The following is a 140,515-nucleotide window of genomic DNA, read 5'->3' as shown; positions in this document are numbered from 1 at the left end:
ATGTGGAGTCAGTGGCCAAAAGAATGGTGAACTAAGAGTAAATCAGACACAGTATTGATTAATTTCCTATAAGACAACAAAGCCCTAATCTGTGGGGTTAGCTTCTCTACTGGACCAAAGAAAAGGTTCCTTTTCAGTTCAATTCAATTTAATCTCTAAGTCTTCAGAGGTGTAAAACACGCAAGATCTAATCAATTGTGGATGGCAAGTCAAAGAAAATTGCATTCCCGAAAGTCAGAATGCCCTAAAAAACCAGGCTTGTTAGAAAGCACTCTAGCATGGCATTAAAATGCCAGACATTTTCCTTAATACTTCACCCCCACATTTTACATAATTTTACTTAGCGCTTTCCTTTTTCTTTCCTATTTTTTTCCCCTCAAATCTGCCCTCCTAAGACACTGTTACAGGGATATTCTATTTACAGAGTCTGGGAATATAGATCAGCTGCTGGTTGTGGTGGCTTGAATAAAAACGGCCTCCATAAACTCACGTATCTGAATACTTAGCCTCTGGTCGGTGGCACTGTTTGGAAAGGATTAGGAGGTGTGGCCTTGTGGGAGGAGATATGTCACCGGGAATAAGCTTTGAGGTCTGAAAAGCCACACAAATTCCCAGTTGGCTCTCTCTCTCTCTCTCTCTCTCTCTCTCTCTCTCTCTCTCTCTCTCTCTCTCTCTCTCTCCCTCCTGTTTACTTGAGAGGTGCAGGCTCTCTGATGGTCCTGCCACCCTGCCGTTGCTTGGCCATTCTGCCCTCTGACCCTCAGGGACTGTGAGCCCAATTAAATGCTTTCTTTTACAAATTGCCTTGGCCACGGTGTTCTAGCACAGCAATAGAAAAGTACTAAAACAGTAGCACTTGCCTAGCAACTACCAAGCCCTGGGTATGATCCCCAGCACCCCATAAACTGGACATGGTGACACATGCTTGTACCCTGAACACTTTGGAGGTGGAAACAGAGTTTAAGGCCAACCTAGATTACATTCTTTAAAACAAACAAACAAAACCTCTAATACAGACATGAGGTGGCTACTCTCCCAGAGAACCTGGGTTCGGTCCCCAGCTTGTGACCAAGAATCTATAACTCCAGTTCTAAGAGGTCCCCCTTCTGGCTTCCACACGCACCAGGCACACATGTAACACACAGTCATACATGCAGACAAACCAACCATGTACCTTTTTAAAAAAAAAAAAACCTGTATACATAAAGAGATGGATGGATGGATAAACAGACAGCTCCCACAGACAAACACTTCATTACCACTGGGCCTATCCATGGGGTTTGCCCGGGGTCTCCTGACAGACTTCTTTTTATCACCTGACTTTTTCTGTCAGTGGTCAGATTCTAGCTCACCCATGGAGCACAGTTTTGGACTCCGCCATGTATCAAACCCTCTGGGGGATTTGGGTTCCCAGCCTTAAAGTACAGTTCGGTGTTTTTATAACAGGTATCCCCCAGTGCCATGTGCCCAGGGACAGGAGCTGTGGAGGGCAGGTCTTTGCAGCCCAAGGAGCACTTCTCCGGTTTGCAGGGAAATGGGGAGAGAGCTGGCACTGAGCGTGGCCGCTGTTATGGAACCGGGCAGCCGCGGGCCACACGGGCCCACTCCTTCCTCCAGTGGAGCCTGTGGAGATGAGAAGGGAGCTGCTCTCCTAATCTACAGCTGAATTCCCTTCCGACCAGATAGAGGGACTCTTGGAATAGAGCAGGGCACCGAGAGAAAACGTACAGAAGGGAAACTGAGAGTAGGAACTCTTCCTGCTTTTGGCCCTGTGATCGTGGGCCAGCTGGCCTGCCTGTTCCTCTTTTTTTTTTTTTTTTTTTTTTTTCATCTCCACAGTGAAAGTAATAGTTCATTCTAGTCCATTTAACTCCATCCTCTTGGCTGGCTCACCATTTCTTGACTCAGACCAAAAACCAAGTTGACAGTCTTTGGTAAACATTATACATACCCCGTTGGTACAGGGATTTCACTTCTGTTTTGTCTTCTGTGTTTGTTTGCTTGCTCGCTTGCTTTTTTTTTTTTTTTTTTTTAGATCCATCTTTATGGATCTGGAGAGATAGCACAGTGGTTAAGAGCACTGGCTGCTCTTCAAGAGGACCTGGGATCAGTTCCTAGCACCCACACGGTGGCTCACAGCCATCTGTAACTCCAGCCCCCGGGGATACAACGCCCTCCTCTGGTCTCTGCAGGCACCAGCCGTTCACATGGTACACATACATACATGTAGGTAAAAACTTACGCAAATAGAAAAAATAAAACTCTTTTAAAAGCTAAATTGAAATTTACTTTTTTTTTTTTTGATTATGTGTAAAAGTGTGTGCCTATGAGCAAAGAGGCCCCTTGGGGGCCAGGATCTGGAGCTGCAGTGGTTGTGAGCTGTCTGGTTTGGTGCTGGCAATAGGGACTCCCATCTCTTAACCCCTAAATTAGCTCTCCAGTCCCTGGATTGTTTTTTAACTTTCTTTTTGTTGGTTTGGTTTTCATTTTGGTTTTGGGTTCAGACAGGGTTTCTCTGTGTATAAGAGCCCTGGCTGTTCTGCACTCACTTTGTAGACCAGGCTGACCTCGAAATCACAGAGATCTGCCTGCCTCTGCCTCCCAAGTGCTAGGATTAAAGGCGTGAGCCACCACCGCCTGACTAACTTTGGGTTTTTTTGGCAGAAAGTTGAGTCCCTAACATCTGACTGTATTCAGCCATCTTGATGACTTGCTTACTTAAAAAATGTTCTATGCAGTTGGATCTCTCTCTCTCTGTCTCTCTCTCTCTCTCTCTCTCTCTCTCTCTCTCTCTCTCTCTCTCTCAACCTCTTACACTACACAAGACACTAATCCATAGACAAATGTGGTTTCTGATGTCTGTAACTCTAGCCCTTAAGAGTCAGAGTCAAGGAGATCATGAGTTCAAAGCTACTTTGGGCCACATAGCAAGTTTCAGGCAAGCCTAGGCTATCTAAGGTCCTGTCGAACAAAAAAAAAAAAAAAAACACATTCCAGGATATTAATAAAATGTTAAAATTCAGATAACTCTGTGAGCCAGAACTGATCTCAAAGGTCCCCTTTGAAAGGAAGTCTTCCTTGCTTTGCTCTAAAAGCTGTTTGCTTCTTCCTGTGGTTGGAAGACCAGGTGGTATTGGCTAGGATGAAAGGGGGAACTGGTGATAGGGCCCAGCAGCTCTCTGATCTAACAAGCACAAGCCATGGGCAGAGTTTTCCGAGTCCGAAAGATAAAGGCTGAATTTCCAGCAAATTCTAGCCTCTAGCCCGGCCTTCTGAGCACAAAAGATGACAGCTCATTCAAAAGCTGAAGTGGAAGAGCTGGTCACCCAGCTTTCTTTATCTGGTTTGAGCTTAGCCCAGAAATTCAGAGAGCAACTGGCCACAGTTGAAAGAACACGGATACAGACTGCCACCTGCTGGCCATATTTTGCATAGCAGAGGCCGCGTCCTCCCTCAATAGCTGCCTCTTCCCCAACCACGAACAGGAACAAAGGCAGGTGTCTCAGTTACAGCAGAGCCTTAGATGCAAGAAGTTGGAGATGGGCAGCTATCTGGGAGATGGTCTCGGGATTATGGGGAGGTCAGGATGGATCTCAGCTGCCATGAGCTCGATCTCGCAGCACAGCAAACCTCAGAACAATAGACAAGATGCCTCCGGGAAGAGTAAGGAGAGGCTGGGCCATGTATCGGCACCGGTTCCCTCCGAAGGCCCAGGGGAAGTAGTGTTTCACACCAGCTACGTCTGCTTCTATTCTGTATGAGCTGCCCTGTCTAGTTCCAGGTTTCCAGGCTCTTCTCCATTTCACAGACAGAGCAGCAGGGGTTTGGAGTATGTGAGTGTGTTGTTTGTTATCTACCATTCTTGCGCCACCAGGAACAAGGAGGGTTAAGCTTTGACTCTGAGCGTGTCGCCCAATCTCTCCGTGCGTGGTTCCTCAATTGCCAAAGCAGAGAGCTCGCCATAGGCTCTAACTCACTGCGGTGCTCAGGGACTAACCAATGACCCAACTCATGGTTTCCAAGGTCATCCTAGCTTGAAAAGCACTCTGTAAATTTTTAGCATCCAGTCAACAGATACTCCCTGAGCACCCACGTTCTGAGGATGCAGCAACAAACATGGCTTCCTGCCAGAGTTTGACCAACCTACGTGGCTCAGAGTCTCCTGGAGAACTATCGGGGTTGTTCGTTTCATCTTTGTAGATTGAACCCAGAGCCTCACACACGCCAGGCATGTTCTCCCACTGAGATACAGTGCCAGCCTCGGGACCGTCTTAAATAAAGCACAGGTGAAGGGGGTAGGGGTGGGGCATTCTTCATCTTGGGGAGTCTGCCTTGCTACCAAGTTCCCAGGGTGCCATTCGGTGGCGCACGCCTGTAATCTCAGCGCTCAGGGAGGCAGAGGCAGGCAGATCTCTGTGAGTTCAAGGCCAGCCTGGTCTACAAATGGAGTCTAGGACAGCCAAGGCAACACAGAGAAACCCTGTCTCGAAAAAAAAAAAAAGACAAAAACAACAACAAATGTATGCACACACAACAGAATACTTTTCAGCCTTAAAGGGGAAGAAATTGGGGGCTGGAGAGATAGCTCAGCAGTTAAAAGCTATTGCTTAAATTCGTTCCCCTCCTCTTCCTCTTCCTCCTCCTCCTCCTCCTCCTGTCTACCCCTCCTCCTAAGGTCAAACACCGAAGCTCACCTAGAGGGACCAATGAACTTCTCAAGCATACTTACATAGCAGTGGGGGTGAGGTTATGGCCACTTATGTGGGTAACCTTAAAGCAGCATGCTGGAGGTCTGCATCCAGCAGGGATGATGCTGTCCCCACAGCTGTGCAGGTGGCACCCCCCTCCCCGCATTCTTCCCCACCCATGTCCTTTAGCCCTTTCCCACCCCCACCCCCACCCCCGACAAGACCACATGCAATTAGGGGAAAATTGCATGCACCTGGTTGGGAGGGGCGGTAGGCTACTCAGAAGAGGATCCCTTGAGCAGCCACACATCCTCCTTCTATGAGAAGCAGTAAATAATCAAGAGGACCAGCTGTGGTAATCATTTCACGCAGGCCAAGGAGAACTCCTGAAAACGGAGGCAGTTCAGGTCAGAGGCTAGGCCTGTATAGCCAGAGCCCTTACGACTCTTACAGAGTGAATTGAAAAAAAAAGAAAAAGGCGGGGCATGACTGCTCTGAGATTCGGTGGAGAAGAAGGTTTGCCACAGATAAAAGGGAGCATAGTCAGAGGCAGAGACATCTGGGAGAGTCCACAGTGGGCATGACCCTGAGCCATGTGAGGAGATGGGGGAGGGACAGAAAGGAGCCAGGTGAAGCAGCCAAGAGGGCAAAGGTTAAATTAAAAAAAAAAAAAGGACTGCCAGCATTCAGGAGGCAGAGGCAGGTGGATCCCTATGAGCCAACCTGGTCTACAAAGCAAGTCCAGGAGTCCAGGACAGCCAAGGCTACACAGAGGAACCCTGTCTCGAAAAACAAAACCCACCCCCAAAAGAAATTGGTTTTGAAAGCAGGCTAGAGAGATGACTTGGCAGACCAAGGCGCTGACCACCAAGCCATGATGACCTGAGTTCAGCCCTTAGGACTCAAGATGTGAAAGGAAAGGAGGACAAACTGTCAAAACCTGGGCTCTGAGCATCTCCTCACCACACACACACACACACACACACACACACACACACACACACACATACACATACACACACACACACACACATACACACACACATACACACACACATACACACACACACATACACACACACACATACACACACACACATACACACACACATACACACACACATACACACACACACATACACATACACACATACACACACACATACACACACACACATACACACACACATACACACACATACACACACACACATACACACACACACATACACACACACACATACACACACACATACACACACACATACACACACACACATACACACACACATACACACACACACATACACACACACACATACACACACACACATACACACACACATACACACACATACACACACACATATACACACACACATACACACACACACATACACACACACATACACACACACATACACACACACATATACACACACACATACACACACACACATACACACACACATACACACACATACACACACACATACACACACATACACACACACACACACACACACACACACACGGGGTGGGGGTGTAAGTAGATGTTAAGATTTTTAAAAGAGGCAGGGAGAGGAGAGAAGAAGAGTAGAAAGGACAAGAGGAGGGAAGGTGGTGGAGCAGGAAAAGGAGGAGGAAAAAAAGAAGGGAAGAAGGGAAGAAAGAGAAGGGAAGAGGGAAGGAGGGGGGACAGGTGAGCAGGAGGAAGTCACTCTGGCACTTGAAACGTCCTGTATGGGACTGGGGACATTTTACTGGTTGAAATAAGCCAGACACACAAAGACAAAAACCACATGTTCCCACTTAGCATGGACTCTAAAGCTTTCAGAATCAAAGAAGCAGCAAGTAGCGTGGTGGCTGCCAGGCGAGAGAGTGAGGGGAACCAGGAGGTGGTGGTCAAGGGGCACGAATCTCGGACGGGAGGAATATCAGCTCTGCCCAGTGTGCTGGATAATCGTTGACAAGAGAGTCGGTTACGTTTCGAAACTGTGGAGTGGTCCAAATGTTCCTGTAACAAAAAGTGTTTCGGCTGGTGTTCAGTTTAACTAGCTTAATTATTGCACGTTGTACTCACACACTCTCACACCACTTTGGGACCCATCAATGTATACGATTGTAAACTGGCAATTTACAGTTTCAAAAGAGTCATTAGCTACACTTCTATCCCAGAGCAAGAGGCGCAAAGGCAAACTCGCCCCTTATCAGATAGCAACCAGGGATCAGAAAATAGCAGCGGGAAAAGGGGACCCGGGCTGGGAGGGGAAGTCCTTGGATTGATGGTACAGAATTGGAGGGCAGCCATGAAGTTCATGAGCAAATCAAAGTGGGCGGGATAGGGAACAGTCTTCCCCTGGCTGAGAACCTTGAGCTTCAGTGACTTCTTTCACAGTGAGGACCTTCTATGAGTGACATTCCAAAAGAAGCAAATGAACCTTCGGGACTCACACTGCACCACACCTGCCCACAGCTGTCAACGCCACTGACACAACATCCTCAGATTCCCAAGGAAGACCCAGCCTCTCACCGGGAGGTGCACAGAAGAATCACCAGGCAAAACCTCCACGAAGGAAGTAGAGCCTGGTGTTTGAACCTTAGCTCAGTCTGTCCTTGTCTCTGCTCTTGGCAAACATCGCTAGACAGTTGGGAGATCTGAGGGCAAAGGTTAAGGCTCTTCTGGAAGCTGGGGCTGGTGGGCATAGACTGCACTGGAATGCCAGCTGCTCCAGAGGCTGAGGGGTGATCACAAGCTCACGGTGTAGGTGAGAAAAACGGCTCTCACACTCGGGAGGCAGAGATAGGCGGATCGCTGTGAGTTCGAGGCCAGCCTGGACTACAAAGCGAGTCTAGGACAGCCAAGACTACACAGAGAAACCCTGTCTCGAAAAACCAAAAGAAAAAAAGAAAAAGAAAAAAAGAAAAACGGCTCTCACCTTAAGGGAAGACAGAGATGTTTTGTTCTAGAACCAAACATGAGAGGCCACCACCCAGAACAGACTGAAGTTTCTCCAAATACCATGTTCCAATGAGGTAATGCCTTTCATAAGCTTTTTATGGAAACAAGAGGAAGAAGATGAGCTGGGCCTGGTGGCGCACACCTGTAATCCCAGCACTCAGAGAGGCAGAGGCAGGCGGATCTCTGAGTTCGAGGCCAGCCTGGTATACAAAGTGAGTCCAGGACAGCCAGGGCTACACAGAGAAACCCTGCCCCGCATAGTACTGTACTGCACACACATCCACATGCTTTGCCACCAAAATTCAACCCTGCTTTTGAAACTGAAATTTATTTTTAAAAAAAAAGCCCACTCCCTGCCAGCTAGGTCTCTTCTTATCTCTTAAGCTGCATGGACCACTCACCTGCTCAAACATTCACAAGAGCCTCAAATTGCTCAATGAAGTGAATTCACACTTCTTCCGTGAATAAACGAACAAGCACTTACAGAGAAGTGATTATTGGAAGGCAGGTGAAGGGGGGGAAAAAAAGAGACAGGGAACCACGCAATCTCACCACAGGACAGGTTTAGTGGGTGGAGAGCGCGTGGAAAGGAGGGAATCGTCCACTCACAAACTAGAAACAGTTCTAGAGGCGGGCAGAGGAAGTAGAAAAGCTGACTAAGGGTGACCAGTGTGGTGAGTGAGAGAGTCTAGGAGATTAATAACCATCTCCTGTGGCCAGCCGTTGCTGGAGGGGAGAGGGTGGCAATAGGCAGGAATCTAGAAAAACAAGTTACTTTAGTTAATACAAATCACTGTAGTTTTGAGAATTAGAACCATTTAGCCAAGAAGAGCATTATAAATGGCGCGGCCCTTGCTAAAGATTGTGATGCATCACTAGCTCTCCTTCCTTTTTTTTTTTTTTCTTCTCTGCCTCACTTGAAACAAATTTATTTGGCCAGGCATGGCGGTGCACGCCTTTAATCCCAGCAGAGGCAGGCAGATCTTCATGAGTTTGAGGCCAAGCTGGTCTACAAAGCAAATCCAGGACAGCCAAGGCTACACAGAAAAACCTCGTCTTGAAAAACAGGAAGAAAAAAATAAAAAATAAAAACAAAAAATTTATCTCCCTGCCCCCTTTATTGCTTTATTGTTTTGTCTTCCAAATTCTATTCTCTCAGCTTCCCTCTTCTTTCCTTAATTCTACCTCTCCTTCTCGGCCTAAATAAAGATCATTCAATATTCTTTGTGTCAACCAAGTTTTCATTACTAGAACAAAATGCCTGAGATGAATAACTTCCTGGAAGGAAAGGTGTACATTGCCTCACCATTTCAGAGGTGTCAATCAATAGTCAGTTGGCTCATGCCTTTTGGTCTTTGGCAAGCAGTAGCAGGAGTGTGGAGTGAAGCAATGATGTTCACTTCAGGGTGACCAGGAACCCCAAGAGCCAAGAGCAGAAAGAGAAGAAGCAGAGGATAAAATAGTATCACACTCAAAGACGTACCCCCCAAGGGCCATAGCTCTCTTCCACTAGGCTGTTCCTTTTAAGGGTTCCACCATTTCCAACCATTAACACAGGAGCACCCTTAGCCAAACCGCAGTGACCTTCCTCATCCCGTTGCCTCTACACTGTAAATGCTGCACCTACAGGTATCTGCCATCCCGCCTAGCCGTGGGGCTCTCAATGCATTGCCTCAGCACATCTGAGATGAGGTCCAACAGGTTGAGGACGATGCTGAGGCCGCAGGTCTGGGTTCTGTGATGTGAGAAGGGCTGAAGTGGAGGAAGGAGGCACGTCAGTTTACATTCCCGGGCCTCAGTTTATTTGCAATAAAATCATTTCAGAGGACTGGCTCACTGCCGGCTGTGGTGACACCTCTGTAATCTTAGAACTTAGAAGGCCTGAGGCTAGGGGAGTTCGAGGCCATGCCAAGCTGGTTTGTTTTTTTGAGACAGATTTTTGCTATGTGTAGTTCAAACTGGCCTGGAACTCACAGAGCCCCACCTGCTTTTGCCTCTTGAGCTGGGACAAATAATTTGACTAAATATAATTACTTCATTCCCCCTTTTTTCTTCCAACATCTCCCATATCCCCCCCAAACTCTTTCAAATTGGAGCCCTTTTTACTATCGATAAGTGTGTGTGTGTGTGTGTGTGTGTGTGTGTGTGTGTGTGTGTGTGTGTGCTCGTGCGCGCGCGCACAAGTATATAAATACAACCTGCTGGCTCCATTTAGTGTTGCCTCTGTGCATGTGTTTTCAGGGCTGACCTCTTGGTATTAGATAACCAATTAGGTGACTCTTTTATGTGTGTGTGATTTTTGGGTTGGTTGGTTTTGGAGAGTTGTTTGTTTTTTGAAACAGGGTTTCTCTGTGTAGCCTTGGCTGTCCTGGAACCCAGCAAACTTCCTGATCCTCTGGCTCTCACCGGGCCACTCCCACCCCTCTACCTAGAAACCTGCATACTGACTTCCACAGTGCCTGTCCCAGTCTACACTCCTAGCAGCAGGACAGAAGGGGGTCCTCTTTCCTCACATCCTCACCAGTGTCTGTTGTCACTTGTTTTCTCAGCGATATCCGTTCTGACTGAGGTGAAATGAAGTCTCAAAGCAGTACTCACTGCATGTCCCTGGTCGCTAAGCATGTCGACACCTTCCTCACTCTTTATTGGCCATTTATGTCTTCCTTTGAGATCTGCGCAATTCACTGGCTCATTTAATGATTGGATTTGGGTAGGTATGTAATGCTGGGGTTCCTTACAGATGCTAGGTGTGAGCCCCTTGTTGCGTGTCTAGCTGGTTCTTCATCTTCACTGTGCTGACAGGGTCCTGTACAGAGCAAAAGCATGGCAATACCATGCCATCCTATTTGGAATTATTTCCTGTGCTGTTGTTGGAGTGGTTTTAAGAAAGTCCTCTCCTGTGTCCATCTTGAACTGTTTTCCTCTAGAAGTTTAAGAATTTCAAGTCTTGCCAGGTGGTGGTGGCACACACACACCTTTAGTCCCAGCACTAAGGAGACAGAGGCAGGCAGATCTCTGTGAGTCGGAGACTAGGCTAGCCTACAAAATGAGTTCCAGGACAGCCAGGGCTACACACAGAGAAACTCTGTCTCAAAAAACAAAAGGGAAAAAAAAAAGAAATTCAAGTCTTACATTAAGATATTTTATCTGGGGCCTGACATGGTAGTACATGCCTTTAGTCCCAGTACTTGAGAGGCAGAGGCAGACAGAACTCTGTGAGTTTGAGGCCAGACTAGTCTCCAAGTGAGTCCCAGGACAGCCAGGGATACACAGAGAAACCCCGTCTTGAAAAACAAAAATAAACAAAAAAAAATTTTTTTTTTCGCTGTAAGAGGCAGGAGGATTGCTGTGAGTTTGAGGTCAGCCTGGTCTACAAAGTGAGTCTAGGAGAGAAGCCAAGGCTACACAGAGAAACCCTGTCTCAAAAAAAAAAAAAAAGATTTTCACTGTGGACTTTTTTTCTTCTTCTTGGTTAGGTTTATTCTAGGTATTTTAATTGTATTCGATGGGATGTTTTTCCCAGGCTTTTTCTCCTTGTTTGTAAACCTCACCTAAGATATTATTCCTGTTTGACAAACACAAAGCCAATACCTGGGCAGGGCTGGAGGAAGGCAATCGTAGTGTAGGTTCATGGGCTTTGGGGGAACAGAAGGATCATGGGAGAAGAAGCAGGCAGGTATCAGGGGAGGAAGGGAGCAGAGCAGTCATGATGGGTTAGCATGGAGAGGAACACATGGCCGGATGGGCGTGGGCGGAGGAAGCAGTCCAGAATAAGCAAGTGTTTATGGAATCATGGATAGAAAGTAGCCCAGATGGAAATTATTGAACAGATGCTGTGGTATGGGGGTTTGGGAGGTAAAGATAGCTTAAAAGGAAATTATCTGCCATTCCCTGATGAAATAAGGCTGTTTTAAAATATCAGGTGTCTGAGTCTTTTTTGATTGTGGTAGTGGGTTAGATAATGCTGCTGTGATGGTGAGCCTAATAACAAACATTATTGGGCCATACTTTTTTTTTAGGCCATACTTTTATTTATTTTTTGTTTTGTTTGTGGTTTTGTTTTTCAAGACAGAGCCTCTCTGTGTAGCCTTGGCTGTCCTCGACTCCATTTGTAGACCAGGCTGGCCTTGAACTCACAGTGATCTACCTGCCTCTGCCTTCTGAGTGCTGGGATTAAAGGCTTTTTTGGTTAAAAGGCCCAGCTTAGGTCATACTTTTAAATTAATAATATTAACAATACCACCTTCCCTTCCTTTAAAGAAAATAGACCTTTCTGCTTCCTCCAATTCTTCCTCTAAGCTGTGCCATCTACCTATGGGTATTTGACTTGCATGCATGTCTGTACACCACGTGCATGCCTAGTGCCTGCAGAGATCAGAAGATGCCAAGCCCCCTGGGACTGGAGTTACAAATGGTTGTGCACCTCTGTGTGGATGCTGGGAATCAAACCATGCTCCTTCAGGACAGCCAGCGCTGTTAACTCTGAACCACCTCTGCAGCCCTTGTATCAATTTGTATCCTGCTATTTGACAGACAGCTGTTTTCTAACTTGTTACTCTATAGAAATGTTACTTTATTGTAAATTCTAGCAACTATGACAAAAGTCAAAATATCCTGCAGTTTTTGTTTTGCTTTGCTTTGCTTTGCTTTTTAACAAACGAAGCTGGTTAATTGCGTTGTTAACGATTTAGAACCCCAGTTTGTGACATTCTCTTCGTCAGGGAGAACTGAGATGGCAGGTAGCCCTGGCGCTGGGGAACAGCTCCCGTCTTTAGCAAAAATTTGCAAGTCTACAACTTTCTGACCAGCCTTGCACTGCTGTCTGCCGTCTCCGAGTTCTCCTTCTCCAGGTGGAGGATCTCACTCTCCCGGCTCCTGGGCTTGCACAGCGGCTTCTTGGAGGAAACGTCAGTCAGGTGTTCGGGGACTTTTAACCTTGCTGATACCAACTCATGTAGAGGTGGCAATGACAGACTTCTGGTGTGTTCTGGGCAGAGGAACTCCGTTGAGGGCAAGAGGTCCAGTCACAAGTAGCAAGCTGCTGCCCAGCCGCTTCAGGAAAACCACTCTCTTGCCCCTGCGGCACCCGGTGAGCATGATCAAGACCATCCCAGGAGCGATCCTGGCACAAAGCTTTCTCACAAGCTTAAGCAGCTTCCAGGGCACATCTTCAGCAGGATCATACCTAGGCATCTCACAAAGCTTACCCACCCGGGTACCACCATTCTTGCCACCACCAACTAGCTTGTGACAGTAGCAAGGACCTGCTCCTTTTCTTTTGCAGCTGAGTATTTTGTTTTGTACAAGACCTTTTTGGGTACATAGCAAACAGGAAATACCCGCCAATTCCTCTAACCAGAGCAGGGGTTTGGCTGCACCAGGGCTGCCCCGGGGCTGCCCCGTCTTGGCATTCTTAACCTTAGGGTCAGCTGCACCAGCCACAGCGGCATCACTGCTGGTCTTCTTGGCTGCGGGTTTTCTTCTCCTTGGCGTAAGGCTTCTCAGCTTTTTCAGCCACCGTCTTGCAAGATGGGAAAGAAAGGCTTTGTAGTTGTTCTAAACCATCTTACCCTTGTTCTTCATAGGAAGAGATGCGGGGCAGGCAGGAGTCGTCAGGAAGCCTAAAGGAATAAGTGTATTAGGTATTTTCCTATTGCCGTGATAAAACTCCATGACCAGGAAAACTTATGGAGGGGCCTGTTTGGGGGTTGTGGTCCCAGAGGGATAGGGTCCGTCCCCGTTACATCGGGGAACTCACAGCAGCGAGCAGCAGGCATGGTGGCAGGAGCAGCTGAGAGCTCACATCTCAAACTACCAGCAGGAAGCAGAGAGACCAAACTCCAAATGCTGCACATCTTTAAGCTCTCAAAACTCACCTCAGTGACATACGTCCTCCAGCAAGCTCACCCAAAGCAGTGCCACCAACTGCAGACCAAGTACTCAGATGTCTGCACTATGGAGCAGGTTGGGAAGGGCGGGGTGGGCATCTCATTCAAACCACCACAAGGAATTGTAAAGCCACTCTTTATTTATTTTTCTACAAGAATATGCGAAAGAATGCCAGAGCTAGTGAAATCCCGAGCTAAGCCAAGGATAACTCTTCTGTAGCCTAATCCAAGCATCGTTATGTGTGGACGGTATGTGTCTATGTGTGTCCTTGTGCTTGCAAGGGGTAGAGGACAGTGTCCACTATCCTGTTCTATCCTTATTCCTTTGATGCAGGGTCTCTCCCAGCACCTGGGGCTGGGGTTGTCATCGAACCCCATCCATCCTCTCTCCCCGCCTCACCTCGGTACTGGAGTTCAGGCACATGTGCCCCCTCCTACCCCCACCCCACCCCGGCTTCTTACATGCATGCTGGGAATCCAGCACATCCTCGTGCGTTTATACATTGAGCACTTTACTAACTGAACCATCTCTCCAGTCCCTGGATCTGTACTAAGATGGAGCCAGCTCTGGATGGGGAGGAAGGAAAGAGGGAAACAGGTGGGCAAGCTGTCAATCAACTCTACTTGTTGATTTTAAAGAAACACGCAGAGAGGGAGTCATTCAAATGACAGTCCTGGGGCTGGAGGGGTGGCTCAGTGGTTAGGAGAACTGCTGCTGTTCCGGAGGACCTGGGTTCTAGTCCCCAGTGCTGAAACATACAGCTCTATTCAGAGGATGCTGGTAGCAATTAGATAAGTGAGGCAGCTAAGGGCAAGATATAAATGTGTTAGCCTTTTAGAGCCCTGTGGTTCTGAGTTGCCCGGAAGGGCCGCCAGAGGCCGCTGGGGCACCAAGCCAGAAGTGCGTGCTCCATCGGAAGGTCCGAGCCACGGCTGGTCTCCAGGTAGAAAAGGATTTAGTTCTGGGTCCCAAGTAAGCACAGAACAAAGTCTGTATCACACTATCTCCAGGCCGGGGCTGGAAAAGGAGAATGTCTCCGCAGTAAGTGTTACTATTCTTTTAGCTGGGCTGATGGCACCGGGTCAGGTGGCAGCAGGGAACTCAGGGCTCCGAGACTGAGTCAGGTGGCATCAAGGGCCTAGCCTGACTCAGGAGAGTAGGATAGCTGCTTCGGGAGCAGCTGGCAGCTCGCTCCCCCAGATCAGCTGCAGGCAGAGACGAAGCTCAAGGCAGCCAGGCAAGCTCTACCGGTGACCCCAGAGCTTCTGCGGTGACTGCCTGGCTGGGAAGTCAAGTCCAGGGGTCCAGTGATGAGTTCTTCGGGGAGAAGGGAAGCCCTTCTTTTCCCAATGCTACAGCTCAGAATAAATAGTCAGTCTCAGACGTTCTTCGGTGAAGCAGATGGAGCTCATTGTTTTATCTCGTGTGAAACAGGGACGTATAGACCTTGGGCAGCGGGGCGGAGCTTTAAGAATGAATTCATCTCAGCTGAAATTTAGGATGCTGGTATTGCTCCATTTGTATGGGGAAAGATAACAGGTGATAAACTCAAGCCGGGCTTGGTGGCGCATGCCTTTTAATCCCAGCACTTGGGAGGCAGAGGCCAGCCTGGTCTTCAGAGAGAGTCCAGGAGAGCCAAGGCTACACAGAGAAACCCTATCTCGGAAAAAAAAAAAAAAAAGAGTGACTGGACACCTATACCACCTGTGTCACATGTTCCTGAGGCAGGCATGGAAACCAGGAGAAAATTTTGTCCCATACCTTCTGCTCTCAGGATGAGGTTTTTAAATCTCAAATTTGAGATTTGCAGGGTTTGAACACGCTCATCTCACTAGTCCCATGCCAAATCCCCTGGGGGTCCCTGAGCCACACAGAGCACTGTCACCTAGAGTCAATATTCAGATTCCTTAGTAGGACTGCATTTAAAAGAAAAACAAAAAACAAGAAAACAAGCAAACAGAAAGCCTGGTGGCTGAGGCTGGAAAGATGGCTCAATGGTTAAGAGCTCTCACAAAAGACCCAGGTTCCTTTCCCAGCACACACATCAGGCACTTCACGACTTCCTGTCGTTCCAGGCCTAGGGAATCTAACACCCTCTTCTAACTTCCTCAAGCCCTGCATACATATGATAGACATAAACACACACGTACACATAAACAAAAATAAATATATATTTTAATCCCCTAGTATGTGTGCAAAAGATAGCCTCCAAAGTAAGTCTGATACTGTTGGTCTGGGGAGAACCCAGGAATCTTGTGTTCCCACCATTTACAAAACTTTTCATGTAGGTAGGCCTTGATGTATGCTTCAAGCAAGCCTTCCCAACTGGGATCCCAGTTTGGGAGTTTGGTACGCTGTAGTTAAGAAGTTCAAGACCAGCCTGGTTCTATAGCAAGACCCTACATTGTAGAGGAACTTTAATTCAGAACATGAATGCTCTGGCAAGAGATCACATCCAAAGGCCCTTCTAGCTCTGTGTGTGATCTGACTGGAATACAAACAGGCCTTTAATCCAGGAGACAGAGGCAAGCAGATCTGAATCTAAGGCCAGCCTGGTATAGAGCAAATTTCAGGTAAAGAAAAGCTTAGGTGCAGGTGTGGTGGTACACGCCTTTAATCTCAAACAATGAAGGTAAAGATAGTGTGAAGAAGGAAGTGCCCATGTTTGGAAGTGATGTCTAATTGAGTGGCAGAAAAGGTGATGAATCAGAAATATTTGACAGATTAGGATATGCCCACGGAGAAAGAGAGGGAAGGGAAGTCACTTAATGGACAATACAGAAAAGAGAGGAGGCAGTTTTACTGGGACAGTAATCGACAAGCTGCAGAGAGAGAGAACTCAGGGGAAGATTGGACGAGCCAGAGAATGAGAGAGGAGCCAGAAGATTAGCAAAGATTGCTGGAGTAGTTTGAGGCCAAGCAGAGCAATTCAGAGGCCGAGCGAGAAGCCAAATTGAATCAGTCAGCTGAGAGAGTAGAACAGAACAGCTGAGTTGAACCAGCCAGCCCAGACCTCGGCAAGAACAAGAAAGGGTGAGCAGTTAAGTCTCAGAGGCTGAAAATATTCTAGGCCTAGGTTAGAGTGTACGGAGGCTAGAAGCTTCCAGAACGAGGCCTAGGTTAGCAGAAGGGGGCAGTGAGCCCCAGAGAGAACAAAAACTCCTTTTACGTTATGTCCAAAAACAGACAGACAAAAACCTTTCTCTGCCTGCTTGCCTTGCAGACATCGTCCAAGCCTACTCGGTCTGCAGAAGCTGGCAGCTGAGGCTATTTTTAATAAAGAACTCATGGGAGAGCAATGTATTTAAAAAAAAAAAGAGGACATAGGAAATAAAACGATGTCATTTATTTTAGCATGGTCTTCTAAATGCTGTTTCAGAGTTCTATTTACTAAGGGTTGGTAAGTGCTGTACAAGTTAAGTAGCCTCAAAGCAGTGAAAACTCCTCTAGTGCCACCTAGAGGCTACCCATGAGCCCACAATTTGTGCAAAGCAAAGCTAGAGGGCAGTTCTTGGGGTAGCAGAATGCAACACGAGCCGTGACAATTACAAATAAAAAGGAGACTTTAGGAAACCAAGCCAGTGATTTATTTACATTTCGTTTGGTTGCTTTGTTTTGTTGAGATAGGTTTCACGTAGCCCAGGCTGGCCTTCGACCTTCTATGTAGTCAAGGATGGCCTTGAACTCCTGATCCTCCTGACTCTGTCTCTGTAAGGCTGGGATTACAGGAGTGTTCCACCACGCCCCGTTTGCTCAGTGCTGGGGATGGGAGCCCAGTGTTCCATGCACGCTAGGCAAGCACTCTACCAACTGAGTTACATCCCTACATCCCATGCCTTGACGTTTTAGGAGGGCTTCATTGTCAACCCGCCTAGTTCCGGAATTAACTTAAAAAAAAAAAAGTGGCTGGGTACCCCTATCGGGGATTGTTTTCTTAATTAAATTATTTGAAGTGGAAAGACCTACTTTTAAGCAGGATCTTTTGAGGTGGGAAAAATATCCTTTAATCCAAATCTTTGTGATCTTGGTCACGCCTTCTGCCTGCAGACCAAATAAAGGGCCCGGATGAAGGAAGCGTGTTTTCTTTGCCTGCTTACTCTCGCTAGCAAGTCCATTCCTTCACCCACTTCTCTGGGACTCTGGCATATGCTGAAGACCAGCCGAGCCACCAGCTTCATGGACTGAACGACGACTGGATTCTTAGGCCTTCTGTTGGTTAACAGCCATTGTTTGACTAGCTGGATCACAGACTGTAAGCCATTCCAGTAAATCCCAAATAGATAGATAAATAGATAGATAGATAGATAGATAGATAGATAGATAGATAGATTCTATCAATTCTGTTCCTCTAGAGAATCCTAATACAGCTACCATGTCCCATTTTGTTTATTAATTTCTTTTTTAAAATCGGGCCATTAGCCAGGCATGGTGGCGCACGCCTTTAATCCCAGCACTCAGGGAGGCAGAGGCAGGTGGATGGCTATTATAAGTTCGAGGCCAGCCTGGTCTACAAAGCAAGTCCAGGACAGCCAAGGCTACACAGAGAAGCCCTTGTCTCAAAAAAACCCAAAGAACCGGGCCATCATCACCAGCTTCATTACTCACCACCATCACCACCGCCCTCCGTCCTTCATCCCATTGTTACCATCACCACCAGCACCAAGATCATCACGAATATCCTCCCCGTCTTCACCATAACCATTGGCTGTACACACTGACTAAAGTGGCAGGAAAAGCCTTCCCTCCTGTGCACTCCCTTTGTAAACTTTGTAAATACTCTCAAAGTAAGAGAGTGGCCAGACCCCTGCCTGGGGAGCTCCAGCTGCCAGGTCTCCCTACCCGACGCCCACTCCCTCCACCCGCGCCCCCACAGGAAGTTCCTGAAACCTACAGGATTCACAAAGCCCCTCCCCCACCCCCAAAGTTATATAGACAATAGTAACTGCTGGAGAATTACAGCACGTAATGACAAATTACCTACTCCGTTTGTGCAGACAGGGCCAGGGATGCAGCTTTTGTGGGTCTTCAGCCACAGTAGCCTGGAGCAGGCCTTTCAGCCATGCAGATGCTCTGAGCCACTTGGTGCTCCTTGTAAGTAACACCAATAAACTTCCCGAATCACTAAGCCGGACTTAGATGGAATTGTGTCTTTGATCTCTCATCTCTGCCCTGTCTAGGGTGAAGAGGTGTTTGTTCATGTCTCTCCAGGAAGCCACCTCCTTCATTTCCTCCATCATCATCACCTCCACATCCACCAGTGTGACACTGGTGAACTACCTCCTCCATGCCCATCAGCAGCACCTACAGAGTCCCCTACCTCATTCCAGTAGGCCAGAGGTCCAGCCCCGTCTTTGTGAATTCCTCTGACCAAGAAAATTAAGTATTAGATAATGTTTGCCCTGTCATGTCTGTCACAGCCAAATGTAAACATGAGCTAATGGCACATTTTCCCCTAGTCTTAACATCGGAACATTTGGCTAAGGGCATTTTACAACTTCGTTGCCATTTCTCTGTGACACACAACGGTGGTGCCAGTTCTCCGGGACCCTTTTCGGAAACACATCACTCCCAGCCCCAGAAGTGATTCTTTTTTTTTTTTTTAACTATGGGGATTGTTTTAGTCCTTCTTATTATTTTCTTAAGCATAAAAACTAATGGATTTTTAACATCTTCATACACGTGAAGGTTGTATCGCCCTCCCTTACTCCCCCTTCCTTCTCTTGCTGGTCCCCTTCTGTCCCGTATTTTTATTTAATGTAAGATTTTTTTTCTTTTTTTTCTTTTTTCTTTTTCTTTTTTGGTTTTTCAAGACAAGGTTTCTCTGTGTAGCCTTGGCTGTCCTGGACTCACTTTGTAGACCAGGCTGGCCTCCAACTCACAGCGATCCACCTGCCTCTGCCTCCCGAGTGCTGGGATTATAGGCATGTGCCACCACGCCCGGCTTAAGGCTTTTTTTTTTTTTTTTTTTTTTGCATGCACTTTTAAAAATCTAGGTTTTATATATGAAAACATGCGATATCTTTTACCCCTCATATTATCCTCTTGTTCCCCCCTCCCTTTAGATATCTTCCTCCCGACAAGTCCCCTTTCTTGTGTGTGTGTATACATATTCTAGATCTCACACGAGAGAAAGTGTGACTTTTGTCTTTCTGCATCTGCTTCTTTCATGTAGCACACGGCTTTCCAGCTCCATTTGTTTTCCTGCAAACAGCATTGCTTCTTCTGGGTGGATAAACCTCCATGACACATGCATACCACCTTTTCTCTGTCTATTCACCTGTTGACAGGCACCTAGGCTGAGTCCACACCTTACTTATTGTGAATAGCCAGCCAGGACTCCTCAAAGTGTCCAGGTCCCCTGCAGTCTAACAGACACGATCCTGAGAGCGCAGCCTAAGACACGTCCCCTCTGTCTCCTCTCCCCAACCCGGCTGTCCACTGTGACCCGGATCTTGGGACAGGATGGCCTAACTTCTCCTTCCAAGCAGTAGGATTTTTGTAGAAACCTGAGGTCAGGGATTGCTGCCTCCCACTTCACAGGTGGGGAGACTGAGGCCCTGAAACGGAGTCCGTCGTAAGCACACACAGGTCACACAGAGCTAGCCTGGCATCTGGACCCTCTGTCCACCCTAGGGCCCTCCCTGCCACCTCTCCTGGTCCTGCGGCCATTCCTGGCTGGCTGTCAGAGCAGGCAGCTGGTCCTAGCGATGAACAGGGTGTGCTATGGGGAGGGGGGCCAAGAATGAGGAGGCCATGGGGGAGCAGCAGGTGCGGGATAATAAGGCCACCAGGGGAGACCCAGGGAGCAGGTGCTGCCCATGGAGGGGGGAGGGCGGCCAAGCTGTCATTGTATAGCCAGCTCTGGTGGGCTTAAGGCAGAAGGGGAATTCCTGTGAGCCCCTGGGCCACCCTGGCTCATGCTCAGAGGTCCTCAGGATGCCTGGGCTCAGGCACACAGCCAGGCCCCTCCCCTGGGTCCCAGCAACCCTACCAGGTTTCCATGACAACCAACACTTTCATCCCTGTCCCTTTGTCTGGTCATGGTTCAGCTTTTGTGAACAACCATAATTGGGAAGTGGGGGGAAGGGGACCAGCCTCAGCTGGGGTGGAGTTGTGAACCCCAGGCAATAGGGGACTGGAGGGTAGACTAAAGAAAATTAGAGATGTAAAAAAGGCTGGGTTCTGCTGCCCAGTGGCCCCCTGGAGCCTCTTCTCAAACTGAGTGGCCACGTTCTCAGAGCTGGAGCTTCCGGCCTGGGAATGACCCCGGGCCAGACTCTCCTGACCCACCTCTCATTTTCCAATCTGTGAATGGAGCTGTGGATCGCCCCACTCCCGTGATGCACTGTGGCTCTGAGAGGCAAATGAGCGCGGGCCAAACAAACATTTTAACTCCCGTACAACTGGAGAAACTGAGGCATAAAGCAAACTTGGGCAGTAGTCTTAAACCATATCCACAGTGAGCAAATGACAAAGCCAGAATTCCTGGGAGTCCAGGTCCTCAGGAGCTCAGGCCCCCAAACTACACCCACAATATTGATAGGTGTTTCTCCCTGACACTCCCATAAGGGAGGGAACAGGAAGCCGATGGGTGTGTGAAGAGGTCTAAGGTGCTCTGCCTCTCAACACAACTCAGCCTCCATCGATGTGTGAAAACCAAGAGGATGTTGTAAAGGCATCTCAGCTGGGGTGAGAAAAAGTGGAGCCTCCTGGGCATGTACCTTCCCGCTCTGCCACCCCCACTCCTGCATGACTCAGAAGCCCTCCCCCTCCCCCCCCTCGAAAGGCTGAAACCCTGCTCTAGGCCCTTATGTCTCGCCCACCTCTGGTACTCTCCTCTGACAAGAACCAGGAGGTCCTGAGTTACTGAGAATGGGCAAGAATGAGACAGCCCTGGCTTGCGTTAGGAAAAGCCTGAGCTAAAGCAGGAAGCAAGCCACAGCCCAGCAGATGAGGGCTCCTGGACACAGCAGAAGGGCATGGGGTAGCTACTGAGATGAGGTATGAACACTGTTTGTTGGTTTGTTGGTTTGTTTGTTCAGGCAGTTTCTCTGTGTAGCCCTAGCTGTCCCTTGCAAACCAGGCTGGCCTCGAATTCATAGAGATCTGCCTGCCTCCACCTCCGGAGTGCTGAGCTTAAAGGGGTGTGCCCCCAAACCCCGCTCACCCTTTGTTCTTTCCTGGGCTACATCTTCTGTGCTTAGAGGGGAACCAGGAAGTCCTGCAAGTCTCCTATCCTGGGCTCAGCACCGCTCCAGCACTGTGGAAGGCAGGCTTCTGGGCTGAACAATGACCTGTAAAATCTAGCATCCTCCAAGGAGCCTGGGCTCACATTGTGGAACGTGGCCCTTGGAGCAGAGCAAGCAGCATCTTCATCAGATCAGCTATGCCAGCATCTTCATCAGCTCGGCTATCCCCTCTAGCTGCTCCTCTAAGCCCTTTGGGTACATACAAGTCGGCCCTAAATGTGCATATCTTCCAGTCTCAGGAGTTGCTATGGTAGGTATAGAAGCTGGGAAAGGTTAATTGAGAGAACTCCATCTGTGCAGATATGGGGGAGCCATCATCCATGCTAGGTGAACTCTCCAATGTGTCTGCTCTGGAGGTCACCCATATTCCTGTCAGTGGCTTCTCGTAGGCACTCTGTAAGACTCACTGGCATCGTGGTTTGTCCCTAAGACCTTAGGAGGAATGGGCAGACAGCCATGTCTTCCTAGCCAAGGAATTCTTACAACAGCTCAGGAAGGACACCAGCAATACCAGACACTCATGACAGGGTCTACTGCCATGGCCCAGGGAGTGGATGCTTCGCAGAGTCCGCTGGACACCAGTAGAGTGGACCTTGCATCTCCTTGCAGCTCTGCCATCCCAAGAATTCCACTCCCTCTTCCCATGAGCCTCGGCCTCTGTGATTGGCCACAGAGCCAAGCTGGGAATAAGGTGGCAATAGCAATCGACAGTAGTGCTGGAACACAGGCCAAGGCTCTGTCACCGGATGACCCAAGCCGGAAGTAGACAGTGTCTACCTCTGTCATTATCCACTGGTACTATAAGCCAGGGGCTGGTTATTGAGACATTAACATGCACCAAAAGGTTTATACCCTGAATGAAATTTCATCCTCACCCTGGAATGGCAATGACTATTAATTATTGTTGTCGCCCTCCCCATCCCCCCCCCATCCCCACCCCTTTACAAGTGGAAGTGCTAAGAGCTGAAAGAGGTTAGGGTATCTTGGGAAAGGCAATCCGCAGACACATCTGTCTGTGAGTACGAAGCAGAGCTGAAGCCAGCCCTGTCCCCGAGATAATACAACACAAACTTGGTGGCTGGGAAGATGGCTCGTTCAGTCAGGAAAGCACTTACCTTATCATCACAACGACCTGAGTTCAACCCCCAGAACCAACGTTAAAACGCCAGGCATGGCGGGATGTCCCTACGACACACAGTAATGTAATGGTGAGATGGGAGACACAGACAGGTGGCTCCCTGGAGGCCGCTGGCCATCCACCTAGCCTGCCTGGCCAAGCCTCAGGTCCAGGAGACACTCTGTTTCAAACAAAAGGTCGGAGGAGGCTGGGGGATGACACCTACAGTTGTCGTCTGACCCCCACACTTGTCTTCCTTCTCCTCCTCAGCCCCCCTCCGTCACACACAATTCAGGACTAAGCACTTTTACGTCAACACTTTGTCCCCTAATTAGACTGTTGGCTTCAGGCAACTGGACTTTGGTTTGTGGACACTTTTTTGTGAGCTAGCCAAGGAAGACTGCTGCCTGTGGTGAGCCAGCCCTGTGACAAACTATCTGTAGCACATTTGGTCCCACTTTGCTTCAGGGACTCTCAGTCATAGTGAGTCATAGTGCAGGGTACCCAACTGCCCCGGACACACACACACACACACACACACACACACACACACACTAATACAACAAATTGATAGAGGGAGCAGGTGGGCTCCTGCACTGGATAAAACATTGCGACATGCCTGTCAGAAACTTCTTCCTCTGCCATCTGAGCCTTCTGACATTTGAAAGTGGTGACGTTAAGCGCAGAAATAGCTGTTGGACTTTGTGCCCAGTGTTGTAACCGTGGTGAGGTGGCTTCAAGCCTATGTCTGTGTGCTTGAGTGTGTAAGTCAAAGGTGGAAGGCTCAGCATCTGAGCCAATAGCCCACTCAGGCACCCAGGAAAACTAGCCTGGACACTTACCTCTCTCTCAGAAAGACATGAGTGCATCCCTGCGTGCATTTGTGTGTGTGTGTGTGTGTGTGTGTGTGTGTGTGTGTGTGCGCGCGCGCGCGCGCGCACACGCGTGCACATACATGTACAGATACACATGTGTGCATGTTTACATGGAGGCCCCAAGTTGATGTCAAGCATCTTCAATCACTCTCCACTTTATTTTATTTTATCTTATTTGGTTCTTTATCTTATTGTTTTTTATCTTATTTGTTTTTCAAGACAGGTTTTCCCTGTGTAGCCCCAGCTGTCCTGGAACTTTGTAGACCAGGCTGGCCTTGAACTCACAGAGATCTGCCTGCCTCTGCCTCCCGAGTGCTGGTCTTAAAGGCGTGCGCCACCACCACACAGGGTTACTCTCTACTTTATTTATCATGGTAGTCTCTCAGTGAACCCAGAGCTCACCGACGCTGGCTAGTCAAGCTAGCCAGTTCTCCTGGGTTCCCCTCCTTTGCCTTCTGTCTCCCATACACCCAAACACTGAGGTTCCAGGTAGCCACCACGCCTGCACAGCTTTTATGTGGGTTCTGAGGACGCAGACTTGGGTCCTCATACTTGGGAAGCAAGTGCTTTATCCGTTGAGCCATATCCCCAGCCCATGTGTTTGGTCTTTGTTTTAAATACAGGCCAGACTCAAACTCACTATATAGCCCTGGCTGGCCTCCAATTGGTGAGCTTCATGCCTTCACCTCTGAAATGATGGAATTACAGGAGTGTACCTCCACACCCAGACATGAGATGCGTGTTGGCTGCTAAATGGGCCCAAGAGACAGTCTCGGGTAAAATATAATTCAGCATCAAATGCGATGCCTGGGGTGAGGGGAACACAAAGATTTTTCCCTGCACATTTTTGGGGGGGTCTGAGACAAGAGTTTCTCGGTGTAACCCTGGCTGCCCTGGAACTTGTTTTGTAGCCCAGGCTAGCCTCAAACTCACAGAGATCTGCCTGCCTCTGCCGCCCCATAGATTTTTTTTTTTGCTGTTTAATTACATGTATGTTTGTGTGTGTAGGTGTGTACACATGAAAGCAGGCATCCAAGAAAGCCAGAAAATGACAGCAGATCTCCTGAAGCTGTAATTACCGGCAGTTGTGAGGTTCCGGGACCTGAACTCAGGTCCTCTGCAAGAACACTTGCTTCTCTCCAGCTCATGTCTGTGCTTTGTAATATGATTGAGCTCATGGTGACATATTTTGGCTTTTTTATAATGAGTCCATTTTTGCTTCTATGAGACTAATGTAATATTTTTGTTCAATCAACATTCTAAATTTAAAACATTTTGAGTTGTTTTTTTTTTTCAACTAAATGAATTTAGACCAAGAAAATAGGAGAGGTAAGTTAAAAAGGTTCTTTTAAAACAAGCTGCTCAAGCCAGGCATGGTTGAGTTCACCTTCAATCCCAGCACTTGGCAGACAGAGACAAATGTATCTCTGAGTTCAAGGCCAGCTTGGTCTACAAAGTGAGTCCAGGACAGCCAGGACTATTACACAGAGAAATCCTGTCTCAAATCCCCACCCCCAAAATTCCCAGCATTCACACAGTGGTTCCAGTTCCTGAGATCTAATGGTCTCTACTAGCCTCTGCAGGCACCAGGCACATACAGAGTTCACATACATACAAGCAGGCAAAACATTCATACACATAAAAAAAAAAGGTAAATCTTTTTTTTTTTAATCCAAGTTATTCCCAAGTAATTAGAGCTGCCAAATCAATTGTTAAATTAATTTCAAATACTCTTAGAAAAACAATATGTATTTTGGTCTATTCACAGAAGTGTTATCATAAACTGTTGGTATATGAAAAACCAATTTGCATGTGTGATTCTATATGCCTAGAATACAAAAAGAAATTAAGCCGTGTTTTGAGGAGAAAATTAGAGGAAAAGCATAAATGCATTTATTGAGGAAAAAGTAATCTAGCTTAAATTCAGAAATCATATAAGTATTGTTACAAACTGTAAATCTGAGGAAGAAAATAAGACAGGAAGGGATTCCAATATGAAGGAGGGAGAAAAACATAAACAAAATTATGAAGCTATGTCTTAGTGAAGAGAAGAGGGCTGAAACAGTGGGCTGGATCTCACACTCCTGCACCAGATGGGGACCCCAGTTCTGCCAAGGGGGTCCCTATGGACCGGGACATTCACAGAACTGAGGGGGCTCCCAGAAGCTCCTTGAGACTCGAAGCACCCAATCTACTTTTCTCCACTGGAGTCTCATAGGGACTCACAGTTGGAGCATGCTAATTGGATTTGAATTTTGGTCAAGACTTGTTGTGGTTAAAATATAGATATGACCTAATAATGCTTATTATCAGGCATATATATATATATATATATATATATATATATATATATTTTTTTTTTTTTTTTTGGGTTTTCAAGACAGGGTTTCTCTGTGTAGCCTTAGCTGTCCTGGACTCACTTTGTAGACCAGGCTGGCCTCGAACTCACAGAGATCCGCCTGCCTCTGCCTCCCAAGTGCTGGGATTAAAGGCGTGCACCACCATGCCTGGCCCTATAATTATTATTAAGGCAGTATTTTCTAACCTGCTAGCCATCAATCAAGACACAGACATGTATTATATTTTAAAATAGCTTTAGTTAACCTGGGGCAGGGCATATATCAATCCCCTAAACTACCTCCCATAGTGGGGCAATCCCGTGCCATCTGCTTCTAATAATTTCTATCAAGCTACCTCCCATCCATAATCCCATATACTTGCTAATGTTCTTCATCTGGGCCAAATCCTCCATCCACACCGGACATGTACTTTTCCTCCACCTAACCTATGGTGGCCTTCCTTTTTCCTCTCTTCTCCTCTGGTCTCTCCTCTTTCCCAAGATTCTCTCTGACCACACACACACACACCCCAAGCCCCAGAACTTTAGCCACACCTATCCCATTTGCTGAGAGAGATTCTCAGACCAAATCAGCTGCCTAGAGGAAGGAGATCAGCCAAGTTGCCTGGAAGAAACAGAGACCAACTAAGCTGCCCAAGAGTCTCCAACCCCACAGCTGACTAACTCAGCTGCCTGACACACTCTCCAACTATTAAGCAGCCGGAAAATTGTGCCATGAGCTCCAGGCTTCCAGCTCTCATGAGCCAGGACACACATTGGGGTGGGCTTTGGCGATGCAGCTGGTTTTGAGTGTTTTTTGTTTCTATGAGTGGTCCGTAATAAGCCCACTGATTCACCAAGTTGGACTTCAGTGGTATCCTTTGCTTTGGTCTGTCATCAGTTCCCCATATGGGATAAACAGACGTTTGTTCACATGTCCCCAAGAATAATTTCACACAACAACCCATCTCCTATATTAATATAAATCACTCCTAAACGACTTCCAGCAGATGCACTTTGGACAAAATACCATCATCGTCTTGATGAGCTAGGTTGTTTTTTTGGTCGTGGTTTTATTTGGTTTGGTTTGCTCAGATAAGGTCTCATGTAGCCCAGACTAGCCTTACACTGGCTATGTAACAAAGAATTCCTGATGTCCCTGCCTCTACTTACCAAGTGCTTGGCTTGCAGGCATATATCCAGTTTAATTAGCCAAGTGGTGGTGATGGTGGTTTTGAGACATATTTCACCATGTAGCCCTGGCTGTAGATCAGCATTAGAGGGGTACACCACCACACCCAGCCCTAGCTTTTTTTCTAGATGCTTTTCAAAAAGTATTTACTCTGAGGCTGGAGAGATGGCTCAGTGATTAAGAGCACTGGCTGCTATTCCAAATGTCCTGAGTTTAATTCCTAGAAACCACATGGTGGCTCACAACCATCTATAATGTGATTTGGTGCCATCTTCTGGCATGCAGGCGTACATGCAGGTGAAACGCTGTATACATAACAAAATAAATAAGAATTTAAAAACCATAAAAAGGTATTTACTTTGAGGCTGGAGAGATGGCTCAGTGGTGAAGAGCACCTGCTATTCCTACAGAGGACAGGAGTTTGCTATCCAGCACCCACAGGGCAGCTTTGCCTGTATCTCCAGTTCCAGGAGATGAGGCGCCATCGTTCTAACGGCATCAGGCAGGAGCATGGTGAGCACAGATACACGCAGGCACTCGCACATACACATAAACTGAAAAGTAAATTTTAAAAGATTTGTTTTTATTTTATGGAGGTGGAGGGAGTTTTGCCTGCGTGTGAGTCTGTGCACCATGTTTGTACGGTGCCCACAGAAAGGATATTTTATCCTCTAGAACTGGAGTTATAGACACTTGTTAGCCGTCGTGTGGTTGCTGAGAACGAACTCCGGGTCCTCTAGAAGAGCAATCAATGCTCTTAACTGCTGAGCCATCTCTCCAGCGTCAACTCTCTAGGATTTTTCTTAAGGCCTCTTCCTTGCCTCCTGGGTGGACCCCTGTGGAGCAGGTGCCTGGTCTTGGGTCCAGTACTAGAGCATAAGATCCTGCAGTCTGTTCCCTCAGAGGTGCAGAGAAGGCCGCGCCTCCCAGATAAGAGCTGGCAATGCTAATGGCTGGGACACCTTGCCCAAAGCTACCCCCTTTCTGCTCCAGAAACAGCTTCACTTCCTGAGGTATGTCTGTCTTCTCTTTCATTCTTGTCTCTGTTTTATTTATTTATTTTTTTAACTAGATTCTTACTACGTAGCCCGGGCTCACAGAAAACTGGTAACCCGGCTCCTTCAGTGCAGACCTGGTGCCTGAGAACAGCGATCATATTAATTTGAAGGTGGCGAGGCAGGATGGTTCTGAGGTACAGTTTAAGATTAAGAGGCGCGCACCACTTAGTAAGCTAATGAAAGCCTATTGTGAGCCACAGGGTTTGTCGGTGAGGCAGATCAGATTCTGGTTTGATGGGCAACCAATCAATGAGACGGACACACCTGCACAGTTGAAGATGGAGGACGAAGGTACGGTTGACGTGTCCCGGCAGCAGACAGGGGGTGTCTACTAAAAAGGGAACCTGCTACTTTACCCCAGAATTCCGTTATAGGACAAGAATACAGTCTCAATTAGAAAGCCGCAATTTGGCTCCACAGTCCTGGCTCCTACAGTATAGTTTTCTCTTTTCTTTCGTGTCCCTGCTCCTATTCCTTGTACATAGAGTAACTGGTGTGTGTGCACAAGCATATTGCTCTTCCTTTTTTTTTTTTTTTGAACTAAATGGCCGGTGTTCTGTTTTGGTGACGTCAGATGGAGACAGTCTTGGGGGAGGTGCTGGTTCTGTGAAAACATCCATTCCCCTTTCTCCACAGTGGCATGCTCGTTCAGCTCTTGTCTTTATAGTCCAGTGAGTTATTTTTCTCTCATTGTTTTAACAAAAGAACCCAACAACATAAATCCCTGCATACCTTGTTCGATCGGAGAAATTTAATGTCTTTCATTTATCATTGTAAAACCAAGGACGATTTTATCACTTTTTTTTGTACATGGCTGTTACAGGTCGGGCAATCTGTCTTTAAGTCGAGGTAAATCCTCGCTAACAAAAATGACCCTAGATAGTTTTCCCTTCAAGTCAAGCGTCTGGTTGTTTAAATAAACTTCTTGTTGGCCAGGCGTGGCGGTGCACACCTTTAATCCCAGCACTCGGGAGGCAGTGGCAGGTGGATCCCTGTGAGTTTAAGGCCAGCCTGGTCTACAAAGCAAGTCCAGGATAGCCAAAGCTAACACACAGAGAGACCTTGTCTCAAAAACAAACAAACTTCTTGTTAAAAACAAACAAAAACAACTGGCAACCCTCCTGCCTCCATTTCCTGAGTGACACTGTGGCAACATAGCTTGAGTCTCCCTAGGGACTGCTTCTCACCCGTGCTCATGATCCTGACTTACTCTATGGAGTTTCAGAGCAAGTCACTAAGCCACATTTAAAATAAATAAATAAATAAAAATAAATAAAAGACAGTGTCCACTCAAAGACAGATCTAAGAAAGATAACTTTATTTATTTTATTGTTTGAGGAAACAAAGGACAAACATGTCTCTCCTTCCACCATTACATGGGTTCCAGAGATTGAACTCAGGTTGTGTGGCTGGCCTCTTCAGGCGACAAGCACTTGTACCTGAGGAGCCATCTCATTAGCCCCACCTTTAACCATGTCATTAGCTGCATATTTTATTTTTGTGACTTTTGAAGCAATGTCACTCAAAGGATGTAATTTACACTCAAATTCAAAGACTAAGCAGAGTTTCAAAATTAAGTTAAGCATAACCTGACATGGTGACGCACACCCTTTAATTCCAGCACCCAGAGGCAGGTGGATCTTTGTGAGTTCAAAGCCAGCCTGGTCTACAAAGCAAGTCTGGGACAGCCATGGCTGTTACACAGAGAAACCCTGTCTTGAAAAATCTAAAAAGAAAAAAAAAAATTAAGTTAAACATGAACTTGTTTCATTGTTTCTCTTACCTTACAGGGGTGTCTTGTAAATGAAATCGTAAGCTGGTTTCTGAGGTCCAGGTTTGTGACTGAGTGAGGGAGTAGCGACAGGTTAAAATAAAGGTCACAGGGTTGGAAAGCTGTGCTACCTCGTTAAGCGTGGCTCATTAGCTTGTTCAGCAATGTTTGAAACCTCTCTCAGAAAAAGGGAGTTTTGTCTCTCTGCAGCCTGTCTTCAGGGCAGCTTTGGGTGTAGTTCTGTGGTGAAGCGCTTACCTAGCACATGTGACAGCTTGGACTCAATCCACACACCACAAAGGCAACTTAAACAAAACAAAAAACCAAACCCTGAGCAAATCAGAGCCTGAGGAGAAGGGACTCCTTTCCTTTTTCTGGTGTTCTGAGACAGGTCTCACAATGTCGTTCAAGGTGGGTGTAAGCCCAGGCTAACTTCAAACTTCGCATCCTCCTGCCCCGGCCTCCCGAGCACTTAGATTTACACTACACCCAGTCCAAGGTTTTGTTCTGTTTTGTTTTCAGGTTCCTGTAGCCCAAGCCGACCTCAACCTCAGTATGCAGAGGCGGATGGCTGTGAACCTGAACACTACCGCCTCTATTTACCAAATCCTAGGGTTACAGGTGTGTACCACCACAGTTACCATGTGTATGTGCGAGGGGTTGTGCCCACGGCCTGGGGCTGAGCTACTCACTGAGCTACATCCCTAGACATCCATGTGTCTTTCATGTGTGTGCACATTCTACATGTGTGTATACATGTACATGTGGAGGCCAGAGGGCAACCCCAGTTATTATACCTGGGATGCTGTCCACTTTGGGTTGGGGGGGAGCACTCGTTTTGTTTTTTGTTTGTTTGTTTGTTTGTTTGTTTGAGCGGGTGTCTCACTGGCCTGGAGCTCACTGAATAGGCTACCCTGGCTTGTCTGTAACTCAGTGACGCCCTAGGATCTGTCTGACTCTGCCTCATCAACTAGGAAAGTGTCTGCCACCATCTTTATGTGGGTTCTGGGGATCAAACTCAGGTCCTCATCCTTACATGGCAAGCACCTTACCAATTGAGCCCTCTCCCCAGTTCCCATGTGTCTGTCTATCTGTCTGTCTGTCTGTCGTTTTGTTTTTTGTTTGTTTGTTTGTTTGTTTGTTTGTTTGTTTTCCGAGACAGAGTTTCTTTGTGCAGCTCTAGCTGTCCTGGAACTAGCTCTGTAGACCAGGCTGGCCTCAAACTCAGTTCTACCTGCCTCTGCCTCCCAAGTGCTGAGATTAAAGGCGTGTGGCCACCTCCACCCAGCTATATGTGTCTTTCTTAATAATAAACTTCAGAGCATAGGTAGGAATAAAAGCCTGGGAATGAGCACCCCAAATTCTACTTCCAGATACTTCATCTACTGCACATAGTCCTGATAGAGATGTCCCAGCTAGATTCTATCTCTAGGATTCCATCTTGAGGATATGACAGCCTCCGTCTCCTGACTCCTTACATAGTACATGGAGAGCTAAGTAAGCAACTTACACCGATCGAGACTGGGACGTTGTCCCAGCCATCTGTCCTCAGGACGGTCCCCTGACAGCCATAGGAGAAAATGGGTTGGGGCAGAGGTTTGGAGCAAGACACAGATTGGCCCAGTATATACAGAGACCCTGCAAAGGCTCCAAATTTGCATGCCCCTCCCCTGCTCCCGCCCTGAGCCACAAAAAGGGGGGATTTCTCTGAGGTGCATATCCTGCAAGAAAGAGGCACAAACTGGACAGTCAAGCCAAATAGAGAGGGGTGTGACGGAGCCCGATGACCAGAATGTCATTCACTCCTTCTGGGTCACATATTCCACTTAAGAAAAACCACTTTTATAAGAGAATCAAATTCTAGGCCAAAAGACTAGCGACCCACCACCACCATCTCTCACCCAGCAGAGTGGGCAAGTGTGAGTGCACGGCTCTCTGGACCAGCCCAGCTTCCAGTGTCTCTCTCTTTTCTCTCTCTCTCTCTCTCTCTCTCTCTCTCTCTCTCTCTCTCTCTCTGGGTGGTCTCCAGCCTCCCAGCTCTCCCAGCTCAGGGCCAACCTCTTGAGCACCCTGGCAGCCTTCCAGGCCCTGAAGGAATCCACTGCCTCTGCCACAGCGTCATCACCGCCATCACTGCTGCTTCGAAAATGCAATTACAGCAAACAACAGCCGCCTGCCTCGCTTGAGCCTCGCCATCCACACCTGGAACTAATTAACTTAATTAGATCTTAATGAGCTACACTGGTCGGAAGGCCTATTTTTACTTAATTATCCACTAATGTGCTTGGCATGAAGGAGCGTGGACCTGGAGGATGGTTCTGTGGTAGCAGTGGCAGCCACCTCCTCTCCCTACAGAAGGGACACCCAGGAGGGATGCGTGTCTGCCAGGAGTGAGCCCTGAGGATGTAAGATACCAGGAGTGGAAGCAAAGCAAGGGCCACAGGCCACACCTGCAGGGACACCCCCTGTACACACACACACACACACACACACACACACACACACATGCACACGCACACACACACATACGCACACCTAATGCTGTCTTTTGGCTACCCTGCTGATTGTGTGACAGACAGGACTTTCCTATTCCAGGATTGCTGTCACAAGAGGACAAAAAGACTCAGAGTAATTCCTCTTCCTCCTGTAACAGGGAGGCTAAGGATTAGAGAGGTGAGGGGCTTTGTTGGGCGGGGGGAACACACAGCTAACAGGTGGGGATGGATGCTGGTGACCCTTTTAGGCTACAAGGGGTAGCCAAGCCTAGTGGTGCATGCCTTTAATCCCAGCTATTTAGGAGGCTGAGGCAGGAGGATCACAAGTTCAAGATCTGCCTAGGCAATTTAATTTATTGAGACTCTTCTCTCAAAATAAAAATTATAAAGAGGGCTGGGATGTAGCTCAGTAATACAGCATTTGTCTGGCATTCATGAGACCTTGGTTCAACCCCCAGTATTGGGGGAAAGGGGATGTACGATGGGACCTATTGTCACCTACACACACACATGTAAGCATACATACATAGATAAAATAAATCCTTAATAATCATCTTTATTATCGGGGTGTGTGTGTGTGTGTGTGTGTGTGTGTGTGTGTGTGTGTGTGTGTGTGTGTAGTGTACCCACAGAAGCCAGAGGACTTAAATCTCCACATACATACCTGCCCCATCCCCCTACTCCCATGTGGAAGTGACCTGTGATTCAGGCGCCTGGTTTATTTGCTGGAAGTTGAACTCAGGTCCTCTGGCACAGTGGTATGTACTCTTAACTGCTGTGCCATCTGTCCAGTTATAAACAAATCTTTACTTATTTAATGTGTGTGTGTGCGTATATATTTGTGCACCACATGTATATAGTGTCGATGGAGTCCAGAAGGTGGCATCGGATCACCTGAAGCTGGACTGTGCGATGCCATGTGACTGCTCAGAATCGAGTCCTGGGTCTCTGGAAGAGCAACCATCTCTCTTAACCACTGAACTGTCACTCCAACCATTTTTAAGTCTTTTTTAAAATTTAAGTAAGGTGGAAAGCAATAGAGGAACACCCAATATTGACCTCTGGCCTCTGCCTGCCCCAACATAGGCAAGCACCCCGACTTGTATACAAATACATACAAGTTCATACACAAAAAAGAGCAGGGGCCTCCCTAATGGCACCCCCTGCTTATTCTAGTCTCGGTCTTTCTAGAGGCCTCCAGATCACCAGCTCACTTGGATCTCTGGACTCTGGAGCTGGATAGAGACCAGTCCTGCTACAGGGCAACGCGTCTCCAGCTAACAATGAGTGACAAGCGCTCTCTGGAGGGCAGCCTACTCTCTGGGCTTAAATCTGACTAGCGGTTTCTTAGTGCCTCCAGCCTCATCCATGTCCAGGCACCCCAAACCTAACAGAAACTTGAATTTCTCAGGCACCAGCTTGCTCTTCCCAGCATCCTTCACTTCTGAAAATGACCACACCACTTCCTTACTTGCTCAAGACAGGAACTGAAACGCTGCTGCCCTTGTTCAGCCTCTGGCGCGAACCGCAGCCTGTCCACTCGAAGTACACTTGGTCCTACCTCTGAATAGTAGCCCAAGTGTTCACACCACTTCCCAATAGTACTCAGTCCTCAAAATCCTCTACTGGCTCCATCACACTCAGAATAAAGGCCAAAGTCCTGTCCCATGCTGCCTCGTCCCAACCTGCCCTTTCACCCAACCCTTTCCTTTGCATTCGCCTTTGGGGCTGTCTTTGGGGCCTTTGCACTGACTGCTCAGTGTCCTCACAGGCAAGCAGGGCCTCTCAGCAGCTGACATTGCTGCCCCTGTGCCATTTGGTCTCAGCCCCAGCCTCCATTCTGCCCTGGTCCTTACTTCCTTGGCAGAAAAGCCCAAGGGAGCCATGGCAGACTGGGCCAAATGTTCAGGACCGTCTGGGCCTCTGGCCATAGGTAGCCATGGGCTCTGCAGCCTCCTGGTCCTCGCAAAATGAATTCTGTCATACAATCTCACAGACGATGTCCTGATCTTAATAGAAATCTGACCACATAATGGAGTTTTAATTTTGTTGACTGTTGCCAGCAACCAGGGCTGTCTGCCAGCTTCCCCCTGGTTACCCACCTGCCCGAGGGTCAGGGTCCCTGGGGAGACAGTTCTAACCAACAATTCCCTCTGCCCTTTTGAACTGCACAATCCCCATCCTTCCTCCATGTGGGAGGCCACCTGAGAGACACACACATGCTTGGTGGGAATCTTCTTGGTTGCACCTCCAGTCTGTCCTCACATGAGCCTCTCTCCTGCCTGATGCTGTGTGGTCAGTGACTAGCATGGGCGCAGATGTCCTGTGTTGGAGACCCTGACCTGCAGAGACAAAGGCAGAGCCTGGGGCTCAGCACTTGTCTTTACTAGGACTTGCTTGCTGTCGCAGCCTCCCCACATAAGAAATGAAATCATGGTGCTGCTTAGCAGGAGGAACTAGGAGGCAAGCCGTGAGCCAGGAGCACTCTAGGAACCTTTGGTAATGTCACTGAAAACTGAGGTAGAGGTAGGGAGCTGTAGATTTTAACTCCCCAACTAACCTCTGAAAAGGTGGAGGGAGGAGCCGGAAGACCAAGGCATGTTCTCTCTCTGTCTTTGTGTGTGTGTGTGTGTACACGCGTGCGCGCATGCTTGCATCTTCACTCTGTAGACTAGACTAGCCTCGAACTCCCAGAGATCTGTCTGCTCCTCCCAAGTGCTGGGATTAAAGGCGTGTGCCACCACCACCTGGCTACCTTGTTCTCTCTTAGGGACAGGATCCCACACTGCAGAAGACTTTGCAAGGCTGAGGGTGACATGCCCTGTGCTATAGACTACTAACTTCCAAGCATAACCTTCTTCATTAGAATAGCTGTAGCTCTCTGCAAGCAACTCTCAAGATGAGGTTAATATTTCCTCATAAAAAGAAACGGGTGGGGGCTGAAGAGATGGGGGCTGTTCTTCCAAAGGTCCTGAGTTCACTTCCCAGCAACCACATGATGGCTCACAACCATCTATAATGTAATCTGGTATCCTCTTCTGGCATCTAGGCATACATGCAGGCAGAATACTGTATAAATAATAAACAAATAAATCTTAAAAAAAAAAAAAGCCAGGTGTGGTGGCACACACCTTTAATCCCAGCACTCGGAAGGCAAAGGCAGGCGGATCGCTGTGAGGCCAAGGCCAGCCTGGTCTACCAAGAGAGTCCAGGACAGCCAACGCTACACAGAGAAACCCTGGTTTGAAAAAACAAACAAAAACAACAAAACAAAACAAAACAAAGAAAGAAAAGAAAGAAAGAAAAATGGGTAAAGCCAGGCTTGGCGGCACACACCTGTAATCCCAGCACTCAGGGAGGCTGAGGTAGGCAGATCACTGTGAGTTCGAGACCAGCTTGGTCTACAAAGTGAGTCCAGGACAGCCAAGGCTACACAGAGAAACCCTGTCTCAAAAAAAAAAAAAAAAAAAAAAGGAAGAAAGGAGAGAGAAATAAAAGAAATGGGTGAGAAAGACCACAGACTGTCACCGAGATGCCAGCCACTCCTTCCTACACCCAGGCTGGGTACCTTCTCAGTCTTGGGAGGTGATAGCAGCGGTTCTCAACCTGTGAGTTATGACCCCTTTGAGGGTTGCTTATCAAATATCCTGCATATCAGATTTTACATTAGGATTCATGACAATAGTCATGAAGTAGCCATGAAATAATGTTATGGCTGGCGTCATCGTAACACGAGGAGCTGTGTTAAAGGGGCGCAGTGTTAGGGAGGCTGAGGACCACTGGTAGCGAGTTATGAAAGGATAGCTGGACAGGGTACCCCATATATGCAGTCGTGGGAAAGACACCCTCTAAGCTGGGTAACATTTTGGGGTAATATAGCTGTTTGGGCCCCGCCTCCCCACACTCCTGTGAATAAGCCCTCTCACCCGTGCTCTCATAGCAAACCCACTAAACTGGTTGGCTCCAATGGAATCTTACTTTAGTCTGTTGCTGATGCCTATTAGGGTTTATGTAACCCCAGGAAAAGTTCACTCAACATCCAGGGTTGGAGAATCCTCAACCACTCCAAGCTACATCTTCAGGCCAGCACTCCCATGACTGCTCCTACCAGTCCCTTGCCTTGAGCCTCAGTTTCCCCATTCATCCAACTAGGATACTTGACCCAATCCTGACAGTCAATACACTAGCCTCTTGGGGCCACCTTGAAGGAACAACAGATCTGTGGGTACGAGATCGTGGCATCTTTGAAATAGGAACTCTAAAGGAAGACAAAACAGGCCTGCCTGCATTTCAGGTAACAGTTCAGGCAAAGGGCCCAGGCTCAGCCACACAAAGCAGGCCACAGATGCTATGCCCTGGTAATGGGCCCAGAGTAGGAGTCCCCATATTTGGTGTGAGCAGGCTTTGTCAGCCCTGGAAACTGCCTTTCTGCCCTGGTTACTCTTTTGCCCCAGGCTATGGAGTTCTGGCAGTTTCTCTCACACACACTCTGAGCACATACTCGGCAACTCACCACCACCACCCACTGCAGCGCAGAGGCAGCTGCTAGGCCCCCATGCTGGATCCAAAAATGAATGAGCGGGTTTTCACAATGTCGCCTCCCGCTGACAGCTCCTAATTGCATGTTGAAGCCATGTGATGGAGCCCAAGTTACACTAATTATGTCATTACCCTAATTAAGTAAATACTGTATGTGCTAATTGGCTGAAACCTCTTCAGGGGGATGGGCACTGGGAGAGGAGCCCTATATGTCCTGGGCTTCTACAGGGATGCTCTGGAGGTAACAGACAGAGGTAACAGACCTTCCAGGGGTCACCTGGTGAAATTCAGAAAGAACCCTGGATGGTAGCTCTGGATGAGTATGTTTGCATGGGTTCTGGGAAAAATACAGACGAAATCACCAAAGGCCCCCAAACCAGCTAGTAGTCATGAGCTAGCCTTTTCTTTCAATAGGGTTCCTTTGTTGTCCCTCACCTCGGCAAGCTTTTGGGCTTATGGTCGTTTTGGACAGAGTGCCATCAAGGGAACCGAATGTCCAGCCAGGACCAAAGCTAGCCATTAACTAGTGTCGATCTTTGAGGTCCAGTTATATATGTTTAGCCTGGCAAGCAAAAGTGAATTAAGCTGCTAACCAAGCAAAGGCCCAGTTGCTAGAGATAAAAAAACAAGTGTGTACTAGCAACAATGACTAGGACCAGCCTTCCCAGGAAGACATGCGGGGCAGGGTGTTCTGAAGAAGTCTAGAGGGCTTCTGGGAGGAACAAGCCTTCACTTACAAAGTAGGGAGAAAATCAGAACACCAGAAGCCAGATGATCTTCAAGGTGTGATTTCTAAATATGAAACTCCTATTGTTGTTTGGTAGGAGGAGGAGGAGGAGGAGCAGCAGCAGCAGCAGCAGCAGCAGTAGTTGTGCACAGGCATGCACATATTCCTGCAAGGAGGCCAGAAGACAACCTGTGGGAGTTGGTTTTCTCCTTCCACCATGTGTGTCCCAGGGATCACAGGTTGTCAAGCTTGGTACCAGATGCCTTTCCCACTGGCCCCATCCCAATGACTCCAACCCAAAACTTGTCTGGATAGGAGCTGGAAGCAGCCATCTGAACTAAAGGGACATTGGGGAATGTGACAAGAATGACACCCTGCAGCTGAGTATGGTGGTACATGCGTATAATCCCAGTACTCAGGAGACATAGGCCAGTTTAGGCTACGTAAGGAGACCCTGTCTTTAAATAAATTAAAAAAAAAAAGTCATGCCAAAAACCAAGGCATAAGGGCTGGGGCACATCCTGCCTCCTCCAAATAAGTGAGCATGGAGCATCTGCCAAGTGGCCCCTGTACCCGCCTTGTCTTTCATGGAGTTGTGGAAAGGGTCCCAGAGTTAGGGATTCAGGCAGACCTCCAGCAGCTTGCTTTCCACCTCAGGACTAGCAGTACCCCCCCCCCTTCCCTCTCTCTCTTTCGTATGCCCAGGTGTCTTACAACAGCCATTCGCTCTCGCAGCTCCACTCTGCCTGTCTGCCTGCCTGCTTGCGTGCCGCCAGCTCTGCAGACATATGCTACAGCTCCACACCCAGCAAATACCACATGCTCGCTTGTTGGTGGACAAAGCTCCTTCCTGCTCTCTCGCTTCCCTCCCAGGGCTACAGCCCAGCACAGCTTACTCTACCCAGCCGGGTCTCAGGGTCCCAGGGAGGGACAGCCACTCACTCATTCACTGCCTGTGCAGGCCTTCCTTCATTCCACCCAGCGTGATCTGAGGTCCGCTGGCCTGGCTCCATCAATAAAAGACTGAGGTGACTCAGTGGAGTCATCCTTTCAGAAATAGGCAACTTATTTAGACAACTGGGGTGGAGACGAGGGCTTATATGAATGCATGAATGGCAAATATATAAAGAAAGAGGAACTGGAGCAAAAATACTGATAGTTGGATAGTAGGAACAGTTGAGGGCGGGGGAGATAGCTCAGTGGTTAGGAACACTGGCTGCTCTTGCAAAGGACCCAGGTTTGATTCCCAGGCCACATAAGACAGCTCATAACCATCTGCAAGTCCAGTTCTAGGGATCTATTGCCCTCTCCTGGCCTCCATGGACATCAGAAACACATGCAGTCCACAGACATATATGCAGGAGCTGTCATTTTTTTAAAAATCAACATAATTCTTTTAAAAAACCAGTTGAACAAACTAAACACAATGCCTCATGTCTATAATGCCAGCACTGGAGAAGCTGAGGCAGAAGGATTACTGCAAGTAGGCCAGCCTCAGCTACATAGCAAGTACCAGCAAGTGAGCCTGTCTTTAAAAAAAAAAAAAAAAAAAAAAAAAAGCAGATGGGTGTCCACATTCATACTTTTCTTATTTTAATGTGCATTGGTGTTTGACTGCTTGTATGTCTATGTGAGGATGCCAGATCTCCGGAACTGGGGTTTCAGACAGCTGTGAGCTGCCCCGTGGGTGCTAGGAATTGAACCCCGGTCCTTTGGGAGAACACTCTTAACTGCTGAGCCATCTCTCCAGCCCCACATCTATACTATTCTTCTTCTGGTAACTTTTCTTTAAGTTTGAAAATAATTTGTAAATAAAAAGTAAACTAAGTAGCAAGGATAGCTGTGCGTGCCTGTAGCCTAAGGCAGGGGGATTATCGGGCCAGCTAGGACTGCATAGGGATTCCCAGGCTAGCCTGGCTACTTAGCAAGTTCCTGTCTCCAGTAATAAGAACAATGGTGACGATGATGAAACCGATGATGAGGATGTGATGACCATAACGATGATGATGACGACAATGACCACAATGACCAGAAGCTGGACAGGAAGCTGGGTAGGTTAAGCGCATGCTGGGCAAGCGTGAGGACCAGAATTCAGATGGCCCTGCACCTGAGTAAAAGTCAGATGCAGCTAAAAAAAAACCTATGATCCCTGCAACTGGGAGGCAGAGACAATAAATTCAGGGGACTTGCTGGTCAGCTGGTCAAGCCAAGAAGGTGAGGTTCAGTGACATTCTGTCTCAAAAAATATAGGTGGGAAAGTCACTGAAGAAGACGTACGTGCCAGAGTCAGTCCGTGACCCTATGAGTCCACATGGGTGAGAGAATCCTCACACACATGTGCACAGACACACACGCATGCACCACATACAAGGACTGAGAATGCAGTTCAGTGGTAGCATGCTTACCCGGCGTGTGCAGGGCTCTGGGATCCAGCCCTATCAATAAAAAACTGTTGTTGTTAATGTGGAAGGAAGAAAGGCCTTTTTCCTTTCTTGAGGGTCCAGGCTGCTAGGGGATGTGACCACGCAGGTTGGAGCTTGAGGGCTCTCTCTCCCCCAACCATCAACCACCACCATAGCTTTACACACACCCATGTTCCATCCCCTTGCTCTAAAACAGGCTATGAGGAACTTCAGGGTAGACAAGAAAAGAGCTCTCTTTGGTGAGCAGGTACGGGAGGAAGACCTGACCATCCCTGGCTGCTACCCAGGCTCCCTCACCACCCTCACCCCCCCCCCAACCCCCAGCACTGCTAGCACATGCTGAGCCCAGACAGCCAAGGCAACTTTCCTAGGCAGTGTCTGTCCTATGCCTGTCCCAGCAGCGCTTGGCAGCAAGGATCACCAGTTCACCTTTAGGGATCAGGCAGCCCGAGTAGCACACGGGACGGAGTAGGAGGGTCTCGCTTTGGGAAGGTCTGTGAGGTGGCGCTCTGCCTCCACTCCTAACCGCCTCTTTCCCTCCTTGAAATCCCACCACTCTGCTTCCTCCATATGCCCACCATCCTCTGCTTCTCCCTTGGGGCCCCTCAGACTCACTCCCCCCCCCCCGCCATTAACTGTCTCCTCCCCCTCCCCATCAAAGGCAGTGGCACCAGCACCCTGATCACGGAGTATAGGTTAGAGTGTTCAGGGCTCTCAAGGAAACAGAGCCCTGTCTGCTCCCCCAGCCCCTGGACCTTGAGGGGCCTCTCCTGCCTGGGCAGCTCTAGCAAACCTGCTGGGGAGGGGACACAAGATACTCCTCTGTGTGCTCAGGGCTGGTGCACCTGCGGTCAGCAGGGGTCCTCCTCCTCCTCCTCAGACACCTTTGTTCTCGCGCCTTTGTGGCTGGCCCTGGCCTCCCAAAGCCAGCCCGCCAGCCCTTGTCCTTTGCCTGGCAGGTCCCTCTCCCAGCCATCCCCGCCCCCCTTTCTTGTATAGCATTTTACCCATTCAAGTCTCAGATCAGAACCTGGCACGGGACGGGGTGGGACCCCTCCGCTCACTGCAACCCTTCCCGCCCCCCAGTGCTCCCTCTTCTGTCCATATCCCCTTACTTGTCCCAATCCCTTCATCCTGTCCTTGCTCTCCGCTCCCCCCTCCTCTCGGCCTGGCCCCCTCCCCATTTCCTCTTCCCTCCTTTCTGGGGCCCCCAATTCGGGCTTTCTCTCCCACAGGGGTAGTGCCGGCTCGTCCTCCCCTCTCTTCTCACCCTCTCCCTTCTCTCTTCCTCCAGCCTCCACTCCTCAGTCAGTCCTCGCCTGCTCACTCACCCTCTCTCTCCCTCTCCCGCTGCCCCCCTCTTTCTCCCCCACCTCTTTGTTTCAGCTGAGAACCGGCTCCTCGGGACAGTTCCCACACTGCAGTGCCTCTGGTAAGGAGACAGCGCCACTGAGGTAAGCTGGGGGTTCGGGGACACAGGCGCGGGGCAGCCGAAGCCCTGGGGGGCAGGCAGGTGGGGACAGTGGGCAGCCCGGGCCACATCACTTCTCTGCCCAGGGCAACGGAAGCAGCAGAGTGCTAGCCGCAGGTGCCCTACTGGTCAGCAAGAACAGGGCGGAGGGAAAGGGCTAGCAGGGAGCTGGCAGGCTGTCCCGGTCCTTGTACCCAGCTTCCGCTGATGGCCCAAGGCTGAGGGAGACCCTAGGAAGACCCAACAGAGTGAAAGGGAAGACTGGGGTGCCCAAAACAGCCCACCCCTAAAGGTTTGAGTCTACGCCCAGTCCTCCCTGCCTCTAGCTGGGCTGCAGCTAGGAGATTGCCAGGGGGCATCAACCGCACTGACTGCATTGTGACCCTCACAAGTGCGGCGGGGGGGGGGGCGGGGGGGGGGTCCCAGGGGTTGTTTATGGGTCAGGATGTGCTAGGGCTTTACTACTGCCCAAGTGGAGGGGGCGGGGCAGAGCTCTCCCCAGCCCCCCTACCGCCCGGGTTTTCTCCAAGCTACTGACCCCCAGACTCACAAAGCTATAGGAGATGAGGTTATCTTTCTCTTCTCTGAGGGTCTTTGACCAGCTCCCGCCCAGACACAAGGGTGCCCAGGACAGCATTCCCCCAGAGTTGCAAACAGCGTTTGAGGCCAGGGAACAGATGTTCCTTCAATTCGCTTCCTGGAGCTAGGAGGGACAGAAAGGTTTCAGGCTCTGCAGGAGGGGTAGGGTGAGCAGGTGGAGGCAAGAGCCCTGGCTCTTAAGTGAAGAAGCTACAAGTCACTTTCTGGAGAAACCTGGAGTCACCAGAAGATGCTGAGAGCCGAAAGCTGGCCAGTGAGGGAGTGGAGTGAAGGGAAGGGACAGGACTGAGCCTCCTGGACCCCTTCTCAGCTGAGCTGGAGGCAGGGCTGGCTTTGACTGGGACCAAGACTGAAAAGCTCAAAGTCCCCAAGAGTTCTGCTGGTTGCAGGAGACCCAGAAAAGGCTAGGAGAGTGGTGACCCATGGGGTGGGGGTGGGGACTCCCAATGGGGGGCACATTCTGGGGGAGGGTCTCAGGCTGCCTGCTTGGAGTAGGACCGAACTACCCAGTGCCTGTAGCGAACCAGAACACAAAGTGGATCCGATTCCTTGAGTTATAGTTACTAAGTAAGGGTGGTGGCCTAAGGACTGAGTACCTAGGGCACATATTTAAAAAGCCAGTTCTCTCTCGCCCTTGGCCAAAACTTTATTTTAGTAGAGCAGCCACTGCTGCCACTGATCTTACCCCCCACTGCTCCCCCAGATGGAGGTGCTATAGCTGCTACCCAAATACCCATCTCCCACCCACAGCCTCCAGCCACTCTGCAGGCCAGCCTGAGCCAGGGGAAGTGGGCAAGCAAAGCCTCCGGGCTGGCACTAGCAGTTACCTAGGGAGGCTTGGCCTCAGGTATCCCTGCTTCTTGGAGAAAACCCTCTCCCCCAGGCTGAGCACAGTGTACTACAGCTCTGTCTTGCATGGAAGTTCACCTAAGTCACTGGGTGTCGGGGCTCACCCCGTCACCCACATGCATGGCCCATTTCCTTCCCCCAACATACTCCAAGCCCTCTAAGGCAGCCTGGGGACAGCCTAGTTGTCCCCTCCCTTATCTGGGTCTATGTTTATCATATTTGACCCAAACTCAGAGGGAGGCAGATTTCTCTGCCTTTTTCCCCCCTCCTGAGATATTAGGGGTCCTTCTTGCTGCTAGACAGGGCCAGCTGACTCTAGCTCTGGCCAATCCCCCTCCCTCAGCTGTTGGACCCCCCCATAACTCAAAAACTATGTCTGAACTGGAGGTGTAGCTCAGTGACACCCCCAGACACATTCGCACTAAGAACGGACTTGGGTTGTCACTCCGTCGGTAGAGCAGTCATGAGCATTCATGCGGCCCTAGGTTGTGATCCCAGCACCAGATCAAACTGACAGCACCTGTCTGTAATCCCAGGACTCATGAGATAGAGAGAGGGGAATGGAGAAATTCAAAGTCATCCTTGGAAAAAAAACAAAACAAAAAACAAAGTCATCCTTGGCTACATCTCAAGTTGGAGGCCAACCTGGACTATATGAGACCCTGGCTTTTTTGTTTGGTTTTGGTTTTTCGAGACAGGGTCTCTCTGTGTAGCCTTGCCTGTCCTGGACCCACTTTGTAGACCAGGCTGGCCTCGAACTCACTGCGACCCACCTGCCTCTGCCTCCTGAGTGTTGGGATTAAAGGTGTGCGCCACCACACCTGGCTTTTTTTTTTTTTTTTTTGCTAATGCCATTCTAATGTCAGAGACATAGGTGACAGGTGGCTTGCTTGGCTTCAGGCCATGAACACCAGTGTCCTGCTGGCTCTAATCTTGCCTCTCTAAACTGCCATCTCTTTACAGTTATCTTTGGAAGATACTAATATCTACATTTTTTTATAGATTTGTATCTATTTCTAAGACTTTTAAATATTTTATTCATATAAGTGGTTTGCCTGCATGTATGTATGTATGTGTATGTATATCACATGTATGCTTGTTGTTCATGGAAAGCAGAAGAAAGTGCTGGATCCCTGGAACTGTAGTGGTAGACAGTTGTGAGCTGCTGTGGTTGGCCTGAGCCTGACCTCAGATCCTCCGGAAGAGCAGCCATCTCTTCAGCTCTATCTATCCCTCTCCCCCACACCCCCCTTATTTTCCCTCTCTCCCAGAGCTCCCCATTTGCATGGAGCTTCCACATAGAGATCCACCTGCTGTTGAAAACCCCGCCCCACCAGAGGTGAGCAGGGCACAGACATTGTCTACGTCAGAAAAAGAGAGGAAAGAAAGGTAAGAAGGCCAGGACAAGGGCCTGGGACCTGAGCGCCACTCTAATGCGCCTTCCAGGCCACTTAAGTGGCCACTCTGAGGAGATTTTACATTTACACAGACTCCCTAGGCCCTCTAATGGAGACACTAACTGCCCAGCCTCTCTACCTTCCTCATCCTCAAGGCAGTGATGACGTTCCCAGGGACAGAGGGGCGCACTTATCCCCAAAGATGTTTGAACCAGGGCTTTCATCTTGATTCCAAAGTGGGCATCTAAAGAGTTGCCAATGAACTGGGTGTGGTGGTACCTTTAATCCCAGCACTTGGGAGACAGAGGCAGATGGATCTCTGTGAGTTGAAAGCTAGGCAGGGCTACATAGTGACCCTATCTTTAAAAAAAAAAAAATAGAGAACAGAGTTGCCAATGCTAAATGAAAACTACAGGGCTGAGACTGTAAGGAACTGGTAAAGGGAGGGAGGGAGGGAGGGAGGGATGGGGAAGGAAGTGCTGGAAGCCACATGATGTGTCTCTCCATCTGGGACCCTCCTACCTCCTCATATGCCTTCATCCCCTGACCCCTCAGCACCAATCCTGCCACATCCTCTTGGGGCCCTGGTAAAATGTTCATGAAGCTTACCTCTGTTATCAAAGTAAGGTTAACTCCCGCAACCAGGCACATGCGGCCCTGTGCCATCCTGCCTCCGCCAGCCTTTAAGGTCTCCCTGCCCACCGTGTTGCTCAAGATCCAAAACCTTCTAACTACATCAAACTGCCTACACCTTGGAATGGAGCAGAGCAGTGTGGAGGCCTGCTCAGTGACTGGTTGCACACTGCACCAGACACGCACACCCTACACATGCGCACTCAGGTGTAAGGACACCTTTATGAAGAGGCACCAAGCTGCCCAGCACAAACTGAACAACTCAGCCATACAAATCCCTGAAGAGGCTAAATCCGGTCATATCACCTCCCCCAAACCACCAAGGGGCAACAAGGAAAGCAAAAGGGCATCCCCTAACTCTGCCTGGGCCTTGGGTTGGCCCCTCGGTATCTGAGCCCCCAAAGGGCAGCAGAGAATGACCAGATGGATCCAGACCAGCTTCTCATCCTTGCTCTGTGACTACCTAGCCCTGCAGCCCGGATGAACCACCTTCCCTAGCTCTCCAGCTACAGGGCAAATGACAAGCTGACCCCGGGAAGGTTCTCCAGACCCACAGCTCATGCCCAGTGCAGAGAACGAGGAGGCTTTAATGTGAGGGAGGGCCGCGGCACCTCCGGTCAAAATCCTCAAGCCGTGCAAAGTGTCAGCATGTGAAGATGAAGTGGGGACTTGGGCAGCAAAAACCTGAGTCAGGAGAGATGGCAGTTAAAAGCCCAAGGAGGGAAGTGTCTTTAACAATTCATTAACAGGACCCATGTTAATTCATTCATTCACTCACTCATTCATTCATTCATTTTAACTTTTCAGTGCTGGGAACCGAACCCAGGGCTTCACACATGCTAGGATAGTATCGTTGACTATATTCCAAGGCCACTTTTTTTTTTAAAGATTTATTTATTATTATATATACAGTGCTCTGCATGCATGATAGAAGAGGGCATCAGATCACATTATAGATGGTTGTGAGTTCCCATGTGGTTGCTGGGAATTGAACTCAGGACCTCTGGAAGAGCAGTCAGTGCTCTTAACCTGAACCATCTCTCCAGCCCCCAACGCCACTTTTTAAAGCTCTCTGAAATGGTGTCTCACGGAATTACCTGTGCTGGCCTTGAATTTACTCTGTAGCTCAGGCTAGCCAGGAACTAACTCCTGCCTCTCAAGTATCTGAGGTTATAGCCCCATGTGCAACCAGGCCCAGCTGCATAACTGACATTCATGGAGCCGGGGGGGGGGGGGGGGGGGGGGGGGAAGTGCCAGTGAACTCTGTGAGGAATTTGCCTATTTTTGTCATCTAGACTGACCAAATATACGTTAGGCAATACAATGGGTTACTCCACATACTGTTTGCTCTAATGGGGCCCAATGCAGGCTGTGGCCCCCAGACTCTGAAAGCATAGGCACAGGAAAGGGACCAAGGTAGACAAGGGGAGCCCCAGCAAGACTCCGCCTAGATGCAAAGCCTTCAGCAGGCAATGGAGGCAGCTCTCCCCCACAAGGAACCCGACTCTGAAAAGCACCTGTGGGCGCACTACATACGCATCCGACACCAGTGTTCAGTGCTCACACGTTCACCACACAAGGACACCGGGGTAAGCTGAAAAGCCCTTGGGCCTTCTTCTCTCAAAGCTCTCGCCTACAACTTTAATGTCTAATGGGAATGTATTCCCAATGTCAAGGACACAGGGGCAGGACAACTCCTAGGATACCAGTACACCAGCGTAAAGACAAAATCCCCGAGACTTTGGCCCTCCACACAAGAACAGAAGGAAAATATGCTACAAACTATTCCATCTCCCTAAACCTCTCTGGATCTCTCGAGCTAGCCTGCCTTGCTACCTCCCTCCCAGGCCAGAGAAAGCACATGAGCCAGGTCTCCAGGCCATGGCCCAACTGATCAGACTGTCCAGGGCCCAACGGAAAAGGGAAGCTCTTTCCCAGGACACATCAGCTCTGTCTAGAGCCCCTCAGCCCCTCACGGTGGAAGAAGAGCCCACAGGAGCAGCCCGAGGCCTCACTGTTCACTATGGCTTTTTATTCCTATGTGATTCTATTGCTCACTCATATAGGGATTGGAGCCGTGGCGCACGGTGGGGATAGCCAACGGAGGACACTGACATTGAGCAAGAGGACTCAGGGAGAGGCAGGCCAGCCGCTGCAGGGCCAAGCCAAGGGACTCACCTCTGCCAGCTATAAGAGGCTGGCACGAGGGACTGTTGAACTCCTTCAGTGCTCTGACCTACCACTCTAGTCCTGGAGCCAGGCACTGAAATGCTGACACCAGGGCCTCAACTATACCCAGAGAAGTGGCTATGGAACACGGCATGTTTAGCCTGGGATAATGGAGCTGACACAGGAAAACAAGCTCAGTGCCCTGCAGCCTGAAGAGGCCCCTCGGTAACTTTCTAATCTAGTTCGGGGAAAGAATGTGCTGTCGACCTGTGGAAGGTGGGTGGAGCAACAAAGCAACTAGGTGAAGAGGAGAGTCCTGAAGCACAGCAAGGCCCTGGGAGGTAGCCCATGATCTTTCTAGAAGACTCTGCCCTCGCAGGTTTCTTTTATACTCTCAAAATATGACCTATGCCATCAATGAGGACAAAAAATCAGGATGTGGACATCCATGACATTGGTCCCTGTCAGCCCTGTATGTAGCAAGTGTGTTCCACCCTGGAGGTGGCAAAAAAAGGTATATGAGTCGTTGTGGGCAAGGGAGGTGGCCACGTCCAGGCCATCAGCAGAAGCCTGGCTGACGAGGTCAGACATGACCCAGGCCCCGGCCACCTCTGTAGGCCCATCCTGCCCATCGGTGCCTCCACTCAAAAACAGCACATCAATGGGTCCCAGAGGCCGTCTCCCCAGGTCTACTCCCACATGTAGGGCCAGTTCTTGGTTCCGGCCACCCTTGCCGGATCCCTGCAGCTGCACTGTGGGTTCGCCACCAGCCAGGAGGCAGACTGGGCCTTGAGCCTTCTCCACAGCTTTCAGAGCTTCCTCCAGCTGCAGGTCTGGGAGCTGGAGTTCAGCTGCCAGCTGATGGAGTTTTGCCTCCTCCACCGAGAGATGCCCAACCGTGGACGAAGTAAGGCGGGCTGCAGCCACCTGGGCTAACAGCCCATAGAACTGGGCCACACTTTTTACATCGCCCTGCATGGCTGTGCTCAGCACCATGGCATGGTAGCCCAGTACCTCAGCTTGCCTCTGAGCCTCAGCCAGCGCCAGAGAATTAGAGCCGATGATCACGTTGAGCACATGACCGCAGGTATGTGGTCCGCGGGGGTCAGAGTCAGCTCTGGAGAGCACAGTCTTCACGGAGCGTGGCAGAGCAGCACGAAGCCCGTAGCGATTAAGGATGTGCAGGCAATCTTGCACGCTGTGGGCACTGGCCACAGTGGGGCCACTGGCGATCACCTCCAGAGGGTCCCCAATCACATCTGACAAGATGAGGCTTACCACCTAGACAGAGGCCACAAAAGAAGGCTCAGTCTGGCCTCCTCCATGTCTCAGGGCCCTGAGTGTACACCACCTGTATGCTTCCAGTTCCACATCTACTCACTTCTTGCCACTTTCAGGTGGGCTGACAGAACACCTAACGGGGGGGGGGGGGGCCTCCCTCTTACCTCCTCAGGCCTCCTCCCAGAACTTCCCTGATGAGGTCCCTGCCAACTTGTATGTTGGCCTAAGCCTTTCATCTCCCAGGGCTGGCTGAAGCAGTAATTTAATGCACCTGAGCAGGATAGGCAGCCTGAGCCAACCCTCCACCCTTCAGCTGGGACAAGGCCTTGCGCATGGTGTTCAGCTCCTGAATGGTGGCTCCACGGGCCGTCAGCAGCTTGGTGAGCATCTGTTTCTCCTCCAGTGTGACAGGTGGGATGGGAGCAGGCAGCAGGGCTGAGCCTCCACCTGCGGAGTCAGTGTGGGTCTCTCAGGGAGAGGAAACAGCCCAAGCCAGGCAAGCCACAAGGGAAACAGACTAAGAAGATGGAGTTACAGTGCCCCCCTGTGGACATGGAGTGAAACTGTTCCCCTACCTGAGGTGCTCCAGATCCCAGAAGACACTAGAAGGGCTGGGGCTATAGCGTGGAAAGTGCTTGCCTAGCCTGTGTGAAGCCCTGAACCCAATTCCCAGTACCACAAAAATAAATAAAATGTAAAGCTAAGGAGTAGCAAGAAAAAACAGCAAATAAATAAGGAGAACGTTCTCTAGGGGCTGGAAACCCAGTTTCTGGAGTGACACTGAGGCAGACAGCAACATTTTCCAAAGGTTCTGATGTATGTCAGTGTTAGGTGCCCCGTGGTGTCGTCACCATTGCAGAATGTTCGGGAGGAGGGCCTCACAGCTCAGGACAGATGCCTGACCCGACACCACCTAAAAGGTCCCCTCCCCACTGTCTCCCCTGGTCCTGACTTCACCCTGACACCATAGGGGCTCAGATCAACTTCTCAAGGATTTGGTATTTGGGGCATCCCTGTCGGCTGTCCCCAGCTGATCTGGAAGCCACACCTGAAATGAGTACAAGCAGCAGGTCATCAGCAGTGAGCCCCTCTGCCAGCTGCTGGATGGCCAGAGCAGCCCGCAGTGCGTCACGATCTGGTAAGTTGTATTCCGCACCCTCGAACACCTGGATGTGGCTGTGTGGCTTCAGCAGCATCTCTCTGAGGAGGAAGCAAACAAAGAAGAAGAGATGGTGTGGGCTTACACGCACGCGCGCACACACACACACACACACACACACACACACACACACACACACCCCTGACCTCTGAGTCATACAGGTGAAAGGGGCATGAGTGAGGATGCCACTGACACCTATCTTGAAACCAGGCCAGACCCAGGAGATAGGGAGGCCAAGGATAAAGGGAGGTTTTCCTCTACAGGGCAGTGGAGGGCGGCCCTCTCAGACCCACCCTCCACCCTCCAACCCCCAACTCCCGGCTCCATCATAGATTCTTACTGCTTTCCAGCATACTCCATAGCAGCTCGGATCCCCTTGGGAACACTGATCACACCCTGCACGAGATGTTGGCCCAGTAGCTCCTCAGCGGCAGCGGCCATGCCCAGGACAGCCTTGCCGAAGCCCACTATGTAGAGGTTTTCCCGAAGCTGAAAGCTCCGGTCCCGCACCTTCAGTTGTCTGCCACTAGGATCCAAGGACAGAGTCCTTTGCAGCATGGGGCCTGGCTGCACGGCACCCACAGCACTCTCGAACAGCTGCCGTGCCTGTTCTGCCAAGGCCATACCACTGGTCATCCGGGCCACCGGGGGCCCCCAGAGGAATGGACGTGATGGGGCTCGGAGGAGACAGGGCAAGACCTGCAGGGCTGCAGCCATGCCCCACTTCTCTCAGCACAGCCTTGTATTCATAGCTGCCTAGAGAGGGAGGAGAAGGAGTCAGGCCACAGACAGAACGCCACCGCCATGGCCACCCCCTCGGAGGGCTCAGGACTGGTGGACTCCACAGAGCTATTGCTGAAAGAATGAGCCACCTGAAATGAAAATGGAAGGGAAGTCATGAAGCCTGCAGCAAACCTAATCTTGCTCCAGGCCTGGGAGCCTAGCCCTGATGCCCAGCCACGTCCTCCTCTGCTGGGGGCCGCACACCAATCTTCTAGACACTCTGCCCCAAGTCCAAAGTTGCTGTTAAGTGGACCCTCCTCCTAGGTCACCTCCTTTGCCTGGTAGTTAATCATTCACAAAAGAAGCCATTCCTACCAGTGGGGCTCCTGTGCCGTTCTTTTTTCCACATCCTGTACTTCCAAGCCCCTTTCTGGCATTTCTGCTTTACCTCTTTACCACTTCTACCGGGGGGGAGAAAAAAAGGCTGTTGTCTCACCAGCTGACCTCAAGCCCACTGACCTCTAGCCTGCTTTATTTCATTAGCTCATAAGATTAGCATGGGAGAGTCAGGTCCATGTAGAAGGCTACAGATTTATCAGGGCACACAAGCTAAGCAAGCTCAGAACCCAGGCCAGTTCAGCAAGAGGTCCAGGCACAAATCAGGGGTAGCTACAGAAATCTGACTCAAGGTGAGACCTTTGGCAAGCCGCTAGGTTATATGCAAGAGGGCACACGGTATGGGGCTGAATCTACAGGACAAAGAAAAAGATGCCGTTCTACCCACACAGCTGGTCAGTACCAGCCTTGCCAGGAATATCCCTTTCTGGCTCCCTGAGAGCAATACAAGTCCTGAGCTACAGGGCTCACAGCAGAAAGAGCCCAGTGCTGGAGCTGGCAGAGGCCAATCTCCACTAACTATGCCCAAACAATCATTTTCCTCACTGAGCAGAGTGAAAAACAGAAAGGTCTTGGGGTGAAGGTCAGGAAACTATACAGGGCAAATACAGGAACAGTAAAGCCAAAGGGCTCATCTGTAAAAAGGTATCTAGATTGGGGGTGGGGGAGACTGGAGAATGAACCCAGGGTTTTGCTTGTGACAAGTATTCGCTCTACCACTGAGCTACATTAAAGCCCCTAAAAAGGGCTGGAGAGATGGCTCAGAGGTTAAGAGCACTGGCTGCTTTTCTAGAGGTCCTGAGTTCAATTCCCAGCAACCACATGATAGTTCACAACCACCTATATAATGAGATCTGGTGCCCTCTTCTGGCCTGCAGGTGTTATATGTAGGCAGAACACTGTATACATAATAAATAAATCTTTAAAAAAAATAAAGCCCCTTAGAAAAAAGATACTTACTGTAATAAATGGCTACCGTTGTGCTTAAAGACAACTGTTTCTCTGTAATCGTGGATGGAAGAGGAAGGAGTCTAGGAATCTTTTCTCAATCTGAGCTCATTTGCAAGATGAGGGGTGGGATGAAATTAAGCCTAATTCCCTCCGGGAACTTGAAAGTGTACTTCTGTGGGAGAGACGATCTCTGTCAAGCATGAAGTCACAGAATTCTCCATAGTGCTGGGAGACCAATACTCTTGTTTTCCTGACACCTCAGGCTTTCTGATTCTCTGTCCAATGTACAGAGAAAACTCCAGGTGACAGTTTATCCCACTCCTAAATCACGTGGCAACTCCCAGACTTGTGCCATTTAGCCTTATAGTTTACAAGGCCTCCCCCCCCTCAAAAAAAATACTAGCTGTATTGTGATAAGGATACACAGGGCACAGCTGTAGTTTGTCTGAAACATGTCCTGTTTTCATGTAAGGTTTCTGCGGGAGTTGGAGCAAAACACATCTTAGCATCTAAAGACAATGCTCAGCCCTAAGTGAACTTCGTGTCTATTTCACAGAGCGGCAAAAGCCTACAAGATCCCTATTAGAATCCAGGACAAAAAAATGTTCCAGGCTAAAATTGTCAGATAAAATGCGGGACATTTAGTGAAATCTGAATTTCGGATAAGTAATTTTTTATAACTATGACCAGTATGTTTGGAATTATTTGTAACTAAAAATTACGTTGTGGTAAGTCTAATTTTAATTGGACGGCTTGCATTTTCAGTTGCCAGATCCCCTAAGACACTACACCTTCCCAGCTCCAGCGCTCTTCTACATGAGGAAATCTAAAGACCATCCTCGACTCCACCCGGAACCAAGTGGCGGTGACATCACGTCCGGAGTGGGCACCCGCCAGGTGGCCGGAAGTGACATCACCGGGGCTGGTAGCCCGTAATCTTCGCGAGGGAAACGGTTGCCGCGTACTGCTAGGTGTCGCAAAATTATGGGGCTCTTGTCGCCTTCATTGCCTCCGCCCGGGCCAGGAATGACTCCCAAGAACCATATATGTCCTTGAGACACAAACTTACCTTTCCGCAGCTTCCAGCGCTGGAGACCGGAAGTACTTCATGTGGGTGGGGATTAATCCGGAAATGGCAGGTCTACGGTCTCCCTGGAGACCGGGAGCATGGTTTAGAACTTTCATGCTTCACTGACCGCCAGAAAAGCTGAAAGGATGCGAGTCAAGGCCTCTGGTTTCTGTATTCCTGCAGTGAATTCTCAGTGGTTAGTAATGATCCTCCCCTTTTCATCCCGTTAGGTCCAGTCTGCCACTAAACACACCCTGAATTCCTGTTAGGTGCCAGACAACGGGCTGAACCATCGGAGAGAGCTGCAACACACCCCTCTAGAGATTTAAGGTCATCCACGTTCCTCCGCATACATATAATTCTATGACAATTCGCTGATATTTACCATTCTTTTCCATAAACCACCACATACAGCTAACTCTGCAAAAGATTTCTGTTCCGTGCTCTTTGAACATACTGCCTGTTATCAAAACGACAGATGGCGCATGCCTGTAATCCCAGCAGAGGCAGAGGACGGGTGGATCTCTGTGAGTTCAAGACTCGCCTGGTCTACAGAGCTAGTCCAGTACAGCCAAGGCTACACAGAGAAACCCTGTCTCGAAAAAAAGAAAAGAAAAGGAAAAACAAAGGCGGAGGACATAGCTGCCGGGCATAGTGGTGCATGCCTTTAATCCCAGCACTTGGGAGACTGAGAGAGGCAAGCAGATCGCTGTGAGTTGGAGGCCAGCCTGGTCTACAAAGGGAGTCCAGGACTACAAGAGAAACCCTGTCTCAAAAAAACAAAAACAAAAAACAGAGTACTAAAATTGCAGGCATGTACTACTGTGTAATTGAGACGCTTAAATCACCACAGCAACGCACCACACCCCACGTCTAAATTTCCTTACTTGGGGGGTCCTTCCTCCACTCAGCAAAATTTCTCTTTTGTGAAACCCCTTCCATTTTGCAACTGATGGCATTGCTGTTCCCTGTCAGTCTGGGCAACACAGTGGGTTCCTGTCTCAACATTCCTTTTTTTAAAAAAGGGGGGGCGGGGAGGAAATTCCAGTTTCTGTTTGTATGCAAAGCAACAGAAATACAAGCAAGAATTAGACCAACTCAATACCGAGCAGGAATTTACAGTCCCCTGTGCTTAATCTTCTTGCTGTTAAATGCATCTTGTATGTGGTTTAGGAATGACAATGGAGAGAGATGGTTCGGTGGCTATGAAGAGCATTTGTTGCTCTTGAGAAGGTCCTGGGCTCTGTTCCTAGCATCCAGGGAACAGAATAATAGAATCACAAAGTATCCCAGAGTTCCAGTTCCAAGGAAGCTGATGTCCTCTTCTGACCTCCTCAGGCATTCATGTGGTACGGTACATACAATAGACAAACATTTATGCACATAAGGAAACCTTTTTTATTATGGTTGGAGACAGGGCTGGGACTATAGCTCGGCAGATACAAGACTTGCTTAGCATGCACAAGGCCTTGGTCTGACTGGCAGCCACCACACAAGCCACGCTTTATGGTACATGTTTATAATCTCAACAATTAGAAGAATCGGGATCTCAAAATCATCCTCGTCTATGCAGTTTTAAGGTCAGTCTGGAAGACCTTGTCTCAAAAAGAGGGGGGCTGAAAAAGAGAGCTCAGTGGTTTAGAGCACCCCCTACTCTTCCACAGGAAAGGGGTTCTCTTCCCAGCACCCACGTGGCAGCTTACAACCGTCTGTACCCTCCTCCAGCCACTGAGGGCACCAGGCACTGTGCACTTACGCATATGCAGGCAAAACACTCATACACACATAAAAATTTTAAAGTAAACTAATTAAACAATAAATGAGTAACACCCAAGGTTGTCTTTTGGCTTTCACCTATACATGCACGCAAATATACATACACACACGTACAAAATGAGCAAGTTATCTGCAGGTCTCCTGTCTGCCCATGGCTTTAATTCTGTTTCCAAAATGACATCACTGTATCCTCATGAGGAGATAAAACATGACTTCCCGTGGTGGTCTATTAAAATGAACATACCCTCAGGATCTAACCATCTCCCCAAGTCCCTACTTTTTCTTTTTCTGGTTTTGGCTTTTTGAGACAGGGTTTCTATGTGTAGCCTTGACTGTCCTGAACTTGCTTTGTAGACCAGGCTGGCCTCGAACTCACACTGATCCACCTTCCTCTGCCTCCCAAGTGCTGAAATTGAAGGTGTGTGCCACCACTGCCTGGCTTGTTTTGGTTTTTGAGACAAGCTTTCACTATGTTGTCCTGGAACTCACTATATAGAACAGACTCACAGAAATCCACCTGTCTCTGGAGTGATTGGATTAAAGGTTTGCATCACCACACGTGATTAGGACCCTACTTCACTAGGTGCCTTGGTGCACACCTGTAATCTCCACACTCTGGAAGGCGGAGGCAGGAAGATGCTGTGAGTTCAAGGCCAACGTGCTCTACAAAGCAAGTCTAGGACAGACAAGGCTACACAGAGAAACCCTATCTCGAAAAACCAAAATAAATTAATTAAAATAAAATAAAATAGGGAGCTGTGACACCTTTAATCTCAGCACTAAGGAGGCAGAGGTAGGCAGATTTCTTTGGTTTGGAGGCCAGCCTGGTCTATAAAGAGAGTCCCAGGACAGCCAAGGCTAGAAACCCTGGGTGTGTGTTGGGGGTGGGTGGTACAGAGCTGTACTCAAACGGAAACAAAGTTGCTCTAGTAAATTGAAGAAAGGATAACACACAAAGAAACAAAAGCCCTTCCATCTCAGGGTGGGACCTCAAGCTTGGGGCCAGCCCTCCCCTGCCAACACCCTGGGCTCTGAAATGCTGGGTACTTCTTGAGGGCCTGTCTAGTGGAAGGATGCCAGTGTGCAGCTGCTCCTGGAAAGGAAGTGGGATGGCAGTGCTAGAGGGTAGCAGGGTAGAGTGGAAGCTGCAAACTGCTCTCAGAAGCAGCTCACCTGGAGACCTGAGACAGGACTGGCAGGGCACAGTTGTCCCTTACCAGGTTTACCAGAGAACCACCAGGGCTTCAGAGTTGTCTCTTAACATCTGGCAGTAATGTCCACCAATGAGTGTGGTGGCACACGCCTTTGATGTCAGCACTCCAGAGGCAGAGGCAGATGGATCTCTGTGAGATTAAGACTAGCCTGGTGAGCTGGGTGGTGGTGGCTGAGGCAGGTGGATCTCTGTGAGTTCGAGGCCAGCCTGGTCTACAAAGTGAGTCCAGATAGCCAAAGCTACACAGAGAAACCTTGTCTTGAAAAACCAAAAAAAAAAAAAAAAAAAGCCAGACATGGTGCCCCAGGCCTTTAATCTCAGCACTGAGGAGGCAGGCAGGCAGATCACTGTGAGTTCGAGGCCAGCCTGGTCTACAAAGTGAGTTCAGGACAGCGGGAGCTACACAGAGAGACCTGTTTTGAAAAAACAAAAACAAAAACAAAAAAGGACTAGCCTGGTGTCTACATAGTGAGTTTCAGGCTAGGCAGAGCAACATAGAGAGACCTTGTCTCAAGAAAGCAGGAGAGAGGGATTAGTTCTGGAGAGATGGCTCAGCAGTTAAGAGCACTGGTTGCTCTTCCAGAGGACTCAGTCCTGCAATGGTGGCTCACAACCATCCCTACCTCCAGTTACACCTTTTTCTGGCCTCAGTGTGCACCTACATGGTGCATATACATACATGCAGCCAAACACCCATACACATAAAATAATAAAATATTTTTAAAGTAACATTATCTAGCAATAACAGATTCCATAATTCCCATAGATACCAAAACCTATGGATGCTAAAGTCCTTTAAAATAATATTGTTGTTTGCATTATGTTCTGAGACAAGGTCTAACTGTGTAGCCCTGACTGTCCTGTAACTCAGAGATCCACCTGCCTCTGCTACCCCAATGTTAAAGGCATGGGATGCCACACCAAGCCCTAAAACGGTATTTCTGTTGGCTTGAAAGTGCCTCCTTTTGTAATCCGCACCCCCTTTTCCCCCTTCCACCTCCCCTTCTCCCCCACCCCACAAGACAGGGTTTCTCTGTATGTAGCCTTGCCTGACCTGGCCTCGCTTTGTAGACCACACTGGCACCTCGAACTCACAGAGATCCACCTGCCTCTGCCTCCCAAGTGCTGGGATTAAAGGCGTGCATCACTACCGCCCGATTAAGTTGGAAAACAACTTCATTTGTTCTGAGGAGCAGGCCAGAGTCCCCTCAGAGCTTCTGAAACTGCTTCTTAGCGGCGGCAGCCTTGGTGACCTTGAGCACATTGAATAGAACAGTCTTGCCTGCACTCTCCCATGGTGACAATGTCCCTGAAACGGGGACAGGTGCACATGTGTGCTGTGTGGCTGCTACACGGAACCGTTCAGGTGGCAACCACAGGACAAGAAAGGCCTTGCATATCACAGGCTGAACTACATTGTCCATCTGCAAACTGGAATCCATGGGGCATAAGGTAGGTTAGATTATGATAAAAATTTTTAAGACTTTGGAGACAATTTCATGGGATTCAAGATAGAGCTTCTGGGGCTAGGACGTTCCTTCTGGCCCAGGTCAGCCCATATCTTTGTCTCAGAACAAGACAGCATTGTTTGCCAACAATGGACTTGGTTAAATATGAATGGCTATTTGCCTTTTCCCTTGGGAACAAGGCCAAAGTTTGAGTTGCAGAGCACTGTGTAAATCCAGTCTTGGGCGTTTGCTATCTTCAATGCCTTGAGAGTTACTAAGCTACTCAGAAACCCAGTCTTCCTTTTTTTTTTAATCTCTGTGTGTATCCCTGCCTGTCCTGGACTCCCTTTGTAGACCAGGCTGGCATCAAACTCACAGGGATCTACCTGCCTCTGCCTCCCAAGTGCTGAGATTAAAGGCAAGCAACACCATGCCTGGCCCCAGTGTAGGATCAATTTTTTATCAATTATATTTTATTACGAACTTATTAAACGAGCCTACCTCCCTAACAACTCAACTAACCTAAACAATCAGAAAAGGATATTAAAGAACACTACAATGAAACCTTAAGGGTATCAGTCCCTGGTGTTTCAGCAGACCAGCAATTCCACCAAAGTTGCTGCTGGAACCAGGAGCAGCAGCTGGAACTTCAAGCCTCAGCTGGAGTCCAAAGCTTGAACCTTTCCCTGGAGCAGTTCTCTTCAGGAGTCTCTCTCTTTTTTTTTTTTTTTTTTTTTTTTGGTTTTTTGAGACAGAGTCTCTCTGTGTAGCCTTGGCTGTCCTGGACTCACTTTGTAGACCAGGCTGGCCTCGAACTCACAGCGATCTGCCTGCCTTTGCCTCCCGAGTGCTGGGATTAAAGGCGTGCGCCACCACGCTGGGCCTTCAGGAGTCTCTTGAAGCGCAGGGATGAACTGCCAAAAGCCAAGTTCCAACCAAAAGCCTCCTTGCCTGTTTTGGGATATATATATATCCTCTCAGTCTGTTAAAGGGTGTTTTTCACCAAACTCCCCTACCAAGTAGTTAGACTTCTATGTGGAAAAACATCCTGCTTTCTCACATCTAAGTGGTAAACATCCTGCCCTCTTTTCCATCCCATACTTGGGGTCAAAACAGAAACACGTTTATCTTCCCTTCAGGCCCAGTCTTTCTCTTCATTTAAAAGAAAAAAAAAAGCCTAAAAGAAATTGGGAGCCAGGCGTGGTGGCGCACCCCTTTAATGGCAGCAGGCTGGAGGCAGAGGCAGGTGGATCCCTGTGAGTTTGAGACCAGCCTGGTCTATAAAGAGAACTCCAGGATAGCCAGGGCTATTACACAAAGAAACCCTGTCTCGGAAAACAAAAAAACAAAAGAAAAGAAAAGAAAAATGAACTGAGGAAGCTTGCTTTGTATTCATCAGGCCCTGGGCTCAATCCAGGAGGAGAGAGGAGAGAGGAGAGAGAGGTGACTTACTGTCCCCATCTGGGCTACAAGTACCAAACCAAACACTTGGAACCTTTCTCCAGAGGAGGCAGGTGTTATATATATGACCTTTGAAGGATCATAAGCCTGTGGCCCAGAACCTTTGAGGGGACGCCAGCCCACTGCCATGATCAAAAATAGCTGTCTCCTCTCTCTCTCTCTCTCTCTCTCTCTCCTACAAATGTAAGATTTCAGGCGGTTTGAAAATAGCCATCACATTGTTAGCTGAGCAATGTGAGATAAACTGGGAAGAACATGTTAAAAATTCTCCCTGCTGGGCGTGGTGGCACATGCCTTTAATCCCAGCACTCAGGAGGCAGAGGCAGGCGGATCACTGTGAATTAGAGGCCAACCTGGTCTACAAAGCGAATTCAGGACAGCCAAGGCTATACAGAGACACCCTGTCTCGAAAAAAAAAAGTAATAAATAATAGTTCTCCCTGCCCTCAGAATTTACCGCCCCTACCTCACTCTACTTCTCACTGCATAGTCTGAGCCAGCTTCCAGCTTGCTATGTAGACCAGGCTAACCTTAAACTCACAGAGCTCTGCCTGCCTCTGAGTGCCAAGGAAGGAAGGAAGGAAGGAAGGAAAGAAGAGAAGTTTTTGTTTTTACATTTACTTGCTCAGTTTGCAAGTATACCTGCCACAACCCAGGCACAGAAGGCAAAGGACACTTCAGGGAAGTCTGCCTTCCTCCCACCACTGTCTGGGCTCCATGAGCTCCACGGTGAGCCAGTGCCATGTTCATCGCGGCAGCAAGCACTTTCACCCCTGCCCATCTCACTGGTCTCATATATATGGTTAAATAATAAAACCATCGAAACCCTGCCTCAAAAAACCAAAACCAGGACCAAAACAAAAACAAAAACAAGCAAACAAACAAAAAAAACCCAATCAATGAGGTTGCCATAGAAGAGATTATAGTTTATCATTTTACATCGCTATAAAATGTCTCTGCTTATGTCTACCATAGAACATCTAATTTCTTCAAGGGCTCCCCATGAGGGAATGAAAGGAAGCATTCACTTAGCAAATCAAGCACCTCATAATGTGAACAATGCATTGTATCTGAAACGTACTATGCAATATCACCGACAAAATTACAAAGTTACCACTGGAGCCAATTGTGTTCTTACATCCTACCTTTCTTTTAGAGCAATTACTCTTTCCTCCCCACACACACCCTCTTTTAAATGGCCCAAAGAAGTCATCTGACTCTAGTTATTCCAGGGCCCTAAGAAAGCCCTGCTGGGCACTGTTAGCTCAGCAGTGTACCTCAGTTAAACAAACCCTGAGAGGTGGCACGTGCCTGTAACCCCATATGCCTAGCTCTTTTTCTGTTTTGTTTTGGCTTTAGTTGTTTGATTGTGTTTTGTTTGTTTGTTTGGTTGGTTGGTTGGGGTTTTTGTTTGTGTTTTGTTTTGTTTTGTTTTTTAGTTTTTCGAAAGAAGGGTTTCTCTGTGTTATCTTGGTTGTCCTGGACTTGCTTTGTAGACTAGGTTGGTACAGTGGTCCGCCTGCCTCTGCCTCCCGAGTGCTGGGATTACAGGCCTGTGCCACCATGCCCGCTTGTTTTTTTAAATATTTATATATTTATTTGGTTTTGTGAGACAGGGTTTCTGTATGTCATTCTGGCTGTCCAGGACTCACTTTGTAGACTAGGCTGGCCTCAAACTCACAGTGATCTGCCTGCCTCTGCCTCCCTGATGGGATTAAAGGTATGTGCCACCACGCCCGGCTTTTTTATTTAATTTTTAAGTAGTCTTACTATATAGATTGTCCTCAACTCAAGAGAATCCTGTCTCTATTTCCTTATTTTTGTTTGTTTGCTTGCTTTGTCTTAAAAAACCAAGCTCCACTATTTAGCTCAGGCTGGCCTCAAACTCACTTATGTAGACCAATGCTGGGATTAAAGATGTGAGCCACCATTTAGCCTGGAGCCTTTTTATTTTTATTTATTTATTTATTTTGGTTTTTTGAGACAGGGTTTCTCTGTGTAACAGCTCTAGCTGTACTGGAACTTACTCTGTAGACCAGCTGGCTTCGAACTCACACCTGGAGCTTTTTAAAAGCCATGCAGTTCACTCCCACCTCCAGCTTTCCCTCTGCCCACTGATGGCTGGAGCTAGGCTTTCTGAGTCCCATTCAGTCTATCCTTTAAGGTAGTGCTGCTGCTGAACTGAAAGACAGGCAAGCCCACTATAGCAGAGCAGGGAGCCAAACAGGAAGTGAAACGGAGAAGTGTTTCATGACTCTTACAATATGAAAAAAATAACTTTTTTGCATTTTAAAAATAGTTCAGGATGCTAGTCTTAGAGAAAGCTTTGGTTTTAGCAGTGAAATCTGGACAAAGTACAAGATATAGTTTTTTTGGTTTTTTTGTTTATTTGTTTGTTTGTTTAGGTTTTTCGATACAGGGTTTCTCTGTGTAACAGTCCTGGCTTTCCTGGACTCCCTTTTGTAGACGAGGCTGGCCTCAAACTCACAGAGATCCACCTGCCTCTGCCTCCCAAGTGCTGGGACTAAAGGCATGTGCCACTACCACCCAGCATGGGTTAGTTTTGAAAGATATCTTTCAAGGATTTCTTTTGGTTGAGAACATTTGGTAAATTATGGCTGTTCCTATGCCTATGGTCATTTTAGTACGTTAACATGGACTCCTCCCCCCAACATGGCTTCTCCTGGATGTATTTGTTTTCCAACTGCTGATATAAGGAACAGCTTTGTTCAGGAATGAGGGACCAATTTTACCCTTAATAATCCAAATTTTTAGTCACAGTACAGTACCCCCAAAATAAAAAAAAATCAATATGTTGTGGAAATTTTTGGGTGTAGAAATATTAAGTAGATGGGCCACACAGCAAAGCTGCAAAGTAGAAAAATTATAGATTTAAGATGTGATGTTACAGCCATCTTAGCTTTAGTGTTGATGAAGCTAAACTAAATGATAACTCTCAAGGAGGTTTTTTGTTTGTTTGTTTGTTTTAATGTATTATATATAGTCTCTGCCTGCATGTACACCTGGATGCCAGAAGAGGGCATCAGATCACATTATAGATGGTCATGAGCCACCATGTGGTTGTGGGAATTGAACTTATGTCCTCTGGAAGAGCAGTCAGTGCTCTTAACCTCTGAGCCATCTCTCCAGCCCCCTCAAGGAGTTTATTAATTAGATTTTTTTTTTCTTTTTGGTTTTTCTAGACAGGGTCTTTCTGCGTAGCCTTGACTGTCCTGAACTCACTTTGTACACCAGGCTGGCCTCAAAATCACAGCTATCCACCTGCCTCTGCCTCCGGAGTGCTGGAATTAAAGGTGTGCGCCATCATGCCCGGCTCACCCTCTCCCCCACCCCTCCTCCAGGGTTTCTTTGTGTAGCCTTGGCTGTCCTGGACTCACTTTGTAGACTCACAGTGACCTGCCTGCCTCTGCCTCCCAATCTGCTGGGATTACAGACATGGGCCATTGTGCCCATCTGTATCATCCTTTTTAAACTCAAAAACAGACACTGGGAATTCAGTGCAACAGCCTGTGGAAGATTTTTCCTGAATCAATTTGCAATTTGGAAAGTTGCCATCCATTAAGGTTTCACTCTAACCGGTTTTTTTCCTCTCCTCAAACCAAATTGTAGCCAGGAGCTCTGTTCTTTGTCAGGTGACTAGTCCAAACGTAACACTCTTTTGTCTTTTTTGCCCTCAGCTAACAATTTCTCTTTCCATGTAGATACTCTGTTTCTTTACAGAAAGGCGTGAGATACAACCTCTACTTATTTCCAAGAGGACTCCCAACTTTTCCAGTGTTTCCATTTCGTGGGGTTTTGTTTGTTTGTTGTTTGTTAGCCCAGGTTATAAGGGACTCTGGTTGTCACACTTTCCAGTTACCTATCGGTGAGAGAAATGCCTCGCTGCCTTCGCCTCCCGCGCTTGAAGTTAGCGATCTTCACGAGCTTTGACTCTCAAAAAGTTTTTAAAGAAGCTTCTGAAGTTTACAGTATATACCCAATTGAAAAAAAAAGGCCACCCACTTAAAATTTGTGCAATTATATGTTGTACTTCATTAAAATAATAAATCAAGGTCTCCTGGGGTGGTGGTGTAGTGGTCAAGTCCCTCAGTGACGGGCTCACCGGACTCACAACCACCGACAGACAGGCCTTTCTCTGCCAGGACCTGCGACCTGAGGGACACCTGAGTCTCCCTGCGGGTTGGGAGCACTCACAACGGCACTAGTCCCGGGACGACTTCAACTTTTCTGCCCTCAGGAAAGGGACGCCCAACGCCCTCCTGCCACCACCCTCACACCCAGAGAACGGCGGGCTCCCGCTTCCCGGCCCCGAGCAACGTAAGCCCGCCCTGCTGACGTCATCGCCCCGCCCTCCCACACTCGCGCCTCAGTTCCCGCCCCGCCCCCTTTTCCCGGCGTTCGCCGGGGCCTCCGCTCCTCGCCCTCTGATTTTCTTTCTTTTTTTTTTTTTCTTTTCTTTTTTTTTTTTTTTTTTTGCTTCTCCCTTCAAGATGGCGGACACAATGAGCCTGCGGAGCGCCGGTTGGCCCTGAAGTGACTCCAAAGGAGAACGGTCAGTGAGGTCCGGTCATCCCGACGAGAGGGCGTTGTTGCCTGAGGAAGAGGACGCGGCGACCCCTCTGTCAGCCGCCCTCCCGTTCGCCTCCAGCGCGGCGGCGCCCGCACCGCCCGGGGTTGTCCCTCAGCAGCCCGCCTGTTCGCTCGCCTCTCGGCCCCGCCCCGGCCCTGCGCCGCCGCCGCCGCTGCCTTCCACAGCAGCAGCCGCCGCCGCCGCCGCCGCCGCCATGAAGCTGACCGACAGCGTGCTGAGGAGCTTCCGCGTCGCCAAGGTGTTCCGGGAGAACTCGGATAAGATCAACTGCTTTGACTTCAGCCCCAATGGCGAGACGGTCATCTCCAGCAGCGACGACGACTCCATCGTGCTCTACGACTGCCAGGAGGGCAAGTGAGTGTGGTGGTGGCGGCCCGGGGCCGGGGTCCGAGCGCCTCCCTCCTCCCCTCTGTCGCGGGTCCCCTCCTGAGGCCCGGCCGGCGTGCGGCGCACTTGCTCCTGCCTGCCGGGGCCGCGTCCAACCCGCAGTGCTGCAGGAGATCTTCCCTTTCTCTTTAAGATGGTGATGGTTGGTATTTCCTGTGTCTTTGCTCTCTTCCAAGCGCGCTTCCCCGTCGCTGGCTAAACCCCACCTTGACCTTGACCTTTAAACGCCATGCCCGTGCACCCTGTGGCCCGAACCAGAGCTCTTCCCGCTCCCCCGACTGTCAGCGTGCGCGGGGCGGCTCTGAGCTCGGTGCGGAACCCCGGGAGCTGTTCTGCCCATCTCTGCCCCCTCCGCGATGACCTGGATTCAGCCCTGGCACCGTGCCCGTCCCCTGCCCCTCAGCTTCCCGCGCGGCCTTTTCTGCCACCGAGCCCGGCGGCATGGCAGTTTATAGCTGTCAGGGTTTATCGATTGTGCCTCTGGGAGCCTGCTGGCCTTTCCTCGTGCGGATACCCACGCTTACAGTTAACTTGTTAAACAGCCTCCCGGAAACTTTTCTTTGCCAGACTCATGTGAACTTGGCCGCCCCATTCTGGTCAGAAGAATGTGAGCTCTCTTTAAAACAAAGAAAGATTCCGGAACAATTTAGTGTTTCCTTTTGCATTACAAAAAAAAAAAAAAAAAAGTTTACCCAGGTGTGGCAGCCTAGCTAGGAATCTCAGCATTTGGGCGGCAGAGGCTGGTCAGTCTTCATAGCCGAGACCCTGACTCAAAACAGAAAACAAAACAACAACAAAAAACTCCGCCAGATTGTGGATTGCTTGTAATTATCACAATTCTGCATCTGGTTATGGAAGTTATATGGTAGTTGGAGAATTTGTGTGTCTTTGCTGAGCAGAGCACTTTGTCTGGGGTGTGAAAGGGACATTGTCTGCCTGCCTCAAAATCCAAATCCTTGATCAGCAGTGACCCTTTGTAGCAGAAACTAGTTGAGGCTAAATTTGATTCTCCTTGTCAACTTCAGCCACCTTCCCTAAGCAGGAGGTGTTTGGTTTAGTTTAATAGTTACTGTTTTCGATAAAGTTATCTATGTTTTTGAATCCTTGGCTTTTTCTTCACTCTGTCCAGCTGTTCCTTTGCGTATTTATTTTTTTCAAATAACTGATATTTATCTAAAGTAGGGCTGTTGTAGACGGCGCTGTATATGATGGTCTTCCTGACTGTTTTCCTCACTGGTGCTATAACAAAGTATTCCGTAACTACTTCTGGACCTGGCTTGCTGTCTGTGGAAGAGTTGCCTACAGTGGTGACCCCGGGGAAGAGAATCACTAGCTGGACAGAGTGTTATTTGAATTGCTGTTCATATTAGTGTATTGATTTCTATCCTGGTCTGACCATTTGAGTCTGCTTGGAAGAGCTTGTAGGATTTAAAGTTGGGAAGTACAAGTAATTGGAAGTTTGTTTGTTTGAACTGTTTCTTGCAGTGCATAGAATTATCCCCACCAAAACCTGAAATGGAAATGAATATCCCTATTCAAAGGAATAAAGTGCTAAGACTGTAATACTGTTTACTCATGCATGTAACCCTTTACATGATTACAAACTTACAGAAAGTTACAATGTTCCAAAGAACTCCCTTGACAAAAGAGCGTTTTTTTGCTCAGCAGTGCCTGTGATTTCCGCATTTGAGAGACTTGGGGTGAGAATGTTGGAATGGGACTGGAACTGCATCGTAAGACCAGGGGCTGAAGAGATGCTTAAGAGCGCTTGCAGCTCCTACAGAGCATCGGGTCAGTTGCCAGCACCAGCCTGGAGGCTGTTAACCATCTGTAACTAGTTTCAGGGTTTCTGACCCTTGCTTCTGACTCACATGTGATACACATAAAAATGAAGTAAAAAGGTCTTTAAAATCTTGTTTTAAAAAAGAAAATATGAGCTGGCCGTGATGGAAATCGCAGCACTCGGGGCCAGAGTCAGGCTGATCACTGTGAGTTCAAGGCCAGCCTGGTCTACAGAGGGAGTCCAGGACAGCCAAGGCTACACAAAGAAACCATGTCACGAAAGACAAGCAGAAAGAAAATATGTTTGAAAAAAATCCAGCAGCTGGAGAGATGGCTCAGTGGTTAAAAGCACAAGTTAATCTTGCAGAGAACCCGGGTTCAATTACCAGCACTCACATGGAAACTCACAGTTAACATATAACTCCAGTTCCAGGGCATCTGATGTTCTCTTCGGGACTCCATGGGCGATGGACATGCACAGGTTGCCTATACATACATGCAGGCAAAACACTTGTGTACATCAAATGAAATCAGTAAATCTAAAAAATATGTATTTTAGGAGAATAGTCCAATAATTCCAACATTAGAAGAAAATTATTGTTTCCTTGGAAGTCTATCTCCCTTGCCGCCCCCACCCCACCCCAAATGGACTCCTTTTGTAAACCAGGCTGGCCTAGACTTCACAGCAATCTGCCTGCCTCTGCCTCCCGAGTGCTGGGATTAAAGGCATGTGCCACCAAACTTGGCTTTGGGGGTCTATCTTTATTAGATAATACAAGTATTAAAATTTGGGTGTTCAGCCAGGCGTGATGGCGCACGCCTTTAATCCCAGCACTCGGGAGGCAGAGGCAGGTGGATCACTGAGTTCGAGGCCAGCCTGGTCTCCAAAGCGAGTCCAGGACAGCCAAGGCTACACAGAGAAACCCTGTCTCGAAAAACCAAAAAATAAATAAATAAATAAATAAATGTTTTTTTTTTTGGTGTTCAGGGCTGGGTGGTGGTGGCACACACATTTAATCCCAGCACTGGGAAGGCAGAGGCAGGTATATCTCTGTGAGTTTGAGGCCAGCCTGGTCTACAAAGCAACCAGGATAGTCAAGGCTACACAGAGAAATCCTGTCTTGAAAAAACAAAACAGGGCTGGAGAGATAGCTCAGAGGTTAAGAGCACTGTCTCTGCTTCCAAAGGTCCTGAGTTCAACTCCCAGCAACCACATGGAGGCTCACTACCATCTACAATGAGATCTGGTGCCTTCTTCTAGTGTGTGATCGTACATGTAGTCAGAACACTGTATACATAATAAATAAATCTTCAAAAAAGGAAAACAAAACCCAAAAAAAATTAAATAAAATTTAATTTGGGTGTTTGAAAATAGCTAAAATACAGTTGATTTTGGTTTGTTGTTTTGTTTTGCTTTTTAAGAGACTACATCCCCAACAGTTGGACCTGGCTATGTAGACATAGTGGTGGCTGGCTTCAAACAGCAATTTCCTGCCTCAGCTTCCCATTGCTAGGATTACAGGTGTGAGCCAACAATATTTGGCTTAAAAGAATTTTTTTTATTGAAAGCAGTTTTTTTATACAACATATTTCTCTTTGACATCTTTATTGTGTGTGAGTTTGCTGTACATGTGTAAGTAAGAGGACAATTTGCAGGATTTGGCATTTTCCACCCATCATATGAGTCCTGGGGGATTGAGCTCAGGTTATTGAGATTGGGAGGCAGGTGCCTTTAGCCTTTAAACCATCAACCCAAAAAGAGGTTTTAAGGAATTTTTTGTTCCATTTGGTTTGAACCCCCCTCAAAATATTTTATTTTATTTACATATGCATACACACACTCCCTCAAAATATTTTAATTTATGTATACACACACATACGTACTTAGTTTGCCTCCTTAAGACAATGGTTTCATGTAGCCCAGGCTACCCTCCAAATCTGTGTCCAAGACTGGCCTTGAACTCCTGACCCTACCCCACTACCTTCCAAGTGCAAGTGCTATATTATCGATGTGCACTCCACCAACACCAGCTGGCTTTACTGTTACTTTCTTTTTTGTTTTGTTTGTTTGTTTGTTTGTTTTTCGAGACAAGGTTTCTCTGTGTAGCCTTGCCTGTCCTGGACTAACTTTGTAGACCAGGCTGGCCTTGCAATCACAGCAATCCGCCTGCCTCTGCCTCCCGAGTGCTGGGATTAAAGGCGTGCGCCACCACTGCCTGGCTACTGTTACTTTCTTTATTCATACTTTGCCTCCAGAATCATAAAGAAGCTTGCCAAAATATTTGAAATAATGTGCCAGAAAAGACACAAACAATGGTAATACATTAGTTTTACTTTCAGAGTAGAACTGAAATAAAAGTAGATTTCTTTTCTTTAGGAACAAACCTGCTAGTGTTTTTTAGATTTAAAACATACAGGCCCTATCTTTGTGGAAGCCAGGCCTTTTTCATACCACATGCTTTAATGCTGTTTTTGATGTTTACTTGCAGTGTTGAAGATAGACTCCCCAGGGCTCTGTGCATGCTAGGCAAGCCCCCTCTGTGACTGAGCATATCCCCACCTGTCTTCACTGTAGATGGCTGAAGTAGTAGGGTCCACTCTTAGCACTGGCAGATGCAAAGCAGAACTTCAGACAGGAGACTGCACCGGAGTAATTTTATTTCACAGAAGGACATAGAGAAAGTAGAGTACTGGTTGTGGCCTTTAATCTCAGCATATGGGAGGCAGAGGCAGATGGATCTCTATGAGTTGGAAGCCAGCCTGGTTTACAAAGAGAGTCCAGGACAGCCAGGGCTCTGTAAGAAGAGAAACCCTGTCTCGAAAAAACAAAAACAAAAAAAGCAAAAAACAAAACAAAACAAAAAAAAGTATAGTACTATCTCAAGAACTCTTGTTTGGGATAGGTTTCGTGAAGCAGAAGGCCTCGCCCCCTCTGACTTTAGCGATTGAAAATGCAAATGATTGACTTGTAGGCAGCATAGGTTATTTGATTGCCCAACTCCCTGGTTCCAAAATAATTTGACATTGAGAAGGTAAAACTTTCTTTTGCATAAATTCAGACTCTTTGGTGAACGTTAGTACACTAATCAATCTTTTACTTACTATATGGGGGGGCTTTTTGAGATAGGGTCTCACATAGCCTCAAGTTTGATTTTTGTTTGTTTTATTCCCTGTCCTTTTGAGACAGGGTCTCATTTTGTAGTTGAGACTGTCCTTGAATATGTAGTGACCATCCTACCACAGCCTTTTAAGTTCTGGCTAGAATTACAGATATGAACCACCATGTCTAGCTTTAAATTCTTCTAAGATGCAAATGTAAAACATGTTTTGTTTTGTTTTGGTTTTTGGTTTTTCGAGACAGGGTCTCTCTGTGTAGCCTTGGCCGTCCTGGACTCACTTTGTAGACCAGGCTGGCCTCGAACTCACAACGATCCGCCTGCCTCTGCCTCCCAAGTGCTGGGATTAAAGGCGTGCGCCACCACGCCCGGCATGTAAAACATGTTAAAGGTTTTACTTTCTAACTTGGTTCATGTAGACCAGTCTAGCATTTAAATTTGGCTTGGTAAAGTTGGACACATCTACCTATCTCTGAGTTTGAGTACATCCAGGGCTACACATAAAACCAATAAATAAATAAATAAAATTAGTTATTTAAAACAAATTGTTTTCTAGAGGTATTTGGGTTTCAAAAATTGTCTGCTTTGAGCCGGGCATGGTGGTGCACGCCTTTAATCCCAGCACTTGGGAGGCAGAGGCAGGTGGATCGCTGTGAGTTCGAGGCCAGCCTGGTCTACAAAGTGAGTCCAGGACAGCCAAGGCTACACAGAGAAACCCTGTCTCGAAGAAGCAAAAATAAAATAAAATAAAATTGTCTGCTTTAAACAGCATGTGACAGCCGGGTATGGTGGCGGTATGCCTTTAATCTCAGCACTCAGGAGGCAGAGGCAGGGGAATCACTGTGAGTTTGAAGCCAGCCCAATCCACAAAGCGAGTCCAGGACAGCCAAGGCTACACAGAGAAACACTGTCTCAGAAAACCAGGGGGAGGGGGAGATTACTGGCTTCGAGGTACTTTCATATCCCCTCTGTTGTAAGTCATGGTTTGTGATATTTCATGTACCTTTTTCTCAAATAGATAATCTTCTCAAAGTTTACATTTGAAGCCAGGTGTATTGGACCACTCTTGTAATTTTAGCACTAGAGAATTCCAGGCAGGAGCACTATGAGTTCTGGACCATCCTCAACCTATGCAGTGACCTGGAGGCCCTGTGAGACCCTGCCTTGAGAAGCCTCCCTCCAGCAGGTGTGGTGGCACACATCTTTAATCCCATCACTGGGGAGGCAGAGGCAGGCTGATCTCTCTGAGTTCGAGGACAGGCTGGTCTACAAAGTGAGTCCAGGACAGCCAAGGTTGTTACACAGAGAAACCCTGTCTCAAAAAAAAAAAAAGCCTCCCTCCCTTTGAACATTGTAATACAAGATTGAATTAATACTCTGTATTTACTTTTACTTTCTAACCTGGGCCTTAGTGTTCATAAATGAAAGAGTATTCTTGACTTACTGTTAACACTTGGTTTTTATTTTCAAGAGATGGGGTTTGAGGCTGAAGAGGTGGCTCAGTGGTTAAGAGCTCAGCCTACACTTGGAGACCCGAGATGAGTAGTCTACTAATAATCCCTGCCCTTGCCATAGACCCAAGTGCTGCTGGTTAAATGGAGAGCTGACTGGTTGTGATAGTGGATTCTGATGGTTTTTGTTTTTCTCTCTGTTTGCTCATCAGACCAAAGAGAACCCTATACAGTAAGAAATATGGTGTGGACCTCATCAGATACACTCATGCAGCAAACACAGTTGTTTACAGCTCTAACAAAATAGACGGTAAGCAAGCCTTTTTAGGAAGTCACAGTTATGGTTCCTTTGAAATACTTGACAGACTCTTTGGGAGGACTTATGCTTTGGTTATAGTTGCTTTAAATATTTTCCTATGATGTTACCAGTGCTGATGACATTATTAAAAGTGAAAGAGTTCTGGAAGTAAGTCACTAGCACTTGGAAGGACTTGGAACAGAATGTGAGAAATGTCTACTTTACAATGGGAAGCAGGAAAGAGAAGTAACTTAATTGTGTTTATGATTTGAACTCCTTGAAACTTGAGAGCATACTTAGAAAAAAAACGAAAGGAAGAAATAGTCAACACACAGCAATTAGTAAACCACGGGGCCTTTCCGTTTAGAATATGTATGTCGATTAAACCAGGCGTCACACCTTACATCTGTATTCCTAGCACTTGAGCCTCTGAGGCTGGAGGAATGGGAGTACCAGGCTAGCCTGGGCTACACAGTAAGACTATCCTCAGAAACTAAAAGGTCAGGGGATTGGTGTAAAGATGACGTTTACATTTCTGATTGAGGGAGAATAAAACAGAACTTGCAAATATACTAAGTGCAGAACGGAAAGGAGACCAAACTCATGAAATGAAGAGTAGTAGAAGTAGCCCAGCACCCAGGAAGGCTGAGGCCCTGGCCCTGGTTTGAGCCCTGCCTGGGCAGTTAGCATTTGTAGCTAGCTAGACCCTGTCTTAAAAACAACTAAGTGCCTGCCATGGCAGTACACGCCTTTAATCCCAGCCCTTTTGGGAAGCAGAGACAGGTGGATCACTGTGAATTCTGAGGCCAGCCTGGTCTAGAAAGTGAGTCCAGGACACTCAAGAATTTTTTTTTTTAACTTTAGGTTTATTGAGATAGTGTTACTGTAATTCAAGTTGTCCTTAAACTCATGATATTCCTGCTTCATGCTTCTGAGTACTAAAATTATATAGGTCTGTGCCACTATGGCTGGCACAGTAGATTTATTTTTATTTATATGGATGTGTGCATCTCTGTGAGGATGTGTGCCAGTGCCCTCAGGGCATCAGGTACCCTGGAGCTGGTGTTGTAGGCAATTGTGAGCCATGTGCCATGGGTGTTAGGAACCAAACTCATGTCTTCTGGAAGAGTGACAAGCACTGTTAACCACTGAGCCATGCCTCTGGCATCTAGATTTTTTTTTTTTTTTTTTTTGGTTTTTTTCAAGGACAGGGTTTCACTGTATAGCCTTGGCTGTCCTAGACTTGCTTTGTAGACCAGGCTGGCCTCGAACTCACAGCAGTCTACCTGCCTCTGCCTCGTGAGTGCTAGGATTAAAGGCATGCGCCACCACATCTGGCATATTTTTTTCCTTAAGATTTTTTTTTGATCGTGTGTGTATGTGTGTGTGTGTGTGTGTGTGTGTGTGTGTGTGTGTGTGTGTGTATGTATGTGTGAATACAGTTACCCACAGAGTCCAGAAGTTGTCAGATCTCAGAATTAGAGATACAGGTTGTCATGAGCTGTTTGACATGGGTACTAGGAAAGTGAGCTCAGATTTTCTGCTAGAGCAGTATGTGCCCTTAATCACAGGGTAATCTCTTCTGACTCCCTCCCTATTTTGAGATAGGCTCTCACTGTGCAGCCCTGGCAGTCTGGTACTCTGTATATAGACCAGGCTATCCTTAAACTCACAGGAATCCTCCTTAGTGCTGGGAGTAAAGTCAAGCACCACCCTGCAAGGATAACATAGACTACTATTTTAATTCGTCTCAAAGCAAAGCAAATGGAGTAGTCTTTCTTTAGTGAGACTTCTCTACCTGAACTTGATTTTAGTACTACCTAATTTCTATTTTTCATGACTATTTCAGAAGTATTTTCTAAGTATACAATGCTATTGATGCTTTTGAAGAACAATAAATGCTAGGTTCCTGGGGGTGTATGTATGTGTGTATACATCTAAATGACTGGTGTATTTCTTTGTTGGGCTGCTTTTCTGAGCCACTAAATAATTCTCCTAATATGGTACAAGGTGAGGCAAATGTGTGGCAATTGCAGCTTTGCTGCCAGGCCTCTGCTGTGGGGATGTTGCCTTCCCTTCCTCGAGTGCGTCCTGCAGAGCTCCTCCCGTGCTCCGTTCGTTCTCTTGCCTGCTTCCAGGCTGAGGTAGTAGTTTGTACAGTTTGAGGGTCTATGATACCACCCGGTACAGGAGATAACTGTACAGGCCACTGCCTTGCCAGGAACAGCGCACCAGCTACCACGTGGGGTGGAGAAGATGGCGAAGCCCTGCTCATCTCTGGGACTCCAGGTAATGGGGAGGGGTCTCTCTTAGGGCAGGTGAGTAATTCCTGGCACTAGAATAACCAGAAATGCTTTGTGGTTGTCAGTGAGAGGCCTGGGCTGTTGAATTCTGTTACAGGTGATAGAGAAAGGATTCCTTTTTTTCTCTCTCTCTGAGGCTAAATGCCCTCTCATTAGAAAGCATCCCTGCAAGCCCAGGGTGTTGTTCACATCAATAATCCCAGCATTTGGGAGGCTGAGGCTGGAGGATTGCTGCTAGTATCAAGACTAGCATAGGCACTGACTATAGTGTGAGACTCTATCTCAAAAAGAAAGGAAGGAGGCTGGAGAGATGGCTCAGAGGTTACAAACACCATCTACTCTTCCAAAGGTCCTGAGTTTACTTTCCAGCAGCCACATGGTAGCTCACAACCATCTATACTGAGATTTGGTGCCCTCTTCTGGTGTGTAGGTGTACAAGCAAGCAGAACACTGTATAAATAATAAATCTTAAAAAAAAAAAAAAAACAAAAACAGCATGGTGGCACACACCTTTAATCCCAGCACTCAGGAGGCAGAGGCAGGCTGGTCTCTGTGAGTTTGAGACCCCTGTGAGTTTGAGACCGGCCTGATCTACAAAGCGAGTCCAGGACAACCAAGGCTGTTACACAGAGAAACCTTGTATTGAAAAACAAAACAACCAGAAAATCAAAAACAAAACCACACTTAGAAGACACTTGATACTTTGGACCTCTTTGTTTGCCTTTTTCCCTTCTGCATTTTGGTGCCATGTTTTCTATTACCTGTTTCTCAGCAGCAATTTCTTGTTTGTTTTTATTAGCATTATGGTATGTTTTATGAGACACAGTTTCCCTAAATGTACACCATGCTGTCTCCAATGTGCTGCAGTTACAGGTTAGAGTTACCACATCCAGCTTGTCTTCATATTTTTAGGTGCATAGTACTTTCCTACTTTCTAGTTCTGTTCTTCTTACCTTTGTGGTGCTGGGAATTAAACCAAGGGCCTCGCTCATGCTTGGCAAGGACTATTGCCTGAGCTGCCTATCCACTCTCCCTTCATTCTGCTGTCAATGCCATTTTTGTTTTGTTTTCTTTCTTTTTTTTTTTTTCATTTTTATTTTATCTTATTTATATTTACTATTGTTTGCTTGGCTATATACATATGTATGTATGTGTCTGACCCAGAGAGGTTAGAAGAGAATGTCCTAGGCCCTGGAACTGGGGTTACAGATGGTGTGAAACACCATGTAGCTCCTGAGACTAGAACCCAAGGGCTCTAAACCCCCAGCCGACTTTCCAGCCCCTATTGTTTACTTTTCTAGATAGACTTTCTTTTATCTCCCTCATTCTTTCTCTCTTTCTTTCTTTGACAGTCTGGCTATGGAGTAGCCCCAACTATTCTCAAACTCGCTGTATAGCCCTTTGGTTTTACTGTGCTGATGCTCAATATAAGATTGTCACTTTGCATAAAATTAGTGTCTATAACTAGTAGGAAAAAACTTATGCAGGACAAGTTGAATTGTAGTTTATGAAAAATCCAAAGATTGGTAACAAAATGGTGATTTTTTTTTTAATGTAGTTTTTACTCGAGTCCCCCACCCCCACCTCAGTGCTGCAGATTGAACTCTGAGCTTCACACACGCTAGGCAAGTACATCACCATTGACCAGTACATATAGGCCCCAAAACTGTGATATTAAATGTTGGTATAACTGCTGCCAACTGAAAACTAGGCTTTTGAGTTGTATGAATCTTTATATGCACCCAAGCTGCGGAGAGAAGTTGTTCAAGCTTATCTGTCTGTAATTTGCTTGGATTATAGAATATTGTAGGTTCTGATATAGTAGGTTTTTCAAAAATGAAAATGCAACATCAGTTTCATTTAAATAGTACAATGTCAACCCTTATTTGTTTTCTTACAGATACTATTCGTTACTTGTCCTTGCATGACAACAAATACATCAGATATTTTCCTGGACACAGCAAAAGGTAAGACTAAGTATTACAAGTTCACTTCCTTCATACCTGAGGTAACTGAGAATGGGAGAAAGGGGAGCGAGTTTTGTTATTAAATGTAGCCTTCCTTACTGCTATTCAGCATTCTGCTTCATCCTGTTAACTGATCTCGGTCAACTCTTGGTTTACTGAGGTTACTCAAAGTAAGAGATACGGTTTCAGAGATGGTTATATAATCTCTTAAAATTTAAGGAAAGAGCCAGGCAGTGGTGGTGCACACCTTTAATCCCAGCACCCAGGAGGCAAAGGTAGGCAAATCTCCAGTTTGAGGACAGCCTGGTCTACACAGATAAACCTTGTTTTGAAAAACCAAGGTGTGTGTGGGGAGGGGGGGTTGTCTGGGTGCCATGGATAGTAAGTAAGGAGCTGGGATATGGCTCAGTGTAAGAGCATGCTTACCATTCAAGAATTTGTGTCTCTGCATGTCTGTGTGTGTGTTAGAAACATGTGGACTAAAGTTATTAAATGAAAAGCTATGTTGTAACAATTAGACTTGGTATTTAGCAACACCAAATCTCAGACAGCTCCTAACAAAAGAGCCATTTGCATTTATGGGGCTTTCTACTGCAGGGGCCAACATTTGATTTGGCCTCTACATGAAATATGTTCCATATAATGTGAAGGGTTTCTTGTTGTTTGTATTGTATGTAGGTGTTTTGTCTACTTGTGTGTCTACACACCAGAATAGGGCATCAGATCCCATGGGGCTATAGTTAAAGGCGGTTTTGTGATGCCATGTGGGTGCTGAGAGTTGAACTCAGGACCTCTGGGAATGCAGCCAGTGCTCTTTTTTTTTTTTTTCTTTTTTTCTTTCTTTCTTTCGAGACAGGGTTTCTCTGTGTAGCCTTGGGTGTCCTGGACTCATTCTATAGACCAGGCTGGCCTTGAACTCACAGGAATCTGCCTGCCTCTGCTTACCGAGTGCTGGGATTAAAAGCATGCACCACCACACCTAGCACCTAACCCTAACCCTAACCACTGAGTCATTTCTCTAGCCCTAATCTTTTCTTTCTTTCTTTCAAGATAGGCTCTTACTATGTGATCTTGGCTATCCTAGAACTCACTGTAGAGACCAGGTTGGCCTCCAAGTCACAGAGATTTGCCTGTCTCTGCCTCACAAGTACTGGAACTAAAGATGTGCGTTAATACAGATAACATAGAGTGGGTTGTTATAGTGACCTGACAGATACTGTGTCACTTTTGCTTAAAGGTGTGAAAAAAATATCTAACCACCCTAGGGCTCCAACAAAAGTCCAAAGACACGATTCCCCCAAGTCTTCACTTTGTAAGCCAGTAAATCTCATCCTGTTTGTTTGTAGGAGCATGGGCTACTTAAATGGCATCTATCTCCCTCCTCTCCCAAATAATTGCTACTTCCTTATATGTCCCTGGAAGGGATTGGGGTCTTGTGACATAGCAGTCATAGCCACTCTGATTTCAAGAAGGCCATGTCATGACTAAAGGGTGACAGGTGGCTGAGAGCTGACTGTTAGAAGTGGTGCTTCTGCTAGTGGGATGTCACACACTTTTAGCCCCAGTACTCAGGAGGCAGAGTCAGGCAGATCTCTGAGTTCAAAGCAAGCCAAGTGAATTTAGGACAGCTAAGACAACACACTGAGAAACCCTGTCTCAGAAAACCAAAAAAAGAATTGGAAAGCAGTATTGGATACATAGTAAATTAAAGGTCATCCTGGGATCCATACTAACACCCTGTCTCTTGAAAAGCAGTATTGGATACTTGGTAAGTTAAAGGACATTCTGGGATATCTACTAACACCCTGTCTCAAAACTCCTTCTCCCTCAGAATAATTAAGTAAGAAAGTTGCATTTATAAGCAGGCAGGGTATTTATACTGTGTTGCTGAAGACAGGAAGTGTTGGTTACTGTGTGATGGCAAAGAATAGGCCATTGTTTATTCACTTTGCTCTAGTGTTGGTCCCATGTGAACTGGCAGGTAAGTTTCCTTAGGGCCAGGGTTTTAGTTCTATGTTCCCTGTACTTAGCACAGAGCCTTTTGCATCAACTGAGACCTTCTCTGAACTTTCGAGCTAAACACTTTGAGAAAATTGCATGTTCATATGCATTCTGCTCACTCTGTTTTATTAATGTGGCAGTGTGGAAACCCTATCTCAAAATAAATAAATACAATTTAGTGATAGGTGTGCATATATGTAATAGGCAATCTCCACTACTATAACTCTAGAATATTTTCATGACCCCTAAGAAAAACTTGGTGCCCATTAGCAGCTGTCTCTAGATTTCCCTGTGGAAGCTTTTGTATAAATGGCATCAGATAACATATGGCCTGTTGTGTTTGGCTTCTTTCATGTAGCATGATGTTTCCAAAATTCATCCCTGTTATCATATGAATTAGCACCTGGTTTCTTTTATTCTCTAATAGTGTGTCAGTCATGTTTTCATAGTCCACATCTTGTTGATTTGTTAATTTAGTGAGTATTTGGGTTATTCCCATTTATAATGCTGCTTTAAAAGCACGAACATTTTTGTGTAGACATTTTCAGTTTGCTCGTGTATATATACCTAGGAGTGGAATTTCTGAGTCCCATAACTGTCTTTCAAGAAAATGTAACGTTTGTTTGGTTGGTTGGTTTTGGGTTTTTTTGTGGTGGGGTCATCAGATCAGACGTGGAACTAGCTTGGAACTCACTATGTAGACCAGGTTGGCATTGAACTCAGGTCCACCTGCCTCTACCTCCCAAGCACCATCACACCCAACCCGAAAAAGGGATTTTGTACAACTTTATTTCATCAGCGGTAGATAAGGGGTTCTGAGTCTCTGTCTTCCTCTTTACCAGCACAGAGCTGCCCTATTTATTTATTTTTTTGTTGTTGTTGTTTTTCGAGCCAGGGTTTCTCTGTGTAGCTTTGGTTGTTGAGCCGTCTTTTTATGACAGCCATTAGTGGGTGTAGACTAGGATCTCCCTGTGCTTTTGATTTTCAGTAGAATCACATATTTTGTTTGTAATACTACCACTGATCTGTATAGCTCCAGCCTAAGAACCATATTTTTTAATATGGAACTTTTAGGCTGGTTTTTTTGTTTGTTTGGTTGGTTTTGGGTTTTTGGTTTTTTATTTCCCAATTAGCTGCTTTTTAATTGTTTCAGATAAGTTTGTGTGTACTTCCTAAGATGGTAGTCTTGGGAAAACAGGTATATGTAGGCAGGCAGAGTGGTTTAGGGTTCACATCCAATTTTTGCTCATATTTTGCTTCAACTCCTATTTATCTTGCTACATTGCAGGGTGGTGGCCTTGTCCATGTCACCTGTGGATGACACTTTCATTTCTGGGTCTCTTGATAAGACCATTCGACTCTGGGATCTGCGGTCTCCTAACTGCCAGGTAATGGTACCTCACAGTTACATTTTTGAGCATTTTCTGTGGAAAGCATTATCAGCTCTCCCTCTCAGTTAAGGGAGACAACAGTGGTTCCATTTTTGGATCCCAGAGTCTTTGTTATATGGCAGCAAAATCTTTTACTAGTTGGCTACTGCTTGGTAAGCAGATGTCCTACTCCAGAGCAGATTGCATTATAATATGGCTTAGTGCTTGAAAAAGTTTGCCTAGAGCCTTTAGCCTCAAGGAATTTGTTTCTCTTTGAACTCTAAAATGTTGTAGTTCAGGTTGATTGGAAATGCATCATATGGTGACTTAGTCAGAATTTTGTTTGTTTACTTTTTAATGCTTTCTAGGTAGACTGGGTGCAGTTCCTGTTCCTTCCTTAGTTCTCATTGGAAAAAGCCAGTGATTGAATGGTGGGCATCTGCATTCATTAACTTTCCTCTTCCTTTTTAGGGCCTCATGCATCTACAGGGCAAACCAGTTTGTTCCTTTGATCCAGAAGGGTTAATTTTTGCCGCAGGTGTCAACTCAGAAATGGTCAAACTTTATGACCTTCGTTCTTTTGATAAGGTAAATCTTTGAATCCTTGAGCTATCTTGAAGGTGCAGAAATTTTAAGGGCAACTTGGATATTTGAAAACCCTTTGTGGGTTAGGCATGCATGGTGGTAGCACACACCTTTGACCCAACACTCCAAGACACATGTAGGTGGGTGAGACCAACCTGGTCTACATAGTGGGTTCTGGCCCAGCCAGTGCTACACACAATGAGAGCCTGTCTAAAAAGACTCTTTCTGTGGTGGAGGCAGAGCAGTGCTTCATCCTTTGCTGCCTTCTCAGGAAGAATCTAAATGATGTAGGATAAAAGATGAAAACATTTTTAAAGGCTAGAACGGGGTTCTAACAGAGGGAGTAGGGATGTGTGTGGAGCCTGGGGACTGCTATTTTTGTGTTTTGCAGGGACCATTTGCAACCTTTAAGATGCAATATGATCGGACTTGTGAGTGGACAGGCCTTAAGTTCAGCAATGATGGCAAACTCATCCTCATCTCCACCAACGGCAGCTTCATCCGTCTCATTGATGCATTCAAGGGCGTGGTGATGCACACATTTGGGGTAAGCCCACAGCTTTGAAGTGTGGCTGTCTCATTGCTCATAAGGCCTGGGCTGGGAATGCTGTCAGTTGGTGAAGATCAGTGACGGGGCCTGGGCTTATGGTTCCTCCCAAGCATGAACTTTACTTCCTTTGGATGGGAGTCATTCATTCACCTCTCACAAAGTGGCCTACGGTTGCTTTTAAATATAATTATTCGTAACAGTAAGCAGAGGGTGTTTGCTCCTCCTCTCTAAATGTGGGGCTAGGGTTGGGAGTGTTTCGTGAGGGGAGCAGCTAGTAGTAGTGTGTCAGGTTGGTTTTATTAATGGCTTTATAATGAGAACTGCTCTGTTGTGTTTCAGGGTTATGCTAACAGCAAAGCTGTTACACTCGAAGCTTCATTTACTCCAGATTCACAATTTATTATGATTGGTGAGCTTTTGTTTTCCTTGTTATTTTTCTGGTACTGTGCATTTGTTCATTATTAAGCAAAGTAACTAAAATTCTGTTCAGTAGGCATTTTCAGATTTTCTGTATAGCACCTTCAGATTTTGGAGTTTACTTTGTATACATGCAGTGCCATGTGTGTAGAGGTCAGAGACCACCTTCTGGGAGTCAGTTTTCTCATCCTACCATTGGAGGTCCATGGTGGGCCATCTTCTGGCAGGCCACCTTTACCTTCTGAGCTGCCTCAGAGCTCTTTCCCCCCTTCTCTCTTTCACTTTTTGCAGTGGTCTCATTATGTAATCCCTCTGGCCATGAACAAGGATGGCCTTGGGTTTCTGACTCCCCACCAGGTGTGCGTTCTTTATAGGAACTGGCGATGTGTGTGTTTCCCTTCCTGAACTTGAAAGTTAAGCTCCAAAAGCACTGCTGCATTGTACCACCATCTTGGCACAACCCTGCGCTCAGTGGTCTTGGTGGCTAGACGTCAGCACACTAATGGTATTTAGTCCCCATATAGATGGGAAATGTAAAGTTAGAGGGGAAATGACCTAGGAACAGTGACGCACTCCTGCATATCCACTCCACTCACCAGCACTTGGGTGCTGTGGTTGGGAGGCGGAGACAGGAAAATTACAAAGTTGAGGCTGGCATGGGCTACATAGAGGTCAAGGCTACTCTAGGCTACATAACAAACTAAATCTCAAAAAAGGAGACAAATAATTAGATCAAGATCAATTCCCAGTGTCTTTCCTCCATTGTCTTCTCAGTTTCTGCTGAAGAATGTGTCAGTCTTTCTCTCCCTTGTCTTTACTTGCCTCTTAAACTATTATTGTCTTGGTCATTCATTTAGGTTCAGAAGATGGCAAGATCCATGTCTGGAATGGAGAGAGTGGTATAAAAGTAGCTGTGTTGGATGGTAAACACACTGGTCCCATTACCTGTTTGCAGTTCAACCCCAAGTTCATGACCTTTGCCAGCGCCTGTTCCAACATGGTATGTGAGCAGTGAGAGTTGTTTTCCATGTAGGGCATGGAGGGTTAATGCCTTAGACAGTGTTCCACACACTACAGGTTCGTGTTTCAGAAGTGATGGCTTCCCTGTACCCCACATCATAGATACCTGACTGACTAGGCTGCTCATTGCACAGACATTCCTCTTCCAGTAAGATGGATCCACTGGGCACTGGGCACGCATGCCTTGAATCCGTGTGTGTGTGTGTGTGTGTGTGTGTGTGTGTGTGTGTGTGTGTTCCTGAACATGTGAGGTCAGAGGATGACTTGTGGGAATTGGTTCTCTCCTTCTACTGTGTGGTTCCAGGAATCAAACTCAGTCAGGCTTAGTGGCAGACATCTTAATCTTAGCATTTGGGAGGCAGAGACAGGAGAACCAGGAGTTTAAGTCCAGGCTAGATTATATGAGACCCTGTTTTAAATACAAACAAACTGAAACCAAAACAGTTCTGAAGGTACAGTGATGCTTACTGATAAGCCTGATAACCTAAATTTGATCTCTAACTAAAAGGAGGAAATCAGATTTTACAAATTGTTTTCTGGCCTACACACACACACACACACACACACACACACACACACACACACACACACACACACACACACACAGACACACAGACACCACAAGTATAACTTTAGAAAACAATTAACTGGAGATGGGAAGTAGGTGAGTCTTGATCTCTAGTTTCCCTTAACATCTGTCCATCTCTAAGTTGGCACTTGGATAAGGCATTTTAGTACTGCCTTTATCCAGAGCATAATGCCCACTCTTCAGTGTTGAGGCTTGAGCCTGGGGTCTTTACTGCTGAGCTGCACCTAGCTTATTTCTTGTTTTTAGAAACCAAGAAGGATGGTACCAGAGGAAATGTGGCGATGGCTGGAAATGTAGCTTAGTTAGAGCATTTGCCTGCATGTATGAAGCCCTGGCTGGGTTCAATCCCTCCAGTTCTGGAAGGATGGAAGGAAACTAATTTAAGCTGGATGTGTTAGTATACACCTGTAATCTCAGCATTTGGAAAGTAAAGGTATGAAGATCAGTTCAGGGTCATCTTTGATTATATAGTGCGTTTGAGATTGGCCTAAGGCACATAAAGCCATTAAAACACTGGGCCACCGTGATGGGTGCAAGGTAGAGAGTGAATGTTGCAAATAAACAGAGCCGAGTGTCGCAGAATGTTTCTGAGTCCATACAGACAATTGTTCAGTCAGGAGTAAGGGCCACTAGATCATAATTCCTTTACCTTTGGGGTTGGTCACCTTGATACTGTGTACTTCCATAGTGATGAGATGCCTCGCTTTTCGTTTGTTTGTTTTGTTTTTTGAGACAGGGTTTCTCTGTGTAGCCTTGGCTGTCCTGGACTCGCTTTGTAGTGCGGGCTGACCTCGAACTTACAGAGATCCACCTGCCTCTGATTCCCGAGTGCTGGGATTAAAGGTGTGCGCCACCACGCCTAGCAGGGTACCTGGCTTTTAAAAAACTGACTTGTGTTCTCCTTCCAGGCCTTCTGGTTGCCCACCATTGATGACTGATCCTGATGCGGCTGGGCTACTTGTACAGTGAGGGCAGCCAACAGGAAAAAGTTGGAGATGACTGAGATGACAGTGGGCTTGATTGATCATTTGGGCTGGAGAACACCTTTTCACTTGGCCTTCCCAGGGATGTGCTGTCCATCTGCTCTAAGAATTACTTTGCTGAGCGCCTTCAAAAGAACTCCTGGTGCTGCACACTCAGTTGGCACTCAGCCTTTCCAGCTCTTGGTGCGCCAAGCTCTTCAGACACTTATGATTAGGTTACAGTGGGGCTCTTGAGCCCCATTTGAATGTATTTGCTGCTGAGGAGCCAGTGAAGTCACCGGATTTCTGCACATCCTTCTCCCACCCACGGTTCTGGTTTTGAGATACTAGGGCAGCTCAGCACTCCTTGCCCTCACTTTGCATGTCTTGTTACTGGGTCTCCCTGTGTAATTAATTGTGGCATTTCAACCATCATGTTTCTTAGGTGCCAAACATTTACAAAAATAAGTCTTCGTATACCTTGGGGTCAAAGAAAGGGCCAGACACAGAAGGCCACTATTTGTCGGGAAGGAGGCTTTACAGTATTCCTGTGAGGTGCCTGGGGCAGACCCTGGCCTAGGATGTTGGCTAGCAAAAAGCTCAAGAGTCTGAAAGGAAGGAAAGCAGGTAGCAAGTACATTCTGAGAGCTGTAAGGTTTAGCAGCCTGGTGCAGATCCCCCATCAAGACAATCCCACAGTCTTTTTGTGGGGGTCCTACCGAGCTTGGTTTGTACAAAAGCAAGGTAGTAGTTTATTTTTGTACCTGAGTCACATCACGTTTTCCTGTGGGCCAGTATTGTGGAATGAGTCTGAGTTGTTTACACTGATGCCTTCCTTCCCTGCCCACCACAAATTGTGTACATAGTCAGCACATGATACCCTCTTCCCCAGCTCCTACCCAAGAGCTGGCTCTAGGCCTGTGTTATATGTTATATTTAGCCTTTTTATATGACCCTTAATCTGTTTATATTTGAACACAGTGTGTCCACTTAAATACATTTGTGCAGACATGCACATATGTGTGTGTGTATGCCTGTCTCTCATCTAGTTTATCAAGAGTTCAGCAGGAGAGGGAACCTTGCAGCTGAGAACGACTCTGTGGATAGTGTACACAGTGTTATTCTTCTCTGTTGACCTTAGGGACACACCACGAAGCAGAGCTTCTAGTGTTTGCTGTTTTCATGGCAGCTAAGTGAGGGCCTTGGGATAACTCCCTTGTGCTCTTCAAGCCACACTTTGGGGCCCTCTCTACAGTATTAGAATCTTTTTTTTTTTTTTTTTTTTTTTTGCCTGATTATGCTCTGTCTGCACCTGTATATATGTGACAGTCACTTTTGCATGGCTTCTGTGCCTGGCTTGGGGCATCTGGGGACAAGGTGTTGGAACCACAGTATTTGTAGTTTGTCAGAACTTGGCCAATTATAGGTCACCCTCACCTGCTATGTCTGCATTATGGCCCCTTTTCTTGCTCTCTCCTGAGAGACTTTAGCTAGGCCCATACTAGAAGACTTGCAGTTGACCTCTTTTTCCCAGCATGCCCATTACAATAGAACAAATGGCCCTCAAACTTCCACGTGCACGCCCCCTCCCCCCCACCCCCCACCCCCACCCCCGACAAAGTTTCTCTGTGTAGCCTTGGCTGTTCTGGACTTACTTTGTAGACTAGGCTGGCCTTGAACTCACAGAGATCTGCCTGCCTCTGCCTCCCTAAGTGCTGGGATTATAGGTGTGGTGCCACCATGCCCAGCTGGCCATTGAACATTTATGCAAGCAGTACCCCTGCAGATTCAGAAATCAAGACCCAACAGGTTGTGATTTGCCCGCAAGTACCCAGCTGCCCAGGATCTTGATCAGGCCATCAATGTTTTTGTTCTACAGCAGACAGGCTTCCAGTCACTAACAGTTTTTAAAGCAATTACTCTTTGTTATTCCAACTGAAAAGTAGCCACCTTCACTGAAGTCTGTTAAGTATTGCTGAGCGATCCTGCTATAAAATCCTGCCTTCCCAGAGTAGACAGATTATAGGAAACAGGTGATCAGAGCTGTCACTGCCTATCTTCAAGGACCTAAACATCCATGTAGATTATTAAGGCTGCGTAACCTGAAAGTAGAGTGGCTCCCTGGCTGCAGGAATGTTAACTCGGTGTCCAGAGCTGGGGCGCCATGTCTTGGAGAACATGCTGCCTCACAGCCTCTGCTGAGGCCTGCACTGGTAGGGAGAGATGCAGCTAGAACTCCCATGACGGTGTATGCGGTCCCAGGGTAAGAAAGGGACAAGGCAGAGACGGCGCTGTGGCGATGTGCTTCTACATGTATTTACTGTCCTCTGAAAAGTCAGCCAGAGCCGCTGCTCTCTGTCTTAACAGCCGGCACTTCACTTTCAACAACCAGCCACTAGGGTATTTTTTTAATAAATTATTCCCTGTTGTTGTAACTGACAATTACTGCTTATGAAGGAAAATTGGATCCTTAACTAGTTTGCCACTCAAATGGTACCACTGTTACTCTTGATGTTAAATGTCCTCTAGGTAGCTCTGTGCATATACTTCAGTGTGTTTACATAGTTGTTATTCTGCTGTACATATGATTTTATGTCCCTTTTGTACTTAACATTTTTTTTTTTTTTTGCCATGTTACCAGTCTTAAACGGAATTTGATGGCTTGTAGCCTCTTCCATTGAGTTTCTGTAACATTGCCTGCTTCACACTCGAAGGAATGGGTTGTTTGAATGTCCTGGCTCTTCTGGAGCTGCCTGTAGTGTTGTATGAAATGTTGGGCCTTGGGCCTACGGGTAACAGGAAACCCCCTGGACACAATCCCTTAACCCCAAATTCCAGTTAAGTTACCACAGGGCCAGTAATGAGTGACTACAAAAGGTGAGCTTGACTCAACCCTGTTCCTCAGAGACCACCTCTGCTGCCTTGTGTCACACTGTTTACCTCAAACTTTGACCAGATTAGCAGCCCCCGTGTGATGGAAGGTGAGCAGGCCATGTGGCAGGAGGACCAGCTGGTGGCCTGGTGAGCCACTGCTTGGCTAATGCATTGGAAATATTAGAACTCTAGGACCTGCTTCCCTGACTGAACCAGGACAGATGGAAACCTTACCTGCCACTTTGGAAGAAAACATCTGGCTTGGGCTTAGTTGACAAGGTTGGCTTTCCTACTCAGATCACCTTAAGAATAGGAGACCCCTCAAAGCCTGGTGGGAATGTTCAGCAGCTGAAAGTGCTTGTCAAAGCATGTCAATCTGAGTTCTGTCCCAAGATCCCCATGGTGGAAGGAGTTCCACATATGCCATGGCATGTGCCCCAAACATAATAAAAGGGAAACCTGCCATGGCTGCTACTCTGATACGCTTGCAGTAGAGGGACCTGGGGGCACACTCCATGGTTGTAGTGTATGAACAAGAACAGACAGGCTGTGGGGGCGAGCTGGCTGGCTCAGCAGTTGGTATGGGCAAGAGGCAGGCACAGGATGTTGCCTTCACTTTGCTCACAGAGGATGTGTGCTGAAGAAAGAGGAAGCCAAACTCAGCAACCTTATACATCTGCCAGCTGCCTGCCTGGGGCTTCAAGGGCCAGCTAGGGCCAGGTGTGGTTCTGTGTACATGTTACATAGGAAATGGAAAATTCCTGTTCTGTATCTCCTTGATAACAAATAGGAAATGACATCTAAGATAGGGAGATGGGGTCTGAGTGCCCTAGAGGAGTTAACAGCAAGCTTACCACCAGCTTCCTCGCTGCAATCTAGAGCTGAATGTTATCTGAAGCCCCTTGTTTGCACATTAGGAGCTAGTAAAGCTCACATAATGAGTACTGTAGTTAACAGATGTTTCTGAGCCTCAGCAAGTTTTAGATGGCGACAGAGGGTATGGTTTGGTTTTTTTAGATAGGATTTCTCTGTGTAGCCCTGGCTGTACTGGAACTTACTCTGTAGACCAAACTGGCCTTAAACTCGAGATCTACCTGCCTCAGCCTCCTGAGTGCTGGGATTACAGGCATACGTCACCACCACCCAGCTGACAAGTTACAGGGAAGATAAAGAGTGAAGTTGTTCATCAAGCAGCCTTATGTGGAGCCCTTACTACGGACAGGTCTACACCAGGTCATTCAAAAAAGTGAGTCTTCAGTAGTGGTCCACACCTGTGATCTCAGTACTTAGGCTGAGGGAGGAGAGTCACAAAACTGATGCCAACTCAGGCTATGAAACTTAAGACCAGCCTGGCCTACAGGATGAGAAACCTGTCACTCGGGAGGCAGACGCCAAAGAATCATAAGGTGAAAGCCACAATACAGTTTCAGAACCGACAAGACTACATAGTGAAACTCTTGCAGAACATTTTTTTTTTTTTAAGTGAAAAGGCAGCCCTTCTGGTACCTCCAATCCAGAGTCCACTGGTATTGGTGCAGAGTCCCTTGCATTGATGAAGGGGCTGAGCATGGGAAACACTCATGATTATAATACAAGTTTGCATGGTAGAACTAAAAGGATCCATTGAGTCCACAAGAAACAGCAAAATTGCCAGCCAAAGCTGTGTGAGCAATTCATGATTCACAAGGGCTCTTTTACATACAAACATTTAATAACAGATGTTGGCTGTGTCCCTGCAGGGAAAGCTGTATGTGGCCAATGCAAGGGTAGCAGGTGAGTGAATCTTTGGAGGCTGGGTAGGGTAAAGTGGAAAAGAGGGCACCAGAGTGGATTGGGATAGTGCTAGGAGTGTGAAAGTGGAAGGTTAAAAACAAGAAGTGGGGTGCAGTGGTGCACGCCTAAAATCCCAGCAGTCAGGAGACAGGCAGGCAGGTCTCTGAGTTCGAGGTCAACCTGGTCTACAAAGCAAGTCCAAGACAGCCAAGGCTATACAGAGAAACCTTGACTCATAAAAGGAAAATAAGAAAAAAGAAACAAGACGTGTTGGTTGAGAAGTGTTCCTACTTGGCATGAGATCTGTGGAACAGAACACACTGTTGGTGCATAGGGCAGGCCTGGGACTGCAGAAAAGCAATCAGATTGGCAGCCTCCAGGTAGTGATAATCAGCCCAGCCAGTGCTGGGAACTTCTCACCCATTCTACTGGGACCTGTGCCCTTCATAGGCAGATAGCAGGGCAGGACCAGAACTGGTCTCAGGAGCTGTCTTCAAGATGGCTGATCCGGCCGGGTATAGTGGAACACTCTTAATCCCAGTTCTCAGAAAGCAAAGGCAGGTATCTGAGGTTGAAGCCAATCTGTTCTACATAGCCAGGACAGCCAGAACTACATAACAGAGACCCTATCTTTAAAAAAGAAAGGAAAAAATTAAGGTAGCTTTAATATTAATTAGATTAAGCAGGTGTGAGGCTGCTCAGAGCTTTCAACAAGGCATCTCGTGTGGATGGTTAAATGGATGACTTGACATGGGTTGAAACCAAATGAGCTGCCTGTTCTCCAAGGCTCCCTAGTGCCTTTAACTCTAGGGCACTGCAGAGGTGCCAACGTGGATACCATACATTGTAAAAAGTACCTCTGCCTGAGGGATGCTAACACTGCTGGAGGCGGGGCCTGGTGGGGTGGGTTCTTCAGCCATTACTCTCTTGTAACATGAATTAAGGCAGAAAGCAAGACCATTGGGCTGTGACCAGGGACAGGACAAGCAGGGCCTGCTTTTGGCCACAGTGGACATATGCTCAGACGGCACTGATCCTGAAGAGGTTCTAGAATGCAGTTGTCTGAATCCTCAGTGGCCACCGCCCCCTTGGCCCTGGCTGTGCAAAGGAATCACGAACACAGAGACGTCGTCGTAGGACACCTGCCCTTCGCTGGTGGCACCGTCTTTCCCCTGTGTGTTGTATATCAGCATTTTGGCCAACTCTGAGAACCTGTGGAGACCACCTGCAGATGTACTTTGGATAGAGAGCAAAAGGCCACCCCTCCAAAACTGAGTGCCCGGGGCACAACACCTGGGAGACCCCCTAAATGTGGTGCAACTGTAGGACAAGCAACAAGCCTGGAAGGACCATTACTAGATTACTAGACTGGACCTGGGGTTTTTCCTTATGTCCCCTCTCCCTTGGGAAACTTTGAGAAGGCGTGCTGATCAAGCCACCTGCCCTGAGTTAGTACTGTCTTTGCAGCTGTAGCTACTCGGTGTTGTTGCTGGCACCAACCCAGGTCCAGTCAGGTAGGCCCCCTCAGCTACAGTACCTGTGTGGGTCCCCTCGGTTCCCAGAGAGGAAGTTCCGCACAAGCTGAGCCACCTGCTCATTGGACAGGACATCCCAGAGCCCATCGGTTGCCATGACAACCACATCATCTTCCTGCAATGCCAGCTGGTCCACATCCAGCACAGTCACCTGCAAGTTAAGCGTGAGAATCAATCCTCCAGTGCTCCCTTCCCAGCTCCTGCCAGGTTCATTCTCTGCCTTTCTGGGCAGATGGAAGCTGGAGTAAGCTACAATGCTCTGTCACCTGTGGGATGGAGAGCAGGAAGGGCTTGAGCTGTATATTGGTGTCCAGGACTCTGAGCTGATGGTCTCCCAGGCCTCGGGAGACAGCTAGTGTCCCCAGTAACCGAGCCTGGAGGGAAGGGAGAGAAGATAGTGAGGAGCTTAACACATGTCCAGCCAGGGCCCTGGCTCTACTGAGCACAAAGCAGGAAGTGAACGGTGGCTCCTAAGGGAAAACCATGAGAGAACAGACCCCAGGATACTAGCCACAGCCACTAGTAAGGGACAAAGAAGCTCCCACCTTCAGGGACCGACTAAATAGGGACTCTTGGAGTGGAGGTGGGGGTAGGGTGTCACTGACCTGCCTACCCTGTCCATGAATCAGTGGGTACTTGAGATCGGACTTTTCCACCTGTTTGTAGCTCCTGCAGGAGCGGACCTGGAATCAGCCAAAAAGGCCCGCACCCTACTGCAGCTTCTCCAATCCTAAAACCCAGCTACCACACTTTCGCATACCCACCTGGCCCAAGTAGGACTGCCTCAGGCCACACAGGTGAGCCTGGCCCCCTGGCCTTTCCCCCCACCACATCGCCCTATTCCACCAGCTCACCAGCCACTCATGTGATGATCCCTGAACAAAACCTTCTGCCCCAAGTCGTCCCCCTTCAGCCGCCGTGGGAACTCCAGTCGGGTGAACTCGCCAGCCAGAAGCTCAGGGTAAATAAAGGCCTAGGGTAGGGAGGCCACTTTCCAATCAGGCTCCTTCCCAAGGCCCTGTGTGGTCTTTGACCCGGGGAGTTGGCGGTCCCTCTGCCAGGGGCACCTACCAGCTGCTGGATCCGCTGCCGTTCTGTTTCTGGGGTGAACTCAGAGCTCAGCACCCTTATCTCATCTCTCCGCACCAAGATGGCCCTAGACAGGTGGAGGGAAGCAAGGGGGGGTCTATGAAGCAACCTCCATATTCACCATGGCCACCCTTCTCCAACCCCCAGGGGCCTTGCTGAAATCCCTCCAGGACTCCAAGATCTACAGAGTAAAGATACAGCCCTTTAGCATGGGCCCTGTCTGCTTTGGGATCTGTGTCCACCCTTATACATCTCGGCCAGCCAGTCGTCCTCATTTCTAAGCCTCCTTTTCTTGTCTTAACTCCCTCTGGTACCCTACTGCCCACTACCCTGCTCTCTCTCCGATGGTCCACTCACCTGCTATCCCCAGCATTGGCCACATACAGCTTCCCCTGCAGGGACACAACCACCAGGGCTGTACAGCCACCCACCTGGCCTGAGGCCTCCAGCTCTCTTCCAATCACATCATCCTGGAGCAAACCAAGGTCATTAGAGCCGCTGGCGCCGAACCGGCCACCATCTCCAGTCCCCGACCCCTTACAATTGCATTCCCATAAGCAGGCCTACAAATCCCAGCTCAAAAGCTTCACCATTAACTCCTGAATTCCTGTGTAAGGAGAATTACACAAGGGAAGTGGAATTCAAAACAGGAAGAGAAAACAGTGCCTGCACCGAGGGCCAACAGCACATTACCCGTGAACCATTAGCAAACAAAAGGAACTAGATAAATGGGAGAGCTAAGCTGAAGCCCAAGGGGTTATTATTAAGGATGAAGGAATCAACACAGCCTCCTCTCCTCTCTATAGTCCAAGGAATGGGGTGATAACGGTGTGCAGTTATACCCCAGTTTCTTAAGTCCCTTCCCTTCTCCCCGTAGGCCCCACTCACGCATTCCTGGAAGGCGTTCTCTAGGGCCCCAATGACCAAGTCTTCTGCCCGGATGCCCTTTTCCTCCACAAACTGGGGATCACTGGAGCAGACACAGAGGCCACTGAGATTCATGGGGGGCTGAGTGGCCATCATACCTTCGACCACAGCCTCCAGCTGCCGGCGCAGGCAAGAGTGCAGGGTGTTGGCGGCCAAAATGGCTGCGGCAGGTCCCCCATGCCCATCGAACAGTGCCCAGTAATGACCTGTCAGGAACTACACAAGAAGGGGCCTGTGTCAGGCACCACTAAGCTTCCCCAGGTGTCCCCCTGGCCCAGCCTGAGCTAGGACATGAGACAGCAAGGCAGGAGTCTCAGCCTGCACATCGGGCTGGGCTGCACTCACCTCCTCTGGGCACACTGTCAGCCACTCTTGATCTTCCTCAATCCCAAACTCACACCGCCGAATGCATAGCTTCCCACAGGCGGCCTGGTCCTCGTTGAATTCAGATTTCTCTGCATTGATAACCCTGAGGCCATGAAATCACCAGTGATGTCTCATCTAAGTTATTGTGGGCACAGACTCCACTTAGGGCAATTGTTTGTGTGTGCTATCCCTGACACATCTGGACAACTTTTTTTTTTAAGTTTCTGTGTGTGTGTGTGTGTGTGTGTGTGTGTGTGTGTGTGTGTGTGTGTGTGTGTGTCCACGTGCACAGGGCAGAGATGGATGCCAGGTGTTTTCTATTGCTCTCCATCTTAGTTTTTGAGTCAAATCAGTCTCTTACTAAACCAGGAGTCACTAATTTGGCTAGACTGCCTGGCCAACATGTCCAGGAGTCTTCCCTTATCTGCCTCCCCAGAGCTGGATCACAGGCCCCTAGCTGCCACACCCAACTTTTTTCAAGGTTGTAGGGGATCCGAACTCATGCTTGTTCTGTTACTTTAGAAAAGTCCCAAAGAAGAATACGTTTCCTAACTGTTCACTGGCTTTATCACTAGGGTCTAAATCAGAGCCCTCAGAGTCGCTGGGCTGGCCTAGAGTTTGGGATGTCCCACCTCAGTGCTAACGCTATCCTATACAGCATTGGCCAAACCCGGAGTGAGGTGCGAGGTGGGATGTACATCTCCAAAGGCATAAAGGAAGGTCCAGTCGGGTCCCAGCCCTCCCACCGTCTCCAAAAGAAAAGGAGAAAGTGGGGAAAGTAGGAGTCAAGAGTCCCCAGGGTGAAGACAAGAAGAGGGTTGGCGGGGATGTCCACACTCAACTAGCTTTCTAGGTCAACACAGAACCAGACAGGATCCGGGAAGGGGTCGGGAGGGGACGCGGGAGGCGGGGACACTCACTCGGCGTAGCCTGCGTTCCAAGGCAGCGTGCGGCCCCGAGCTGGGCTGCGCACCGGTCGAGCATCCGGGCGGCGCGAGGCTTCGGTGGCGCCCGGGCTGGAGCTAGAGCCGCGCAGGAAGCGGGGCCGGTGATAGGGCACTGGACTGGAGCGCGGCCCATGCGGCCGCGGCTCTTGAAGTGGACCCCCGGATAGGAAGCGGCGCCGGAACCAGCCGGCGGACATTGCGTGGCGGCCGGGGGCTGCCCGCGCACAGCGGGACCTGGCGGTCCGGCCAGCCACAGAGAGGAAGCGGGCCTGGGGGGTGGAGCCTGGGGTGGGAGGCCACGCCCCATCCCACCCCAGGGTGTACAGCCAGTGAATAGAGCCACCACCTGTAAGAAGAAAACGCAGCACCCTTCCCACTTTACAGGCAGGAAAACTGAGGCCTGGCTAGATGCAGCCTGTGTTGGGGTAGCATTGAGCAGGCGCAAAGACGCACGCACGGTGGGACTCGGTCCTCTGAAAGGGGAAGTCCTTCCCTCTACTCTAGGAATCAATCGTTAGAGATTCATCCAGAGAGGGTGCCAGGCGGTTGCCATGCAAGCCTCAGCCTTTTGCTGCTAGCGACCGCAACCATCTTATGCAATGGGAGGATGGGGACAGTTTGTCCTTGGAGGTGTGAGACCAACATATTGAGTAAGAGCGTGCTCAGAGTGCTCCAGAGTTCTGTTCACCCTGGTCCTCATCCTCCAAGGCCCGCTCCCAAATGGCTAGCCTAGGTAGCCTTCACTGTTGGAGGCTAGCCCCAGTGCCTCCCTAAGTCCAGGTGACCTCCTCCAAGCCTGCAATTTCCATTTGATAAGGGAAGGCTCAGGCCCACAGAGGGGGAAGTGTTAGATGCCCAGAGCAGCCAGTATGACAGTGTAGCTGAGTCAAACCACCCATGAGTGATTTCTCTTCCTTTTTTCAGTTCAAAATCTCTTAGAGCCCAAGGATGGAAGGATGAAGCGTTCACTGCCTTTGCTTCTGCTCCTAAGGGCAGGCCCACTGCTCAGCAGGCCTCGCTGCCTTCAGTAAGCCAGTCCTGCTCGCCTAGCAGCTCCTCCTGCCCAAGAAGGAAGATTCTCAGGAATCAGAGCTGTACCTCAGTAAGTTGGGGAGGCTAACCTACTGAGCCTAGCCAGTAACAGCCACACCCTGGGCATAGGAGCACAGTGCTAACCGAGAGGATGCTGGGCCAGGAGGTAATAGCAGTTCTGGTAGGTGGTGCTTGACCTAGGTATGAGTGGGGACAAAGTCTGAGAAAGTCACAGCCAGACATCTCCCATTTCCCCCTCCCCCCCTTTGCTTCCAACAAAAGAGGATACATAGGAGAATCTCCTACATACTGTTTGCCTTGGTTACTTTAGTCCTCGATGTAACAAAGTATCTGCAAAAGGCAACTACAGGGAGGAATAGCTTGTTCAGGCCATCACAGCAGAAGCAGGACAAGCAGGACCGTGAGGCAGCTGGTCAGTGTTTGCTCTAGTGTTATTCAAAGTCCAGCCCACACAGCCTACACGATGGGTGGTGCTGCCCACAAAAAGGGTGGGTCTTCCTTCCTTGTTAAAACTTTTCTGTAAGGGCTGGAGTGATGGCTGAGGTTCAGAGCACTGGCTGCTCTTCCAGAGGTCCTGAGTTCAATTCCCAGAAACCATATGGTGGCTCATAACCATCTATAATGAGATATGGGGCCCTCTCCTGGTCTGCAGGCACACATGCAGGCAGAACACTGTATACATAATAAATAAATTTTACAGAGAAACCTGTCTCAAAAAAACCAAAGCAAAGCAAAGCTTTTCTGTAAATGCCCTCACTGACAAGCTCAACCCTTCTTCCTAGATAACTAATATCAAATCAAGATCAGTCATCATACTGTTTTAACAATTATTTTTTTTAAGATTTATTTATTTATTATGTATGTATACAATGTTCTGCCTACATGTATGCCTGCAGGCCAGAAGAGAACACCAGAACTCATTATAGATGGTTGGTTGTAAGCCACCATGTGGTTGCTGGGAATTGAACTCAGGACCTCTGGAAGAACAACCAGTGCTAACCCCTGAGCCACCTCTCCAGCCCATCATCATACCGTTTTTGTTTTTGTTGTTGTTGTTTTTGGTTTTTCGAGACAGGATTTCTCTATGCAGCCTTGGCTGTCCTGGACTTGCTTTGTAGACCAGGCTGGCCTCGAACTCACAGAGATCTGCTTGCCTATGCCTCCCCAAGTGCTGGGATTACAGGCGTGCACCACTGCCACCACACCCGGTTTATGTAGTGCTGGGGATCCTAACATGTCAGGCATGTTAGGACAGTACTCTGTCAGCTGAGCCATACCTCCAGTCCAAGGATGTTGTCTGCACTAATTAGTTTTGTCTGTGTTCTCCCATAGACTTGTCCTTTCTTTCTTTTGTTTGTGTGTGTTTGGCTGCAATGTGAAACTAGAGGAGGTCATCAGCCATCTTCCTCTATTGGTCTCTCTCTCTCCCTCTCTTTTTTTTTTTTTTTAAAAGATTCTGTCTCTTGCTAAATCTGGAGCTCTCCATTTGACTGGCTGGCAAATTAGCTCCAGGTAGGTATTGACCTGGCTCCTCGCTCTCCTGGAGGTCCCCATAGTCTCTCTGACCAGCCCAGGGGATAAAACCAAGCTGATTTTTTTTTTCACTCTGATGCTGGGAATCTGAAATTATATGCTTGCACAGCACTAATTTATCTAATTTTTTAAAAGGCTTTCTTTATTTCATTAGAATTTTTTCCTTGGTGTGTGTGGTGTTTGGCCCGCATGTTTCTAGGCACACTGTGCTTGTGCCCAGTTCCACGTGGCCAGGAGGAGCTGGAGTTACAGACAGTTATGAGCTTCTGTGTCACGTGGGTGCTGGGTACCAAACTTGGGTCCTATTCAAGAGCAGCCAAGTGCTCTTAACCACTGAGCCATCTGTCCTGTCCCATTTATCCACTTTTAAATAACAAGGTCCGTGCTAGCTGCTAACTGGCTGTTAGGAACAGCAGTAGGAAAGGCTCCTGAGAATGGAACAAGTTCATTAGTTATTGAGAAAGGCTGAGGTCCGGTCCTTCAACCGCTGGGTCTTACTTAGCACATGCACCTTCTTTTTGGAAAACTTTCTTCCGCTCTGCTAGGTCACCCCGTCTCTCCTACCGTATTCCATCCAAAACTCACGCCCTCCCACGGCCCCTCACTTTCTCAGCGTAGGTCTCCCGCCACCACAGCCACTGTGCAGCGATGACTGGTGGGTCCCGGCTGGTGTTCAGCTCCACACATGCGCCCATACCTGCCTATACTGAGATTCCCCTCACGGTCACAAACTGGGGTACGCCTAGATCCGCCCGACTGGCAAACATCCTCCGCGAGAAGCGCACAGTTCCTCCCACGCCCAAGCGCGAATCTGCCTACAGACCTCCAGGATCTTGGCCTACCAGCAGCCGCCCACACACCCATCAGGCACCCGCAGAACCCTTCTGTGCCATCGAGTCAGTTAGCGGCGCGACACAAGGCCATCTGAATCCCAGCTCCCGCTGCGCGCACGCGCGGCACCAGTGCCCGCCTCTGCCGGCCTCGCCCTCCGGGGGCGGGGCGCGCTGGGGGCGGGTCCTGCGGCACCGCCCGGGAAGCTGCGCGAAGCTCGGCGCCGCCGCCACATCCTCTGGAGGTCTGGGTCCAGGCGAGCCGAGTCGAGCCGGGCCAGGACGAAGCGGAGCGCTCCGACGGCACGGGCAAGCCGAACGCTGAACCATGGCGCACCAGACCGGCATCCACGGTGAGGGCGGATGGAGGGCGGACAGGGGGCCTATGAGCTCTGCCGCGCCTGTTCTCTGCGCTTGGTCCCTTCACCCACCTCTTCCTTGCACCCTCGGGGGAAGCTTCCTGTTCTCCTTTGCAGCCGCGAGTCCCTGGGTTGGACACATCTTGGGGGAGTACAGACTGCTGTACATAGCCGGGAGTGGGTGCACATGGATGCTGCACACAGCAAGGGTGGAAATATCTTGTGTACCCAGCTGGGGGCGGATGTGCCTGTGTGTGTGTGTGTACCCGTCTGGGTATTTTTGTTCTTTTCCGGAGGTGGGGTGTACCCGGATGCACACATCTGGGAAAGTGTACACACATTTGCACATGTCCTCTGTATACCGTCCTGTGTGTGCACATCTGGATGTGACTTGGTTATGCCTGTCCAGGCTCCTTCATGTGCATGCACTAGTGGCTGGTTTTTGGACACTGTAGGTGGCATGGGCTATCTCACACATCAGTGTTTCCTGGCAGCACACATCTATGGGTGTCTGCATGTGTGCACAGTTCAGGCACATCTCAGTGTGTGTGTGTGTGTGTGTGTGTGTGAGACCACGGATGCTCTCATGGGTGTCTTATGACTGATAGAGGCTTGTGTGTATGTGTGGAGAGGGTATTCTGACCTTTGCTCCTTGCAGGACCCTCTTACTCTTGCAGACTAGGCTGGACAGAAGCTGGCCCCTCTTTCTGAAATAGAATGGGAAGAGTTGCACATCTGACCTTGGCCTCTGACTTTCTTCCGTTTTCCACTGTGATCTCCTCCTGCTCCAGCCAGGCCTGCTCAGCCCCAACTTCAAGCTGGAAGCAGGGACGAAGGTCAGGATTCAGGCTCTAGAGAGGATCTCCTGCCTCCACCCGAATGTACGAGAAGCTTCTACAACCCAGAGTGGCATAGCTACAGCTCCTCTCCAGGGTCCCAGGTTCCTCCTTGAACAGAGACTGAGAAAGAAGCAATAGCTAGGAAGCCAGGTATTTTGGCCCTACCTGGTCTCAGCGTCCCCGACTGTTCCTGGCCCGGAAGGGCTGCTTTCCTGGCCACTAGGAAGACCAGGCTGCTTGCCCAGACAGCTTGTTGGTTTGGCCGTCGGCCACTCCTATCACCACATCATGATGCCCTGACCAGGGCTACCACCATCGACCTGCCTGACCGCCTGAATCTCTGCTTGCGGTTGTGGCTACTTGGTGGATGGACAGCCCTGAGAGGCTTGCCCTGGCCCTGCCCCATCCCCATCCTGCTCGGCCTGACTGTGTAGGGACCTGGGTCAGGCTTGGCCTCCCACAGGTGGGCCAGCTTCTCCTGGAGATGGAGGGGCAGGTTTCCTGAGTCAGCCCTAAAGTGGAGAATTGTCAGGCAGGGGGGGGGGGGGGAAACTGCTGCCTGGCCTGCCCCTTCCTTCCTCTTTATATGCTCTGAGCTGGTGCCTCCAGCTGGGAGGAGGTACTAGGAAGTTACCACCCACCCCCAAACACACACACACACACACACACACACACACACACACACACACGCTGCCAAGAGACCTGTGACCAAGGCTCTGCCCTATTCCTTCATTCCGCATGCAGTGAGTCAGGCCTGCCTAGGAGAGCTTCCTGCTCTCCTGTCTATGAGGGTGCACCACTTCCTCATTTGGGCCTGCTGGAGGTGGCAAGAAAGACCACTCTGGAGGATCAGGTGCCAGCCAGCCTTGGCCTGGCTGTAGGAGTAGGGCCCGTTGACCTCAGAAGGGGGCCCAAGAGGGACCGTAACCTGAGGCTTGCTAGAGCTGGGGTGGGCAAGATGGAGGCAGGGAGGCATGAATCTTTGATGACAGAGGCTCAGGTGTCCCCAGCCTGGCCTCTGGATTATTGATGGTGACTGGGGAGGCATCGGGGTTGAGTAGGAAGGGTTGTCACTTTCCTTGCTGGCCCTGGTAACAATAGAAGAGGCTTGTCAGCCTCTGCCTCTCTGGGGATTCTTGGCTTCTCTCTCAAGGTAGGAGGTAGGAGGAGCAATAAAACACAGCCACCTTTAGATTAAAAAATAAGTAAATAAAATAATAATAATTATCAACCAAGTCCCATTCCTTAACACTTTTGCTCTTGCACTCCTTACCACAAGCCTTTGAGCTTGAGGGAATTAGATCTGTTTCATAGATGAGGTTGAGGTCAGAGGTCACACAGCTAAGAGGGAGCTGGAACCTCAGAGAGGAGGCTCAACGCTTCAGGCATCCCCCTGGCCGTGGAACACCTGTAATCCCAACACTTGGGGAGGCAGAGGCAGGTGGATCTCTGTGAGTTCGAAGCCAGCCTGGTCTACAAAGCAAGACCAGGCCAGCCAGGGCTACACAGAGAAACCCCGTCTCGAAAACAAAACAAAAAACTTCAGGCATCTGCTGATAGTTATTAGTTGTGTATAGCCAGCGGGGCTGTGCCCCCTTGTGTATGTACAAGCCATACGTCTGTCTGGGCAGTGACCTTCATGGGTGGGATTACAGCGTGAGGTTCGGGCATAAGGCCACTCTGCAGGGAAAGGCGGAGCACCTGAGGACATGACCAAGAGTTTGTTTACCCAAAGCCCCTCCACCCCGCCCCTCAACTGCCCATCAGCTGCCGTATCCAAGGCCTATAAATATTCTGTGATCTCAACTCTGCAGCTGTGCTCCTGTTGAAGGCTCTTGTGACCCCTGGCAGCCCCAAGGTCACCCCTCACCCAGAGACTCTGAGCAGGTCCCTTACACACGTGAACTGTGTGTTCCCTCCCTGCTGCTGCTAGTAGAGCCAAGATGACCCGTGGGCCTCCAGCTCTGACCATGGTCCTCATCTTGGCACTGTGTCCTTGGTCATTATTCACCTTCCAGCTGTGATACCTAGTTTCCAAGGTGGAGTCTTCTTCCTAGGCACCACACCTCCTCCAGGAAGCCTTCCTTACTGCCTAGGGGATGAGGCTTTATTGCCCCTCCATTGGGCTGTGTTGGGGCTGGCAGGCCCCTCTTTTGCTACAAACTGGATGGGGGCTTGGACTACAAGTGCATGGGTGTGTCGTGCACACCTGTGACTGTATATTTTGTCTATCTTGCCTGTGCATGTGGTGTAGACACACCCTGCAACTGTGTCTGATGCCTATGTGTGTGTTGGCAACCTGAGTTTATATCTGTGTGTGTGTGTGTGTGTGTGTCTGTGTGTCTGTGTGTCTACTTACCCTGACCAGCTAAGTGGGTGTTTATCCACTGCTCGATCACCCTATTGTTGGGGGACAAGTGAGTGCCTGTCATTCTGACCAGCCTGGCTTATCTTAGAACCTGGTCCATCTTCAAGTGGGCTGTCCCCTTCCTGTCATCACAGCTCTCCCAGCCAGCAGGCCACTGCCTGCCACTCCTGCTAGCTAAATTTGGGTGCTTATGTTCGGTGGCCGTCTCAGGTTCCCAGTCACATGGGGGAGCCATATTTAACCCACCTCCCAGCCTCGCCACCAGACCCTACAGAAGACCAGCAGACTCAAACTCGTCTCTGGCCCACTCTGCCAGCTCACCAACAACAACTATGTTTCTTGTGCTTGTAGCCACTGAAGAGTTGAAGGAATTCTTTGCCAAGGCCCGGGCTGGCTCCGTCCGACTCATCAAAGTTATCATTGAGGACGGTGAGTGGCCCCCACAGGCTGGGGCATGGGGTGCAGGCTGAGCCAGTTGCTTCTGGGGATAGGAAAGAGGGGTGTGAGGGTCTGGCCCCCTTGAGACGTCAGTTTCTCTATCTGAGAATGGGGGTGAAGCCACTCACAGAGAAGTCTCACAGGTACCCTGCAGGTGGGGATGGTGGCCACCATGTTGTGCAGAGTCCTATCCTGTGGTTCTGCCCGGCCTCGGTATCTAAAGCTGTGTGGCTTTAGGCAGGCAGCAGGGGCCCAGTGAGTCCTACTATATGTATGTTGTGTGCATGCGTGCTTCTGTGTGTGTGGCGGGGGGGGGGGTGATGGGGGATGGGGGGGGGGGTCAGCACAGACTGGGCCTGGCTTGGCTGCTGACTATGGGAGGACTGAAAATGTCGTGGGACCTTCCCGTGGTAGATGTCCCCAGAATAGGAAGAAAGAACTTTGGTCTTGCTCATTCTAAGGATAGGCGAGCGACTCAGTACTTGACGTGGCTTTGAGCTGACCCTAGCACCGGGGCTTCTTACCAGGCAGTAGCAGGGGTATGAGGGTGCCGGGCTTTGAACCAGCGCCTGAAGTATTCAAGGAGGCAGAAGATCCGTGTGAGGCTGACTTAGGGGTGGGGACACAAGGAGCCCCCCCCTCTCTGTGCCAAGCAACTTCCTCAGCAGGGAGTAGGTGTGGGCCTGACCCTCCAAGGGACGTTCCAGCCCCCTTGGGAGTCATGCTGTCACGAGCCCTTTGGCACTGGGCTCCTTGAATGAGCCTAGTGTCCTTTTCACTTTAGCAGGGCCTGCCAAACCCAGCATTCACCTCAGGCTTTAGGGCCACAGCTCGGCTGGCCTTTGTCCAGGGCCCTCAAATCCAGGTGCCCTCACAGGCTGGGTTGGGGGGCCTGTTGGGGCTCCCTGCCCTTAAAGAGAGTTTAGCTCATTGGCCGTCATTTTCAGCCCTGTCTGTTACCCTCCCAGGGAAGCCGTCCCCGGTAGATCTGTAAGCATCTTGTAAGCATCGGGGATCTCTAGGTGGATTCATGCTAGTTCTACACTCCAAGTTGTGGGGTACCTGGGAACGCCCGGCATTTATTTTAGTTTTTTGAGGCAATGTTTTTCTGTATAGTCCTAGCTGTCCAGGACAGCCAAGGCTATACAGAGAAACCCTGTCTCAAAAACAAAAACAAAACAAACAAACAAACAAACAAACAAACAAAAAATATATATATATATATGGACAAGTGGCTGGAGAGAGGGCTCAGCGATTGTGAGCACTTGTCCTTGCAGAAGACCCAGATTCGGTTCCCAGCATCAACATGGTGGGTCACAACCTATAACTTCCGTTCCAGGGGATCCAACGCCTTCTTCTGCCCTCTACACATACCAAGCACACCCATGATGCACATGTAAATCTAGGCAAAACACTCATAAAATAAGTAAATAAAAGCTTAAAAAAAAATATGAACAGCAAAGTGAGCGATACTGACAGGGTTCCTCAACCTCACCAGCCCCATAGTTGCTACCTTTCAACCCTGATTCCCGTGTGAGTCCTGGGGGGGCGGGGGTAGGGAGGGGCAGGCAGAGAGGCCAAGGCATGCCTTGCATGTTGGAGTATCAGGTAGCTGGATTCTTTGACCTATCAAAGGGGCCTTGGGGAATGCTGGCCTCCCACAGCCCAGCTAGGATCACTGTTTTGCCCAGTTCTTCCTCTGGGTTGGCTGTGTGACCAAGTACATGTGTGGTGTCCGGATGAGATCTCAGCCTGTAACTGTGCTTGGATGACCTACTTGGCCAGAGATACGGTTAGGCCTGTCAGGCTGGCCGGCAAAATGGCTCAGTGGGTAAAAGTATTTGCTGCCCAAACCTAACAACTTGAGTTCAGTTTCCGGAACTTCCAGTGGACTGAGTCCTGAGAGTTGTCCTGTGACTTCTGCATATACACTGTGGTACGTATGCAGCCATACTCATATATGTCACACACACATACAATAATAATAATAATAATAGGAGCCTGGCCGTGGTGGCGCACGCCTTTAATCCCAGCACTTGGGAGGCAGAGACAGGCAGATCGCTGTAAGTTTGAGGCCAGCCTGGTCTACAAAGTGAGTCCAGGACAGCCAAGGCCACACAGAGAAACCTTGTCTTGAAAAACCAAAAATAAATAAATAAATAAACAATAATAATGATGATGATGATGATGATGATGATGATACTACTACTAAATAATAATAATAATAAATAATGATAAATAATAAGTTGGTTGTTAGCTAAATCGGTGATACTCTTGTATTCCCAACTCTTGGAAAGCTGAAACAGGAAGAGTGGAAGTTTGAGACCAGCCTGGAGCTAGATAGCAAAACTTTGTATCAAAAATAACCACACAGGTCTGGGAATGAAGCTCAGTCGACTAGGATACACAAGGCCCTGGGTTCGATCCTCAGCATGTCATAATGTGGAATTAGTGGTGCGAGCCTGTGAGCCCAGCACTTAGGAGGTAGAGATCTGAGGATCAGACGTTCAGGGTCACCCTCCAGCACACAGTAAGCCTGTCTGGACTGCCAAGCAAGCGAACAACAGAAAACAAACAGCAGCTTGGCTCGATGGTGCACGGACATAATCCCAAGCCCTCCAGAGGCTGATGGCTCATGCAGGGTTGAGTTCAACGTCAACTGAGGCTATATAGTAAAACCCTGTCTTAAAAAAAAAATAGTTGGCCCCTGGCGTGGTGGCGCACGCTTGTAATCCCAGCTCTCGGGAGGCAGAAGCGGGCGGATCTCTGTGAATTCGAGGCCAGCCTGGTGTACAAAGAGAGTCCAGGACAGCCAAAGCTATACCAGAGAAAACCCTGTCTCAACAAAACAAAAGTTAGTTGCAGCTGGCCATAATGGCACATGCCTTTAATCCTAGCACTTGGGAGGCAGAGGCAGGAGGATCACTGTGAGTTCGAGGTCAGCCTGGTGTACAAAGTGAGTGCCAGGTCAGCCAGGCTTATTACACAGAAAAACCGTGTCTCAAAAAACCAAAACTGTAAAAGTAGGCTGCTATTGTTTTTTGGTTTTGTTTTGCTTTTATATATATATATATATTTTTTTTTATTTATTTATTTATTTTTTTACTTTGGGGTAGTGGCCTGAAACTGGGGATAACAGCCTCTCCCTTAGCACATTGTCCTGAGAGGGGCGCCCGAGGGAGTTGAGAGCAGGGAAGCCCTACACGGTTATGGTTGCACTGAGCAGTATCCAGTGTATGAGTGCCTTAGGAGGACTGCGTTGTTGCTGGCAGTGGGCAAACAGCTGTGGTTCCTTTGTGTGCTTGTGTGTGTGTGCGCACAGATGCGTGAGTATACGTGAATACGAGCATTTGCAAGTGTGCGTTGTGTACAAAGGAAGCCACGCATAGCTGGCACACGTGGGGATGGAGCGGCCAGGAGGTCTGAGCTAGCTCAGAAAGCTACATGCAGAGAACAGGTCCACAGGCAGAGGAGCTGGGCAGTGCCACATCGGCTCACCCGGCCTCTGCCCCCAGAGCAGCTCGTGCTGGGTGCCTCGCAGGAGCCAGTGGGACGCTGGGACCAGGACTACGGCAGGGCTGTACTGCCGCTGCTAGACGCACAAGAGCCCTGCTACCTCCTCTTCCGCCTCGACTCGCAGAATGCTCAGGGCTTCGAGTGGCTCTTCCTGGCCTGGTCACCTGATAATTCGCCTGTGAGTCCTGGGGATCACTGCCCATCACCCTGCATGGGGCCAGTAGAAACTGGGGAGAACAGATGAGAGACTCTGGCCTAAGGAGGCTAAGGGAAAGAAGGTTAGGTTGCGCCCCAAACCCTGCAGGGTCTCGTGGTGGAAGCCTGTTCTAACTAACTGATAACAGGCTGAGTTTGAGCTGGGTGGAGGCTCCCCCTGCCGGCGAAAGCTGCCTGGTACAGCTTCGCTGCGCCCCCTGCTGGGCGTGTGGGCCCAGTGAGAAGACTTGATTCAAGTCAATGCCCTGCCTGCCTCCCTCTTCCGGGCTCCATTTGGCTCCTCGAGCCGTTGAGGCCTCACAGTTTGCCCCATCTCAGGTGCGGCTGAAGATGCTGTATGCAGCCACACGAGCTACAGTGAAGAAGGAGTTTGGAGGCGGCCACATCAAGGATGAGCTCTTCGGGACAGTAAAGGTTAGTCACCCGAGCCCGAACGCACTGTGGCGACCAGAGGGTGCGGCAGTGTGTGCGGGTCCTAGAGCAACTCACTGCCAGGCTCAGGGTGCTATAGAAGGGCTGGGGGCTGAGATGTACCGTAGTTGATACAGTGTTTGCCTAGCATGCATGAAACTCGGGTTTGAGTCCCAGCATTCAGGAAGTAGAGGCGAGGAGGTGGGCAGTTCAAGGTCGCTGTTGGCAGTGTAGTGACTTTGAGGCTAGCTTCAGTGCTACACAAGATGCTGTCTCAAGTAAAAAGAAACGAAAGGCTGGGGAGCCCAGGAGCTGTAGGCTGAGATACACAGTGGGCTTCTGTCTGCCTACCTACCTGGGGTGCCCACTTACACCTCTGGAGCGTGCCCCATAGGACGACCTCTCCTTGGCTGGGTACCAGAAGCACCTGTCATCCTGTGCCGCACCTGCCCCACTGACGTCGGCGGAGAGAGAGCTCCAGCAGATCCGAATCAATGAGGTGGGTACCCAGGATGAAGTGGGCTGGGAGACCCTAAACTTGGTAGGCTGTACCTTGGTGTGGGAATGTAAGACTTTTCTTTATGGTTGGTACCACCCCCTCCCCCCACCCCCAGGTGAAGACTGAGATCAGCGTGGAAAGTAAACACCAGACGCTGCAGGGCCTGGCCTTCCCCCTGCAGCCTGAGGCCCAGCGGGCACTCCAGCAACTCAAGCAGAAGACAGTCAACTATATCCAGCTGGTGGGTACACGGTCATGCCCAGCACACACAGGCCAGGCACCACGGAGCCCTGTGCCCATCTCCTGGGCTGTTGTGCTGATCCGTGTTGTTCTTAGACTGGGATGTGGTGCAGTTGGTCGGGTATTTGCCTGGCATACAGCATGCTCTGCGTTTGACCCTTAGCAGCAGCATATAAAGCTGGGGGTGGTGGCACTGGAGGACTGGAAACCCAGTCACCCATACATAGTGTGTTCCAGGTCAACCTAATCGACACTAGACCCTGTTTCAATTTTATCTTTGAAAAAGCAAAAACAACAACAACAAAAAATTAAGCCAGGCATGGTTGTGCACACCTTTAATCCCAGCACTCCAAAGGTAGGAGCAGGCGGATGTGTGAGTTCGAGGCCAGCCTGGTCCAGAACAGGTTTCAGGACAGCCAGGGCTACCCAGAGAAACCCTGTTTTGGGGCAATAAAATAGAACATGCTATTCTTTTCTTCTCTCCCGGCCCCCAAGTTCTGGCCACAGCAGGCGCCCTGCGAGCATGTGGCCATATATACTTTTACAACGTATAGACACCATAGGTTTATACTGGCCCTGAGGGCTGACCTTTGTCCTATCCCAGAGTTTCTGTGTAGCTCCCTTGACTGTCTCTTTCCCCGGGCAGAGTCCTGCCCCCTCTGCCCAAGCAGAATGGCTTTCTCTTCCAAACGTTTTCCTGGAAGCTTTGCCTCTGAGGCTGGACCTGTGGTGATGCCTTGCTGAGGTCAAGGCCCCCAACACCTCCCTGGACAGGCATCTCAGAGGCCTGGAAGGTCTGCAGCCTGAAGTCCAGCCCTGGACAGGGGACCCCAGGGAAGGGGACCCCAACCATTCCTGCCGTGGTGCCCTCACACCCTCCCCTGCTCTTACTCAGAAGCTGGACCTGGAACGGGAGACCATCGAGCTGGTGCACACAGAACCCACAACCGTGACCCAGCTGCCCTCACGGGTACCCCGAGATGCTGCCCGCTACCACTTCTTCCTGTACAAGCATACCCATGAGGGTGACTCACTTGAATCTGTGGGTGAGTAGCTACGACAGGGGCCTCAATTCTGAGCTGGCTAGGAGCGGCGATGACAAACCATCGCTTGGGCCTACTGTGGGAGTAGAGGTCTATAGGTACCCCCAGACTGCACACGCTCACTTCCTCATCCCCTACAGTGTTCATCTACTCCATGCCGGGGTACAAGTGCAGCATTAAGGAGCGCATGCTCTACTCCAGCTGCAAGAGCCGCCTCCTCGACTCTGCAGAGCAAGACTTCCAGCTGGAGATAGCTAAGAAGGTACAGCCTGCTCCCAGGTCCCATCTGGCATTCCATGTGCATGCAAGACTTGTTTCTGCACTATCATACGGGTGGGAAGCTTAAGGCCCAAGGAAACCCAAGATGCACACGAGCCCATGTCTTGGCCGCCTTGTCTCCTTTCCCTACGTCTGGCAGGGGGAGGGGCTGGGGGAAGGTGACTCAGGCCAGCAGGATAGCAGACCCTACCTAACACTGTAGTGACCTAAGAGAAGACAGACAGCAGGGGCGTCTCTAGGAGCGGGGCTTACGGAGAGGGGCCCACAGCACAGTGATGACAACGCCTGTCTTGCCTCGTACAGATCGAGATTGGCGACGGGGCAGAGCTGACAGCTGAGTTCCTTTATGATGAGGTCCATCCCAAGCAGCATGCCTTCAAGCAGGCGTTCGCCAAGCCCAAAGGCCCTGGGGGCAAGCGGGGCCACAAGCGCCTCATCCGGGGCCCCGGCGAGAACGGGGACGACAGCTAGGTGTCTGGACTGGGGACGGGGCCAGGCACGTGGACTACAGGGTTGCCACCCCACTGCTTTTGCACCTCCTTCCTCCTCAGCCTGGGCTCTAAGGAATTGCTTCCTGTGGGATGGGACAGGAGGGCAGATGGTTGAACACATTTGCTCCTTCCCAGGGCCATTGGACCAGCACTTTGTGACCCTGTCCCACCGCTGCTGTCCCTGCCTCCCATCTGTGTGCACAGGGTGGCTGGGGAACCCTACCTGGCTCCTTCAGGGTGTCTGAATTGGGGGGGCCTGGCTTGAACCTAACCCCTATGAGAACTGATGCTATGGTCCCAGCCCAGTCTAGAGGGCCTTTGGCCACAGAAGGTGGGATGGTTGGCAGGGGCCAGATGTCACAGGAAGGGATGGTTGAACGCTGTATTTTCTAAAGAATAAAATATTTTTAAATCAATACTGAGCCTGGCCATGAGAATTTAGTGCCTTGGTTTGCACGGTTGTCCTTTCACTGTTCGGAGGGGCCTGTTGGTCCTGACCTCAGGTGTGAGAGATACTTCGAGTGTAAGAACAGAAGGCCTACACATGAGGTGCACACACTTCCACTTGATGTCCCTTTTTCCTGTGGGTGCTGTGACAAGTTGCCACAAACTCAGTGACTTACAAAAGAGCTAGTTTGAGCTCAACCCAAGCAACATAACAAAACCCTGTTTTAAAGCCACACACACACACACATACAAACCAAAAAACTTTGCAGATTTACTCTTACAGATCTATTGGCCAGACAAGGCTAACCTCATGGTGTGGAGCTGGCTCTTGGCCGTCTTCTCCCCTCTGAACTAGAACCAGATTCTAATGATCTTTGCTTCCATGTGGCCATGCCTCAATCTGTAGTCATATCTTCCCATCTTTCCTTTTTTTGTTTTGTTTTGTTTTTTGAGACAGAGTCTCTCTGTGTTAGCCTTGGCTGTCTTGGACTCGCTTTTTAGACCAGGGTGGCCTCGAACTCACAGCGATCCACCTGCCTGCGCCTCCAGAGTGCTGGGATTAAAGGCATACATCACCACACCCAGCTTTTTTTTTTTTAAAGATGTTTCTTATTATGTATACAGTGCTGTCTGCATGTATATCTACAGGCCAGAAGAGGGCATCAGATCACATTGGCTGTGAGCCACCATGTGGTTGTTGGGAATTGAACTCAGGACCTCTGGAAGAGCAGTCAGTGCTCTTAACCTCTGAGCCACCTCTCCAGCCCCAGGCTCTGCTTCCTTAGACCCAAGGAATGCAAGATGGTGAGTGAAACTGAACAATTGACTCCCTGGTCCATGAGGAGTCTCTTGGCCTCTAGGAAACTGCTCGTTTGATGCTCAGCAGGAGCCAGGGGTCTACTCTATGCCTCTAAAGAGTGGGTGGACAGCCAGCCATTCAGCTGGTGGATGGACATTCCAACCCCTATTAAATCTCCTAGGATCATGGACAGAAAAGATGGGACCCTGGCAAATAGCCACAGGAGACTCAGCCTAAATACTCGTTCTCAGGAAGGCAAGAAGGTAACATGGATAGCTCTCAGGCTGCAGAGCCAGCTAGATCGTTGGCACCTTGGACCAGGCCTGCTATGAGATCCACTCCGATGAGGGTCTGGCTGGAGCCAGGAGACTGGTGTAGAACCCTGCCCCTTTCAGGAGACTGATCATTCATTCATTCATTTCTTCAAACTTTGCTCAGAGATACCTGAACTCCTGTCCAAAGCTGAGTGCTGTGGGTAGGACATAGCTTTAGCAGATAGCAGATACTGAGCAGCTGTAGAAGACACAGATAGAATTTTTTTTTTTAAAGATTTATTTATTATTCATATAGGATTCTGCCCACATGTGTGCCTGCCAGCCAGAAGAGGGCACCAGATCTCATTACAGATGATCGTGGGCCACCATGTGGTTGCTGGGAATTGAACTCAGGACCTCTGGAAGGAGAAGTTAGTGCTCTTAACCTCTGAGCCATCTCTCCAGCCTCCCCAGATGTAAGCTCTTATCCTCAAGACAACATTCCAACAGGAGAGTAAGACAGTATCCAACAGAGCAGGAAGGGTGGATGCCATGGTGTGGTAGCAGTTGATAAATGTCACGCAGAGAGAAACCAGCTGGCCACAGTGCTCAGGAGAGCCGGATCTGGGCTGGTAGGGTTATTTGCTTTTGTCTATATTTCTTTTGAGACACGGGTTCACTTTGTAGCCCCAGCAGGCTTGGAACTTTCAATTCTCCTGCATCACCCTTGCAGTGCCGGTAGGATGGGTGTGTAGCTGAGCTGACAGGTTCGTGAGAAGGCCAGGAACGGCCCCATGGAGGGAGTGTGCAGTGTGGAGAGGCAGGCGGCAAACTGGGCCATGTGAGGAATCTGGGGAAAGCGAGTGTCCAGGCAGAGGGAAGAATGTGTTCAAAGGCCGCCGAAGCAAGAGAGTGCACAGGTGTGTCCAAACAACAGGAAACTAGTGTGGCTGTCAGCAGACTGGGGGGAAATGGAAGGGCAGGATGCATAGGGCCTTGACTACTGACTGGACAGTGACTGGGGCTCCAGATGGTTATGGAAGGACCTGGAATGAAAGTTTTTGAACAGAGGGTGCTGTTGTTCTTAAAGAAAATCCCAGTCGTTCTATTTTACCAATAATGACTCAGGAGCCAGATGCTGGGGTGAAAGCCTGCTAGCTCAGAGAGGGGCAGAGAAAGCACCCAGTTGACCTTCCTACTCAGCTCATGTCTTGATGGAATAGGCCCAAAAGGCTCACTAGCTCAGCTGACAGCCCACAAGGAAAAGACCCAAAAACCCAAGGCCAAAGGCTTGCTAGTTCAAAGCCCCAAAAGCCAAAGTATAAGAGCTCCCTCCACCTTCTCCTCTTCCTCTTCTTCTTTTTCTTCTTCTTCTCCTCCTCCTCTTCCTCTTCCTTCATTTTTGTTGTTTTTGTTTTTCAAGACAGGGTTTCTCTGTGTTATAGCTCTGGCTGCCCTGGAACTCGCTCTTTAGACCAGGCTGGCCTCTAATTTACAGAGATCCGCCTACCTCTGCCTCCCGAGTGCTGGGATTACAGGCGTGTGCCGCCACCACCCAGCTGAGCTCCTTCTACTTCTACACACTGTCTTAAATACCCCTCAACTTAAAATCCCTCCTAGTGTTTAGTCTCTGTCAGCTGGTTTCTTGCTCCTCCTCTTCACCTAGGGTTAACTTTATTAAATCCTGTGTACAGAAAGCTCTTGGATTAAAGGTGAGTGCTAGGGCTCAACCACGTTAAACAAAAGACAGGTTTTTACAGTTCACAATCTCAAGGATCACTATGGAATCAAATATCCTGCAACAGGGTGCTAGAGAGATGGCTCAGCAGTTAACAGTACTGGCTGCTTTTCCAGGGAGCTAGGTTCAGTTCCCAGCACCCATATGGTGGCTCACAGCTGTGTGTGCCAGTTGCAGGAAATCTGACACTCTCCTCTGACCTCAGATACTAGGCATGCAAATGGTACACAGACATACATACAGTCAACACACACATATATATGCATATATGTTTACATATATATGTATATGCATATATTTGTGCATATATTTGGAGAGAGAGAGTTTGGACAGGGCTTTCCAGGAGCTCAGTGTTAACAGGCTGCTGGGGACAAGAGTAGGAACAGAGTGACCAAGTTACAGATGATGTCAGCTAAAGCGGGCAGGTGGGGGTGCAGGTTGAGAACAGTGGACCTGTTCTGAATAAACAGAATCAGGGCTCAAGGTCTCTTCAGGGCCCCTGGGGCTTTGAGCTTGAAGAACCAGCCCCGGTCACCAGGGCCAAAGGAGAGTGTGAAAAGCCAAGTAGGTTGGTGTTGTGTAGCACTTTGTTCCGAGGTCGGTTGGGGAGCTCTCTGCAGGTATCAGACAGGGACATGAACCCCATGAAGAGATGAGAATGAGAACCCAGTGCAGTAGACCTGGATCGGACTTCGGGGAGCCTTAATAACAGGGGGTTTATTCCCAATGTATTTAAGCCTCGTATAATTTGGGAGGAAAGTTTCCAGGTGTAATACAATCCCTGATGCACAAGGAAGCATAATTCACTTGAAACTCAACTCAGGGTACATGTCATTTCTTCCAAGAAGCTGGGTTCTAGAGATAGGCTACCTGTACTAGCTTAAGGGCCTAAGGGTCTGGCTAGGTCTCGGTCATACAGATAGCATAGAGGTCATTGGGCTGTTAGCCACTCTGGCCCTGCTTGGGTGGGCTTGGGGGAGCTTCTGCCTATAAAGGTCACTAGATTACCAGCTACCTCTGGCCCTGGGTGTAGGATCTTGATATGGCCTGGCCCAACAGATAATGCAGATCACCAGGCTGCCACTCACTCTCAGCTCTCAGCTTTCTAGATGGGAGAAGAGTTTTTTTGTTTGTTTTGTTTTGTTTTGTTTTTTATCTTTGCCACTGGAAAGACAGTCCCGTGTGATTAAAATTCCTGGTTTCTCCGGAGATCTATGAATGCAAGGACCTCCCAACAGTAGGTGAAACATTCCATCCTCCAGAGAAGCTCTTTAAAACTTGGAACATGGGAGGCTGAGGCAGGCGGATCTCTGTGAGTTCAAGGCCAGCCTGGTCTACAAAGTCCAGAATGGCCAAGGTCAGCCAGGGCTACACAGAGAAACCATGTCTTAGAAAAAAAGGGGGCAGGTCTTACCAATGGTTAACCATTGAGAAAGCTGTCTTTTAAGATTTATTTATTTATTTTATGTATGATTGCTCTACCTGTACATACACCTGCAGGCCAGAAGAGGGCATCAGATTACATTATAGATGTTTGTGAGCCACCATGTGGATGCTGGGAGTTGAACTCTTAACTGCTGAGCTATCTCTCCAACCTGAAAATGCTGTCTTATACAATATGGGACATTTAACAGCATTCCTAGACTTGGCTTACTAAATGTCAATAAAAATTCTCAGCCGGGCGGTGGTGGCGCACGCCTTTAATCCCAGCACTCGGGAGGCAGAGACAGGTGGATCATGTGAGTTTGAGGCCAGCCTGGTCTACAAAGCGAGTCCAGGACAGCCAAGGCTACACAGAGAAACCCTGTCTTGAAAAACTGAAAAAAAAAATAAGAAGAAGAAGAATTCTTCCATTATGCCAAGCAAAAATATTCCTCTGTATTTCCAACTCTCCCCTTAAAAACAAAGCAAAATAAAACAAAAAAAAAAACCAAACAAAAAACCCAAGAACCAACAGGGCAGTGGTGGCACATGCCTTTAAGGCAGATCTCTGTGAGTTCAAAGCCAGGCTGGTCTAGAAAGTGAGTCCAGGATAGCTAAGGTTACATAGAGAAACTCTGTCTCAAAAGAAACAAAAACAAAACCAAAATCATCTGGGCATGGTGACACATGCATGTAATCCCAGCACTCAGGGAGCAGAGACAGTCAGATCTCTGTGAGTTCGAGGCCAGCCTGGTTGACAAACTAAGTTCAAGACATGGCTACACAGAGAAACCCTGTCTTGAAAAATCAAAAAACAAAACAAAACAAAACCAAGAACCAGCCAACCAACCAACCAACAAACAAAAAAACCTCTCAGGATGTAAACAACCAAAAAAACTTCAGGAAGTCCCTGCACATGCAGGTAGAACACTATAAATAATAAATGAGTCTAAAAAAAAAAAAAAGACTGCGGAGAGGTGCTCTCAGACAAAGAGGTGTGCTGCCTGAAAGAAGCAGAGACCAGCTGAGTTGCCTAGACAAGTCACTCTCCAACATTTTGAGCTGCCAGCAAGTTGTGCCATGAGCTCCAGGTTTCCAGTTTTTTGTGGAATCCATGACCTCTGCTTTGGTGTCTGTAGCTGGCTATAAGTCATTTCTGTTCCTTTAAGTAACCCCTCAGCCATTCGTTTGCCAGTAACTCCAATAAAACGCACTGGTTAACCAACTTGGACTTTACTGGTATCCTCAGTTTCGGTCTGTCACTGGTTCCCTTTCTTGGGCAAGTAAACATCTGCATCTCCTCCAGGAATAGCATCACACAACAGCAAGGTCAGACAGAACCCAGCTGGACCAGCCACTGCCTGGCCTCAGGAGCCCCAGCAGCTTTCTGGGGTCTGGGGTCTGGAGTCTGATAGGGCATTGGGGGACCGGGAATGCAGAGTTGAAGACAGTATTCCTGGAAGACATGTCAAGGCTGCTGCAGTGGTGAAGGCAGATGTTGGCTCCAGCCTCTGGCTCACTGAGTTCTGCGGATAGAGCAAATGGAAGAGCCACTGTCCCATGAGAGTACCCATGGGACAAATACTTAGGTACGAGGATGAGGTGACACCCTCCACACGGGTGTCAATGCTCAGCTCGGCGCTTCTGGTTTCTCATTGACCTTGAGTTGGACACTGGTCCCTCCCCACACCTCCCAAGGGACAGATGTGAGGCTTTCATAGCTGACTGTGTGGGGGTGGGGAGGAGAGTGGAAAGAGGAAGGGGTGAAGGGGGCTGGCTGGCCGCCATCTGACTATGCAAATGACCTGTGACTCACTGTACCACCTGCTCTCCCAGGGTAGGGATAAAATAGCTACTAAGCTGTAGTGAAAGTGTCACTTCCGCAATCCTCTGAGGGACACCAGTGGGGAACAGCATTCTCTGCCGCTCCAGCTTGTCGGAAGGAACCTCTGGAGAATCTTCCATTTCCCACCATGGTAGGATCCCAGTTCTTAGCCCCGAGGGGGAGGGGTACCATGTGAAGGGACGATGTTAGAATGGGCAACAGTGGAAAGGCCTGTCCACTCTGTGCCCTCGGGACACCCATGGAACCTTAAGTGAACTGGAGCGAAAGCCATTCCCTGAGCCACGGGCGCTGACCCTGCTAGGTGGAGAGGGAGGCAGAAGGCCAGGAGTTTGGTGCGTGGTGGTACCTGGCGAGAACACTGCCCACTGCTCCCTCTGAGCCTTCTCATCTTCCCCAGGTTGAGGGTTCTCAAGACAGGGGGGAGGCGGGGGGGAGGGGGGGGGGTGGTGGAGCCAGAAGGATGAAAAGAACTAGCAAGTGCCATCGAGGCCTAGGTGGGACCCAACCCACAGCTCAGTAGGCTTTCAGTCTTCCCTGTGCTTTGGCCAAGGAAAGGTCAGGGGGCTAGTGAAACAAGGCTTCAGGGAAGCTGAAGGGACAGCCTTCCAGCTGCTGATGTAGTCAGGAAGGAAGAGCTGAGGCCCCCCCCCCTCCCCAGGAGAGGAAGAGAAAGTGAGTGAGGCGCAGTGGGCCTGTTGGGAGTCTGTCCTGGCCCTGCTGTGTGGGTTGGGTTCCGAGCAAAAGCTTCCAAGTCAGGAGTCTGGATTCCAGGCCTAGTCCTGGGTCTGTGTCCTTGCTCTGAGTTAGTGGCTGCGCCTAAAACCAAGTAGTGGCTCTGAGTGGGCTGGAAGGGGCCTGAGGTGGTGGGGGGGACACTTGGAAAGGACTTGGAAGCCCTGAAGAAAGCTCCAATGAGGAAGAGAGGGCAGGAGAGGGTTCGATAACACTAGACACTTACTCAATCCTGGCTCTCATAGGTTCTTTGTCATGGGGCCCTGCATCCCATGTCTCTTCTGGTGCAGGCTGCGGTGCTGGCCGAGGCTCTGGCCCTGGGCACCCTGCCTCTTTTCCTGCCCTGTGAGCTGAAGCCTTATGGCCTGGTGGACTGCAACTGGCTGTTCCTGAAATCTGTGCCTCGCTTCTCTGCGGCAGAACCCCGCTCCAATGTCACCAACCTTTCCTTGATCTCCAACCGTATCCACCACCTGCACAACTCAGACTTTGTCCACTTTTCCAACCTGCGGCATCTGAACCTCAAATGGAACTGCCCACCCACCGGCCTCAGCCCCATGCACTTCCCTTGCCACATGACCATCGAGCCCAAAACCTTCCTGACTGTGCCACTGGAAGAGCTGAACCTGAGCTACAACGCCATCACCACGGTGCCCCCACTGCCCAGCTCCCTGAGGACCCTGAGTCTGAGCCGCACCAACATCCTGGTACTGGATTCTAGCAGCCTTGCTGGCCTGCGCGCCCTGCAAGTTCTCTTCATGGACGGAAATTGCTATTACAAGAACCCCTGCGGTGGGGTCGTGGAGGTGACCCCAGGTGCCCTCCTGGGCCTGAGCAGCCTCACCAATTTGTCACTCAAGTATAACAACCTCACGGAGGTGCCCCGCCAACTGCCCCCCAGCCTGGAGTACCTACTGGTGTCCTATAACCACATCGTCAAGCTGGCACCCGAAGACCTGGCCAATCTGACCTCCCTTCGAGTGCTCGATGTGGGTGGGAACTGTCGCCGCTGTGACCACGCCCTCAGCCCCTGTATAGAATGCGGGCAGAAGTCCCTCCAGCTCCACCCCGAGACCTTCCATCACCTCAGCCACCTCGAAGGCCTGGTGCTGAAGGACAGTTCTCTCTACACGCTGAACTCCTCCTGGTTCCAAGGTCTGGTCAACCTCTCCGTGCTGGACCTAAGTGAGAACTTTCTCTACGACTGCATTACCAAGACAGGGGCCTTTCAGAACTTGACACGCCTGCGCAAGCTCGACCTGTCCTTCAATTACCACAAGAAGGTTTCCTTTGCCCACCTCCACCTGGCAAGTTCCTTCAAGAGCCTGGTATCCCTGCAGGAGCTGAACATGAACGGCATCTTCTTCCGCTTGCTCAACAGGAAGACACTCAAGTGGCTGGCCCACCTGCCCGAGCTGCACACTCTGCATCTTCAAATGAACTTCATCAACCAGGCTCAACTCAGCATCTTCGGTACCTTCCAAGACCTCCGCTTTGTGGACCTGTCATACAACCGCATCAGCGGGCCTCTCTTGCTGTCAGCAGGCACCCCTGAAGAGGCAGCTGATGGCGAGGAGAACGTGAGGTCTGGGGTTCTCGCCCGGGCTCCGCTGAGCACCCCTGCCTCTAAGAACTTCATGGACTGGTGCAAGAAACTCAACTTCATCATGGACCTGTCGCGGAACAACCTAGTGACAATCAAGCCGGAAATATTTGTCAACCTCTCACACCTCCAGTGCCTGAGCCTGAGCCACAACTCCATTGCACAGGCGGTCAACGGCTCTCAGTTCCTGCCACTGACCAATCTGCAGGTGCTGGACCTTTCCTATAACAAGCTGGATCTGTACCACGGGAAGTCGTTCAGCGAGCTCCCAAAATTGCAAGCCCTGAACCTGGGCTACAACAGCCAGGCCTTCGGCATGCAGGGCATAGGCCACAACTTTAGTTTTATGGCCCATCTATCCAAGCTACGGTACCTTAGCCTGGCACACAACGGCATTCACAGCCGCGTCTCCTCGCGTCTCTACAGCCACTCACTGAGGTCCCTGGACTTCAGTGGCAACGGTATGGGCCTCATGTGGGGCGAAGGGGACCTTTATCTCCGCTTCTTCCAAAATCTGAGAAACCTGCTCCATCTAGACCTGTCTCAGAACCGCCTGCATACCATCCTGCCCCGGAACTTCCAGTACCTCCCCAAGAGCCTGAATCAGCTGAGTCTTCGTGACAATTACCTGTCTTTCTTTAACTGGAGCAGTCTGGCCTTCCTACCAAACCTGGTAGTCCTGGATCTGGCAGGAAACCAACTCAAGGCTCTGACCAACGGCACCCTGCCTAATGGCACCCGGCTCCAGAAACTTGATGTCAGTAGCAACAATATTATCTCTGTGGTCCCCGCCTTCTTTGCTCTGGCTGTGGAGCTGAAGGAAGTAAACCTCAGCGACAACAATCTCAAGACGGTGGATCGCTTCTGGTTTGGGCCCACTGTGGTGAGCCTCACAATGCTGGACGTGAGGAGCAACCCTCTACACTGTGCCTGTGGGGCAGCCTTTGTGGACTTCCTGCTGGACTTACAGCCCGCGGTGCCTGGGCTGGCCAACAACGTGAAGTGTGGCAGTCCCAACCAGCTGCAGGGCCATAGCATCTTCGCACAGGACCTGCGCCTGTGCCTGGATGACGTCCTCTCCTGGGAATGCTTTAGCCTTTCACTGTTGGTTGTGGCTGCGGGCATGGTGGTGCCCGTACTGCAGCATCTTTGCGGCTGGGACGTCTGGTACTGCTTCCACTTGTGCCTGGCATGGCTACCTTTGCTGGCCTGGGGCAGGCGCAGGGCCCGAGCTCTGCCCTATGATGCCTTCGTTGTGTTCGATAAGGCGCAGAGTGCGGTGGCCGACTGGGTCTATAACGAGCTACGGGTGCGGCTGGAGGAGCAGCGCGGGCGCAGAGCTCTGCGCCTATGCCTAGAGGACCGGGATTGGCTGCCGGGCCAGACGCTCTTCGAGAATCTCTGGGCCTCCATCTATGGCAGCCGCAAAACGCTGTTTGTGTTGGCCCACACCGACCGGGTCAGTGGCCTCCTGCGCACTAGCTTCCTGCTCGCTCAGCAGCGCCTATTGGAGGACCGCAAGGACGTGGTGGTGTTGGTGATCCTGCGCCCCGATGCCCACCGCTCCCGCTACGTGCGACTGCGCCAGCGCCTCTGTCGCCAGAGCGTGCTTTTCTGGCCTCAGCAGCCCATAGGGCAGCGCGGCTTCTGGGCCCAGCTGAGCACAGCCCTGACTAGGGACAACCGTCACTTCTATAACCGGAACTTCTGCCGGGGACCCACAGTAGAATAGGCCAGAGCAATAGCTGGGAACAGCTTTCTTCCCAGGCGTCTCTCAGGACAGTCTGAAGAGTCGCCAAATGTGGACTTGTTAATCCTTCCCAGAGAGGAGGGCTGGGTCTGCCACCACCACCTCCCTTCTCCACCGAACCTCCTCCCCCATCTGTTCTCTGAATGCCCCTACCTTTCTGCAGGGCTGGGTAGGCTGGGTAGGCAGGCACCTCTCTATCTCATACTGGTCTATCTATGGTCTCTGTCTTCCTCACTCACTGGCCTGGCCTGAGGGCAAAGAAGACAAAGACAGGGCTAGTCTCTCTTTGGCCCTTAGCAAGGTCCTAAGAAAACTCCTAGGCAGGGCAGTGTTCATTCCTAGGTGTGTAGAAAGAGAGGTGTGACTGCTCTAGTGGTTGTGCCTATGCTTGGCAAAGAAGGCCAGCCAGCCTCCATGAGAGTCTGGCCAGTGCCAGTAGCAGCAAGGAACTGAGAGCCAGAGGAGATTCAAAGGTGTGTTCAACCTTTGTGTGTGTGTGTGTGTGTGTGTGTGTGTGTGTGTGTGTGTGTGTGTGTGTTTGTGTGTGTGTGCGCGCATATGAGGGTCCATGCACACATGTGTGTTTGTGGGGGCCAAAGGTCAACCTCACATGTCATTCTCCTGGTGCTATCCATTTTGGTTTTGAGACCTCTCGTTGACACCAGGCTCACCAGTTAGTCTAGGCTGGCTGGCCAGAGAGCCCCAAGTGTCCACCTCCGGCTTCCCTTACAGGCACCACACCCAGCCTTTACACATGGGTTCGGGGGATCAAATCCAGGTCTTCCGTGCTCAGGCGGCAAGCACTTTACAGACTGAGCCGTCTTCCCAGCCCTATGTCTCCCCTTTTGACATCATGACTGACGTTGTCACCTACGAAGTTCACATTTGAGATCTGTATCATGGGTTAAAAGCAAAATAAAATCACACCAAAAACCTAACCAAAAAAAAAAAAAAAAAAAAAAAAAAAGCTCATGTATAGTTTTGTCTTGGGCTGTATTCACATCTATGCCAGGGTCCATCGGTCCCTGGACTACAGACTGAACACACCTGTTAAGATGAAGTTATAATCCATCCCTTTCCACCTAGAGGCTCCTGCTGGGTCACTCTGTTCAGATGTCAAAAGACACTTAGGGGAGCTGCTACCTGGCTGCAATGGGAGGAACCTCTTCCATGCACTTGTCTCTCAGACCTGCTTAAACTCAGACTGAGGCATTGCCACATCTGATCAAGATAAAATATATACATATGTTTCTGTTTAGAAGCCAAGCAGGGTCTTACTACATAGCCCTGGATAACCTTGAACTCTGTAGACCAGGCTGGCCTGGAACTCACAGAGATCCACTTGCTTATGTCATTCAAGTGCTGGGGTTAAAGATGTGTACCACCATGCTCGGATTTATTTTTTTATTGTTTAAGTTGCATTTATTTTGCATGTATATGTATGTGTGTGGGTGTGAAAATGCCAGGACTGGCTTGTGGAGGTCAGAGGACAAAGGAGTCAGCTCTCTGCTTCCGCTATTTAGAAGCTCAGAGATTAGCCGGGTGGTGGTGGTGCACGCCTTTAATCCCAGCACTTGTAGGCAGAGGCAGATGGATCTCTGTGAGTTCAAGGCCAGCCTGGTCTACAAAGCAAGTCCAGGACAGCCAATGCTAAACAGAAAAACCCTGTCTCGAAAAACCAGAAGGAGAAGAAGAAGAAGCAGCAGCAGCTTAGAGACTGAATTCAGTTGGAGATGTAAATAAATTCCAGGAAAGAAGCCTCATCTTTCACTGAACCTTCTGTAAGGCTCATTAAAATGTCAATCATTGTGCAGGAGTTGAAATGTCGCAGGTCCAGAACCTAATTACAATTTCTCCTAGGTTGTCTTTAGCCCTCTGAATAGCCATTCCTTGCCTGTCTCCCTGTCTAACTGAACAGATTAATCACTTAACAGAACAATTTCCACCAACACAAAAAGCTAAGAATGTTATCATATAGCATCATATAGCATTTATCAGAGCATATAGCATAACTGAGATATGCCCACCCCTTACTTTGCTTGAACCTACCTACTTAATTTTTCCTCTATTGTATTTGAAAGGTACCTCTGACCTGTAGTGTTCTGTTTTGTTTATTTCAAGACAGGGTTTCTCTGTGTAGCCTTGGCTTTCCTGGGACTGACTTTGTAGAGCAGGCTGGCCTCGAACTCACAGAGATCCACCTGCCTCTGCCTCCCAAGTGCTGGGATTAAAGGCGTGCACCACTGCACCATGCTTCTGCTTGTGATTTTCTTCATTCTGCTACTACAAAACAACTTCATCAAACTGCTACCACATTGGAACATGGAGTTTGAAGTAAACCTAAATCAGTGTTCTTGGACCATGGTCACTCATATTTGGCTCCAGGATAAACTATTTACTGTCCCCTTCAAGTCAAGAGTTGTGTTTTTGTCAATGGAGGCAAAGGGCGTAACCAGATTGGTCTTCTGACTGGCCCCTAAACATTTTTATTATATTTATTTGTTTATTTATTTTTGGTTTTTCAAAACAGGGTTTCTCTGTGTAGCCTTGGCTGTCCTGGACTCACTTTGTAGGCCTCGTACTCACAGCGATTGACTTGCCTCTGCCTCCTGAGTGCTGGGATTAAAGGCATGCACCACCACGCCCAGCTTATTATATTAATTTATTTATTGTGGGGCCTTTACCCATTGATATGTCTCATTGCCTGTGTTTCTTTCTTTCTTTGTTTCTTTCTGACTGTGTTTTTCAGATAAGATCTCACTACATAGCTTTGGCTGATCTGGAACTTGCTACACAGACCAAGCTAGTCTCTAACTCACCGAGATCGCCTGCCTCTGCCTCCTGAGTGCTGGGATTAAAGGTGTGCGCCACCACGCCCAAGTCGTCTGCATTTCTAGTTTTCTTTATGTATGACAAAGACTTCAGAATGCTTCCTGTGTCAGTGGACAAGGTCTGTATTCAACAAGTACATTGAGCTTGTGGATGGTGCTGTGATTGGAGCCTTCAGGAACCTGATCCCAAGACCTTTGTCGTCATTATCACCACACTGAGCCTGTGAGAAAGAGAGAGAAACGCTCACAGTGCTGGAGGAGGGGAGGTGGGGGGGGGGGGGGGAGAAGTGAACCAGTTTGGTTGGCTTAGGCCAGTGGCCAGCCACTCAGGGCCTCCCACTTGGGAGTGTGAGAGAGTGTTGGAACTAGCTAGCCACAGACAAACTGCTGATTTTGTAACCCGACTGCCAGTTGCCCGGCTCCCTCCCACACCTCTGCCTCCAGGGTATGACCATGAGGGGAGTATGGCCCTCGTTCCTCTTTTACTGGTGTGTGTGTGTGTGGTGTGTGTGTGCGCGTGCCTGTGTGTGGTGTGTGTGTGTGTGTGTGTGTGTGTGGTGAGTGTGTGTGCCTGTGTGCGTGCGTGTGTGTGTGTGTGTGTGTGTGTGTGGTGTGTGTGTGTGTGGTGAGTGTGTGTGCCTGTGTGTGTGTGTGTGTGTGTGTGTGTGTGTGTGTGTGTGTGTGTTTTACTGGTCTGAATGCTTCCACTGAGCTATAACTTCTTTCTGACTCGGGGCTTCTACCCTGATGTCCCTTGTGGGAAAGATTAAGCTTTGTCACAAGTGGAAGCAATCTTGGCGGGCTTTACCCTTGGGGCACCCCATGAATGCCTTGTGATAGACATAGTGGAGCCATCCTGGGCATGGAATTCAGGAAGCAGACCTGGGAACCCCACCTGGGCTATTGTTTTCCTAATTGACCCTCAACGGGAGAAGGAGACCGCCCTTTCCATGTGACTGAGGGAGGTGGGGAGGAGAGAACAACAAGTTCAGCCCGGGCAAGAGTGCGTGGAGAGCTGCGACCTGGCTGGACCAGCACGCGGACCAGAGAGACACCTAAGGACCCGTCCCGTGGAACGGATACCGGAAGGTTCACTCTTTTGTCCCTTTAACCTTTTTTCCTTCTTGTGTAAGCTAGTTGGGTTGTATAATAAAGTTTAATTGTTAAGAAACAGAGCCAACAATCCCTCTTATCTCCTCAAATGAAAACCAGTACAGACCCTTAACTACAAAGTCAAGTGCAGGCTTTGTCCTGGGTGGCCTGGGGAAAAAACACCAACAACGCAAGAGCGTTCTTGTGCAGCCTGAAGGCCTGGGAAAGTCCCTGTTGAGTAGATCTGAGAGTGTTTTAGCCACAGCCAGAAGCAGAAGTGGGGGAGAGTGAGCCTGCCTAGGGCCTGTTCATCTCCCAAGGGAGCAAGGCAGTCTCTGGCAGTCTCACTTGTCCACCCATCTCACAGCGAGCTCTGAGCATACTGAGACTGGATGGGACAGAGCTATGCCAGAACAGGTTGGGCGGGAACCACCTCTGCCGCACTGTGGTTGAAAGGGGCACTTTGGATGGCTTTCGGGCCCCCTCCACCATGCAGTCATTGGCTCAGATCCCCAGGGGTTGCATCCCAACTTTGGCAATTGGGTTGTCTTGGGCAGGTGACCTTCTCTTCGGAAGCTTCAGTTTGCTCATCTCTAAAGACACTGACCAGTGCTATTTTGCTGGTTGTCAGTGATGCCTGCAAAGGCAGGACCTGGCCACTCATTATTAGGCAGAGGAACTATTGCTTGGAACCACCAACTGACAGGACTCCATGTTTCTCTTTCCACCCAGAGAATGACATTCCAGGCCAGGAGTCCCTGCCCAGATCACTGATAAGGTCTGAAGGTGGCTATCAGAGGTATGGGACATTCCCTGCGGAAAAAAAGATAGGGGGGTGGGGCAGGGGGTTAGTATTGCCTCCTTATGCTGGGCAGCAGTGAGGACCAGAGAGGTTGACCTATAGGCAGGCACAGGACAGGAAAAGATAGGAAGAAAATGGCAACTTGAGGAAAGTATGTATTCTAGGAATTTTTTTAATATACATGCTTGTATGTCTATGGAGATGTGTATGCGGGTGTGTGTGGGTATACATGTGGGTGTGCTTGGAGGCTAGAGCAGAACCCCAGGTGCCATGCTCAGGAATGCTGTCACCTCCTTTGAGTTAGGGTCTCTTCTTGGTCTGGAGCTCGCCGATGAGGCTATACTGGCCAGCCAGTGAGCTCCGTGGGTCCTCCTGTCTCTGCCTTCCGCAGCACTGGGATTATAGGAATGCACCGTCATGGCATTTTAAAGTGGTTTGGGGGTCAGATCAGGTCCTCATGCTTGCCGGACATGTATTTTACTGAGCTACGCTCCCTGCTGGTCTACTAAGGTTTTAACAACTCAGCCTTTCTCCTCTTGACGCTGTGTCCTGAGTATCTAAACATTCTTGCAAACAAAACTTTGTGGTTTCATACACTTTCACACTAGACTGGCTTAGAAACACTTTTTTTGTTGTTGCTGTTGGTTTTTTGTCTTGTTTTTTTAAGACAGGGTTTCTCTGTGTATCCTTGGCTGTCCTGGACTCGCTTTGTAGACCAGGCTGGCCTCAAACTCACAGCGATCCACCTGCCTCTGCCTCCCCAAGTGCTGGGATTAAAGGTGTGTGCCACCACGCCCAGCTTAGAAATGCTTTTAATTGTCTTGTTTGTTTGTTTTGTTTTGTTTTTTCGAGACAGGGTTTCTCTGTGTTAGCCTTGCCTGACCTCGACTTGCTTTGTAGACCAGGCTGGCCTTAAACTCACAGCGATCCTCCTGCCTCTGCCTCCCAAGTACTGGGATTAAAGGCCTACACCACCATGCCTGGTTCTTAACTGTCAGTTTTTAAACAGTCTCATGTCTCATCTGCTACGTGCAGATCCTTCCATCCTGGCTTCTCATAAGCCCAAGAAACAAGGAGGAGGAAATATAGCTGCAGACCTTGCTCACTCCGCTGGCTCCAGCTTCTGAAAGAACAGCGGGTCCTCCCAAGCATTCAGACATTGCCCCCCAGCAGAGGCAAACAATCCCACTTGAGGGAAAGGCGGTGGAGGGCATGTGGGAATGTGAGGGACAAGGGATAGCTCGGCTCTGGAAGCTGGAGTGAGGCAGCAAGGCTGGGTAAGGCAATCAGGAAGGAACCTATTGTGGTTCGGAGGTCATATGACTTCCCTCATACCCGGTGGCCTGCCTGGGTATGATGCCTTTATCTGATGGGACCATGATGCAGGCATGCTCCTCCACACGGTACTGTCAAACAAAAGGATGCGACCAGCACGGGCTTAGCCTCAACATAAGCCTGCCCAGTTGTCTCACGTACAGCTGTGAGAACTCACCTGTTCTCCTGTGTGGTTTGGCTGTCACTGGGGCCCCCTTCCATTCAATCAATACACATTTTCTCAGCATTTCTGAATACTGGGCTCTGGGCTGGACTCAGAGGGAACAGAACAGAGAAGATAAGGTACCTGTCCTCAAAGCGGTACTTACAACAGGGAGAGCAGCCACGGCTGGAGACTACGGTGTTAAAAGACACCGAGGCAGGAGGCTGAGGTAGCGTGGAGATGTCAGAGGCCGCCCGACATCTGCCTGCTGGACAGAGAGCATCACAGCTGGACGTGTTGCCTCTTGGGAAGATTCGTCCAAGTCTCCAGCCACTCCTCCCAACCTGTTGCATCTAATTGTGCCCTAACAGCACGTGGCTGGGGCATCTGGGATACAGGGAGGAGGGAGGAGGGGAGGGCACTCCACCTTCAGAGGCCTAGGGGAGCCATCATCCTAGCTGGGTGTAGACCTCCCAGTGTGGCTGTGCTGTCACTCACATTCCCAGCGATCAACTCTCATTTACTGCTCTGCAAGGAAGCCTGATGAAGTCATTGTTTTCCCCAGATTGTCCTCAGGACTGTAGGAGGAGGGGCTGGATGTTTACATTTTTCCAAGGGAAGGTATTTTAGCAACAGAGCAGATGCCTAGGTTAGCGTCCCTGGGGAGGTGTCCTCAGGAAAACAAAATTTTTGTTGAGACAGTTTTTCTATGTAGTTCTGGCTGGCCTGGAACTCTATTTGTTTGTTTGTTTGTTTTTGTTTATCAAGACAGGGTTGCTCTGTGTAACAGCTCTGACCTAGAACTCACATTGTAGTCCAGGTGGCCTCAAACTCACGGAGATCCACCTGCCTCTGCCTCCCAAGTGCTGGGATTAAAAATGTGCACCTCACCACTGCCCAGCTCTGGAACTTATTCTGTAGTTCAGACTGGCCTGGAACTCCCAGAGATCTTCCTGCCTTTGCCTCCAAGCACTTTCACGCCACCACAGCATGAAAACGTTGTCTTGTATCAAGAGTGGCTATGCCATGACACAAAGCAGGAAAGTTCAGGCAGAGAAAGGCCTAGAAGCAGAGAGAGCCTGGGCACAGAGTGAAGCCGGGCTACAAAGCAGAGTGACCAAGCAAGGTGTGGAATGACTAACGGGTGTTCACCAGGAGCCCACTAGCTGTGCATGAGGGAACTCCCACTGCAGTTCCTGAGTCAAGAGGTTTCTGTATGAGAGAGACAAGGTGTTTGTGTCTTTTCTTTTCTTTTTTCTTTCTTTCTTTCTTTCTTTTTTTTTTTTTTTTTTTTTGGTTTTTTGAGACAGGGTTTCTCTGTGTAGCCTTTGGCTGTCCTGGACTCTCAAGCGATCCGCCTGCCTCTGCCTCCCGAGTGCTGGGATTAAAGGCGTGCGCCACCACGCCCGGCCCTGTGTCTTTTCTTTGAAACAGGCTGGGTTTGAACTTGTTCTGTCTCTATGTCGTCAGTGTTGGGGCTACAGGAGTGTGACACTGGTGATGCCTGGTTTATGAGATGCTGCTAACCAGATTCAGGGCTTTGTGTGTACTAGGAAAGTACTCTACCAAGCAAGTTCCATACACCACTCTCTGTGGCGCTGGAAGGCCTCTCTGCTGTTGTTGGCGTGGAGGAGGCAAAGGCAGGTGAGGGCAGCAGAGGCCTGGCCTGAAATGTGCTTTCTGCTATTACATAAGAGAACACAGAGCTGACTGCAGATGAGAAGCCGGATAACCTGAGCCAATGGTGAGAGGACCCGGTGCAGAATGGAGGGTGGGGTGGTGGGGACAGGGTGCTTTCTACACCCCCTGCACCCGGGCAACCTCAGGGAGACTGTGAGGCACTGAGGGAAGGGAAGCAAGAACACCAACATCCACAGAAGCACCCAGCTCAGGAGGAACACTGAGCCGTGACTGGCACAGCTTAGACTTGGATGGGAAAGCTGTAAAAAGCCCAAGGCCAACTGCTCACACTACTGAAGGATCTAACGAGAGGCAGCAGAGCCAGCGGCTGCGTTTGGTAAGACAGGCAAAAGGTGGCAAGCAAAAAGCAACCTCCAGGCTAGGCGTGGTGGCGCACACCTTTAATCCTAGCCTCGGGAGGCAGAGGCAGGGGGAATCTCTGTGAGTTTGAGGCCAGCCTGGTCTACAAAGTGAGTCCAGGGCAGCCAAGGTTACACAGAGAAACTCTGTTTCAAAAAACCAAAACCAAAACCAAAACCAAAACAAAAACAAAAACAAAAAAGCAACCTCCACAGGGAACAGAGGTGCCAGGCTGACCAGCTGAAAGCCTGGGGGACAGCTTGCTTGTTCAGACAGGACATGCCTGCTGTGTGGGAGAGAGGGTCAGCAGAGGGAGGTGTGTCACATTCTGAAGACAAGGGGTGTCTTCAGAATGCACAAGAAGAACAGGACCCAAACACAAAGGCAGAGGACATGAGCTGGCAGGCTGCACAACCCTCCTTCAGGCTTGACTTTCAGTGGGCAGTGTGAGGTTGAGAGAAAGCAGTAGAGACAGAGCTGTACAGGACTGTGGGCACCTTGACTGTCCCTTCTGGGTCTGAGGCAGGAAGTTTAAGGGGAAACCAGCAGCAGATGTTACCCCTGCCTGCAGTTCCTGGGGTGCCGGCTGGGTCTGCCACACTGGTCAGGTTCAAGCACAGCAGAAGGCCTGCAGGCTACAGCTTGTACAGCCACAATGCAGACCACACGACAGTGAGCTCTTCATTCAGTGGTCAACAGCAGAAACACCTAACACACTAGAATTTATTTCAGGACTATAATTTTACTATAGTTTAATATTTAATATATAATTTATTTCACATATAAAGACAATTCTGGCTAATTTTTGGATATGGTAATGGCCTAGGGTTAGGTGAATAATTGAGGTCAAGGTCAGGCCTGGGCAGACACCATCTTGCTCATGCCCGAGAAGTAGGCTTTCTCTCGCTCACTCATCACTTCAAAATGCAAGGGCCTCCTGCAGAAGTTGCATTCAGCTGACGAATGTGGCCTCAGGTCCAGCCCGACTCGCTTCCATGTGACCAGTAGCTTCTCTGTGGGGAGAGACAGTTCTTGAATATCACAGAAGCTTCTGCCCAGGAGAATCAGAGCATATGTCCACACAAAACCTCCACCTGAAGGCTCCCAGCGGCATCACTCCTAAGACTTCCACAGTGGAGGCAACCCAACTGCCCATCCACCAATGTAGGGTGAAATGAGGCCAAGACACACAGACAATTGTGTGGTGACAAAAAGAACAGAGCTGGCACTCAGGAGGGCAAAGGGGGAACCTGAACTCTGGGCCAGCCTGGGCTACAGACACAACCAGATCTCTTTTTATTTTTATTTTTTGGTTTTTTGAGACAGGGTTTTTCTGTGTAGCCTTGGCTGTCCTGGACTCACTCTGTAGACCAGGCTGGCCTGGAACTCACAGTGATCCACCTGCCTCTGCCTCTCAAGTGCTGGGATTAAAGGCTTTGTAGTCTAGGCTGGCCTTGAACTCACAGCGATCCGCCTGCCTCTGCCTCCCGAGTGCTGGGATTAAAGGCGTGCGCCACCACGCCTGGCTGAGTCTGTCTTTTAAAAAAAAGTGAGGAAATAAAATAAGCAGTAGTGAGTGATTCTGTATCGTTCACACGGTCGTCCCCTCCCTCCCCCCCCCCCCCCCCCCCCCCCGCCGCCACTAACTGTCCAGGAAGTAAGAGCAGCCACAGGTGGGTGGACTAGGTAGAAGGGAAGTGAATGCTAGTGAGTGTAGCTTCATTCTTAGTGATGGAACTGTCCCGGAAGCGGATGTGATGGCTTCTCAGTGCCACGAATGTATCTAAAGCCCTTTTAATTCTGTATTTTAAAAGGGTAAATCTTTATGGGATGCCAATTAATCTCAATGACACTGTTCTAAGAATTGGGTCTTACTTCACAAGCCAGATTCAGCAAGCTCTGCAGTATCAACACTAACCTGAGTATCTGGGGGGCGGGTGGTTGCTCAAGGGGGGAGTGCCCACACCGTGTGCCAGGACCTCAAGTTCAACCCCAGCACCAAAACCAAACAAAATACCCTGAGCATCCTGAACAAAAAGTCTGTCTTTGGAAGTTACGACAGCTTGGGAGGGCCCAAAGGGCAAAGTTCATCTGTGGCAATGACAACCTACATCTAAAAGCCCCCCAGTCTCTGCCTTCAGAATGGACATCAGGGGTTGTGGGGAACAGTACAGAGGCACCAGAACAAGTTGCTTCCAGGGCCGTATGTCAGGGAGGGAAGAGCAGTGCAAGGAAATGTGAGGCAGATTCCAGAGACCAGGCCAGACTTGTGCCGTCAGAGGCCTCCAGTCCCTGAACGGCTGCAAACAGGCATGCAGGGACGAGAGAGGACACAAGGGCATAAGGCTCCCTGCAAGCTTCCAAATGGGTGTGTGTGCACACTCTTAAAGTGAGTCACTGCTGTCTAATTTTAGAGTTTTGTTATGTGGCATCTGAGGGCACAGTTAGCCACTTGGAACAAGAGAAACCAATTCGCGGCTGAATGCATGAGGGTAAACACCCCAAGAACTTTGCAGGAGCTGTGAGCGGGCTCTCCAGGTTGCAGTTGAAGTGAGGTAGAGAGTCCCCGCTCGGCCTTCCTTGACTCACCCAAGAAGAAGTTCATCATCTGTGGGGTGTGGTGTGGGGTGGGGGCAATCCGCAGGAGCTCCTCCCCACGAGGCACCGTTGGGTAATTGATGGCCTGGACGTAGATATTATGCCTCGTCATCAACTCATCACAGATCTCTGTGTTTTTAGCGGCATCGGCGACCTAAGTTCCACCACAGCAAAAGTAGGGTCAGAATAAGACATGCTAATTTGGCAGAGACAGTCAAGAACACAGTGTGCAAGGATGAGGCTCAGGCTCCGGGCCAGACTACAGCTGAGTGTGCAAGCCTGGGGGAAATGGGAAATGCTGCCTGCCCCCTGCACTTTAAGGGAGCTCTTGCAGGGTGGACGGATGCACTGGAATGGAATGTCACATGGCTGTCCTCCCAGGCCGTGCGCGGTCAAGGAGGTACTTTCCCCCATCCCACATCCTTGCTCTCGGGAGGTCCTGCCAGCTCTGGCTATACTAGCTGTTTTCTTATATTAACTGTGACATCATCAGAGATAGGATTTGTAAGGGGAGGGCAAGATCTACTTTGAAATTTACGAAGTGCAAAGTCCCACTTCACAGCTGCCCATGCTAAGGCTTCTAGAGTTTTCCAGACACACGTTCTTGTTTACCCTGCTAAGGTCAGTGCTCTGGGGAAGGAAGTTGTGCTTCAGCCTCCTGGGTTCAAAGACTTCATTCTTATTGTGAGGGCAGCCCAGGCAGCGGAAGACAGAGACATGGCAGAGGGCCGCTGGCTGCAGTCCCAGCACCAGTTCCAGCTCCGCAATCACCCTGCCCAAGCCCAACTTCAGGAAGGCAGAACCAGAGCACTGGCCTATCATGTGTGGAGGCACAGGTTCCCAAGGGCCAATGACAAACAGGCCATTACCCGCACAGGGATGATGTGACTGGGACAGTGGATGACCGGGAGGCCAGCGTCCATTAGCATCTGCCTCATCAGCTTGACATTGCGCTGGTGCTGGCGTCGAAGGGCACGCCCCTCACTGCTCTTCAGGATCCGCACAGATTCCAGGGCTCCAGCCAGCAGCATGGGCGGCAGGGAGGTGGTGAAGATAAAGCCAGCGGCATAGGACCGGACAGTGTCGATCAGCAATCTCGTGCTGGCTATGTACCCTCCAACACAGCCGAACGCTTTACCTGGGAGGAGGAGCTCTGTTAGGCCGGCAAAGGCAACGTGACACATGAGCGACACCCGCAGCCTCCAGGCACTGACTTTGCTGCAGTTCTGAGGCCATCCTTGCTACTCAGGCAAACTGGACCTCTCGACAATTAGCATTTGCTGGGTAAATACAAACACTCAGAACCTGTTAGGGCTTGTGTTTCAGCTCTGGTCAAGGCCCTTGTGTAATCTGTATCTCAGGTTTCAGGATTAAGGACACCAGAAGCGTTCTCAGGAGCCTTACCCCTCATTCCAAAGGGAACATTTTTGCTGACCACAAGAGGATTAGGTAGGTTTAAACTCCTATAGTGGAAAATTACTGCACCTGGCTCAATGTACTAGACCTCCAACAAACCTCTATCACAAACTGGAATTTGGCACTTGAATAGGTGGCTTTCCCCCTGCCATCTCTGGGACTTCAGGAGCCAGACCTCTCACCCCATTGCCAGGGCTGGGGGATGCTGGGTTTTGCCTGATGATCCTTGACCAAGTGTAGGCTTTAGCTTGGCATTCAGCTAACTGCTATATAGGCATCTCAGTGCCTTATCAATTACTCGATGTTGGGGGGGGGGAATTAAATTTCTATAACCTCTTAATGATTCATTCTCACAGACAAAAAGCAATGTCTATAGTAATGATCTATAAACAACTCATTTACCTTCTCAACAGGAATTCAGATATAGATCCTATTGCTATTTCTATCATATTGATGTGGGGGGGGTGGTAAAAACAAAACAAACAAACCAACAAAAACAGGCATGAGAAGGTCACTGCACACCCAGTGAGCTACGCAGCCAGGGCTGAAGGCCAGGCTTCAGGGTGCCAGGCAGGAGAGGAACAAGCCGGGCCCGCTGGGGCAATGGCACTTCCCAGGGCCTGTTAGAAAAGCACTGGGGTTCTCTCTCCTTTTGGATTCAGCAGCAGAGTGAAGGCTTCTGTCACACACATGTATGGCAGGAATGAGCTCAATTGACAAAAAATGTAATTTCTGCCATATTTAGCTGTGGGAGTCTGTGAGCCTCCATGTCCCCAGGGATCCTGCGAAGCTGGTCTAGCATTCACGGGGATGAAAACACCCACTAAAGATGAAGTGGCGGCACACACCTGCCTACTCAGCACTGAGAACTGAAACAAGGCCAGCCTGGGCTACAGACTGAGACCCTGTCTCAGGAAAACAAAATTTACTCCAAAAAGAAACAAGCCAGGCCTTTCATTTACCACACAGGTGCCAGTCAGAGCAGCAGTCACTGATCTTGCTATGTACCCAAAGTTCAGTGTACAAGGACAGGACTTACAAAGCATACTTACCGAGGGTCCCAGAAATGATGTCCATTTTTGGCATGACTCCATCCCGATCACCAATCCCGCCACCTCGAGCCCCATACAGCCCCACTGCATGGACCTCATCCACAAACGTGATGGCTCCAAATTCATGGGCCACATCACACAGCTCTTCCAGTGGGCATACTGCTCCTGACGAAAGCCAAGGAAAATGTCAGTAGTAGTGCTTAGAGCCAAAGCAAAGTACAGTCTATTCTTTTTGGTTTTTCGAGACAGGGTTTCTCTGTGTCGCCTTGGCTGTCCTGGACTCGCTTTGTAGACGAGGCTGGCCTCAAAATACAGTCCATTCTAAGGGGTCACTTTTAGTACTGGAGAGAAAATGAACTTCTCCCCCAGTTCCTGTCTGCCTTGAGGTCATACAGCCTAGCAACAGCCAGAGCAGAAGACCCAGCTACCCCATCCACATAAAGTCTCTCAATTACAGAATTCCGGCAGAGTAAAAATGCAAAACCAGAAACATGACATTTTTGTTTGCTTCAGAGCTGGGTAAGAACCTCATACACAGCTGGGCAGAAGCCTGACCACCAGTGACATGCCCGCCGGACTCTTTAAACAGTTAGAGCCCAGCTCTCTATCTCAGGCTCCAGGTTAGTCTCTGCATAGACTTACCATCCATCGAATGAACGGTTTCAAATGCTACGATCTTGGGCACCGAGGGGTCAGACCTTTGCAGCAGCTCCCTGAGATGGTTGACGTCATTGTGGCGGAAGATATATTTTGGCACTCGACTGTTGCGAATCCCTTGGATCATGGAGGCATGGTTCCCAGAATCCGAGTAAATTTCACAGCCTGACATGAGGAAAGTGTTACTTAGTGGCAGAGGCATCAAGACAAATATATTCTGGACAGGTGCAACAGACCTTTTCCTGCTGCTAATACCTCAAAAATGCCCAATACAAAAACACCGTGGGCTCAAAAACCCAAAGCCCCGATGCAGCAATTAGCGACTGCTTCACCTCTAGGAAGAGGCTAAGGCAGAGACAGCCCACGGCCGCTAGGATGAAGCTCAGCCGCAAAGCCTCAGAGTCCCATGAGCTGATGCCTTGGCTTCCATGCCAGCATCAAGGAAACACAAAAGACAAAGGCCATGAGAACACTCTTCAAAGCCACAATGTCACATGCCTGTGAGCCCAAAAACTTTCTTTAAAATGCAATGAAGGGTTTTGCTAAAGGAACTTCTGAGACTATGAAGGACGCTTGCGTCAGGAGCTCAGGACAGGACCTCCTGTGTCTCCACTGATCGTGCCCTGCCAGAGCTCACCAACACCACAGTGCTTTGACTCAGGGCTGTCAGGCTCAACAGGAATGGGCCTTCTTTGTAGCAAATATTCTTATTACGCAGAAGCCTCAGAGTGCTCCCTTACCTGGCATCATCTTAGCCAGGGTGAACAGAGTAGAGTCGTTGGCCACAAAGCAGGAGGAAAACAAGAGAGCTGCATCCTTGCCATGGAGGTCAGCCAGCGCCTGCTCCAGTTCCACATGGAACTTACTCGTTCCAGAAATATTCCTAGTTCCACCGGCTCCAGCACCATGCTGTTTCACAGTCTCCCTGTTAAAAATAAGGAAAATACCAATATTCCAGGTCCAGGTCTCCAGAACTCACTTAAAAACCCAGAAGACTTACATTCCTACAACCCCAGCACTGCGGCAGAGCATGTCTCCAAAAACAAAGATGGGAAGGCTATGGAGGAAAGAACTAATGCTGACCTCAGTCCTCCAAGCACATACCCACCTCACCCAACACTCACAAGTACATAACACACATGAATACACAATACACACACTCACACACGCACACTTTGGGACGGGGGATGTAGCTCAGCAGGTCAAGTGCTTGCTTAGAATACACAAAGCTCTGAGATCAGTCCCTAGTACTGCATGAACAAGCATCACAGAGTACGTGCCTGTAATCCTAGCACAAAAACCCCACAAACAACAACTGACCATGCCTCGAGTAAGCAAGAAAACTCATGGTTCTTTGTTTATTGTTTTTGAAACAGGGTCTTGCCAGGCGTGGTGACACACACCTTTAATCCCAGCAGAGGATCGTGAGTTCGAGGCCAGCCTGGTCTACAAAGTGAGTCCAGGACAGAGAGACCCTGTCTCAAAAAAAAGAAAAAAGAAAAAAAGAAAGAAAGAAACAGGGTCTCATTATATAGCCCTTGGCTGTCCTGAAACTCACTATGCAGACCAGGCTGGCCTCGAACTCACAGAGATCCACCTACATCTGCTTCTCCAGTGCTGGGAGTAAAGGCTTGCACCACTATGCCCAGTTTATTTTTTATTGTTTTAAAAACCCAGGAGAATGAAAAGTGTGTTGATCTCACCTAGCATCTTTCTCCTTGTGAAACCCAGGGCCACGAATCTTTTGCTTTGTTTTGGTTTTCGAGACAGGGTCTCTCTGTGTAGCCTTGGCTGTCCTGGACTTTCTTTGTAGACCAGGCTGGCCTCGAACTCACAGCGATCCACCTGCCTCTGCCTCCCGAGTGCTGGGATTAAAGGTGTACACCACCATGCCTGGCTTCATAAATCTTAAAAAGAATTGTTAAGAAGGCATTTAAGAACCGGGCGTGGTGGCACACGCCTATAAATCCCAGCCTTTGGGAGGCAGAGGCAGGTGGATCTTCATGAGTTTGAGGCCAGCCTGGTCTACACACTGAATCCAGGACAGCCAGGAACCCTGTCTCGAAGAAAAAAAAAAAGAGTGAGTGTTTAGGGTTGGAGCAATGGCAACGGCTAAGTGGTTAAGAGCTGCTCTTCCAGAGGACCCAACACAGGCACCAGGCACACTTGTGGCAGAAAAACAACAACAACAACAACAACAGCCGGGCGTGGTGGCGCACGCCTTTAATCCCAGCACTTGGGAGGCAGAGGCAGGTGGATCGATGTGAGTTCAAGGCCAACCTGGTCTACAAAGTGAGTCCAGGACAGTCAAGGCTTCACAGAGAAACCCTGTCTCGAAAAACCAAAACAAAACAAAACAAAACAAAACAAAAAACAACAACAACAACAACAACAACAGTGTTTATTTAACAGTCACTAAGGTTTCTTTTTTCTGAGAATGAGAGAAAGCACACTCTGGAAGGCTGCCAAGCAGCTCCACAGCACTAGGAGACATCACACTACTGCCTAATCTCAAGCATGACTCTCTTTAGCAAGCCTCTTGCTCTCTCAAGCCATGGTGGTCCTCCTGAATGACAAAGATGGGACCTTAATCCTTTTAAACATGTCCTACTGAAATAGCCCCTCCACCGTCTATACATTAGAGTTTCTCTACAAAAGGCAGCGATTTGTAGATATGCCTAAGCTACAACCCCAGCCCCAAAGTGTTTGTGTGTGTGTGTGTGTTTACTGTGTATTCGTGTGTGTTATGTGAGTCCATGGGGTGGGGTAGGGTGGGTGTGAACTCATAGGACAGCATTAGGTCTTTCCTCTATAGCCTTTTCATCTTTGTGTTTTGAGGTACTCTCTGCCCCAGACATCATCAGTAGAGATTTTCAAAGGCTAAGAATACCATGCCAGTGAAATGGTTCAGCAGGGAAAGCCTGGTAACCTGAGTTCAAGCCCAGAACTCCTGTAAAGGTTGAGGGAGAGAGTAGGCTCTATGAAGAACAGTAGTTTATCACTATGGCACCTTTTCAGTGATCAAATATTCTCCCATCAAAAGTCCAGCGATATAAAGCATCTATATCTTGCCAAATAATGACAGTGGTATCTGAAAACTGACAGCTACTTACATGACAGCTCCACATACTCGTGGGTGGCGACTCATGCCCAGGTAGTCATTGCTGCACCAGACTGACACCTGCTTTTTGGTGATGAGGGAGTCTGTGTAATCATCCGCCATGGGGAAGGTCTGTGCTCTCCGGTTCACAGTTTTAAACACTCGGTAGGTATGGTCATTTTTCTTCTCATCAATTTTCTTCTCAAAGAAATGATCATATTGAAAAGTGGAAACAGCTAGAATGGAAACAAACAGAAGATGGTACAGTTTTTTAAGATGCATATCTGGCTTTTTGGGAGGGACGAACCTGGGTTCAAATCTCAGCTTGGCCATTTAATGTCACTACATCCAGGACTAGAATGATGCCCTAGACTGTGATGGGTAAACAAGACTGCGCTTGGCAAGTATTTGGCATGCTGTCCAGGGCATAGGCGACAGGTAATGAAGATGGAAGGCGAATGACCAGCAGCACGCATGGCCACTGAGCCCAAGAGTACTCAAGCAAGGGCAGTGGGCTTCAACTACCGCCTCACCATACACCTCACATTTCATCTGACATACAGATAACTCATAAACAACAAGACTCACATTTTGGCAAGTTATCCTGAAGAAGATGAGACACTCTTTCTGGCCGCTGCTGTCGTATGATGTCCTGGAAGTTCTTCAGCAGCCGGCTCTGATCCTGTCCGTCAGTTTTCACACTGACCACGCCGGGGGCCACTGGGCTTTGGGCAACCTCTAACAGAAGTGATAAGAAGCACGGAGGGTGGATGGATGGGCCTTTCTCTCTTAGTCCACAACACCTTCCAAGCAGACTGCCAAAAACAGCTTATGGGGGGAAGAGGCGCAAGGCAGGAGATAGTTCATCGGCTAAGAGCACTGGCTGCCCTCCTGGAGAACCGGGGTTCAATTCTCAGCATTCATACGGCAGCCACAGCTGTCCATTAACTACAGTTTCAGGAGACCGGATGCCCACTTCTGGCCTCCTTGGACACCAGGCACACTTCAGTGCCCAGATACACATGCAGGCAAAACATCCATGCATTAAAATCATTTTTTCCCCAAAATTAGCTTATTGTCTGGGTGTGTTGGTGCATGGCTTTAGTTCTAGCACTAAGGAGGCAGAGCCAGGCAGATCTCTGTAAATCTGAGGCCAGACTGTGCTACAGGGTGAGACCCCGTCTCAAAGCAAAACCAAACCAAACCATAGCTTATTGCCTATTTCATGAAAATGCTCGGCATGGTGGCGAGCAGTGGTAATCCCAGCACTCGGGAGGCAGAGGCAGGTGGATCTCTGTCAGTTCAAGGCCAGCCTGGTCTACAAAGAGAATTCCAGGACAGCCAGGACTACAAGGGAAACCCTGTCTCAAAAACAACAACAACAAATTTCTCAGCATGCTGAAGCCCTTAGGGGCTGTTGGGAGCTCAGATGGGGTTAGGGTTGTCGCTGCGTGGCCATCAGCAGGACACACCAGCTGGGAGCCTAGGCCAGCACTTGCTGCAGCAATACCAGAGTTCTACTTTCTACTCTGCTGAAGGGTAGGCAGGACTCAAGAGAAACACTAATGCTGCTATCTGTTCAAGACTACAGGTTATTTCCAGAAAGTGAGCATGCTGGGAAGCTGGCTCCCTCCTACACCCTCACCACAAAGCAAGCCCCACATTTTGCAATATGGTCTGGGCTGTATAGCTTGAGGGCTTTCCTTCCTCTCTGGCCCTGAAAGAGGAAGGTACTCACGCTATCACTATGCCGACCTACTAACAGCTCCCATGGAAACTGGAGGGTCTCAGGAGCCCCGTGAACCACCTCACTCTTTCCACTGGCTGGAGTTGCTGTTACCTTTCCTCACGGCATGCATTTCCTGCACATCCTCCTGAAGCTCCAGACTGGCCTTGCGGAAGACACTGCTGCCTGTCTGGCTCAGCTGTGCAGCCAGGAAAGGGCACTTGCTCCCAGAGCCCTGGCTTGTCGCAGGTGACGGGTGTCCAGACGGGAGCTGTGTACTATCTGGAGCCTGTGCCATCTGGGACTCATCAGGAGCCTGCTGGACTGCAGCTTTGGCAGTTTTCTCTTCTGAGGAAGGAAATGGAAAGAATGAGGCATGAGACCTGCTCGTGGCGTGCATAAGCAAGTCAAACCCTTCCCTTATCACCTCAAACTTTATGCTTGTTCTAGCTCTAGCCACACCCTTGCTAAACTCTGCCGCCACCACTCTCACCGGCGCCCCCGTAACAGTGGTCCTTTGAAAGGTTTATTTGCCCATCCCAGTTACCTCTCAAACCCACAAGAGTTCTCCTTATAAATCAAGAGCACTATTTTATATTTTCAGACAACCCAACATTCTTTTTTCATTTGTTTAAGACAGAGTCTTGTTATGTAGCCCATGATGCTTGACTTGGCCATCCTCCTGCCTCAGCCTCCTAAATGCTGGGTTTATATGTGCGCTTAGCCCCAAAAGCTCTTGACATGGATCACTGTCTACCCCATGGACACTCATCATAGGTCAGGGAAGTAATGCTCTCCAAGGCAACTGGGAGTAGTCACAAAGTTATTTGCTCTTCTTATTTTCTAAACAGATTCCTAATAAAACTCAGCCAGTTCTAAAAATACTTCTGCGTAGGTGGGGGAGAAAGCAGGCTATCACTTAGATCTTTAAATTGTCCTCAGACCATTAGTTTGTGTGGCGAAGAGGCAGGCAGCTACCTTCACACAGCTCACCTGCCTTCTCATCTAAGCTCATCAAAGGCTCTAGCCGGCTGGATCTGTGTTCTAAGCTCCAGGCACTCCTCGGCCTTTTAAGCAATGTTCACATTCCTTCTAGAAATGTCTTCCTTCATCATTTTGGAATACTCCTGTGAGTCACGGGCTGCTCTTTCTACAACTTGGATAAGGTGTCTCAATACAGTTTCCATAACATGTTCTATAAAAGGAAGTCAAGAAATGGTACTCTGGGTCTACAAAGTGAGTCCAGGACAGCCAAGGCTACACAGAGAAACTCTGTCTTGAACCCTGACTCCAAAAAATGTTATTTTCAAATTAACTTAATTTTACAAGTAATGCAGATCTGTCATGGAAAGTCTAGACAACGGGAGGAAAAGAAGCATTCTAACTCAAAGCATGGCTGCTATGGACATTCTGAGAAAAGACAATTAGCTCCTGACAGGAAGTCTTTCGAAGACTAAGTCCTGCCTACTTACAGAACAAACATTCCTTTCCTACAGGCTTACACTGAAGAGAAGCCTGGAAGCTGAAATGTTCACCAGGATTAAGTAGACTCTGAAAAGGCCCTCTCCTGGCAGAACTTGGTGAAGACCAGCTCTGCTCTGTTCATTAAAACTTATCTTTAGGGCTGGAGAGATGGCTCAGAGGTTAAGAACACTGTCTGCTCTTCCTAAGGTCATGAGTTCAAATCCCAGCAACCACATGATGGCTCAAAACCATCATAATGAGATCTGGTGCCCTCTTCTGGTGTGCACGCATTACATGTAGGCAGAACACTGTATAAATCTTTAAAACAAAAACAAAAAAACCCAAAACAACTTATCTGTATAGTGGGTGTGGTATTCCACGCCTTTAATCCCAGCACTCAGGGAAGCAGAGGCAGGTGCATCTCTGTGAGGCCAGCCTGGTTTACAGGACAGCCAAGACCACACAGAGAAACCCTGTCTCAAAAACCAGCCAACCCAATAAAAAAGCTTATCTGTATGAGATGGCTCCATGCATTGGCAATCACTAACAAACATCATGCCTTACTTATGTAAAGCAACTACAGCCGAAGCCAAAAAAGACAGACAGCAGAGTGGTGGTTGCCAGGTGCTGGGGGAAGGAGTACGAAGGTTAGTGAAGAAAGTTCTGGAGTCGGATGGTGTTGGTGACATATAACACAAATGTATGCAATACTGCTGAATCATCCACTTAAATGATTAAGACGGGCGATGTAGTGGTGCATGCTTACGATTCTAGCACTTAAAAGGCTGAGGCAGGAGGATTGCCACAAGCTGAAGGGCAATCTTAGCTGTAATATGAGATACTGATGGGGGTGGGGGGAAGCTAAAATGGTAGGAGAAACAAAACAAAACAAAACAAAACAAAACAAAACCCAACAACTGGGGCTGAAGAGATGGTTTATTGGTTAAGAGCACTTGTTGTTCACCCAGAGGACTCAGATTCCATTTCCAGCACTGAGAAGGCAGCTCACCATCACCTGCAACTCCATTTCCCTCTTCCTGCCCTGGGGCACCAGGCATGCATGTGTCACTCTTACACGTTTTGTTTTGTTTTGAGACAAAGTTTCTCTGTGTAGCCTAGGCTGTCCTGGACTCCCTTTGTAGACCAGGCTGGCCTCAAACTAACAACGATCTGCCTCCCCATTGCTGGGATTAAAGGCATGTACCACCACGCCCAGCTTTTTGTTTGTTTGAGACAGGGTTTCTTTATGTAACAGCTCTGGCTGTCCTGGAACTCACTCTGTAGACCAGGCTGACCTCAAACTCAGAGATCCACCTGCCTCTGACTCCCAAATGCTGACACATACCTTTTTCTCTTTGTTTTTTCTTTTCAAGACAGGGTTTCTCTATGTAACTTTGGCTGTCCTGTAGCTAACTCTGTAGACCAGGCTGGCTTCAAACTCACAAAGATCCGCTTGTCTTTGTCTCCCAAGTGCTGGGATTAAAGGAGTCCACCACCCCCCAGCAGACGTAGTAGCACATGCCTTTAATCCCAGCACTCAGGAGGCAGAGGCAGGTAGATCTCTGTCCATTTGAGGCCAGCCTGGTCTACAAAAGCAAGTCCAGGACAGTCTGTCTCAAAAAAAAAAAAATAATAATAAAATAAAATAAACAAGACCTAAAATGGCAGCGGTAGCTCAGGCCTGTAATATCAGCACTTGGGAGGCAGAAGTGGGGTCATGACTTTATGGCCAGCCCAGACTACACAGTGAACTCTAGGCTTGCCGAGGATACAAAGAGAGACCCTGACTCAAAATACTGAACAGATTTTTTTTTTTTTTTGGTCTTTTGAGACAGGGTTTCTCTGTGTAGCCTTGGCTGTCCTGGACTCGCTCTGTAGACCAGGCTGGCCTCGAACTCACAGCAATCCGCCTGCCTCTGCCTCCCGAGTGCTGGGATTAAAGGTGTGCGCCACCACGCCCGGCTCTGAACAGATTTTTAAAAGTATCCCTTTACAAGCCAAAGGCCAAATCTTTACTGAGGAAAAGGTCGCAAGTGAGCACTTGTACCAGACAACGAGGAAACGCTAGAGCCCAGCAGATCTGACGTGCAATCCAGAAACCGGCACCGTTCAGTTTTAAAGCCAGGAGCATTAGAGGCTCCTAACTCAGGAGTCAGAAGGGCAGTTACACAAGATGAACCCCCGACCCCCTTCCCCATACACTGACAGAGTAAGTCCTTCTTCAGAGCGGCCTTCACCACCAAGGGGGAGTTCTTCGCTGTTAATATTACTTACTCTCATTGGCTGGAGGGGTTTCTTTGATCTGCTGGCAGTGTACTGCTGAAGTGGACATGGTCCGAGGGGCTGGCTTGGCCCCAACTTCCATCATCTTGGGGCAGTTTTGAGCATAGAACAACAGGGATTTTCCTGCCTTCTGTAGAAAGGCCTGAGGGACTCGAGATAAGAATGGGCATCTTCGAACGACAGTCTCCATGTCTGCAAAGTGTGCTGGATCCTGTGGAAGAATCCATGATGGCTGATGTCAAGGGAGGCCCACATACACACCTCACTCAAAACAAAAACTTAAGGACAGCATGGACATTGGAACTCAGTAAAGGGCTGGTAGCCACACACTACCCAGGTCACCAACTTCTTAATTCTCCACCTCTACAGAAAAGCCCCCTGCAGAGCAACTCATCAGAGCAAATGGGGACGATTAATAACTAAGGGTGTGGAAGGAACGAAGGACAAGGCAGAACAGGTGCGGGAAGCCTGAGGCTGGCTCCTCAGAGGGCGCTCTGTGTAGGTGGGACACCTTAGCCCACACCCAGGGGCAACAGTGAGGCTAGCCGAGGAGCCACTGTCACCTATCCAGGTTGGGAGAACTCCTTGGAATCCTAACAACTCGAGGAAGGGGGAAGAGTCTAGGCTAGCCCTGAGTCCCCCGAGCCAAGGTCATGCCCCTAGAGCTAAAACTGAGAAAGGGGGCAGAAAGAAGGGTTAAAGGCAGGGCTGACAGGAGCAGGGCGAGACAGCCCAGAGAGTTAGGCTGGTGGAAGGGGGTCGGCAGTGAGTCATAGCTTCTCTAGGGTCAGAAGCACGAGAAAGAAAAGGGTACGAGGGAGATTCTGGAGCCGCCTGTCAAATGCCCAATGTCAGAAAGGGACGGAATGGAGGAGTCGGAGGTAGCCCAAGCGGTAAAGAGTGGAGGATGGACTCAGAGCCAAGGTGGGGGCTGGAGGGGGATGGGGCTTGTGGCCGCGGTGGCGAGGCGCGCCCAGCTCCCGTGACCACCAAGCGCGGCCCTCACCTGCGCGGGCTCTCGACGAAGCGGCGGTGGGCACTCGAGCGGAGGACGTTAAACGAACCAGTGCCCTTGTCCACGAGCAGCCTCAGGCCGCGACCGCTGTGGCCCTAATATAGAGCCGGAGTGACCGCTGCGCATGCGCCGTGGGTGCGGCCTGACGCGCGCACGCGCGCCGGAGTCGGCGGGCCAGGATTGCCGGTCCCTCTGTGTGGGCTCGGCTCCAAGTTGGTGGGACTGTGTCTCTGGCCTAGGCTGCCGAACCCAGGAGGGCAAGGCGGTGGACGAGCAAATTCCTCTTTGAACCCCTTCCTTTCGGCCCTCTGTCACTTTCCCTGAAAAGCCCTTAGCGTCAGAACCATGTGTCGGCCCCTCCCCCAACCCCCCGGGTGCAGGGCGTAAACCAACCACCCGGGAACCTACCTGCTAGAA

The 140,515-nt window shown here is 49.1% G+C and overlaps 6 protein-coding genes and 1 long non-coding RNA gene across 10 annotated transcripts; 4 read left to right on the top strand and 3 right to left on the bottom strand.

The window, feature by feature from the left end:
- Window positions 1-46,147: 46,147 nt before the first annotated feature.
- GLYCTK (glycerate kinase) lies at window positions 46,148-53,112 on the bottom strand. Of its 3 annotated transcripts, none has more exons than XM_084751678.1 (5): window positions 53,022-53,112; window positions 50,223-50,638; window positions 49,772-49,923; window positions 48,995-49,170; window positions 46,148-48,723 (listed from the first exon to the last, which is right to left on the bottom strand). In XM_084751678.1, the coding sequence occupies exons 2-5, from the start codon at window positions 50,597-50,599 to the stop codon at window positions 47,857-47,859; spliced, it is 1,572 nt and encodes a 523-aa protein (XP_084607804.1). In that variant the 5' UTR covers window positions 50,600-50,638; window positions 53,022-53,112; the 3' UTR covers window positions 46,148-47,856. The 3 variants fall into 3 exon arrangements, with proteins under 3 accessions (XP_084607804.1, XP_084607802.1, XP_084607803.1); XM_084751676.1 differs by lacking the exon at window positions 53,022-53,112 and adding an exon at window positions 50,798-50,903; XM_084751677.1 differs by lacking the exon at window positions 53,022-53,112 and adding an exon at window positions 50,755-50,899.
- A 10,257-nt stretch (window positions 53,113-63,369) lies between these two features.
- WDR82 (WD repeat domain 82) lies at window positions 63,370-85,041 on the top strand. The gene is made up of 9 exons (XM_084751694.1): window positions 63,370-63,884; window positions 70,479-70,576; window positions 74,768-74,834; window positions 78,124-78,223; window positions 78,677-78,793; window positions 79,182-79,337; window positions 79,680-79,749; window positions 80,615-80,757; window positions 82,275-85,041. The coding sequence occupies exons 1-9, from the start codon at window positions 63,724-63,726 to the stop codon at window positions 82,302-82,304; spliced, it is 942 nt and encodes a 313-aa protein (XP_084607820.1). The 5' UTR covers window positions 63,370-63,723; the 3' UTR covers window positions 82,305-85,041.
- Window positions 70,583-74,472, top strand: LOC311580282. The gene is made up of 2 exons (XR_014773413.1): window positions 70,583-73,779; window positions 74,426-74,472. It is a non-coding gene; the product is annotated as an uncharacterized lncRNA (long non-coding RNA).
- On the bottom strand, window positions 83,553-92,230 carry PPM1M (protein phosphatase, Mg2+/Mn2+ dependent 1M). 2 transcript variants are annotated; one of them, XM_084751681.1, is made up of 10 exons: window positions 91,813-92,230; window positions 90,872-90,981; window positions 90,488-90,742; window positions 89,957-90,069; window positions 89,582-89,666; window positions 89,365-89,483; window positions 89,116-89,179; window positions 88,777-88,884; window positions 88,513-88,661; window positions 83,553-88,187 (listed from the first exon to the last, which is right to left on the bottom strand). In XM_084751681.1, exons 1-10 carry the CDS (start codon window positions 92,144-92,146, stop codon window positions 88,046-88,048), a joined length of 1,479 nt encoding a protein of 492 aa, XP_084607807.1. In that variant the 5' UTR covers window positions 92,147-92,230; the 3' UTR covers window positions 83,553-88,045. The 2 variants fall into 2 exon arrangements, with proteins under 2 accessions (XP_084607807.1, XP_084607806.1); XM_084751680.1 differs by having other exon boundaries at window positions 90,872-90,995; window positions 91,813-92,119.
- Window positions 92,231-95,431: 3,201 nt separating this feature from the next.
- TWF2 (twinfilin actin binding protein 2) lies at window positions 95,432-106,370 on the top strand. Its single transcript, XM_084751693.1, has 9 exons — window positions 95,432-95,608; window positions 99,173-99,250; window positions 102,775-102,953; window positions 103,310-103,405; window positions 103,797-103,901; window positions 104,017-104,142; window positions 105,037-105,187; window positions 105,325-105,446; window positions 105,767-106,370. Exons 1-9 carry the CDS (start codon window positions 95,584-95,586, stop codon window positions 105,932-105,934), a joined length of 1,050 nt encoding a protein of 349 aa, XP_084607819.1. The 5' UTR covers window positions 95,432-95,583; the 3' UTR covers window positions 105,935-106,370.
- Window positions 106,371-112,504: 6,134 nt separating this feature from the next.
- On the top strand, window positions 112,505-116,546 carry TLR9 (toll like receptor 9). The gene is made up of 2 exons (XM_084753257.1): window positions 112,505-112,590; window positions 113,438-116,546. Exons 1-2 carry the CDS (start codon window positions 112,588-112,590, stop codon window positions 116,525-116,527), a joined length of 3,093 nt encoding a protein of 1,030 aa, XP_084609383.1. The 5' UTR covers window positions 112,505-112,587; the 3' UTR covers window positions 116,528-116,546.
- Window positions 116,547-125,509: 8,963 nt separating this feature from the next.
- On the bottom strand, window positions 125,510-140,223 carry ALAS1 (5'-aminolevulinate synthase 1). The gene is made up of 11 exons (XM_084751669.1): window positions 140,090-140,223; window positions 139,075-139,294; window positions 135,451-135,684; window positions 134,199-134,348; window positions 133,624-133,846; window positions 131,251-131,435; window positions 130,496-130,675; window positions 129,854-130,018; window positions 128,255-128,523; window positions 127,377-127,539; window positions 125,510-125,800 (listed from the first exon to the last, which is right to left on the bottom strand). Exons 2-11 carry the CDS (start codon window positions 139,271-139,273, stop codon window positions 125,640-125,642), a joined length of 1,929 nt encoding a protein of 642 aa, XP_084607795.1. The 5' UTR covers window positions 139,274-139,294; window positions 140,090-140,223; the 3' UTR covers window positions 125,510-125,639.
- Between the last annotated feature and the right edge of the window lie 292 nt (window positions 140,224-140,515).

This window comes from Acomys minous, assembly GCF_964271855.1.
Source record: "Acomys minous genome assembly, chromosome: 13".
Lineage (NCBI taxonomy): Eukaryota > Metazoa > Chordata > Mammalia > Rodentia > Muridae > Acomys > Acomys minous.
This window is presented reverse-complemented; position numbering and strand designations above follow the sequence as displayed.

Coding starts and splice junctions, on each gene's coding strand:
- GLYCTK (XM_084751678.1), bottom strand. CDS start 50,599: ATGGCTGCAGCCCTGCAGGTCTTGCCCTGTCTCCTCCGAGCCCCATCA. Junction 49,924..50,222: donor ATGGAGTATGCTGGAAAGCA/GTAAGAATCTAT, acceptor CTTCCTCCTCAG/AGAGATGCTGCTGAAGCCAC. Junction 49,171..49,771: donor GCTGCTTGTACTCATTTCAG/GTGTGGCTTCCA, acceptor CTGACTCCGCAG/GTGGAGGCTCAGCCCTGCTG.
- WDR82 (XM_084751694.1), top strand. CDS start 63,724: ATGAAGCTGACCGACAGCGTGCTGAGGAGCTTCCGCGTCGCCAAGGTG. Junction 70,577..74,767: donor CAGCTCTAACAAAATAGACG/GTAAGCAAGCCT, acceptor GTTTTCTTACAG/ATACTATTCGTTACTTGTCC. Junction 78,794..79,181: donor ACCTTCGTTCTTTTGATAAG/GTAAATCTTTGA, acceptor TGTGTTTTGCAG/GGACCATTTGCAACCTTTAA.
- PPM1M (XM_084751681.1), bottom strand. CDS start 92,146: ATGGGGCGTGGCCTCCCACCCCAGGCTCCACCCCCCAGGCCCGCTTCC. Junction 90,743..90,871: donor TGACAGTGTGCCCAGAGGAG/GTGAGTGCAGCC, acceptor CTTCTTGTGTAG/TTCCTGACAGGTCATTACTG. Junction 88,885..89,115: donor TTCATGGACAGGGTAGGCAG/GTCAGTGACACC, acceptor CCTTCCCTCCAG/GCTCGGTTACTGGGGACACT.
- TWF2 (XM_084751693.1), top strand. CDS start 95,584: ATGGCGCACCAGACCGGCATCCACG. Junction 95,609..99,172: donor GCACCAGACCGGCATCCACG/GTGAGGGCGGAT, acceptor TTGTGCTTGTAG/CCACTGAAGAGTTGAAGGAA. Junction 103,406..103,796: donor AGCTCTTCGGGACAGTAAAG/GTTAGTCACCCG, acceptor CGTGCCCCATAG/GACGACCTCTCCTTGGCTGG.
- ALAS1 (XM_084751669.1), bottom strand. CDS start 139,273: ATGGAGACTGTCGTTCGAAGATGCCCATTCTTATCTCGAGTCCCTCAG. Junction 130,676..131,250: donor CCTGGCTAAGATGATGCCAG/GTAAGGGAGCAC, acceptor TCCTCATGTCAG/GCTGTGAAATTTACTCGGAT. Junction 128,524..129,853: donor CATCATTTCTGGGACCCTCG/GTAAGTATGCTT, acceptor TCCTCCTCCCAG/GTAAAGCGTTCGGCTGTGTT.